This window comes from Akebia trifoliata, chromosome 1 (genome assembly GCF_017979445.1).
Source record: "Akebia trifoliata isolate Shusen 1 chromosome 1, ASM1797944v1, whole genome shotgun sequence".
NCBI classification, from domain to species: domain Eukaryota; kingdom Viridiplantae; phylum Streptophyta; class Magnoliopsida; order Ranunculales; family Lardizabalaceae; genus Akebia; species Akebia trifoliata.
The window spans coordinates 21002730-21146908 of record NC_141375.1 but is presented as its reverse complement, the minus strand read 5'-3'; the positions used below and the strand labels follow the sequence as shown (position 1 = coordinate 21146908).

Sequence of the window (144179 nt, the reverse complement as noted above, 5' to 3'; positions counted from 1 at the left end):
ATAATCAAAATCCTCAATATCTTAATGCATTATATTACAGACTCTCAAACAAATATGTTTCTTATCTATAAACAAATAATCGTTAAAGTCCTCAAATCTACAGCGGTGGCAAGACATCGACCTAATCTTCCTCAAGGACCTCCTCGAATTACTCTTCAAAGAATAACTCCTCAAAAGTTGAATAATCTGTAGGGGTGAAGGATAAAGTGAGTAATAGAAAAATGTTACTTAGTAGGATGAACAACGTTCTAACAGCGAGTCATATATTCACAAGTAAACATCTTAACAGTTAAATCATGCAAGTTTTCATAATGAAACATATGATAAATGTCTAAGCATAATCAATAAATAGTTGTAATAGACTTCAATCTATTATTTCTATCATTTAAAATAATACATACAACTTTCAAATAGAATACATTTATCAACATTACAAAATAAAGAAAAGATACATTATATGAATACAACGATATAGTCGATAAGAGAACTAAGGAACACGTCGATATAATCGCCTCAGCTATGGCAATTCAATATTCTAAAGTTTCAATCCAACGTGGAATCCCATCGTTATAATATAATTTTGTGACCGGTCTAGCATACCATAATTGGATGATAATTTATTCGACTCAAACTAGTCATTGACTAAGAACCCAATACTGAATTCAACTAACGGGAAGGTCAACCGTTTGATGACTATAAATTAATAGTGATCACTAAATAACTTTGGACCCCTCGTGTCGAAACTTATCAAAAGACAATGCATGTGAACCCTGCCTATCTCTACACTATATAGAGACTGTCTTTATAGACAATATTCCCTAGGAAATGAGTATGAGAAATTTTCAGATCTCATAAGTTATAATATACTCTAAGGTACACCATATTATCGAAGAGCATATGACATCTAGTACTATTCTAGATTGAATCGCATATTCTAAATACACAGCAATGCATCACTCTTGATGGGTTTTCTACAAATTTTTTCTTGTAAACAAAATAGTTTATTTTGTCATTTTTATCGAAAATACAAACAAGATTCAGTAGTGCTCTCCAGTGATATTCATTTGTCATTTTTATGCATTAATCAATCCATCTATCATGTCTTACGTGGCATGGCCATTACATAAGACTGGAGGTACTGTCTTATTAATCAATCGAGAGCATACGTTATCTTTATCTGTCCATCGTCTAACTTCATACATACTGAAAGTGCCCTCGATCCGCGGGGTGCGCGGATCCGCTTTTGACCCTTGAGGTTTGGGAGTCGCCACCTAGTTATTACGGTCTAGGAACCAAATTGACCCTACAATGGATAAAAGAACTAATCTACTATAGAAATCTGAATCCGGGGATCATGTTACGGGGTTGGAAGGTATTAGGCACCAACCCCGCCCGGCCAATGCCGGTCTCTACTTATTCCAAATACATCTACATTGCTAATGACAAACCTAGATTAAAAATAAATAAAAAAATTTACCTTTTGATCTGCAAAAGTGTTATTCCCTCAGATCTGGTGAGAATGGCTCCTTGTACCGTATTCCTTACTTCGTTCTATATCCGGATCTGATTCTTGATCTCCGAGGTAAGGTATCCCCTTCTTGGATCTGGGTACTTCGAATTTGTTGTGGATTTTTGGGATGTTTTTGAGAGGTTTTTGGGTGTTTTTTGGGCTAAAATTGGAGTAGGGGTGTTAGGGAAGGAGTTGGGACTCCAAAATTAGGGTTTTGGGGAGGTTGTGGAGGCTTCTTCACCTACTTTTTCTAGGGTTTTTTCTTTGATCCGAAAATAGGATGTGGAGGCTCCTATTTATAAAGTTTTTAGAAGCATTAGGGTTTGATTAGGGTTTCTTTTAGGGTTTCAATTAGGGTTTTGACTTAGTCTTTAGGGTTTTTGGGTTTTGACTTTAGTCTTATGAGATTGACTTGATTAGTTTATATTAGGGTTTTGATTTAGGGTTTTGACCTTAGTCTTATGAGATTGACTTGATTAGTTTAGATTAGGGTTTTAATTTAGGGTTTTGACTTTAGTCTTATGAGATTGACTTTAATTTTGACTTCAGTCTTGCTTGATTGACTTTAATTTTGACTTCAGTCTCACTTGATTGACCTTGACTTCAGTCTTGCTTGATTTACTTTTATTTTGACTTCGGTCTTATTTGATTGACTTTAATATCTTGACTTTAGTCTTGCTTGATTGATTTTAAATTTTTGGAGAACCCCTTTCTATTATATCTTTAATTCTTTGGACCCCCAAATGGAGGGGTCCTTAAAGAAATATCCCACGAACCCTCAACAATTTTACCCGAAAGTCCGATTGATCAATTTTTTAGGTTCAAAATTTTAAATTAATTTCATTAATGTTTTACTTTAATTATTTAATATTTTACTTTAATTATTTAATGTTTTATTTATTAATTTCGAATTTTTTAATTATGAAAATTGTGAAATTACCATTTTGCCCTCGGAGAGGATTTTTCACGTTTTAAGTCGTTTTTCAATGTTTCAGGATGTTTTGGAATCAGTTTTTCGTAAGGAATTTAATGGGAATGTTGGTTTTTGTCATTTATGAAGTTTTTTGTATGAAATGATTGTGAACTTTATGAGGGGTATTTTCGTAATTTTGTCAAATTTTGTGAAAATTGGCGAAGTGGTTTACTTGGTTTCGATTTGTTGTTTAATGTGTTTGAGTGGGTTTTCCTAAGCGTAATGCAGGCTCTAGGGTTGTTTTGATGTTAGGGGTAATTTGGTAATTTTAGTGATTTTTATCGTGAAGCTTCTTTTTGGTTTGCAAGATGATGATTTCTATGTTTCTGGGGTCGTATTTTCCTAGCGTAGCGTGGTTTCTAAGTTTTGTCAGTTCGAGATACATCATCCGGATTTCTGAAACATATCTGGTAACAAAATAAAGCATTGGAATAGACATCCATGATTGGGAACCTTTGCGATCGGGTCGACGAGTTGATTAATCAGGCGAATGCAAAAATGGGGTGTCTACACATACCTATCAAAGTAGTTTCACTTTTAAAGTTATTCGAGATCTATAAAATGTCAACTAATTCCATTTGATGTTTTCATTGAATAAAGATGCTCAAAAAATACAATTTAGCCATAAGACATAAAGCTGAAAAATTATGAAAATTTGACTTAGTGTTGGAAAAAATGATTTTTCAAAGTTATTTAAATTGAAAATAAATTTTTGTAAATGGAAGTTCTCAACAAAATAAGAAATACCATATAATTTTTATAGTTTAATTCAAAGGAACTATAAAGATATCGAATTTTGAAAATTGGACAAAAATATTGATATTTATATTTTGTTCTTGAAATCAAAAATCACATTTTGATACGATGAGATTTGGATCTTAAATCATTCACAAAGTTTCCAAATGGAAGGTAAAATTATAATTTCATTGAAAATAATTAAAATATATGGAAAGTAAAAAATTAAAGAGGACATTTATTTAAAGGTTTTTAATGAAATGAATGTGACTTTTCTATGTTACCACCTTGACAAAGTAAAAGAAAAATTCAATGTAAAACCCCAAGTTTTCGATTTGTATTTTGAGAAAAAAATAAATAGTGAAATTTTGAGAAAATCTTAAAAGTGAGACTTACAGTAAAATTGTAGGACCTTGTTCTAATCATTTTTAATAAAATCTGATCTTACCATTGGATTCAAAATGATCAAAAAATATATTTTAGCCTATTAGCACGCTCAAATGCGAGTCCAAACATAAAAAGTGCAAAATCGTTGATTATCGAGTCGGACTAAGCTAAAATAGTAACTTTTTGTTAGAATAAGAATTATAAAGATTTGAATAGATCATTGGGTTTGTGATGAAAAATTATTGAACATGGACTATTTACTTTTCATTTTTGAAGCCCAAAAAGTTAAATTATCATCAAAAACGAAAAAGACGTCAATTTTAGATTCACATTGGGCCAAAAATATAAATTTTTGTTAGATATAGAATTTATAAAAATTGACCTCATCATTAAATTTAGAACAAAAAATTAGATGAAATAGAGTATTCATTCATCACTTTTGGAGTCCGGATGGTTAAATTATCGTCGATCGAAACAATAGGTAAAATACCGATTTCGTCCCAAGATTTATATAAATAAATTTTTTTTTATTTTTTCTCCATTCATTTTGGTTTTAAATGACCCAAACCAGCCAACGAAATTTAAAAAAAAGGTCCGTAGCCTCAACATCTACAAAATCCACCCAAGATCACTTTGTTTCATCTCCTCTTTCACCCCATATCGTCAAAAATCAATTGTATATATAAGAGAGTTTCGAAACTTTGACATCAGATTTCATCAGTTTTGAGGTCAAATCGTCCTTTGTCGCATAAGGGAGAAATGACCACGACATCAAGATCTTCGAAACCATCGGATCAGATAAAAAAATTAGTCGCTATGATGTCTGACCCATCTCGATTTTGACATCATTCGTCTAGATTTTTGTGTATGCGCTTCGATCATCTCGCATAGAGATTATAAGGAACTCTCAATTTCTATTAGTAACGTAGATTGTAAAAATTACATTTAGGATTTTATTAAAAATTTGTGGTGTGTTTCTAAAAATTTAAAATTTAATTGAATATTTCAAATTCACGCCAGAACTTGCATATTTGATATGTTTAATTGTATTTTATAACAAGTTATACGTGGGTAGGATATTTCATCGGGTTTTATGTTGACCAGTTAAGTTCTGTGCACTGCTCGGACCCCATGTTGATAAAAGTTTTGTAATTTTTCAAGTTAATTGAAAAAAAAATGAATTTTAAGATTTGAAAAATGATTTAACATTCAGTGAATTCATATTGAGTTGATGAATATCAAAAAGAGGATATTTCGTTTGAGAGATTGAAAAGTGTAAGAATTAAAAAAAATTAAAAAAAAAAAAGGTATGAAACGATAAAATGTCAGAGTTACACCCTCGGGGTGATATCTACATTTTACATTGTTATGTTGTGTGTATGTTGGTGAACGGATATCCAGGGATAATGTTACTGGTTACATGTTTATTTACTTTCTGTTAGCGTGAGGTGCCGTTTATTTTTCTATTTTGTTATTTATTTTAGGCCGAGTGGTTGCACTTGCATGGTAGGAAACTGGATATCCATTCTCAACCTTATATTGTTAATTTCTCTTTTATTTTCAAATAAAAATAATATATATATATAATATATATATATATATATATATATATATAATATATATATATATATATATAGGGTCACGTTCCTAAGACTCATATTAAGACTCACATTGCGACACACCGTTTTGTCTTATATGGGCAAAAATGTTTGGAATGAGCTGATTTTTTGTGAGGATGATCTCTGTGATGAGGGGATCATCCTGGAAAAAAATCATCCCATTCCAAAACTTCTAACCCCATCAAAATTGATTAACAAAAATTGGACGATCTATAATTTTTCAACACAAAAATTGGACGGTCTAGAAGTTTCAAATGAGTTGATTTTTGGCAAGGATGATCTCCTCACCATAGAGATCATCCTCACAAAAATCAGCCCATTCCAAATATTTTTGCCCATATAAGACAAAACGGTGTTGTCGCAATGTGAGTCCCAATATGAGTCTTAGGAACGCTGTTTTTCATTATATATATATATATATTATATTATATATTATATATATATATATATATATATAGGGGGGCGTTCAATGGCCAACTTTTTAGCAAACTTTTTGGCAAAACATTTTTCAAAACATGAGTTAGAGGTTTTGGAATGGGCTGATTTTTGGGAGGATGATCTCTACGGTGAGGAGATCATCATCACCAAAAATCAGCCCATTCCAAAACTTCTAACCCCATCAAAAACAGTTTATAAAAAATGGACGGTCCACAATTTTTCAGCTGGTAAACATGGGTTAGAAGTTTTGAATGGGCTTATTTTGGTGAGGATGATCTACTCACCGTAGAGATCATCCTCACCAAAAATCAGCCCATTCCAAAACCTCTAACCCATATTTTGAAAAATGTTTTGCCAAAAAGTTTGCTAAAAAGTTTGCCCTTGAACGCTACCCATATATATATATATATATATATAGAGTAGCGTTCAATGGCCAACAGTTTGGCAAACAGATTTTTCAAAACATGGGTTAGAGGTCTTGGAATGGGCTGATTTTTGGTGAGGATGATCTCTATGGTGAGGAGATCATCATCACCAAAAATCAGCCCATTCAAAACTTCTAACCTCATAAAAAAATGGTTTACAAAAAATGGACGGTTCACGATTTTTCAACTTGTAAAATGGGGCTAGAAGTTTTGGAATGAGCTGATTTTTGGTGAGGATGATCTCCTCACCGTAGAGTAGAGATCATCCTCACCAAAAATCAGCCCATTCCAAAACCTCTAACCCATGTTTTGAAAAAGTGTTTGCCAAAATTTGCTAAACTGTTGGCCACGGATATATATATATGTAGCTATTTTGTGAGCTGTTAAAGAGTCTGTAAATGCTTGAAGGGATAGTGCGTCATATCATCCGAAGTAGTGTACTTATCTTGGGATGTAAGGTAGGACCACCAAGCTCATACATGGTATGGGACGCGTATGAGAGTGGAGTCATAACTGAAATTCGGATTTATTTCTCTATCTTTACCAGTGAACTTGTAATGTAAAGGTGGTCGTATACGAATGGTTTGTATATTTGAGAATCACATGCACACCTGATAGGCATAGAAGAAGATGATTAGTCAGTAATCACTAATAATGTATAATAGTCAAACGTTCTGACACATTGAAAAAAAATCCATTGCTTATTGTCACGTCAAACGGCCAGCCTGAGCCGAATAAATGATCCTGCAAGTGTGGTAAACAGCGATCAGCCACAAAATCAGGAATTAATACTTTATTATGAAACATCATGTTCTGACTAGGAACGATCTACTCGTGAATCCCAACTCTCTAATTTCACTACTCCACCATTGTGTATTATGTACATGTTGCTTTATTTTGATATATAAAATGAAATGCATATTTATACAAAAATATAATGTTTTCATTTGACCAATTAGATTTGTATAAAAAGAAAATATTATAGTTAGTATTGTTGATCGATATAATGTAAGTTTTAAAATGTTTAGTTTCTCATCCATGGCTATATGTACCAGTTAATCGTAGTTTATTCTATAAAACTTTACATATATTAAAATGATTTAATATGCTTATTCGTTTATGTTAGAAGAGGTTATTAGTAGAAATTGTTTTCTTCCTTACTAGATAACCATTGTTACTTACCATTTCCTTCTCTATTTTTTTTAGTTTCACATCCGAAACTTGGTGAGGCAGGTATTTAAAACGAGGGAGAATCATCTGGTGGGTTAGATAGATAGCCAGAGTCTATCACTTGGTGAGTATTGGGGTTATACCCCCTAGTGGTGTCGATTTGTCTAAGAGTATTATAAATTTTTTTATGAACGATAGAACTTTTGTTAGAGTGAGAGAATGTATAATCTCGTATATAAATTTCTTCTTCCACAATCTCATCTATCGTACGTTATTAGATGTATGTAGGCTTCCACTATATATATATATATGCAGGATTGTATGTCTTTTATTAGGTGTAGGTTGAACGCCTTGGAATGTTAACATAAACTAAGGAGACTATGCCAAAATTTCAAGGTGCCACCTTGTGCCTTGAGATCTGGCATGGGGTTTGGTATTAGCGTTTGGTGGGACGCCACATTCAAAATCAATTTCTAAATTTTTTTGAAAAAACCAATGGGACCGGTTGGAACATTACCTTGGGCTGGTGGAACCAACAGCAAAGTGAAAATCGCAAATTTGTTTGCGATTTTTGTTGAGTTTGCTATGAGAGTTAAAATTTATTGTTGTTCGAAACTTTGATGAAAGTTTCACGAATACTTCAATTCTACCTATCTAAAACTTCATGTAGATTTAAGGAAACATAATCTAATCGATAAAAATCTTAGAATAACGTTTTAATCGAATCAAACATGCATAAGTTTCATCGATTCATCAATAAATAGTAACATGAGAATAATATAAACGATCAAGATTATTTTCTAAAGAAAATTTCGTACAAGTAGAGGGTAGAAGGGAATGCATCCTACCTTGGACTATTTTTTACGATTAAACGGATTTTAGGATCCCCTCTAGCCAATCTCTGAATTTTTCCTTCGACAAAAATAAAAAATATTTACGTCCAAACCTATTCCTCGACGATGTGTACGACTTTCCTTCTTGTGACTAAGTTTGGATTGTTTTAGTTCAACATAGATCTGAGTTGCAAAGATCGAGAAAAAAATAGAGTTGAGTTTTGTTTGAAAAAAGGAATAAGAAAAATTAGATTTTTCTTTAGGTTTCTAATATTTATACTTAAGTGGGGACGTAAACGTCATTTTAGAAATATTCTTTTCGAATATCGATTTGGACATTCTTATACTCTATTTTGGGTGATTTTTTGACATGAACCTAGTGATGAAATTGGCTTGCTCAATTTATGTCTCTACATTAACTTTTTTCTATTGGTTAAAAGTAGACACAAAATTCGAGAATTTGATAACTTTGTCGTTCAACTCTTGATTAAAACGTACTTATAGGTTAAAGTATGTTTTTCGATCTTTTTGAATCTATTGGTGAAGTTAGTTTACTTCAAATATTTAAAATTAATGATTCATACTTTTAAATCAATGTCAAAATCTATAATTCTTTTCTCAAGATACACATTAACATTTTTAGGTCATTACAGTTGCACAAAATTTTGAGGATTTATAAGGTTTTTAAAAAAAATTTGACAAAATTTTAGTACTCAAACTTGTTGGGTGCAAATCAGTTTTACTAAAAAAATAAATCAGGTAGAAAATTAAATGAGAAGTTAAGTCGAATCCAAATTAAATGTTAGGAGAAAAGAAATAAAGAAAAGAGAAAATTGAAAGAACTTATGTTTGTAGAAACAAATTGAGATCAAGACTTCATGTTGAATGTTTGAGCTGTAGATTATGATAAAATAAAAAACAACGTAAAACCTTGGTAAGCAAGGGGTCGAACCAAAGAGACAACATTAATCCATAAATCTTTCTACTTTAAATCAAATCCAATTTTAACAAATGATTTAAAAACAAGGTTCGAGATAGAATTGTCTAAAATAAATTACTAAAGAAAAATATTTAGAATATGATGGAGAAATGTCAATCAGTTGGATCCACCTTCACAAGTTTTATCAATAATTTCTAGTTATCTATTTATCTCGATCCAATATCTGTGAAACATGGTTCATCTTGAACTTATCAAAGAATGAACCATCAAAACTTTGAGAAATAACCAATATTTAATCTGATAATACCTACTTAACAGTTCAATAAACACAATTAAATAATTATGAGAACACTAAAAATACTTATAAAGTCTTGAACCGACTTCTTCAACCAATCTAACAGAGAAGCTAGCCGATGATCATTGCAAGAATAACAAATAAAATAAACTTATAAAAAAAAGAAATGTAGATGAGAGAAAAGAGTTTTTTTTATTACTCTTGATTTTGAAATCGACAGAGTCTCTTTATAATCTTCAAACTAAGAAAAATATAAAAACCTAAAACTAAAATAATAGAATAAGAGAAGTTGATCTCAAGGGAGATGAGATCAGATGCCGTTTAGTCTGGTCTTTTATTGATAGAGATACCAGATTAGGATTTCTTGTGTGAATTACGGCTTCAAAAATATTTCATGATTACAAAATACTAAAACCCTAGTCTATTACGAATGCCTTTCAATTGCCAACCTTCAACATGAATTTCGAGGCAAGACTGTCTGTTGTTACCACGCCGCTCACATTAACCAAGGCGCCATGGTCCAAGTAGGCCCAAATGACTTGGGTCTTGATCAGGTGACTTCTCCTAGGTCCTTGAACATAGTGATTTTTTTAGATTTTTTGAATTATTTTTGAAAAATTACGACTACTTCTTGTTACACGAAAATACAACAATTAGTTCTGAAATACATATTAAATTGAAAACAAGAATTATTATGAACTAACATTGAACTATATTTAATTGAAAATTTTAGTTTATAATTTACTGATAAAGTCTATGTAATTAGGGCTCTAGAAATCACTTTCTAGACCCTGATCATTAAATACGATGTCTTTAAGATAGATTTTGCCCCTGCTCTAGTGCCAATAGTTCATAGACGTCTGTCTCCCAGGCTATAATGATCTATAATAGAGATGATAGCATTCCAATCTATGTTTATGGCAAATCAAAAAATATTTGATACTCTTTTTATATATATCACAAATAATAAATAAATCAATGAGAGTGATTAAACTTTAATCGATTGAATATTTTTAGACTCAAGAATCTCACAATGTATACTTGAGAATAAATTAGAACTGAAGAATTTTTTTATCCATTTGGATCAACTCTAATTATAAACAAGGATGGGTTGCCAAATATTTCTAAGAGGTGCGTGAGAGATGGAGTGCCAATAGCTAAAATTGAACCAGTACCTTAAAGGCATTGGTTTGAAAAAGACGATTGTTCTGTCAAAGAACGTGTAGGTTAGAGTTTGAAAAAAAAATTAAAGGTTATAACTACTTATAGTATTATCCCATGAGTAGCTAGTAAGCTATTAAGTTACTCCAAACCAATTAAAAAATAAACAAAAGGTTTTCAAATTCACTTTTATATAAAATCCAACAAAAACTTGTCTCTCTATTTACCTTAAATGGGTCCTCTATTTTTGACTATTGGGGATATAAAGGTCAAAACTCCATGAGTCCCGCTTAATTTCAATAAAACCTCAATTAGTGACCTTGGTTGCCCTCAATATTATGCCTTTGGTTGTCTTTTGTTCTTCTTTGAGTCTTACCAATCATGATGATTAATAGATAAGTATGTAAAATGTCACAAAATTCTAGTAAATTCTTTTGGATAAAAAATGGTATCCAAACCCTTTGAAAGACTATAAATTGGATGATAAATTATCACAATGGTTTGTAAATAGCATCCAAGAGTGGGGTTTAAGGGTCAATTAACCTCGTATGATTTTCAAAAAACAAGAGTTAATTAAGTACTCTTACGATCCTAGAGAATTCTTCATAAGGGGCAAGGGTGTCAAAACCCTTTGAAAGTGATCAAACTCTAATGAAATAAATATCAATGACATGTAATTTTTCTAAGGGTGGAAGGGCTTCTGGTTCATTGCTTTGATAAAGTCTCAACCGACTCGAGGTAGGAGAGATCATCATTCACAAGTTTAATAGAATTTTCTTGGATGAGCAAGATGGTCTAAGTCCTTTGAACTTGGTCAATTTACAAGAATTTCTTGGATAATGACTTTGAGTTGTACACAAGATGGTGATCTTAATGGTCAATTACCTTAGATTGTGTCTTAACAAACTTATGATAGGGAGGTAATTTTTATTTGATAGAGACAAAGAGTGCAGATCGAAAGAATTGCAAATTTACTAGAAAGCCAAGTTTGGAAGATTGGTATAGACTTTATGCAATAGTAGAAATGGAGATGGTTTGTGTTATCTTGGAGAAAAAATAACTAAGAGTGGGTTTAAGAGGTAATTTCCCTTAAGCAAATTTAAAGCACTTAAGTGCACTCATTCCAAGCATAACTACCTAGCCGACTGGACCTTCACTGAGTGAGGACCAATGCAAAATAATGAATCACCTTAGATTAGTCATGGTCCAAGTAAAATTTGCACAGACCTTAGATGACCAATGACCTATGGTAAATTAAACTTGATCATTGGTCACTAAAATCTTATTTTAATTAATTTTTTCTTTTAAAAAGATTGGTTCTCGATGGGTCCACTTAATAAATTCAAAGTTTTTTGGGTCACACCCTTCCTCGCTAGATTCTTTGTGAGCTCTCGAATTTGGTTCGGGCAAATTGGGGTGTCTACACTATTTTGATAAATAAACAATGAATTTTAATGTTAAAGAATGAATACTTACAGATTACGTAGAACTAATTGCAATCCATCACCTAATTCTTTCTTGCTCTACATTGGGATGTTGCAGTAAAAAAAATGCATTCTTATGAAAATACATAAAAAATACTGTTACGTCTCAATTGTCAAGATCCATGACTTATGGGTGATTTAAGATGAACCTACTATAGAGAATCCTTAAGCAAAAGATGCCTCCCAAGCCAGAGAAACAATCAACATGGCCACCACCAATCATGGATAACATCCGGCTATAAAGGTATCAATATGGAAAGTTTTATCATCCAATCCTATTGTTGAAGTACACAAATGACAAATGGATAGTTGAAGAATTCTATACAATTTTTTTTTTTTTTTTTGGTAAATCTTACTATTGAGCAAATCAAGAATATTCTATACAACTCTATGTAAAAAAATATAGAAAAATATGCATCTTGTATCTTTTATCTTTTATTCTTTCTTGGATAGTTTCCAAAACATATTAGGAAACTTACAAGTGTAAACATCCTTAAATAAAGAAGACATCTTTCTCTCCAAATAACCTTAGAGAAAGATCTTGTACAACTTTGTGTTAAAAAGTCTTTATGGTATCAAAGCTATACCAAGATTAATTTGTGAGAGATTAATTTCAGACTCTTCATTACCAATACTAATGACTTCCTCTTCAACAACTTTGCATAAATATCCCCTATCCTTCGACATTGAAGGTGGGAAACTTTTTGTCCATTAGATTGACACAATCTAACTTTCTAATATAGAAAACTCAATTCATGGGATTAGTTGAGAGCCAAGACATGCTTGGATTTCTAGATAGAGGATATCCCATGCCTGAACCTGTACACCGTGTCTCATCTGATGAAGCTGCATGTGAGAAAAAGGTAAAGGAAAATCCGTACTTTGCTACATAGAGATGATCTGATAGACTTTATGTGATTGGATTAATGGAACTCTTTCAGAAGAGGTCCTTGGACTAGTGGTCTGACTAGACACATCACCAGAGGTATGGAATTCTCTCTTGGACTCATTTGCCCAAGAATCTCAAGAGAGTATTTATTTACTTCTGCAATTCCAATTACTTCGCAAAGTGCATACAAGTATACCTGATTATATTAAAACCTTTAAAAACATTTGTGATGATCTGGCTGCCATTAGAAAACCCTTGAGTGATTGCAGTAAGGCTTTTGGAGGGGACTTGGTCCAGGATATGAGTCATTTGTCACAACCATACTTAAGCCCCCTACACCATCTTACAAAGAGATTATTCCTCTCCTCCAAACCCATGAGACTATGAAAAACCTCCATACCTCTGAAGATTCTAACACACCAAATCAAAATATGACTTTTTTTGGCCAACGTTCACCACAACATGGAGGTAGTAAGAACTCAAATCGCAAAGGAAAACAAGGGCATGGTTACCTCACATCAAAAGGTCGCGACTTTACTCAAGCTGGCCATGAACCAAATAAAAGAGAAAGTAATCAAGGGGCAGCAACCACAATAATGTGCTTACTAGTCAATCCCAAAAAGAGAGTGAAAAAAGAGCATTTTGTCAAATTTGTAAAAAGCCAAACCACACAGCCTTGCATTGTTGGCAAAGGTTCAATCAAATCTATCAACCTGAGGATACTACTCAAACCTTGGTAGCAATGAAACTCTCAAACTCTCAGGACAATGCTTGGTTTACTAATATAGGGGCATCGGCTCACATAACAACCGATACTGGTAAGCATGATTCATTTAAACCTTACTATGGTAATGATAAAATTATTGTTGGTAATGGAAGTGCTTGACAAATTTCTCACATTGGTTCAACTAGCCTAAGGTTTAGAAATGAGAAATTAAATTTGAAAAATGTTTTTGTTTTAGTTGTTCCTAAGATTAAAAAAAAACTTTTTTCTGTTAGTCAGATGAGTTTTGATCGACTATATAATTTTGAGTTCTCATCAAATGATTTTGTGATAAAGAATAGGAGCACCAATGCAACAATAACATCGAGGAGTAGATGTAGAGGGTTGTACACTTTACAACCTCAAAATAAGTTTTCTTCTCAATCAAATTTTATTTTGTTTCAGATGATGTTTGGCATCAACGATTGGGCCATTCTCAACTTAAGATTGTCGATTTACTTAAGAAAAATAAATTAATTTAAAGTAGTGGCAATAAGGTAGAAAAACTTTGTGATAGTTGTCAAATGGTGAAGGCAAGTTGATTATCCTTTATTATTTCTAATAATTTTAGTAATGACCCTTTAACTACTACCCACTGTGATTTATGGGGAGCTGTCCCGGTTTTATCCATCCAAAGATTTCGTTATTATGTCATTTTTGTTGATGAATGCACTCGATTTACATGGTATTTTCCATTAAAACATAAGTCAGACTTTTTACAATGTTTTATCAACTTTCATAAGTATGTGACAAATCAATTTAATAAACAAGTTCAGGTATTTCAATCGAATGGGAGAGGTATATTCTCTGATCTTAAATTTTTTTGCTTATCTAACCGATCATGGTATCAAACATCAATTGTCTTGCCTAAAAATACCAAAGCAAAATGGATTCGTAGAATGAAAGCATCGAAATGCTACTGAACTTGGTCTAACTCTTCTCTTTCATAGTCATGCCCCAAAAACATTTTGGGTTGAAGCTTTTGGAACCGTAGTTTGGTTAATAAATAGGCAATCCTCTCAAGTGTTAGCTTAGAAATGCCCATTTGAAATTTTGATGAATAAATGACCAAATTATGACTCATTACTGGTGCTTGGGTGCAAGTGTTTCCCCTACCTAAGGGATTATGCACAAACAAAGTTTGACCACCATTTTTTGCCTTGTATTTTCCTTAGCTACATTGAGTTTTACAAATGGTATCGATGATACCTACTGGTTGTGTCTATACTTCACGACACGTAGTGTTTGATGAAACGACATTCCCTTTTCGAGATCCAGGGTTGTTATTTTCTGCCGCAAATCATAGTAATGAGATGACTTCATTTGTTGAATGGTTCACAGGTGCTCAAGAATCTTCCTCATCTTACTGTCCTCTAATTTTATACCATCATTTCCAATGTTGGGAGATCAATTGAAGCTACCACTTCAACTACTACGACACCAATAAATGATGCTAGAGTGGTTAATCAAACCCCCCCCCCCCTTTTTATCATGAGCTTTCGACTTCATTTGAACCAATGCCATCTTCTCCTATACCAAATGTCACCACCCGTCACCACCCAATTCAACTATCCAACGCAACCATGAGACCGCTACAATTGATTCAAAGTCCCCTCCACCTATTGGTTCCTCATTACCCATTTTAGAATTAACGACCAACTCCACATTTGTCCCTTCAATAAGCACTCATCTTATGAAACCGAATGCCCACTATCACTCTCATGAATACTGTTTAACGACTATTGATCTACCCATTGAGCAAAAAGTAGTGAAATCAACTGTTAAACATTCTGATTGGTTTTCAACTATGAAAGAAGAGATATATGCCCTTCATCAAAATAATACCTTGGAATTAGTCCCACCAGCACCTAAAACGAATATTATAGGGTGTAAGTAGGTTTTCAAGACTAAGATCAAGTCCAATGAAACATTGGAACGACTAAAGACTCATCTTGTTGTCAAGGGATATAGTCAAGTTCCTGGTATTGATTTTACAGAAACCTTCTAACCAGTTATCAAACTAGCAACCATTCAAATTGCTATCACTATAGCATTGGCTCACAAATGGGATATAAGGTAATTTAACGTAAAAAAATGTCTTTCTCCATGGATTTCTCACTGAACCTATTTTTATGGACCAACCTCCAAGATTTATTAATCTAGATAAACCTGATTATGTTTGCCATTTAAAAACGACATTATATGGTCTTCGTCAAGCCTCATAAGCATGGTTTGATAGATTCAATAATTTCTTCTTATTTGTTGGATTTTATTGTAGCACTGCTGATCATCACTTTTCATTTGTCATAGCCCATATGGAATAATTTTTTTTTGTTATATGTCGATGGCATCATCCTCACTAGTGACACTTCAGCCTTTCTTCATCGTTTCATTGACAAACTAAGTCAAGAGTTTTCAATGAAAGATCTTGGTTATATCTATTATTTTCTTGGTGTAGAAGTGAAATGATTCTCTAATGGATTTCTTCTCAATCAGATGCTTCTGATCTTCTTGAAAGAGCTAAAATGAAGGATTGTCGACCTATCTCAACTCCTATGGCTACAAAAATGAAAACTTCATATACTAATGTTAATGCATTCGATGATCCACATTTCTATCGAAGTATAGTTGGTGGTTTTCAATACCTAACCTTCACTAAACCAGATTTATCCTATAGTGTCAATTATGTATGTTAGTTCATGCATAATCCAACAGTTTTCCACTATCAATTGGTCAAATGGATCCTTCGATATGTGCAAGGCATTATTAGCCATGGTATTCGACTCCTATCAAATAATCCATTAGTCTTATATGCATTCTCAGATGCCGATTGGGCTAGGTGCCCACTTACACGAAGATCCACCACAGGATTTTAAACCTATCTTGGTGGCAATTGTCTTTCATGGAGTGTAGAGAAAGAACCTACGGTTGCTCAATGTGGCACCGAGGTTGAGTATTGAGCTATTGCCTCTATTACAGTCGAATTTACATGGCTTTCCTTTATATTATGAGATATTGGGTTCTATCTTGATAAACCACCACCTTATTTTATGATAGTATCTTGGCCTTTCATATGCTCATGAATCTAGTATTACATGCCAGAACAAAATATATTGACATCGATTACCATTTCATAAAAAAAAAAGTGGCTCTTGGATCTCCTATAACTTGTTTTATCTCTTTTGAAAATCAAGTTGCTGACATATTGACGAAACCTCTTCCCCAAGGTTCTTTTGAAATTCTACCCATCAAATTGGGCTTCTGACCTGCTCCCCAGTCCAACTTTAGGGAGAATATAAAGAATCCTCAATCAAAATATGCCTCTCAAACCAGAGAATCAGTCAACATGGCCACCACCAATCATGGATAGCATCTAGGTGTAGAGATATCAACATGGAAAGTTTTATCTTCCAATCCTACTGTTGAAGCACACAAAGGACACTGGACAGTTGAAAAAGTTTTGGTTCTCAACTAATCCCATGAATTGAGTTTTCCACATTCAATGTCGAGGGATAGGGATATTTATGTAAAGTTGTTGTTAAAGAAGCAGTCATTAATGTTGGTAATGAAGAGTCTGAGATGAAGGCGAATAATCTCTCAAAAATTAATCTTGGTATAACTCTGATACCAATAAGACTTTTTTAACACAAAGTTGTACAAGATCTTTCTCCAAGGTTATTTGGAGAGAAATATGTTTTCTCTATTTAATTATGTTTACACTTGTAAGTCTCTTAATATGTTTTGGAAACTATCCAAGAAGGAATAAAACATAAAAGATACAAGATGCATATTTTTCTATATTTTTTTACATAGAACTGTACGGAATATTCTTGATTTGCTCAACAGTAAGATTTATAAAGAAAATTTTATTTGTATAAAATTCTCCAACTGTCCATTGTCATTTGTGTGTTTCAACGGTAAGATTGGATGATAGAACTTTCCATGTTGATATCCATGATTGGTAGTAGCCATGTTGACTGATCCTCTAACTTGAGAGGCATCTTTTGATTGAGGATTTTCTATACCTACATACACTCATCGGACTTTAAAAATAAATTGGACTTAAGGAGAAACCATTAACTTGTCATTTGTTTTTGAAAACATGATCATGAGACAGACCAACACCCTTCGATAAAAAATTCATAACTCGATCAAATCTTATCCAATAATGATGTAATACCCCAACTTGGATAAAAAAAACTTGATGTACTATCTAAATAAAATACATTATGATATTTTATAACACAAAATTCAGAAGAAAAAATAGTGTATAGTGTTCCCTATTTTTGCAAGTAACATCTTAACAGCTTAGATTCTTGATTTTCATAATTTCATTTCTTAATGAATTTAACAAATAAATACATTTGTGAAAATATTGAGAAGATTATAATTCAATAAAAAAATATTCCCTAATTCCACTCAGACAATAAATTGCATAAAATAATTTTTCTTTTCAAAATGACAGAAAACAAATTTTAGAAACTATTTTGACACACAATAGACGAAAATCACTTAATCAACAAAATGACACGAGACCAAAATGTGGAGAAAGCCACCTCAGAGATAATAACTAGGATAGAAGGGTTCAACCTTTATTAATCATTTTTCTAGATTTTACAAGTATCTAAATACAGACCAAATAAAAATCAGATAGAACAGTACTCAAATAGAGAGACCAAGAAAAATCATATTAACTAACAAAATATCAGAATCTGACTCTCATTGAATTTTGGGTGTTCAATACATTAGTTAATGAGTCAAGTCCATTGGTCTTATATTTTTTTGATAAAGAATGATTATGTTACAAATTTTCAATCATAAACTACCCAGAAAAATACTATAAACGTAGAAATCAATAACATCCAAAGTATTGAAATTAAACTAATATTTGAAGTTTTCAAAGATAGAAAATAACATTCAATACTCCTCACACCTACAAAATCAATTCAAAAGAAATAAGAATATTTTAATAAAAATAAGCATCTATAGTTCCATCAAATTCTCTAACTTTATCATCGTCAACTAGTCAATATGAAAAAAAGATTAGCTGAGCTACTCGAGCCTCATAGGCTTATTCTCAAGCATTATAATACTTTTTAAGAAAAATATATAAAGCATATAACAATATTCATAGACTATCACGCATTTCATCATATGTATCAATCATTAAAATATCACTCATGTAATCACTTTTATCATGCATCATGCATTATGCAACCCAACACATCTCATGCTAACTCAAGCAGCACCAATCATGTATCATGCCAACTTGGGCATACCAATCACTTCTCACACAAGGGACCTTCCTCGAGGTCTTTAGGGTCTTCCCACCCAAGAACCCATGGTCCTAACTTGCTCATCAACAAGTTCATACCAAAAGTACATAACCTTTCATTGTACAACACATGCATTATGCACTATGTCTGTTGTATAAATTTACGCATGCAAGTATATGTATCGAAACAAATAATAAAGTGATAAGAAAGTATCGTTCCCACGGAGACTAAATATTAATCTATTACTAATTACCAATTTATCTCAATCTAATTTTATCCAAACAAAAGTAAAAATAGGATTTAAAACTAAACAAGAAAATAACGCAGATAATAAATTTGAAGTTTAAAATCAATGAGTGATGAAATCTAGGTTTATAATTTCTCCCAAACAATTTACTTAATTAAATTCTCCTTCCCTCTATGATAAATTAATCCACTATGATTGTCATCCAAGAACACTAAATTCTCTATAAGCCTCTTCCGATGGTCATGTAAAAATACCCTTCTAGACTAACTCCCTATAGGCCTATTAGAATTAAATATAAAAAAATTCATTAAGAATAAGTTCTCATAAGGAATGCACATGCAACCTGAGTATATTCCTATCTCAAATTAGCATATGTTAATCTATCTAGGTCCTGAATACAAAATAATTTTGTCGATATTATTAAGGTTCACCAAATCAATTCAATCAATGGTCAGTTAATCAAATCACATTAAACATTGGATAGAATAAACAATCACATGTGGGATCATAGAAGAAAGAAATAAAACTAATCAAATATCATGAATAGGTTCCATTATAACCCTAAAATAGAAATTAGTTCTTCATTGAAAATAAAATAAAATTACAAAAGTATTTAGCCATTCTTAGATTACAAAATTAAGAGAAGAGTTAAAGTTAAAGAAGATAAAACTCAAGAGTCGATCTCTAATTCCCGTCCTCCTTCTCAATCTTCTGTCTCCAAGAAAAACTCCCAAAACTTCTGTCCCGGAATAAGGGTTAAACTTTCCTATTTATAGGTATGGAGTCATTAGGATTTAAGAGTCTTAAAATCCATCTCTAATTTGGCCCCAAAAATTAACGTGTAAAGCTGGAAATGTAAGCAGGCCAAGGCCTCCCAATATATCATGCCGCGACTTGTATTTTCATATTTCTATTGAGCAATTCTTGAATTTCCGCCGCGACCTCGTTTTTTATCAAGTTGCGGCTTGAAGACTTTTTAGCTTGTATGCTTAGCTTCCTTCTTCGAGAGTGAACTAATTTGGAGTCAGAATTTCTCCTAAACGTATGTAAACATCCCAATATTTCATATTGTTCCTAATCTGTAAAAATATGCATAAAAATCAAATAAAAACACATAATTACATAAAAAGTATAAAATAAATTAAACTTAACTAAAAACAACTAAAAAACTCTAAAATTAACAAAATATTATATTTAAAAGTGGTTAATTCGTAGGTATAAAACCTACTCATCAAATACCCCCAAACTTAACATTTTTCTAGTCCTCGAGCAAAACAAAAATAAAGAAAAACCTAACTACGGGAAAGAAATCTAAAACACAAATAAAACAAAAGTGATGATACTATCTTGATTCTTCACACTTGCCTCAAAGATTACGCAAATTTCCTTATTCTCAATAAACTTTAGAAATTGAAACAGTTTAGATTTTCAACCCCAAATGTCATTCAACCTCACCTTGAACCATCCACATATGTGCAAACAATCCCTTATCACTCAATTAATTTTCAACTCAAATCAGTTTATGCAATCAAGAGTAAACAGAAGTGATCTCTAGATATTGAAATTGATGAACTCCATAGGCTTACTTTTCATGTTATTCTCCACTAATGTAGGTTGTCATTCAATCAAAAATCAATAGGACTTTTATTCAGCTTTTAATGTGTGGCTGGATTAAAGGTAGGATAAAAGGAAATTTTGTGGCTCAGATCACCCTTTAAGCACATCAATCTCTTAGGATTCTCACAGAGCGCAAGCTTAGATTTCAACATCTAATCACTCTGCATTTTCAATCTTGTTTCAGTACATTCCCTTAACAATCTTTTATTCACCATTTTTTTTTCATACTTCTTTTTTTATAGCCCACTGCACCCCCAAACTTATCTGATTCAATGCATTCTTTAACAATAAGGGATGTAGTAATAAGAATTTTTTTTTCTTTCAACATAAGTACTTTTCGGACCTTCAACTAAATATTCTTGAAACTTTGCCTTCTACATTCCTGAAACTTTACCTTCAACCCTTATTTGCATAGCTCAAAATTATCCAATAACAATCAATATGCCTAAGAGGTGATGGGTCAAATTTTGGAAAAATTAGACAAAAATCCATGGTTAGAACTGCGGGTGCCAAAGAAAATGGAAAATACGGCTCAAGGGGAAAAACTAATGATAAAATCAACATAGATAAGCTTAAAAGGCTCAACCGATCCAAGAATGGCCTAAATCATATCCCTAATCAAATGCAACCTAAGATTTTACCTCGAGTAACAATCAAATAAGTTCTAGACTTCATTGAGATCATAGATCACTCTCAAAAGCATAAACATTCTCCAAGTATATCAAACAATCAAGTGCATCAAGATTATAAGTTCAATGTAAAAGAGTTCAAAACAAGACTGAATTTCATTAGAGTTAAGCACATAGATAAGTTCAACCTCTATCATTTTTTAAGAATCATGTATGTACTCAATCAAAATCATTATCATTGACTGCAGATTATCAAGCAAAAGTTATCACAAAATATAATTTTTTTTTTAAACATGCCAAAACCTAACTTAAACACATTAGAGCAAACGCAAAAAAGTCAAACAAATTTTCAGAAAAATACTACTTCCACCCCCAAACTTAGTTATTGCATTGTCCTCAATGTGATCAATTAGAATCAAAAGTAGGTGAAAGCACTTCCTTGAAATTTTTGTCGACGGTTAAGCTTCATCTGCATCATCATTTGCGTCATCTTCATTGATATTATCATTCAATCCCGACGGTGGAATGAAATTAGGCGATCCAGGATATGGAAGCATCATTGGAAATCAGTCTATATCCATGCCATTGTTGATGGCGAGTGCTCGCATCATGACATCCAAGTTGTTGTGGCATTCATGCTGATGATAAGCTTGCTGTGCCAGCCACGTTGTTTGACATTGAACGTGATCGACATGCCATTGGCGATATTTATAAAATGCACGCCATTGCTTTAGTTGTTATTTTTCCAAATGGGCAAGACGGTATGATAATGTGCAGGGAGGTAATTCTGATTGTGGTTGTGGCTGCTTGGATGAACTAGCTCCTGAAGTGTCTTCCGCCTATTTGAATTGAAGAATTATACGAGCTACAAGCTCTCGAGCTAGATGGAACACTTCTTCTTCCTTGCTCCATTGTACTCCTACTACGCGACATAACTCAGTGATCAATGAAGGGAAAAACAACCCACCACTATTCAATCGAATGCAGTGCACTATCGACTCTTGAATGACACGCCCCACATCTATTGATTTTCCTGTTATGATGGCAAACAACAATATGGCCCTGTCTTTGGCCACATCGCTCAAATGAGTAGTAGGCATCATTCTTGCTACAATGAAGTAATGCCAGGCCTTTGCTTCCTTATCCAGAGTACCTCTTGAAAATTTTGCACCCCCGTCTCTTGTCGTTATCCATGCAGTGTCAGGCTTGGCTAATAACTCAAGTACTTCATTCAAATTTGAACCCTTTGTAAGGTATGTCTGGTATTTATCATTATTAATGTTGTGAAGTTGATAGTACCTGTTGATTGTTACTCTATCGAAGGATACTTGTTTGCCCCTCACAAAGACCTTTATCCATTTTCGCTTTTTCGCATTTGCATAAAATTTTCGTACCAAAGGAACCACAACCGGTCCCGATTGTGCACAAAATTTCGACCACTTCCTCACCTCCTTGTTTCTTGTTATGTTTATCAGAACATCGATCCATTACCATTGATTCCTCTTTCCGCAAATGGTTTGTGATGGATTACCAACCTTTCATAACTCTTTTATGCTTCACGGCTCACAAACTTGTTATCTAATGGTAGTGATGAAGCTGCAGCTCGTGTTCTTTTCGGTGCCATGATAATATTCAGTGACACGTTTACCTTTCACAACCGATATCCAGACATCAGGATTTTAATAAAAATTGATCACTTCAATCACCCACAATTGAAATCACACGTACAGCAAATGCCCTTGCGGATATCCAACACGCATCATATACTTCATACAGCTCCCAAGATTTTGAAATGAATGAACCTACCTAACCTCTATCATTGTCACAGAACTTTCCACAAACACCTGGTAGGCACAAAAATTTATTGATCTTCCGAAAACCAAGTAATACCATCCACTGTCACCATTGACCGTTCATATTACAACACAAAGTAGTCCACAAATGGAACATCCACACACTCTCCCCCGAAATCAAGCAATCAACTCAACCGCTCGACATCAGTCAACCCTTAAAGAAATCAAACTCTCTCAACAGCAACAATTGAAATCAAACATATAATTTTCCAACCCAAATGATCGAAATTTTGATCACGTTAAGCAATATAGGCAAATTGATTGACATACTTAAGAGTAAAACCAAAAAGTACCTCAGTTGATTTGTTGAATCGACAAAAACAACTCAACAGATCCATTGAAACTTGGTGGACTAGCTCTCATGAATATGATCTTTCTATAGCCACCCTTGATTATTGAGAGGGTGATATAAGAATAATGTTGGAGAAGAGGGAGAGAGATGAAGAGTTTTCCTTCGTTGAGACACAAAGAGAATGTTGGTTGTGAAATTGTATAACAATAGAAATATTAGGGCAAGTCTATGTGGGTACAAGTTTGGGCCAATGCCTGGTAGAGTATCATGCCATGGTCCGCAGTTTAAGATTTCTGATCAATTCTGTCATGGACTAATGCCTTGGCTTGAGAAGAGTTAAGCCATGGCCTCTTCGAACTATGAGATCAGAACTGCTGTCTGCTTTAGATGTTGCAACTGTGATTGAGGAAAGGTTTCTGCTCTTAAAATCTGTGCTGCCAATGACTTGTGCCATGTTGCTAATGTAGTTGGTTTGCTTAGAGACTCCCAACATGTTTCAACAACACATAATTAAATAAAATTAAAAGAAGAATTCTAAACATTTTAATAAAAGCAAACTAAATAACTTTTTTTTTTTTTAAATTAGAAAGAAAATAATGAAGAATAATGAAAATCAAAATAAATGAAGATAGAGTTTAGAACACTTGGGTTGCCTCCCAAGAAGCGCTTGTTTTAAAGTCTTCGGCTTGACTTTCTCTGAAATCATACCGGATTTGCTAGAGTGATGGTGGATTTCTGACGTTCAATTTCACCACCCCAATAATGCTTGAGACGTTGCCCATTTTCCTTGAAGATGTCCTTCGTGATTTCATCTTGGACCTCAATAGGTCCATGTGGGTATGCTTTAATCACAATAAATGGCCCCGACCATCTTGATTTGAGCTTACCCAGAAAAAATTTCAAACGAGAATTGAATAAGAGGACACGTTATCCTGGCTCAAAATGTCTCTCTAATATCTTCTTGTCATGCCATCTTTTGGTTTGCTCTTTATAGAGCTTGGCATTCTCGTAGGCATGGCGACGGAACTCATCCATCTCATTGAGTTGTAGAAGACGTTTTTCACCTACGGCTCTTAAATCAAAATTCAAGTTCTTTATTGCCCAAAATGCCTTGTGTTCTAGTTCGACCGGGAGATGACACGCCTTACCAAAAATCAACCGATAAGGTGATATTCCAATTGGTGTTTTGTAGGCGATTCGATAAACCCATAATGCATCATTTAATCATTTGAACCAATCCTTACGAGATGGGTTCACAGTTTTCTCCAGAATCCGATTAATTTTTCCTATTCAAAATCTCTACTTGAACACTAGTTTGCGGATGGTAGGCCATAGCGATTTTATGAGTTACCCCATATCTAGTTAGAAGGGCTTCAAAATATTTATTGTAGAAGTGAGTGCCTTCATTGCTAATTATTGCCCAATGAGTGCCATAACAGGTAAAGATGTTCTTCCTCAAAAAATTAAGCACCACCTTGGCATCATTCGTAGGCAATGCAACCGCTTCCACCCAGTTTAAGACATAATCTACTGCCACTAGAATGTAAAGATTATTATAGGAAGAGATGAAGGGGGCCCATAAAATCAATTCCCCACACATCAAATATCTCCACCTCTAGAATGTTATGGAGTGGCATCTCATGTCTCTTTGAAATATTACCAACCCTTTGGCATTGATCACACCTTGAGACAAAGAAATGCGCATCTTTGAATAATGTAGGCCAATAAAAACCTGATTGTAGCACCTTGGCTGCGGTTCTCTCTCCTCCAAAATGGCCTCCATATTCAAACGAATGACAATGTCGAAGTATGTCATCAGTTTCTTCTTTAGGAACACACCTTCTTATAATCTGATCTGCACATTGCTTGAACAAGCAAGGTTCGTCCCAAACATAATACTTGACATCATACAAGAATTTTTTCTTTTGTTGAGAGCTTATCTCAGGAGGGAACACTTTGCTAACGATGAAGTTCACATATTCTGCATACCAAGGCAAGATTTTTTTATTACAAGCAAATAATTGTTATCTGGGAATGACTCATTTATCATAGTCTCATCATTAACTTTTCCCCCATTATCTAGCCTTGAGAGATGGTCCGCCACTTGGTTTTTAGTCCCCTTTTTGTCTTGAATCTCTAAGTCAAACTCTTGAAACTAGAACACCCATCGGACAAGTCAAGATTTTGCACCTTTCTTGGCAATTAAATACTTGATAGCGGCATGATCAGTAAAAACAATCACCTTTGTCCCGATGAGATATGCACAGAACTTATCAAATGCAAATACAACTGCTAACAACTCCTTTTTAGTGGTGGCATAATTCAACTGTGCATCATTTAATGTCTTGCTAGCATAATATATAGTATGAAAATTTTGATTTTTTCGTTGGCTTAGAACCGTGCCAACAGTAAAATCGCTAGCATCACACATAAGCTCAAACAGGAGATTCCAATTTGGGGCAACAATGATGGGAGCGGACACTAATCTTGCTTTCAAGATCTAAAATGCCTCAAGACACTTTTCATCAAATTTGAAAACCACTTCTTTTTCCAACAAACTACAAAGCTGTTTAGAGATCTTCGAGAAGTCCTTAATGAAACGCCGGTAGAATCCAGCATGCCCAAGAAAGTTTCGAACACCCTTGACGGAAGATGGCGATGGTAGTTTTTCAATAGTTTCAATTTTTTCTCTATCCACCTCAATTCCCTTACTTGATACTCGATGGCCGAGAACAATTCCTTCTTGTACCATGAAATGGCATTTCTCCCAATTCAACACAAAATTCATTTCTTCACATCTTTTGAGAACTAATGCCAAGTTATCCAAATAATATCAAAAGAATCACCAAATATCAAAAAGTCATCCATGAATACCTCTATAAAGTGTTCCATCATATCAGAAAAAATTGCCATCATATACCTTTGAAATGTTACTGGTGCATTGCAAAGTCCGAAAGGCATCATTCGAAATGCAAAAGTTCCGTAGGGACAAGTAAATGTTGTCTTTTCCTGATCTTCAGGTGCTATAGCAATCTGATTGTATCCTGAATATCCATCCAAGAAACAATAATAGGAATGCCCCGCTAGTCTATCAAGCATCTGATCAATAAACGGCAAGGAAAAATGGTCTTTTCAAGTAGCTTTATTTAACTTTCGATAATCTATACAAACACGCCACCCAGTTACTGTCCTTGTTGGGATAAGCTCATTACTATCGTTCGTCACAACAGTCATTCCTCCCTTCTTCGGTACACATTGCACCGGACTAACCCATGAGCTATCAGAAATAGGATAAATTATGCCCACATCAAGCCACTTGAGAATCTCCTTTTTCACCACTTCCTTCATAATTGGGTTAAGTCGACGTTGGTGCTCAATAGAGGACTTATGATCATCCTCCATAAGGATTTTATGCATGCAAATAAAAGGACTAATCCACTTAATATCCTTATGGACCATCCCAACGCTTTCTTGTACTCTCGCAACACCTTTAATAACTTATCTTCTTGTTCAAGCTCAAGAGAGGCAAAAATAATAACTGTCAAAGAGGATGATTCACCAAGGAAAGCATACCTCAAATGACTAGGAAGAGGCTTGAGCTCTAGTGATAGCGGTTCTTGAATTAAAGGCTTCGAATGAGAACCCAATGATGGCATGTCTAACAATTCAAACTTTGACTTAAAACGAGAGAATTTTTGTGCAGCCTCCAAGTGGTTCACTAACTCCAAATCGTCCTCATTGTATGCATTAAAGACAGCTAATTCAAGATGATCAAATGGGAGTGTTTCTTCATGGTCATGTCGAACACATGTGTCCACTACATTAATTCTATAACAATTTTGATGCTCATCAGTAGGAAACTTCATAGCTTTGAAAATATTAAACTTCACCTCTTGATCTTGAACTCTCATAGTAAACTCCCTTTTTTGCACATCAATAAGAGTTTTACCTATGGCTAAGAATGGTCTACCAAGAATGATTGGAACATCCTTATCCTCTTCCATATCAAGAACAATAAAATCCACCGAAAATATAAATTTGTCAACCTTAACAAGCACATCTTCTATTACCCCCCTTGGATACTTCAATGATCTATCTGCTAATTGGAGTGTCACAGTAGTAGGCCTGACTTCTCCCAATCCCAATTTTTAAAATATAAGCAGTGGCATTAGATTAATACTAGCCCCCAAATCACACAAAGCTCTATCAGAGAACTGGTTACCTATTGTGCATGGTATAGTAAAGCTCCCTAGATCCTTAAGCTTTGCTAAAAGTTTCCTTTGAATGATAACACTGCACTCTTCAGTCAAACCCACTGTTTCAAATTCACTCAATCATCTCTTTTTAGTCAAGATGTCTTTCATAAACTTGACATAACTTGGCATTTGCTCTAGAGCTTCAACAAATGGGATATTAATATGCAATTTCTTGAATACATTCAAAAACTTTGCAAATTGCTCGTCATGTTGTTATTTCTTGAAACGTTGAGGAAATGGTGGGGGTGGGTTGTAGGGAGTAATATTTTCCAAGCATGACTTTTTATGCTCCTGGTTTGTAGCTTCTTTCTCTTGTTCACCATTCTCTTTAGAAAATATGTTTTTTCTGCCACTAAAACATCCGGTTTCTTTGGTTCCTTGACAACATCATTCAGTTCTTTTCCACTCCTCAATGTGATAACCTTGTAGTGTTCCTTACCATCTCTTTTTGGATTAGTCTCTATATTGCTAGGCAAGGTTCCTTGAGGGCGGTAATTAATTGTTGAAGCAAGTTGACCCAATTGAATTTCCATATTCCAGATAGAAGTTGCTTGGCTCAGGAATTGAGTTCTAGTCTCTGTCATGAATTGATTAGTATTGGTTCCCATCTGATGTACTAAATCTTCCAAAGAAGGCTTCTTTTCTCTATGAGTATCTTGAGGATAATAACTTGGTTAAAACATGGGCTTTGTAGATGAAAAGGCTCCAGCTTGATTGTTGTTACTCCAAGAGAAGTTTGGATGATTTTTCCAACCCGAATTGTAATAGTTGCAATATGGATTATTTTGCCTACTACCAACAAAATATAGAGACTTTGCATTATTAGGGCACATATCTCCTGAATGATTGTCTCCACAATTCTCACATGTAACGGTAGGAGTTTGAATGACATGAACTCCAAATGAATCAATTTTTTTAGATAAGGATGTCACTTGAGCAGTCAAAGCCGTAAGCCGTAAGAATATCTAATTTGTGCACTCCTGCTGTTTTTCTTAGAATCATCCTCTCTATATGATATTGAAAGTTGTTAGAGGCCATCTCCTCCAATAAATTATACCCATCCTCAAATGTTTTCGCCATAAGAGAACCACTTACCGCAGTATCAACAATTGTTCTGATAGATCCAACCAACCCATTGTAGAAAATTTGGATGATCAACCAGTCCGGTAGAGCATGATGAGGATATCTCCAAAGCAAATCTTTGTACCTCTCCCAAGCATCATAAAGAGATTCACTGTCCAACTGCATGAAAATAGTGATATCATTCATCAACTTTGCAGTTTTTGACGATGGAAAATATTTAGCGATGAACTTTTTCGCCAAGTCATCCTAAGTGGTGATAGACTCTCTTGGTAATGAGTTCAACCAATTCTTCACCATGTCCCTCAATGAGAACAGAAATAGTCACAACCGGATGGCATCATCATCAACACCGTTATACTTGAAAGTAGCACATATCTCTAGAAAATTAGCTAAATGTGTATTGGGATCTTTGACATGTGAACCCCCAAATTGAGATGCTTGTACCATCTGAATAGTAGTCGGCTTGAGTTCAAAATTGTTGGCTTGTATCGTTGGACGACGAATACTAGTGTGAATCCCATCCACCAGTGGAACAGCATAGTCCCGCATAGACTTAGGACCTTCATTACCATTATTTTGATCGACCATTGTATGGTGTTGAGAAGTTTCTCGCTTATTCTTTCTATTTCTTCGACAAGTTTTCTCGATCTCAAAATCCAAAGGAGCAAGCTCTGAATTTCTTGTACTACGCATACACTAGCCAAACACCTACAAAGCAAAGAAAAGTTTGGTCTAAAATCAAAGATGATTAAATTAATATTAACAAAAAGATTAATAAATTATTCCCCGGCAGCGTCGCCAAAAACTTATTGTCTCAATTTAAGCACGCAAGTATACGTATCGAAACAAGTAATAAAGTGATAAGAAAGTATCGTTCCCACGGAGACTAAATACTAATCTATTGCTAATTACCAATTTATCTCAATCTAATTTTATCCAAACAAAAGTAAAAATAGGATTTAAAACTAAAAAGAAAATAACACTAATAATAAATTTGAAGATTAAAATCAATGAGTGATGAAATCTAGGTTTATAATTTTTTCCCAAACAATCCACTTGATTAAATTCTCTTCCCTCTATGATAAATTAATCCACTATGATTGTTATCCAAGAACACTAAATTCTCTATAAGTCTCTTTCGATGGTCATCTAAAAATACCTTTCTAGACTAACTCCCTATATGCCTATGAGAATTAAATAAAAAAATTCATTAAGAATAAGTTCTCATAAGGAATGCACATGCAACCTGAGTATATTCCTATCTCAAATTAGCATATGTTAATCTATCTAGATCATGAACACAAAATAATTCTGTCGATATTATTAAGGTTCACCAAATCAATTCAATCAATAGTCAGTTAATCAAATCACATTGAACATTGGATAGAATAAATAATCACATGTGGGATCATAGAAGAAAGAAATAAAACTAATCAAATATCATGAATAGGTTCCATTATAACCCTATAATAGAAATTAGTTCTTCATTGAAAATAAAACAAAATCACAAAAGTATTTAGTCATTCTTAGACTACAAAATTAATAGAAGAGTTAAAGTTAAAGAAGATAAAACTCAAGAGCCGATCTCCAATTCCTGTCCTCCTTCTCAATCTTCTGCCTCCAAGAAAAACCCCAAAACTTCTTTTCCCAGAATAAGGGTTAAACTTTCCTATTTATAGGTATAGAGTCATTAGGGTTTAAGAGTCCCAAAATCCGTCTCTAATTCGGCCCCAAAAATTAACGTGTAAAGCTGGAAACGTAAGCAGGCCATGGCCCTCCCACTATATCATGCCGCGGCTTGTATTTTCATATTTCTGTTGTGCAATTCTTTAATTCCCACTGTAACCTCATTTTTTATCAAACTACGGCTTGAAGACTTTTTAGCTTGTATGCTTAGATTCCTTCTTCCGAGAGTGAACCAATTTGGAGTCAAAATTTCTCCTAAACGTATGCAAACATCCCAATGTTCCATATTGTTCATAATCTGTAAAATAAGCATAAAAATCAAATAAAAACACATAATTACATAAAAAGTATAAAATAAATTAAACTTAACTAAAAACAACTAAAAGACTCTAAAATCAACAAAATAGTTATATTTAAAAGTGGTTGATTCGTAGGTATAAAACATACTCATTAATGTCTTATAAAACAAATTATCAATATTTCATGTTTCATGTATTCAAGTTCATACCACTAAAAATAATCATATAATAACTTATTTTTATATCATATTCTCATATGAAAAGAAAATATACCAATATTTTACTAATATTTTTCTCATATGCAAACATGGGTTCTTTAAAAAAGAATTTAATACTAAAGAACACTTACCTTACGAAGGAAAATTTTTGAATTTTCACTTGAATGTCCTCTTCAATCCAACCTTTCTCTTGCCTCCACTTTAATTCTAAAGAAGAAAAAATATTAGGTTGCAAATAAAAAAAATAAGAAAATAATTAAAATAAAATAAAAAAAAAAATGAATAAGAGAAAAATCTAGCACTAATGGAGTCTCCAAAGCTCCCAATGTCTTCCATTTCTCTTTATCTTCTCCCATTATTAACATAAAAGTATAGAGAATCCTAATAAAAAAAATTCAAATTTTTATTCTCTAAAAATCTCTTTTCTTTGATGACATTCCTTACATAGTTTATTCCACAAGGTAACTTCTAAATCTTTCAACACATTATTATAACATATAAAGAATATTTTTGAATTTCAAAAATTTTGTGGAGTGGAAGGAGGATCTAACACAAGGTATCCAACCATACCTTTCTTAGAAGTATGAAACATCCCCATCATTACTCCATTGATTGACTACTTAACAAAAGAAGTCTCTCTCTTGTCTTCTTTAACCGCCTATTAAATTCAAATTATTTTTAATTTCAACTTTTCTTAAATATTGGACTTTACTATTGTTTTCCTTAATCAAAGCCCATTACAAGCAATCTAATAAGGTCCATGGATTAAATCTTCAAAAAAAAATTCAAACTACTAAAATTTTTTTTGGGTTTCTACAAATACCTTCTTATTCTTTCCTTCAATGAAGACAAAACAAATTGAGGTGCTAAGATGAGAGAAAGGGAGAAAGAGTACCTTCTTATTTTCTTTAACAGAAAAAAATAAAGGCGCGAGAAAGGAAGAATATGAGAGTGAGAGAGATGAAGAGATGTAGGCTGAGTCGAAAGAGGGCAGGGGGATGACGAATGTGACAATGAAAGTAATGAGAAAGAGGCGAGGGTGGGAAAGAAGGGAGAGATTGGAACGATGTCCAATCTGTAAAAATTTTAAATAATATAATGTAATTTAAAAAAAAAAAATTGAGGTGCAAAACACTATTTGTGATTTGCAACTATTTGGTCTATAATGTTATTGTGCAATTACATTATTTTATCTTTATAAAAACGTCATTGCATAATTACACTAAACTTTTATTTTTTGCCATTATAAAAAGACAATTATTTCGTAGGTTGCTAAAATCCAATGCTTCATTTGTAGCATCAATACAAGTTAAATTCTTTCATGGCTATGATAAATTTGGAGTTCCAACTCAAAATCAATTGGCAATTAGTGGAGAGACCCAAAAACATATAAGGAAAAGACAAGGAAATTTGTATCTAATGTGGGACTAAATCGATAGACTACTAATGTGAGAAGGATTGATTATAGGCAATGCTGATCATGTCTTTGAGGATGACTCGTCATATGTGAGGATGACCCAATATACTGTTAGATCATTCAACTTCTATGGTAAACATGGGATGACTTATTTTGTCATTTTTCTCTTTTCAATAGAGGGTTTGACAACATAAAAAAAAAAAAAAAACTCAAATTGAATTTATAGTTGATCTAATCTTTTTTCGACTCTTAGGTGAATTTAATGATTTTATTAATTTGTATCGAGGTTTTGATGATTGGAATCTATTTCAATACCTTTTGATAAAAAAAAAATCATATTTTAACAAATAAACATTTCAAAATATTTATCTTAATTTTTTTTTTTCAACTTCATTAGTTCTAAACATTCTAAAATGTAAACATTTGGATTGGTTCGATAAAATAATTGATTATGATAGAAAGTCTAAAACGCCCCGTATTAACATGTTGAAAGTCTGGTTATTAAGTTCATGTCCTTTTTTTTCTATAGAAAACTTCACATTTTCAAATAATAAATATTTTTATTGAAAATATCATCGAGTCCTTCTTTCGAATTGGGGTGACTATTGAAATCAAGTTTAATTCGAATGACTTATGATTTTTTTTAATATAGAGATTTAAATCTATCGAATTGGGAATTTAACCATTACTTTTCATACCTAAGTGACTTGCACTAAAAAATGGGTGAAATAATAATGATGTCATGTTAACCAACGAGCATTGAGCTTAATTGCCAGAACATACCTCCAAAAAGGGTGAGGTCTTAAGTTCAAGCCCCCTAGTTGGCCACCCACATGGATTTATCCCTACTACTTGGTATATGTGATTTTTGGGATATTGTATGTATCCGGGGGATTTGGGCGAGATATGGTGCTCTAAAAGATTAGTTGCCTTGCCCCTACAAGTCAAGCCTATGGATTTGGAACTCTGATCATCAAAAAAATAAAATAAAATAAAAATAATGTTTTCATGTTCTGTGGTATTAAACATCATGTTTGGATTGTTAGAATTTTAATCAAAACTATTTGTTTTATTTTGGGTTTTCTTTGAATTAAAATATCCTTTTGTGGTCCAATTAAATACTAATTTTTTAAAGGGATTGAATTGTTATTAGCAAAAGACATTGGGGATCAAGTTGGAAATAACTTCTTGCAATCTAAGAAGTTTCCATCGATTGGGATATTGTGATTTTCTAAATATATTAGAGTTCTCATTTTCTTAGAGTTTCTTCTAATTTGGTGATGGGTTGGAATTGGAAAAAAAAAAACTCTTTAAAGAAGGAAGTGGTAGCCATCCCTTATTGTGTATGATCGTAAGAGAACCCATCGTTTTCGTTATACAAAAATAAAGGGTAGAGCACCATTATTACAGCTTGAAGGTATATTGTGTTTTGAAGAAGGGAGATCAACCATCGGATCAATAGAAAAATAAGGAGTCAGGATTCATTGTTCTGATCTGTATTGTATCCTTTTATAGAACGTCAGAGGCTAATATTGGATCTCATTCTTGCTGATTGTATTCAAGATTCATCAAAAGGTATGTGATTTGAACCCATTCAAATTTAAAAAATCAGATTGATTAAGTGTGAGAGAGAAGATCCTATCCAACAAATTGGTAAAAAAGCGGGGTTGTATCTCTTACACTTAATTCTTGTATTCAATTCTTAACATAGAAATAACGGTTTTAGTTTGCCATTAAAGAGTTCTAGAAACCCCTTTTGATTTTATTTTTATTTTGTAAATCCATGGGGATTTTCGATTTTGCACTCCACTGAAGTCAGAAATGAGATCGTCGATCTCATCTCCATAGATTTACGTCTCAACCGCCGAAAGTTGAACTCACGGTGACCTCTAATGGTGTCAATATCATCTTCTTCTTTAAAAGTTATAGTAAGGTATTTTTATTGGAGAAGATGACGTTTGGTTTTAGACCTTGGTCAAATTTGATTGACCATGTGATTTTGCTTGACTCTTTAAAAATCATTCACCTAAGGTATAGGGTTGAACTCGACCAATGGGTCAGGCCATATGCCAACTTGACCCGTTGACCCATTTGACCTCGATCAAATTATTTTGACTAAACATATTAACTGAGTTGACTCAGCTATGTTGATTACCTCATTTATGTCACTATTCACAGCATGTGTTATATTAATGTTAAATGCTTGTTTATTCAAATACATGATAACTAATTTTTGGTTCAATTTTTTATCTAACTTTTTCCAAGGGACTATTTTTTAAAGAATGCATTAATTTCTGTTAAGGGACCGTTTGATCAAAATGTCATAGAATCTATTTATTTATTTTGATTGATATAAAATGCTTATTTACCTTGGATGATTGATTCAAAGATCTTTTCGAGACTTATTGTTCTAAATGTGTTTTAAACCCATTAGAGGACAATTAGTTATTGACTTTTCCTTAAATAACTAGAATCACATGTTTGGGATTAAGTGTTTTGGTGTATACACTTACATTCTTTACCATCAATGAACTAAGTGTAATAATTAAAGAAAAATCTTAGAAAAAATTGAATGTAGGTAAATACACCATATCTTTAAAGTACCAAGAACCTAAATACGTGTCTAATCCAAATTAGTTGTTAGGTCTGACCTATAGGGGTTTAGAAAGATCGATAAAGTAGTTGTACTAGGATTCATTACTGTAGTAGAATCGCGTTCTACTTAAAAGTGTCCGACCTACAAAAGTTATGTTTTTCTTGAATTTTAGGATTCAATTTTCATTAAAACCTCAAAGTAGTATTGATTTGCATAAGACTACTAATTTTTCCAAAAGGTGATTTAGGTCAGTTTTATGTAATTCGAGTAAATAGAATAGTCACACGTGTCATAGGAAAACAAAGATAACCCTCATGCCTAAAGGTAGTAGAAGTGTCTAAGTCAAACTGAAACATAAGTGACTAGGTCTATATGCATTTAACCAACTCGGTCCTGGGAGACATATAACATATTTAAATTTCTGCCTGAAAGTGATATTAGATGATGCACCTTGTTCGTTTCCTGCAGGGTGAAAAGTTTTAGCTCATAGTAAAATATCCTGATCAATTTGGCTTAACCTCTAGTACAAATTGAAATAACAAAATAAATCCCTCCTAAAGTTGAAGTTTGTGACATTAGTCATGTTTCTTTGTCAATGTAGTTATGGATGAACTTACTGTTTAAAAGCATTTGGCTAGTATAGAACATTTGACTGGCTCCAACTATTCGTAGTGGAGCATGAATGTTGATATCACTTTAGGATGCATGGATTATGATTTTGCACTCACTGAGGATATGCCTGAGGTTCCAACTCCAATTTCCTAGAATCAGTGAAGGCACATTATGCAAAGTGGGAAAAGGCCAACAGGATAGCCATGATGATTATACATGCATCCATTTTAGAACCTCTACGTGGGAGTATTGAAGTCACTAAGACAACTCGAAAGTTTTTAGCTGTCATCCAGAAATAGTTCGTTGCCAACAAGATGTTTTTACAATACAATTACCTTGCCAGATTGATGGCTTTGAAGTATGATGGTTCTAGAAATGTTAGGGAACACATCTTGAGGATGTCATATCTAGCAATTAGCCTTCGAGAGACTGGTATTAATTTTGATGATATTATGCTAGTGCATATGGTAGTTCTATCCTTACCTAAGTCTTTTAAGACATTTAGAGTGAACTACAGTGCACAAAAAACTAAGTGGGATCTCCATCAATTGACCACCTTGTGTGTAACAGAGGAGGAGCGTCTTAAGAGATTTAGAGCAGAGTAGCTCATTTAGCTATATCTTCTAAAAGCAAGAAGTCTTTCAAGAAAAGATGTTTCAAGAAATGAGGAAAGAAGGATCAGAGTTCAGGAAGCAAAGGAAAGTTTGAGAAAATATCAGGAAAAATTGATAATATTGATTATCAATTTTGTAAGAAACAAGGCCATGTGAAGAAAGACTGCTACAAATATAAGGAATGGATAAAGAAGAACAAATGTATTAATATCAGTTTAATATGTTTTGAATCTAATCTGATAGATGCTCTAGCAAATTATTGGTGGATTGACTTAGGTGCATCTGTGCACATCACCCATTCTTTGCAGGGGTTCAGCAGTTGGAGAAACCCCCGACTCGAGGATAAGCTGTTCCGTGGGAACTCAGAGGCATTAAAGATCGAGGCCATTGGGACTTGCAGCTTAATTTTGGACTCTGGTTTCAATTTGATTTTAGAGGATGTCTTTTATATATCGGCATTTAGGCGAAACTTGATTTCTATTTCTAGACTTGATGCTTATGATTTTGGATTTTTGTTTAAAAATGCTAGCTTATCTAGTTATTCTGGTATAGATATTATTAGTCTTCGTGTTTTGCTGGATGGGTTACGTCAGATATTATTAGATAGTTCTTTTACTTCATCTTTATTATGTGTTTCTTCTGGTTTTTATATTTTTTTTTCAAAACGAAAAAATCAAACCTACGTGATTCACTAATCATCACTCCATCCTCAATTAAACTTCTTAATCCTTTTTTAATTATTTGGGATCACCCTAAACAACCCTCAATTGGATAAAAAGAATAAATAATGCTCGATTGGAATCATAACAGTAATATGCCAAAATACCAAATTTTCAAAATCCAAACGCATAATTAGTAATCGAACCAAGATAACAACAAATAGATAAAATAAACAGCTAAACAAACTAAATAAAACATTCTATGTTGATTTAACAATGCTCCCATACTTGGGATTTTTCAAGTTTGATCCTCAATGTCCCCAGTGGAGTCGTCACTGAAAGCGCCCTCGATCCACGGGGTGCGCGGTTCCGCTTTTGACCCTTGAGATTTGGGAGTAGCCACCTAGTTATTACGGGCTAGGAACCGATCAATGACTCAAAAATAGATAAAGAACTAATCCACTGAAGAAAACTGAATTTGGGGATCATGTTACGGGGTTGGAAGGTGTTAGGCACCAATCCCACCCGGCCAAAATCGGTCTCTACTAATTTTCCAAATAAGTTATATTGCTAAAAAACCTAAATAATAATAAAATAAAAAAAATAAGAAGTTATACCTTTCCGATAGCAAAGACTTTATTCCCTCAGATCCGATAAAAATTGCTCTTTGTACCGTACTTTTAACTTCGTTCTGTCTCCGGATTTGATTTTCGATCTCCGAGGCAAGGTATATCTTCTTTCTTAGATCTGAATTCTTCGAGTTTGTTAATGAATTTTGGAGTATTTTTGGAGGGCTTTTAGGTGTTTTCTAAGCTAAAATCGAAGGAGGGATGTTAGGTAAGGAGTTGGAACTCCAAAACTAGGGTTTAGGGGAGGCTAAGGGGGCTTTTAAACCTATTTCTCTTAGGGTTTATGATTTGATACGAAAATAGGGTGTGTGGACCTCTATTTATAGACTTTTTTAACGGTTGATTTAGATAGAGTTAGTGTTTAATTAGAGTTATGTTTTAGTTAGAACTCTATTAGATTGAGTTATTATTTAATTAGAACTCTATTATGACTTTTAGTCTTATTTGATTGACTTTTAATATTTTGACTTTAGTCTTAATTGATTGACTTTTAATATCTTGACTTCAGTCTTGCTTGATTGACTTTAATACCTTGACTTTAGTCTTGCTTGATTGACTTTAATTTTGACTTTAGTCTCACTTCATTGGCTTTAATTTTTGGAGAACCTCCCTTCTATTATATCTTTAATTCTTTGGACCCCCAAATGGAGGGGTCCTTAAAGAAATATCTCACGAACTTTCAATAATTTTACTTGAAAGCCTGCTTGATCGATTTTTTAATTCAAAATTTTAAATTAATTTCATTAATGTTTCACTTTAATTATTTAATATTTTATTTATTAATTTCAAAATTTTTAATTATGAAAATTGTGAAATTACCGTTTTGCCCCTGGAGAGGACTTTTCACGTTTTAAGTCGATTTTTAATGTTTTAGAATCGATTTTTCGTAAGGAATTCAATGGAAATATTAGTTTGTGTCATTTATGAAATTTTTTGTGTGAAATGGTCATGAACTTTATGAGGGGCATTTTCGTAATTTTGTCAAATTCTGTTAAAATTAGCGAAATGATTTATTTGATTTTGATTTGTTATTTTATGTATTCGAAAGGGTTTTTCTAAACGTAATGTAGGCTCTTGGGTTGTTTTGATGTTAGGGGTATTTTGGTAATTTGATCATTTTTAGTGATTTTTATAGTAAAACTTCTTTTTGTCTGAAAGATGATGATTTCTACGTTTCTGGAGTCGTGTTTTCTTAGCGTAGCGTGGTTTCTAAAGTTTTGTCAGTTTGAAATACCTCATCCGGATTTCTAAAATATTTCTGGTAACAAAATAAAGTAATGGAATACACATCCATCATTGGGAATCATTGCGATCGGATTGACGAGTTGATTAATCAGGCGAGTGCAAAAATGAGGTGTCTACAGTATGTTTATTTAATTCATCATAAATCAGAAGCTCTAGATGTTTTCAAGGTGTACCAGTTAGAGGATGAGAAACAATTGGATCGAAAAATCAAAGCAGTTCAATCAGATAGATGAGGAGAGTATTATAGGAAAATGAATCAAGATGATGTTAATCTTGGATCATTCGTTGAGTATTTGAGAGAACATGGTATCATTCCTCGATACACTACTCCAGGAATACCAGAACAGAATGGTGTTGCTGAACGGAGGAATCGCACCTATCTAGATGCAGCTCAGAGCTTGATGAATCATTCAGATTTATCGAAGTTCTTTTGGGGTAAAGCATTGAAGTTTGAAGTTTGTAGTATATATTCTGAATCGAGTTTCATGTAAAGCTACACCAAAAACTCTGTTCAAGATTTGGACTGGGATGAAGCCTTCAGTTTATCACATCAATGTTTGAGGATGTTCTGCAGAGGCTAAGTTGTATAATCCAGATATCAAGAAACTTGACCCTAGGACCACATCATGTATCTTCATTGGTTATCCTGAGAGGTCCAAAAGCTTTAAGTTTTACCATCCATCTAGACCAATGGAAATTGTTGAAACCAGTCATGATAAGTTCTTTGAGGATGCCCATGATAGTGGGAGTTTGAAGTATCATAAGAGTAATTTTTCTAAGTTTAGGAAGAGTACTCATTTATTTACTCTCCCTGTGGATTTTCTTATATATTCAAACTTTATTTTTCCAATCCTAGAGTTGAAGATGAGAGCACTATACCTCAGGATACAGTCCATCTACTAGTTGTTCCTATTACAGAATCAGTTCATCCATAGACATCTTCTCCTATTTCGGAACCTATCCCTTTGCGGAGATCCTCTAGAGAGTATAGGTTCGCAATTACAGCTGATTATGAAGTATATTTATAAGAAGATGAATTGAGAAATCTATGTGGATGATCCCTTGTCATTTGCAGAAGTCATAAAAAACAATTAATCTCAATACTGATAAGAGGCCATGAGGGAAGAGTTACAATCTATGAAAAGAAATCATGTATGGGAACTAGTAGTTCTTCCAAATAATCGTAAGGTTATTGACTGCAAGTGGGTTTTCAAGAGAAAGAGATATTTAGAAGGAAAGGTTGAAAGGTTCAAGGTAAGGTTGGTTGCAAAAGGTTTTAAGCAGAAACCAGGTATTGATTTCTCAGAGACCTTTTCTCCTGTATCATCTAAGGATTCTCTGAGAATTATTTTGACCATAGTCGTTCATTATGATCTAGAACTACACTAGATGGATGTAATGACAAATTTCCTTAATGGTGACCTTGAAGAGGATATCTATATGGCTCAGCCTGACAGATTTACAATCCAAGGCAAGGAGCACATGGTGTGCAGTCTGAAGAAATCCATATATGGATTGAAGTAAGCCTTTAGGTAGTGGTACCTAAAGTTTGATTAAGTTGTTATCAGGCATGAGTTCAAAGAAAATGTGGTGGATAAATGCATTTACCTCAAGGTTAGTGAGAGCAGATTTGTGATTCTTATTTTTTATGTGGACGATATCCTACTTGCTTACAACGATATTCACTTATTTCATGATACGAAACATTTTTTATCATCGAATTTTGACTTGAAAGACATGGGGAATGCTAAGTATGTCCTTGGGATCAAAATTCATAGAGATCGTTCTGCTGGGTTACTGGGTTTGTCCCAGAAAATTTATGTTGAGAAAGTTCTCAAGAGATTTCATATGCAGTCTTGGGCACGTGGTGAGACCCTAGTGGTTAAAGGTGACAATTTTAGTGAAAAATACTGTCCCAAGAACCAAATCGAGAGAATTCAGACAGATTCAAAAGTATATGCTTCAGTGGTTGGAAGTCTTATGTATGCAATAATTTACATCCGACCGGATATCAGCTATGTTATTGGCATGCTTGGTAGATATTAGAAAAATCCTGAGATTCAATAATTGGAAAGCAGTGAAGAAGGTATTTAGGTACCTACAGAGGACAAAAGATTTTATAGTGGTTTTCAAGAGGTCAAGTGAGCTTAAAGTAGTCTGTTATTCAGACTAAGATTTTGCTAGATGTTCCGACACTCGGAAGTTTACTTCTGGATATGTTTTTACATTCGCTTGTGGGGCAGTTTCTTGGAGAAGCTCCAAACAATCGATTATTGCAGATTCCACCATGTGCTGAGTATATCAGTTGTTATGAGGCTACTCGGTAGGCTATGTGGTTAAGGAACTTCATCATGGAGTTAGGCATTGTGGATTCTATCCATAGGCCTTTGGTTATTTTTTGTGACAATGAATCTGTAACCAAGTTTGTGAAGAAAGAACGAACTACTAAAAGCAACAAACACATAGACATCAAGTATTGTTTAGTGTGTGAGAAAGTTCGAGAGGGCATTATTGAAGTATCCCATGGGTCTACAGACCAAATGATTGCAGACCCTCTAACTAAAGGGTTATTGCCTAAAGTATTCAAGTAGCATGTTAGTCACATGGGAGTTTTAGAGTCTTTTGACTATGTAACCTAAATGGTTTATCTTATCTTTATTGATGTTTTATTTGAGACTATTATTGTCAGTTCAGTTATTAATAATAAAATTTTATTTAATGCTCTTTACTATTGACATTATTGTTGTACCATGGTATATATATACATGTATCTTGTGCATTATGCAATGAGGATAAAGATTTGGCTTGAGAACACGGTTAAAATGTTCATGAGGATAGCTTGGCTAGATGCACTTGGGCAATGCATTATTAAAGCCTTCATTTTGATAGGATGGTGATGGTTTTCACATGGCAGTTGTTGTAACATATCAGAGTGACACATTCAATATGTGAAGTTTGACGAATTTAGAGAATGTACACAAGTAATTGCATAAGGAGTTTATATTATCTCTCAATACTCTACAAAACCACTATGAGGATAAATTCTCAATTCCTTGATAATCCAATTTTGTGATCATGGAATTGTCTTGGTGCTGACTCTAAGGAGTGCCAAAGCATTCATGATCCACTATTGGCATTGTCGTTGAGATTGGGTGAAAGTTAAAGTGGTAACTAATTGTCTTAGCCAATGATTTCTAAAACTAAGAGTAGCCACTAGATCTTAAAGTAAAAAAACTTTTCAATACCCAAGTTTTTTTTGCAAAACAAAATTATTTATTAGACCAAGTGGGAGATTGTTAGAATTTTAATCAAAACTATTTGTTTATTTTGGGTTTTCTTTGAATTAAAATATCCTTTTGTGGTCCAATTAAATACTAATTTTTTAAAAGGATTGAATTGCTATTGGCTAAGGACATTGGGGACCAAGTTGGAAATAACTTATTGCAATCTAAGAAGTTTCCATCGATTGGGATATTGTGGTTTGCTAAATATATTAGAGTTCTCATCTTCTTGGAGTTTCTTCTAATTTGGTGATGGGTTGGAATTGGAAAAAAAAACTCTTTAAAAAGGGAAGTGGTAGCCGTCTCCTATTGTGTATGATAGTAAGAAAATCCCATCGTTTTCGTCATACAAAAATAAAGGGTAGAGCACCATTATTACAGCTTGAAGTTATATTGTATTTTGAAGAAAGGAGATCGACCATCGGATCGATAGAAAAATAAGGAGTCAGGATTCATTGTTCGGATATGTATTGCATCCTTTTATAGAATATCAAGGCTGGTTGGACCATGGGATCATGAGTTAGGCAATGGATCGTAGGCTGGGTCTCATGTTAAAAAATCTGAGATATGGTAATAAAGAAAAATAAAGAGCCAGGGGAAAGATTAGAAAACTCCTCTGTTCTAAACGAGTGATTTTTTGCTCACAACCCAACAACCGATTGACATATGACACAAATGATGTAAGTAATACAGAAAAAATTTCTCTCTCTTGCTTGCACAACTTCTGTCACAGATTTTAATTTTAAGATTTCAAATTTAAAAAAAAAAAGTTGTGGGGCCATATGGATTATTATATTGGCTATTGAACACCACCACCTTCTATATTTCATTAAAAAACTCACGGTAAAAAAGAAATTCTAAAAAATAAATTTTTTTGAGGTTGATCCAAGATGTTGAAGATGAACAGCAATCGAGCACTCAAATTTAAAAATAAAAGTTTTAACGGTGAAAAATAATTTTTGTTGTTGTTGAAATTTATGAAATTTGTCATCTACAACATTGTGGTATTAGATCTTATTTTTGAATATCACAAAATGATCTAGTCAAGAAATTTTATTTTTCACCATAGGTAGGAGAGAGAAAATTTCTCTATTATTGCTTACTGAAAGCACCCTCGATCCGCGGGGTACGCGGATCCGCTTTTGACCCTTGAGGTTTGGGAGTCGCCACCTAGTTATTACGGTCTAGGAACCGATCAATGACTCTAAACGGATAAAAACTAATCTAAAACCAAAAAAAAACTGAATTCGGGGATCATGTTACGGGATTGGAAGGTGTTAGGTACCAACCCCGCCCGGCCAAAGCCGGTCTCTACTAAATTCCCAAGTAAATTACATTGCTAAAACCTAGATAAAAATAAATAAAAATAAAAATTTACCTTTCCGATAGCAAGGACTTTGTTCCCTCAGATCTGACAAAAGAGCTCCTTGTACCGTGCTCCCTTGCTTCGTTCTGTCTCCGGATTTGACTTCGGATGTCCTAGACCGAGGTATCTCTTGCTTTTGGATCTGAACTCTTCAAGTTTGTTGCGGATTTGGGGGTGTTTTTGGAGGACTTTTAGGCGTTTTCTAGACTAAAATTGAAGGGGGGATGTTAGGTAAGGAGTTGGGGCTCCAAAACTAGGGTTTATAGGGGGCTATGGGGGCTTCTAGACCTACTTCTCCTAGGGTTTATGATTTTATCCGAAAATAGGGTGTGACCACCTCTATTTATTAGGGGTGCACATTGGATTGGATAAATCCGAGAACCGAACCAATCCGAAGCTTTTGGATTGGATTGGTTCGGATTAAATACACCCACGGTTCGGGTACGGTTTGAAAAAAAAAAAAATCAGGTTAATTCAGTTCGGTTCCGGATTAAGAATATAATAAACCGAACCAATCCGAAATCCGAACCGTAATATATATATATATATTATTATATATAATATATATAATGATTTAAAAAAAAATATTTTCTTAATTTCTCTTTCTCCTTCGCATCGAATTTGGGGAGTTTGTAAATCGAGAACGAGAACCCTAGCCGCCGTCTTCGCCGGTCGTCTCCCCGCGCCACCTCGTCGGAAAATATAGAGGATTCTCTCGAAACATCGCCGCTGTCTCCTTCGCTCACCTCGTCGGAAACACAGAGATCTCTCTCTTTCGCTCGTAAACCTCGCCGCCGTTCTCGGTCGTCTCCCTCCGTTACCTCACCTCGTCGGAAAACAAAAACAGAGGTAACTCTCTTTCTCTCTCTCTCCTCTCTCTCTCTCTCTCTCTCTCTTATTGCCGTTATTCTCACTCGTTTCGAAGGTTCTATCCTTCGCTCGGATTCTCTGTGTGAAATTCAAACACAAAAATTTCTGATATATTCGAACAAACACAGTCAAGGAAAATTTTAAAAATTGACAAACAGAAGCAAAAAAAAATCCCCGAGTACCGCAAGAATGGTATAGTAATGTAGTTAAAAAATTATGTTCTTAGGAAAGAAAAAAAAGAAAAAAACTCACTTTAATGGCATTCTTGATGACCTTGACGACGTGTGGAACATAAGACTTAACTTCCTCCATGGTTTTGCCTTGGCTGAAAGCGTAATTATAATCGTTGCCTCCAATCTCTCCCACCAAAAACAGAGCCATTTCAAGTTTCTTGGCACACTCTGTAACATTGGTAAATAAGTAATTATGCCCAAAATTGGCCTAATAATAGGTATGATAGAGTGGATATAATAAGGTTTTGTTTTATTTTATTTTGTTGGCCTATTGTTTCCTCTAATATGAAGAGTACATAGTTAGCTAAATCACCTGATTTAGTGCTGCAGATAGTCTTGAGATGAGTCTTGAACCAACTTGCCAATCAAGTTGGATAGAAAGGGAACTGTTGGTCACTTGCATTTGAATATTGTGGTTTCCAAAGAAGGAATAATCAATTGCCGTGGCTCCAGCGACTGCAAAGTTCACACCATGATCGAACGATGCTTCATCATCCAAGTAAGGGTTAAGGAAGGGGAGACCAAGGGCATTAGCTGTAAAAAGCATCAAATTTATACATAATAGAAACTTATAATTAGCCTCAAAACAATAGATCTAGTGATGCAAAATATATGAAATAAACAAGAAACAATCAAGAAACACGAGATTTACCCAAGAAATCGATCATAAGTAGTCCATTAGAACATCGACCGGTTGATTTGTTGAAAAAGGTCTCACCATATGGAAGATTAGTAATGAACCAAAGGGCTCCGCCTTCATTTTCACGAATTAGATTACCTACATCGGATATCGAGTCCCCAAACTGATAAATTGATCTGTAAGAGAGACTCTTGTGTTGAGCAAGACATTAATTGTTTGTTTGTTTTTGCTTAAATACAAGAAAACGAAAAGAATAGTGTGGTTTTTACTAATCACCTAACGTCACCTTAAACAGATGACAAGAATGCCTATCCCTACATGCAATTTGAATGAAATTTTAGACTGCTGAGATATGGAAAATAGATTAGTTTGCTGAAATAAAATTTTATCCTGTCCTTCATGGAATGTTGACTTATGTATCCTTCCTATGAGTTACATTCATGTCACAGGTATAAAGGTAAATTCATCAAATTGTTCAAATTATAAAATTTTAAAAAAAATTACGAAAACGAGTATACGTGTGAATTAGGGGACCTCATAACCACTTTATAGTCTACAATTGAGTGGTTTTAACTTTTTTTCTCTATTCTTAATAATTGATTGCTTCTTAGTTATATTTTTTAACTATTTTTTTTTATTTTTTCTTTTTCATAAATAGAAATAAATACACCAAAATCATGAGATACTAACATCAAAGTACTAACTCTTTGAATGTAATGCTTTATATAATTGCTTTAATGTTATGTTAGACTAAGGATTTATTACTTTTATTAGATGTCAAGTATTGGAGAAGCGGACGTTCCAACTTCTAGTATTGAACCAATTGTTGCTCAAAATTCGACAATTGGTAGTGGTAGTGGCACTGCAACCTCAAAAGTAGATGTAAGTCCTACTCGAAAGAAACCTCGTAGGCCACAATCTGATGTTTGGGAACATTTTGTCAAAATAAAAATTGATAAAGGAGGAAAGGCAGAAAGGGCTAAATGCAATTATTGTGGTACAGATTATGGGTATTCAAGTGCTAACGGGACTACCACATTAAGAAAACATTTGAGTAAATGTTCCAAGTATCTATACAATAATGACAAAACAAAAACTTTTATCATTCCAAAAAGTAGGACAAGAAGGAGATAGTAATCTTACCGCTTGGAAATTTGATCAAGAGTTGTGTAGAGATGCCTTGACTAGGATGATTATTGTTGATGAATTGCCTTTCAAGATTGTTGAACGTGAAGGATTTCGATTCTTTTTAAGTGTGTTGCAGCCTAAATTTCAATTAGTATCTCGCACCACGGTGGCAAGAGATTGTTTACAATTGTATGCAGCTGAGAAGAAGAAGTTGAAGAACTTGTTGAATAGTTCTGTGCATAGAGTTTCCCTCACAACAGATTTGTGGACTTCCTTACAAAATATCTCTTATATGTGTCTTACTGCGCATTTTATAGATAAAGATTGGAAATTACATAAAAGGATAATTAACTTTTGTGTAGTTACGAGTCATAAAGGCGAGAAAATTGGTAAAATGATCGAGTTATGTTTGCTTCAATGGGGTATAGAAAATGTGTGCACTATTACGGTTGATAATGCAAGTTCTAACGATGTTGCCGTGGGATACATGAAGAGAAAGCTAAATAAAAGACATGGTTGCATTTTAGATGGCGAGTTCTTGCATATGAGGTGTTGTGCGCATATATTGAATTTGATTGTGAAGGATGGGATGAATGATGTGCATGATTCAATTGTTAAAATTCGTGGTGTTGTAAAATACGTTAGAAGTTCCCCTGCAAGAGCTCAACAATTCAAGAAGTGCGTTGACCAAGAAAGAATCACGTGTAAGAGTTCTTTGGTTCTTGATGTTTCAACTAGGTGGAATTCAACATACCTTATGTTGGAAACTGCAGTAAAGTTTCAAAAAGCATTTGAACGATTGGAAGAACAAGAACCACAGTTTAGTAATGAACTCAAAGATGGGCTTCCCACCGAAGAAGATTGGAATTATGCTCGGGTATTAGCTAAGTTTTTGCAAACTTTTTACGAGGCTTCTAAACGCATGTCAGGCTCATTGTATGTAACTGCTAATACGTATTTTCATGAAGTTTGTGCTATTGAAAGCACTATTTCTGATTGGTCTAGAGAGCCTTGATCCTTGCTTGAGTTCCATGTCAATAAAGATGAAGGAAAAATTTGATAAATACTGGGGGAACATTGATAAAGTAAACTTGATGTTGTTGGTTGCAGTGGTGTTAGATCCTTGTTACAAGTTGAGGTATGTCAAATTTGTTACTCAAATCTTTATACACCCACGAAGGTTGATGGCTTGGTTAAGAAGGTAAGAGAAACAATGAATCAAATTTTTGAACAATATCAACTTCTTGATTCAACTTCAGTTGCTTCTTCATCTGGTTTTACTCAGAATTCAAAAGAGATGGATCTTGATCGACCAATTAGTGAAGTTAGTGTGCAAAGAAAGTATCTCCAATCTGAGTTTCTAAGACAAATGGAAGAAGAAGAAAGTGTGGAATGCAAATCGGAAGTGGATAAATATTTGGAAGAAAGAGTGGAAAAGCAAGACTTGAATTTTGAAATTTTGAATTGGTGGAAAATGAATTCTTTCAAATATCCCATACTTTCTAAGGTGGCACGAGATTTATTATCCATTCTTGTTTCCACTGTTGCTTCTGAGAGTGCTTTTAGCACTGGAGGTCGTATACTAGATCAATTTCGAAGCTCCCTAACTCCAAAATTAGTGGAATGCTTAATTTGTGGACAAGATTGGTTACGTGCTTCACCTCTTCCAATTGATGTTGAAGAGAGGCTAGAGGAACTTGAAGAAGTTGAGTCAGGTAACCTTTTATTTTTGTTATTTTGTCATTTTACTCATTTATAAAATTATAATTATTCTATTTAATGAAAATTCATTTCATTTTTTTTACAGTCATTATAGATGATGAAATCTTTCCATCTGTTTAGTGATTAGTTGATTTTCAAATGCCTCTTCACTTGCGATTATAGGTAAATTACTTTTCTAAAATTATAGTAAGAAGTAAATTGCTTTTTAAATACATATTTAATAATGAATTAATGATGATGTTTATTTTTCTATTTTTAGGTCTTATGGATTGGAGCATGAAAGAAGACATGGAATGGACTCACTTGATTTTAGTTATAATTTCTATTTTGTATTGACTTGTATTATATAAGACATATGTTCATGGGTTATTTATTTTTGTGAGTGAGACATTTGTTTGTTTGATGAATGATTTTTATTTGAATTTATTTTTGGAATTCAAGTTGGATTGGCATAAACATGAATTGTGGTTAAGTATTTATTCACTTATTCATTTTCTATTGTTTATTTTTTGATTTCTATATTATTTTCATATTATATTTGTTTTTGTTATGCCTTTTGATTAAAATCATTGATGATTGTGAATTTATTTATTTATTTAATGTTTTTACTTTATGATATTTAATATTAATTAGCATAAATGCATAATTGTGTTCTTTATGTTGTTGTAGATTGATATATTTTCTTGATTAATGATGGATTCGACTTTAAATAAGCAACAAGCAACAAGCAACATTTGATTTTAAGCATGCATTTGATCTTCGATCATCCCTTACAAGGTAAGTGTTTAATGATTTTTATTTTCTAATTGTTTTCATGATTTTTATTTTTAATGTGTTAAAAATAATAAGTATTTTGGATTGATTCATGATTTTTATTACTATTAGATTAGTTCATTATTTTTTAATGATTTTTATTACTATTGAAAATATTAAGTATGAGAACCGAGAACCGATCCGAACCAATCCGAACCAAGATTGGATTGGATTGGATCGGTTCTATAGGGTAATTGGATTGGTTCGGTTCCAAAGTTGTAGAACCGATCATGTTTGGTTCGGTTCCAATTTTGCCAAAATCCGAACCAATCCGAACCATGTGCACCCCTACTATTTATAGATGTTTTTAGGGGTTGATTTGGATAGAGTTAGTGTTTAATTAGAGATCTTTTAATTAGAGTTGTGTTTTAGTTTTGACTTGTTTTAGGTAGAATTATGTTTTAATTAGAATTATTTTAGGTAGAATTATTTTTAAGTTAGAACTCTATTAGATAGAGTTATTAATCAATTATAATTCTATTATGACTTTTTGTCTTATTTGATTGACTTTTAATGTTTTGACTTTAGTCTTAATTGATTGACTTTTAATATTTTGACTTCAGTCTCGCTTAATTGACTTTAATTTTGACTTCAGTCTTACTTGATTGACTTTAATACCTTAACCTTAGTCTTGCTTGATTTACTTTAAATTTTGGAGAACCCCCTTCCATTATTTCTTTAATTCTTTGGACCCCCAAATGGAAGGGTCCTTAAAGAAATATCCCACGAACCCTCAACAATTTTGCCTGAGAGTCCGATTAATCAATTTTTTAGGTTCAAAATTTTAAATTAATTTCATTAATGTTTCACTTTAATTATTTAATGTTTTATTTATTAATTTCGAATTTTTTAATTATGAAATTACCGTTTTGCCCCCGGAGAGGACTTTTCACGTTTCAAGTCAGTTTTTAATGTTCTAGGATGTTTTAGAATCGGTTTTTCGTAAGGAATTCAATGGAAATATTAGTTTGTCATTTATGAAGTTTTTTTGTGTGAAATGATTGTAAACTTTATGAGGGGCATTTTCATAATTTTGTCAAATTCTGTTAAAATTGGCGAAATGATTTATTTGTTTTTGATTTGTTATTTTATGTGTTTGAGAGAGTTTTTCTAAGCGTAACATAGGCTCTAGGGTTGTTTTGATGTTAGGGGTATTTTGGTAATTTGGTCAATTTTTAGTGATTTTTATCGTGAAGTTTCTTTTTAGTCTGCAAGATGATGATTTCTATATTTCTGGGTCGTATTTTCCTAGCGTAGCGTGGTTTCTAAGGTTTTGTCAGTTCGATATACCTCATCCGGATTTCTGAAACATATCTGGTAACAAAATAAAGCAATGGAATACACATCCATCATTGGGAATCATTGCGATCGGGTTGACGAGTTGATTAATCAGGCGAGTGTAAAAATGGGGTGTCTACAGATGCCCCTCTTTGGCAGAGGGTTGAAGCAAACTAGATAGCAAATTTATTTTGGTAGATAGTGCGATATCCGAATGCCAAAGCTAGTGACAGTTCATTTTGCAGCCTGATTTAGCAATTTGTCAGGGTGTTCGGATCCTTGAGGGTAAAGCTCTCCCCGAATCAAAAGGTTGTCAGGTCCTTGAGCGTAAACTCTCACTGACGTTGTCAGATCCTTGAATTTTAAAGAATTCTCCCTGACTAAAAAGTGCAAATGTGCAAGTGTGTGCACTGTGTGAAACTGAGTAAAACTTGAGCATAAATTGAGCATAGTCTGAGCATAAACTGAGCATAATTTGAATAAAATTTCGAGAAAACCCTCGACGATAACTGAGCAAAATCCAAGATAACCCTTGGCGGAAACTGAGCAAAATCCAAGATGGAAATTGAGCAAAATCCAAGATAACCCTTGGCGGCAACTGAGCAAAATCCAAGATAACCCTTGGCGGCAACTGAGCAAAATCCAAGATAACCTTTGGCGGCAACTGAGCAAAATCCAAGATAACCCTTGGCGAAAACTGAGCAAAATCCAAGATAACCTTTGGCGGCAACTGAGCAAAATCCAAGATAACCCTTGGCGGCAACTGAGCAAAATCCAAGATAACCCTTGGCGGAGACTTAGCAAAATCCAAGATAACCCTTGGCGGCAACTGAGCAAAATCCAAGATAACCCTTGGCGGAGACTAAGCAAAATCCAAGATAACCCTTGGCGGAAACTGAGCAAAATCCAAGATAACCCTTGGCGGAGACTGAGCAAAATCCAAGATAACCTTGGCGGCAACTGAGCAAAATCCAAGATAACCCTTGGCGGAAACTGAGTAAAATCCAAGTTAACCCTTGGCGGAAACTGAGCAAAATCCAAGATAACCCTTGGCGGAAACTGAGCAAAATCCAAGATAACCCTTGGCGGCAACTAAGTAAAATCCAAGATAACCCTTGGCGGAGACTAAGCAAAATCCAAGATAACCCTTGGCGGAAACTGAGCAAAATCCAAGTTAACCCTTGGCGGCAACTGAGCAAAATCCAAGATAACCCTTGGCGGAGACTGAGCAAAATCCAAGATAACCCTTGGCGGCAACTGAGCAAAATCCAAGATAACCCTTGGCGGAGACTGAGCAGAATCCAAGATAACCCTTGGCAGAAACTGAGCAAAATCCAAGATAACCCTTGGCGGAGACTGAGCAAAATCCAAGATAACCCTTGGCGGCAATTGAGTAAAATCCAAGATAACCCTTGGCGGCAATTGAGCAAAATCCAAGATAACCCTTGGCGGAGACTGAGCAAAATCCAAGATAACCCTTGGCAGCAACAGAACAAAATCTAAGATAACCCTTGGCGGCAACTGAGCAAAACTGGTAGATGAATGAATGAATTTTGGAGAAAACTGATTAGAACAAACCGGAGAACGAATAAATCTGGAAGATAATGAATCTGGAAGAGAAATGATTGATTCCAAGAATGATTGAATCTGGAAAAGAATCTGGAGACTGAAAGAATGTTATATCTCCTATGTGAGATCCGAAATACTTTTGTTTGAACCTCAAGGATTTATCAAAAAATTTTAAAACCTGAATTTTTATTTCTTTCGAACCTCAAGAGTTTTTTGAAAAACTGTTATCAAGAGGGTTACCTTAAATTTGGGGTTGTCATTATCTCTTAGGATTAACATTGCTCAAAAACAAAATGCCTCTAGCTTGACAACGACCATGGCCTTGAGAGTAATTGAACACATCATAAAAAAATGCCCCTAGTATAAGGGGAAAAATTACATTAAAAGGAAAGAAAATGCCCCTTGTATGAAGGTTTGAAATAATTGATTACCACAAGCGCAATAAAGACTCAACTTTTAATTTTGATTAATTTTATTGAAGGTTTTTGAGTCAGGCTCAAGAGTACAAAATTATTTCCTTTCGAGTTTCATTATAAAATTCACCCTTATCCCCCTTGGTTCACTTGGGGAAGTAAACATTTTTAGATCGATCGTAGACAAGATACTTGTGGCTTCTGAGTCTATGCTTGATTTAAGCTAAGTATTGAACTTGATTATTCGGACTTCTGATGTTTTAGCTCGGACCGCTCTCAGCTTGGGATTTTTTTTTTTTTTTATTGCTCTAACTTTTGCCTAGATCGCCTTTTCAGGTTTTCAATCTAGCGAGCTTGCTCTAGCTTTTGCCTAGATCGCATTTTCAGGTTTTCGATCTAACGAGCTCTTTTTTTTCTCTTGGCTCTGATTGTTGCCAAAGTTGTCCTTTCAGATTTTCAACCTTGCGAGCTTGCCTTAATTTTTGCCTAAGTTGCCCTTTTTCGAGTTTTCAACTTAGTAGGCTTCATCCTTTTTTTATATTCTTTTTCTCTTCTGAACTTCTGGAGTTGCTGTCTGATCATGCTTTGCTATCTTCCTTGACTTCTCGCACAGTACTTAGGAGGACTTTTATGGGTAAGCTTAGGACTGGGTATAAAAAGAAAGGGATTTTGAGGCTCAAAAACCCCAAATGCCCCTTGTGTGGCATTTCATTTGAACTTTTTTCTTGAATTTTCTTCCCCATTTTGGATGATATTTCTTTCTCTTTTGAATTTTTTTTTTTTGAATTTTTTTTATTTTTTGTGTGGGGAAATAGATTTTTTTTTATTTTGATGTGGTCGGGCCTGAAGTAACTTCTCAGGTTGCCTACGTACCCCAGAATTTTAGGATCAGACCAAGACGTAGTTCGAATTTTTCCCTCCCCTAGGTTAGGTGAACGGGCTGAGAAAAAAAAAGGCATAATTTTTTTTTGAAAATACTACAAAAGGGTTGAGAAAGGATATATTGAACTGGGTAACTGGGTAATATGAAGGTTGATTCGGCCAAAGATGGCCTCCTTAAATGTAGTACCGTTTGATTTAGTCAAGGTTGGTTGGTTCTGGTAATTCAATTCCATCATGATCTTGAAGTTTGACAGCCTTTCCTGGTAATATTTCCTTAACGAATGAATTGGATTCAGACTTTCTCCTATAGTCGAGGAGGAGTGTTCAATTTTCTTTGAAGTCTGATAGTTAAATCCTTAACTTGTAAATGATGAGCTTTGACCTTTTTGTCCAATGCACGGGTGACTCTTCTTAGATAAGTTTGCACATGGTACAGGGCTTTAACTCGTTTTCTTCGATCAAGTTTAATTCTTTATACTGCTGACGAACCCAATCTGTTTTTAACAAATGATTTTCTAACAAGACCCTAAGAGATGAAATTTCCATTTCAAGTGGCAAGACTGCTTCCATGCCATACTCTAAAGAGTATGGAGTAGCTCCACTAGAGAATCGAATTGAAGTTTGATATGTCCATAGCGTGAATGATAATTTTTCTGACCAATCTCGATGTGATTGACACATTTTCTTGATAATAGTCTTGAGACTCTTACTAACTGCTTCAACCGTTCCATTGATCTGAGGACGGTAGGGGGATGATTTGTGCTTCCGGATCTTCAACTTTAAACATAGAGTAATGATTTATGCTTTGAAGTACGACCCGTTATCAGAGATCAGTTCAAAAGGTACCCCCATATCGACTGATAATACGTGATTTGAAACTCAAGATGTAGTAAGGATAGTGCTGATACATTTTATAACATCTTCTTTGATTCCATCGATATAGACGAGTATCTATTCCGTGTTGAACAACACCCAAGCTTGTACCTAACATACTCTCATATGATCACACGAACAAGTCTTTTGAAATTTCTGAGTAAATTCATTATCCCCTTGTGTTCCTCTAGAGATAAGATGGTTCTATTTGAATCTCTTTAGGAATTTATTTCTGTTCCGAGGTCAATGACCTTTGCTTTCTTGAGCCCGACTCTTATCTTCTTGTCTTTGAATCTAGATTATTAGTTAATTCGTTAATACGCTCAAGGTATTCAAAAATTTCCTTTATCCGATCAATTTCAGATGGAGCAACAGACACCTCTATAGACTCGATGAACTAACTTGACTCAATAGGAAAGAGTAGACTCAATATAAGGAAGACATGACCTTGCTGGAAAAAAGGACTCGAGCTAACCCAAATGACTCATGAAAACTCAAGACAAGTACCCACACGAGTTTGATTAAGACTGAGGACTGAGATATTGTTTATAACCGATAGGATTGAAGCACTATGATCTTCAAAGAACAATTGGATGATGTTGAGAAATTTTGAGGTCATTTCTGACTGTTGACTTGATATTGACGTTTACTCTAACTGATCGGATTTACAACCCTACCTAGACGATGGACGATTGAGCTTAGATACAATGATAACCCTTAAACCTCTTTGAAGGTGAATTTAACCAATTTCAGTGTCACCCCCTTGATAACATTTTAAATGAACCCTGAGATTTTATTGAATTTTGTGCACCAATCCATTAAACAATTCATTAACGTAATGATTACTCAAAAAAAATAATTTTATTGCACTCTTGAAAAATATTGACAAATAATGTTTTCATTGAATAACAACTTCCACAAACATATTTCAATAAATTTTCATGCAAAAATAGATCTTTTGTAAATTATTTTTCCTTCATTTTCTTTTCTTTCGAAAAATATTTTCTTCTGGAAAATAATTTGTTATTGGAAAGCATTTTCTCTTGGAAAATCTTGTTCTTATGGAAAACATTTTCTAGAAAACATTTTTTCCTTAGAAAACATTTTTTCTAGAGAATAACATTTTTTCTGGAAAACACTTCTTTTGGAAAACATTTTTTCTAGAAAATACTTTCTTTTTCTTCTTTGAAAATTTGATTTCCATTTTGATTTAAATGGCCTGGTCCATCATGATTGTTGGATCGGGATGGACTGGGTCATTATTGTAAAAGAATGGATTTTTTTATTGGATCGGTGCACCCATTTTACTTTTCAAAAGTAACATTTTTATCCTTGAGATCAATTATGCACTCGGATCTCATCATTCACATCACTTACATACATTCACATGCATTCTGATATCATCATTCACATACATTCATATCAATCACAAAGTCTCATAAGATTCCATTCAATGAACAACCCGGGAACACCCACGATAAGTTCGAGTCGTGACCTACTGGGAAGGTTTCTAGACTCTAAGCTTACTACGTGCAATGCATTTTTATCTGACCACCCTTGCCCAAGCACACCTATATACCTTTCGATACGTGGTGACTTGGTTTGATATACCGTATAGGTGATAATTTAAAACCTCAATTCACTTCTCTGAAGCCAAAAACAGCCAGTTTGATCTCCAGTTGAGAGGTGGCGCACAATGCTGAGCAAGGGCCCACTTAAATACCTCTCGTCTAGAATAGACGTAGTCTATCCCCCTCGTACAGTAGGGTACAGCGGGGCAAGATCTTGCTTAGGCACTGGTTTTGACCAAGAAGTGCAATTGATATACTTAGATTACCTTTTATACCTACGGGTACGAGTCAAGAGTTGTAGCTTTCATAAATGGTTTGGCATCCCATGAGGGGACCGACTACGTACTAGTACTACGTTGGCAATCGGGACATGTGACTGTGTGGCTTACAATAGGTCAAAGGCTTAGGTCGCCCCAGCCTGGGTGCATCAATATATCTCTCAGAATCACCTGATCAGACGGTATTAATGCCCCCAGTTTGATATACCCTAAGGTACGTGACTGGAGTTGTGGGTTTCATGAATGACGTCGCATCTCCGAAGAGACCGGGCCACGCACTAGTGCCACGTTGGCTAAATGGGACGTGTAAGTGAGTAAAGCGATAAACGTGCATGTGGTGTGTGCAAAACAGGGTGGGGTGTGCCCGGGGCCTTTTCAAGCAAATGGGCCTAATCATATACATATGAAAATTTAATCAAGATCAAAACTATTCGGATCAAATGAAAATTCAATCAAAGTCAACATTATTCCAATCATATAGGCAAAGATAAGTCTCAAAAGGAAATATTTTGTTCTCTTGAGCCTGACTCAAAATCTTTAATAAAATTAATCAAAATTAAAAGTTGAGTCTTTATTGCGCTTGTGGTAATCAATTATTTCAAACCTTCACACAAGGGGCATTTTCTTTCTTCTTTTTCCTCCTTATACTAGGGGCATTTTTTAATGATGTGTTCAATTATTTTCAATCCCATGTTTATTGTCAAACTAGGGACATTTTGTTTTTGGAGCAATGTTAATCCTAAAAATCTCAAACTTAAGGCTACCTTCTTGATAACAGTTTTTCAAAAAACTCTTGAGGTTCAAAAGAAATAAAAACTCAGGTTTTAAATTCATAAAACTTTTGGATAAATCCTTGAGGTTCAAAGAAAAGCACTTCGGATCTCACATTTGACTATGTCCAGAGATCAACTAATATGGTATTCCCATATCCAATCATTCCTGGATTCGATCATTTCTCTTCCAGATTTATTCAATTCACTCTGATCAGTCTTTTCCAAATTCATTCATTCTTTCCCAAAAGTCCTTCATTCCTGTGCCAATTTTGCTTAGTTGCCGCCAAGGGTTAACTTGGATTTTACTCAGTTGCCGCCAAGGGTTATCTTGGATTATGCTCAGATGTCGCCAAGGGTTTTCTTGGAATTATGCTCAGATGCCGCCGAGGGCTTTCTCGGAATTATGCTCAGATACCGCCAAGGGTTTTCTTGGAAGTATGCTCAGATGCCGCCGAGGGCTTTCTCGGAATTTTGCTCAGATGCCGCCGAGGGTTTTCTCGGAATTATGCTCAGATACCGCCAAGGGTTTTCTTGGAATTATGCTCAGATACCGCTAAGGGTTTTCTTGGAATTATGCTCAGATGCCGCCGAGGGCTTTCTCGGAATTATGCTCAGATGCCGCCAAGGGTCTTCTTGGAATTATGCTCAGATGCCGCCGAGGGCTTTCTCGGAATTATGCTCAGATACCGCCAAGGGTTTTCTTGGAAGTATGCTCAGATGCCGCCGAGGGCTTTCTCAGAATTTTGCTCAGATGCCGCCGAGGGTTTTCTCGGAATTATGCTCAGATACCGCCAAGGGTTTTCTTGGAATTATGCTCAGATACCACCAAGGGTTTTCTTGGAATTATGCTCAGATGCCGCCGAGGTTTTCTCGGAACTATGCTCAGATACCGCCAAGGGTTTTCTTGGAATTATGCTCAGATACCGCCAAGGGTTCTTGGAATTATGCTCAGATGCCGCCGAGGGTTTTCTCGGAACTATGCTCAGATACCGCCAAGGGTTTTCTTGGAATTATGCTCAGATACCGCCAAGGATTTTCTTGGAATTATGCTCAGATGCCGCCGAGGGTTTTCTCGGAACTATGCTCAGATACCGCCAAGGGTTTTCTTGGAATTATGCTCAGATACCGCCAAGGGTTTTCTTGGAATTATGCTCAGATGCCGCCAAGGGTTTTCTCGGAACTATGCTCAGATACCGCCAAGGGTTTTCTTGGAATTATGCTCAGATACCGCCAAGGGTTTTTTGGAATTATGCTCAGATGCCGCCGAGGGTTTTCTCGGAACTATGCTCAGATACCGCCAAGGGTTTTCTTGGAATTATGCTCAGATACGCCAAGGGTTTTCTTGGAATTATGCTCAGATGCCGCCGAGGGTTTCTCGGAACTATGCTCAGATACCGCCAAGGGTTTTCTTGGAATTATGCTCAGATACCGCCAAGGGTTTTCTTGGAGTTATGCTCAGATGCCGCCGAGGGTTTTCTCGGAATTATGCTCAGTTTATATTTACTTCATGTTCAGATTTGACTCATTTCCAACTCAAACTCTTTGAAATCTATCTCAGATTTTGAGCCCACACACTTGCACAGTTGTTATATCAGTCAAGGAGAATTTTTTTTTTTAAATTCAAGGATCTGACACTGCCAGTGAGAGCTCGCGCTCAAGGACCTGACATTTTTTTTAGTTCGAGGAGAGTTTTATGCACAATGATCTGAATACCCCGACGAATTGTTAAATCAGGCTGCAAAATGAACTGTCACTAGCTTTGGCATTCGGATATCGCACTAATCTATCAAGATAGATTTGTTATCTAGTTTGCTTCAACCCTCTGCCAAAGAGGGGCATCTGTAGACACTCCATTTTTGCATCCGCCTGATTAATCAAGTCGTCAACCCGATCGCAAAGGTTCCCAATGATGGATGTCTATTCCAATGCTTTATTTTGTTACCAGATATGTTTCAGAAATCTGGATGAGGTATCTCGAACTGACAAAACTTAGAAATCACACTACGCTAGGAAAATACGACCCCAGAAACATAGAAATCATCATCTTGCAAATAAAAAAGAAGCTTCACGATAAAAATCACTAAATTATCAAAATACCCCTAACATCAAAACAACTCTAGAGCCTGCATTACGCTTAGAAAAATCCACTCAAACACATAAAACAATAAATCGAAACCAAGTAAACCACTTCGCCAATTTTCACAAAATTTGACAAAATTACGAAAATACCCCTCATAAAGTTCACGATCATTTCATACAAAAAACTTCATAAATGACAAAAACCAACATTCCCATTGAATTCCTTACGAAAAACTGATTCCAAAACATCCTGGAACATTGAAAAACGACTTAAAACGTAAAAAATCCTCTCCGAGGGCAAAACGGTAATTTCACAATTTTCATAATTAAAAAATTCGAAATTAATAAATAAAACATTAAATAATTAAAGTGAAACATTAATGAAATTAATTCAAAACTTTGAACCTCAAAAATCGATTAATTTGACTCTCAGGCAAAATTGTTGAGAGTTCGTGGGATATTTCTTTAAGGACCCCTCCATTTGGGGGTCCAAAGAATTAAAGATATTTTAGAGGGGGGTTCTCCAAAAATTAAAAGTAAATCAAGTAAGATTGAAGTCAAGGTATTAAAGTCAATCAAGTGAGACTGAAGTCAAAATTAAAGTCAATTAAGCAAGACTAAAGTCAAGATATTAAAAGTCAATCAATTAAGACTAAAGTCAAAACCCTAATCTAAACTAATCGAGTCAATCTCATAAGACTAAGGTCAAAACCCTAAATCAAAACCCTAATCTAAACTAATCAAGTCAATCTCATAAGACTAAGGTCAAAACCCTAAATCCAAACCCTAATCTAAACTAATCAAGTCAATCTCATAAGACTAAAGTCAAAACCCTAAAACCCTAAAGACTAAGTCAAAACCCTAATTGAAACCCTAAAAGAAACCCTAATCAAACCCTAAATGCTTCTAAAAACTTTATAAATAAGAGCCTCCACACCCTATTTTCGTATCAAAGAAAAAACCCTAGGAAAAGTAGGTGAAGAAGCCCCCACAACCCTTCCAAAACCCTAATTTTGGAGCCCCAACTCCTTCCCTAACACCTCTACTCCGATTTTAGCTTAAAAAACACCCAAAAATCTTTCAAAAACACCCCAAAAATCCACCACAAATTCAAAGCATCCAGATCTAAGAAAGAGACACCTTGCCTCGGAGATCAGAAATTAGATCCGGAGACAAAGCGAAGCAAGGAGTACGGTACAAGGAACTGTTTTTCAGATCTAAGGGAATAGCGCTTTTGCAGATTGAAGGTAAGGTTTTTTTTTTATTTTTTTAATCTAGGTTTTATCATTAGCAATGTAGATCTATTTGGGATAAGTAGAGACCGGCATTGGCCGGGTGGGGTTGGTGCCTAACACCTTCCAACCCCGTAACATGATCCCCGGATTCAGATTTCTATAGTAGATTAGTTCTTTTTATCCATTGTAGGGTCAATTTGGTTCCTAGACCGTAATAACTAGGTGGCGACTCCCAAACCTCAAGGGTCAAAAGCGGATCCGCGCACCCCGCGGATCGAGGGCGCTTTCAGCAGAAACTCAAATTTTTTTTTTTTTTATTTTAAAAAAAAAAATCCATCTGCTGTCAATGGGTAGCATCTCTTGCCCATAAATCATCTAAAAAAAACAAAAAATGAAAAACAACTAACTAAAAATAAGTTATATATCAAACGTTGTTTCCTATTTTTTTTAAAAATTTTTTTTTTTGTCATCACCAATGAATCGCCATACCTTAAAATAAAAATAAAAAGAATCCTTTGTTTCATTATTTCCTCCTCAACGATCGTATTCCACCCTCAACAAAGTATCCGTAGAAACTTGGTATTATTTAAAGTCACCCTAAGTGACTCTCGATTGAATTACATGAAATTAATAATATGCTAGAATAACGTATTCAAAGTTGAACCGAAATTAATGGTTAAACCCACCAATATAAAAAAATGATAAACGAACAATAAAAAACTAACAAACTAGCAATTAAATAGAATCAACTAAAAATAAAAACTAGATCATTGGCAATGTTCCCGTACTTGGGGTTTTTCAAGTCTGATCCTCAATGTCCCCAGTGGAGTCGCCACTGAAAGCGCCCTCGATCCGCGGGGTGCGCGGATCCGCTTTTGACCCTTGAGGTTTGGGAGTCGCCACCTAGTTATTACGGTATAGGAACCGATCAATGACTCTAAACGGATAAAAACTAATCTAAAATAATAAAAAAAACTGAATTCGGGGATCATGCTACGGGATTGGAAGGTGTTAGGCACCAACCCCGCCCGGCCAAAGCCGGTCTCTACTAAATTCCCAAGTAAATTACAATGCTAAAACCTAGATAAAAATAAATAAAAATAAAAATTTACCTTTCCGATAGCAAGGACTTTGTTCCCTCAGATCTGACAAAAAAAGGTCCTTATACCGTGCTCCCTTGCTTCGTTCTGTCTCCGGATTTGACTTCGGATGTCCTAGACCGAGGTATCTCCTTGCTTTTGGATCTGAACTCTTCAAGTTTGTTGCGGATTTGGGGGTGTTTTTGGAGGACTTTTAGGCGTTTTCTAGACTAAAATTGAAGGGGGGATGTTAGGTAAGGAGTTGGGGCTCCAAAACTAGGGTTTATAGGGGGCTATGGGGGCTTCTAGACCTACTTCTCCTAGGGTTTATGATTTTATCCGAAAATAGGGTGTGAGCACCTCTATTTATAGATGTTTTTAGGGGTTGATTTGGATAGAGTTAGTGTTTAATTAGAGATCTTTTAATTAGAGTTGTGTTTTAGTTTGACTTGTTTTAGGTAGAATTATGTTTTAATTAGAATTGTTTTAGGTAGAATTATTTTTAAGTTAGAACTCTATTAGTTAGAGTTATTAATCAATTATAATTCTATTATGACTTTTGGTCTTATTTGATTGACTTTTAATGTTTTGACTTTAGTCTTAATTGATTGACTTTTAATATTTTGACTTCAGTCTTACTTGATTGACTTTTAATATTTTGACTTCAGTCTTACTTGATTGACTTTAATACCTTGACCTTAGTCTTGCTTGATTTACTTTAAATTTTGGAGAACCCCCTTCCATTATTTCTTTAATTCTTTGGACCCCCAAATGGAGGGGTCCTTAAAGAAATATCCCACGAACCCTCAACAATTTTGCTTGAGAGTCCGATTAATCAATTTTTTAGGTTCAAAATTTTAAATTAATTTCATTAATGTTTCACTTTAATTATTTAATGTTTTATTTATTAATTTCAAATTTTTTAATTATGAAAATTATGAAATTACCGTTTTGCCCCCGGAGAGGACTTTTCACGTTTCAAGTCAGTTTTTAATGTTCTAGGATGTTTTAGAATCGGTTTTTCGTAAGGAATTCAATGGAAATATTAGTTTGTTATTTATGAAGTTTTTTTGTGTGAAATGATTGTAAACTTTATGAGGGGCATTTTCGTAATTTTGTCAAATTCTGTTAAAATTGACGAAATGATTTATTTGTTTTTGATTTGTTATTTTATGTGTTTGAGAGAGTTTTTCTAAGCATAACATAGGCTCTAGGGTTGTTTTGATGTTAGGGGTATTTTGGTAATTTGGTCAATTTTTAGTGATTTTTATCGTGAAGTTTTTTTTTGGTCTGCAAGATGATGATTTCTATATTTCTGGGTCGTATTTTCCTAGCGTAGCGTGGTTTCTAAGGTTTTGTCAGTTCGAGATACCTCATCCGGATTTCTGAAACATATCTGGTAACAAAATAAAGCAATGAAATACACATATATCATTGGGAATCATTGCGATCGGGTTGACGAGTTGATTAATCAGGCGAGTGCAAAAATGGGGTGTCTACACTTACACCATTTGCACCATATGTCAAATGGGTGTTGGTTTATGATCAAGTTTGCTCATAGTACTATGAACAAAAAATTACTCGTTCCAAGCCAAGTGGAAAAAAGTGTATGATTTATCATAATGTTTGAATGAAAATTGAAATAAAAGTAAAAGTTAATGTAAAAAAGTGAAAGTAAGAGTTAAGTGGTTTGTTTGTGAGTTGTGTAAAATTTTAGTCCCACATCAGATAGAAACAACTAAAGAGTTAACTCTTATATTGAAGTTTTCACATAATGTAGTAAGTGTGAGAGAGACATAGGCAAAGCCCACATGAGGGCCCACAGGTTCTAAAAGGGATTTGGAGTTATTGGTTCGAAAGACCTTAGTGCGTGTGTGCGCATGCAAGGCGCACGTAGGGGGATGTAAATTTTTTAATTCTATAAATTCTTATTTGTTTCCTCTTTTGCATTCATTTAATTTTTGAGTTATTACTTGCATAGTACCCTTATGTATTCAAGAGATTTTTTCGTGTGTCCTTGAGAGTACAATTCATATTACAAGTTCACTTGTACGTATACATTAAGAGTGTTGCCTTGTATACGTGTGGAGCGTTATATCTTGAGAGACAAACATCTAAAGATTGTTAGCACATCACATGGGCGAAATTTGTCGTAAGGTTATTGTATCCAATACAAGTCTCATTCATTTCAATATTAATATACTATTTTACGGTATTTATAATTCTTTTTGTTATTTTATTTCACATCATTTTTGTTTGTTTTCTCTAATATAACACCATAAATTTAACAAGAAGTACCTAGCATGTTTATAAGAGGATAAACAATGACCAACTTAACTTACCTCTTTCTCATTGAGATTAGGATACCACTTTTCCCCTTTTAAACAATTGATTCACACCTTAGTATCCGACCCTTGGGCTTGTAACAAAAGAAAGATAAATTGAAATTAAATCGATAGATATCTCAAGTGTTGGAAAGGATATTATATCATAGTGGATTGGATTTTGGATTTGATCCAAGCACTTGGCCCAACATTGTTTACCCATGGCTTTTGGTTGTTTTTGTGAAACCTTGAGGGTGCTTGGGTCAGATTCTAGAATCTGATTCTAGCTCATAACTAGATTATGGAATTTGATATATAGTTTGGTTCAAATGATCAACCTGATTTTTTCATAATTAGAAACCAAAATCATGGGAAATCAGAAATAATTCTCAAGTTCTTTCTCCTTATTTTCACACATTGTTCACTTATAACAATCTTTTTTTTGTTGTTGATAAATTCCACTCATAACAATCTTGAAATACTTCTTGCAATAATAATAATACTATTACTACTACTAATAATAATAATAATGGTATTTGTTTTTTGGATAACCAATAACAATGGTATTAATAATATAATAATAATAATAGTTTTTTATATAAAAATACAAAACTTCTTCACAAAATGATGATAATTCTTCAGAATCTGAATCACCACAATTTAGCAACGAGAGTGAAGAACCCATTCAACCCATTCAAATAAATAAATTGAAAAAATACAAAAACCCTAGAACTTCCTATTCCAGACCAACTTATTATAATAAAAACAAAAATTATTATAGGAGGCCAACACCTGTTGATCTCCAATTTGAAGAAAAAATAAACCCTACAAAACATTATAATGGAAATGAAATATACGAATGGAACATAGATGGTCAAACAGATTATCAGATAATGAATACTATATCACAAATGATCGTCTTTGGAAATGCTTGCCACAGATACAACTTATCTGTGGAACACATGACTCTTGCTGTTGCAGGAGGATTTACAGGCCAGCTGTATGGATGGTGGCATAATATGTTGAGTCAATCTGAACGAGATGAAATAATAAAACATGTAAAACTCAATGAAAATGGAGAGCCAGAATTAGATGACAAAGGAAAACCACAACCCGATGGATTTTTAACCCTAATATCTACCATATTTTTACATTTTAATGGAAGAATAGACGAAATGGGCCAAAATGATAGAGAAATATTAATGAGTCTAAAATGCCCAACCTTAACAGACTTTAGATGGTATAAAGATGTTTATTTATCTAAACTATATTCTCTGAATTCCGGTTGCGATGATGTATTTTGGAAAGAAAAATTCATATCTGGATTACCCAAACTATTTGCAGAAAAGGTTCGAAAAAGTCTAAAAAACAATGATACAGATACCATTGACTACAAATTATATTCATTTGGAATGTTAATTCAAAGGGTCAATATGGTTGGACTCAAGTTATGTTCAGAACTCAAACTCAAGAAACAAATAGAAAAACAAAAGTCTCGCAGAGAATTAGGAGATTTCTGCTATCAATTTGGAAAAGAAATGTTTAGGGCCCCATCACAAAAAATAGGCAGAAAACCTTCAAGATCAACCCGATTTAAGCAAAGCCAAAAACAAAATACCCCAACCTTTTATAAAAAACACTCAAAAAGAAGTTCAAACATAAGAGAAAAAACAGAGATCAATAACGACAATAAACCCATTATCTGCTACAAATGTGGAAAACCTGGTCATAAAGCTAATAAATGTCATCTCAAGAATTTTAAGAAAAAAATTAATGAAATAAACATACCCCTGTCTTCCTCTGAAAATGAAAAAACTTCCTCATCCACAAAAGATGACTGTAGATGCCCATGGCACCTAGATACAGTCTCATCAAGTTCATCCTCTATAAACATGCTTCAACTTAATGTTTTAACAGAAAACGAAAAATTAATGTTAAAAATTCTGGATGAAATTCCTAATCAAACGCAAAGAACTCAACACTTGATTCAAATCATGGAAAATATAAAAAATCAAGACTCAAAAGAAAAAGGCTCAAAACAAAATAACCCTACCTCATTTCAAGCATACTCGTTAAAAGACATCTATTCTAGAGTAAATAAAATTGGACCAAAAGAATCTACTTCTAATATTACATTATCTGGCCTACAACATCAAATTAATCAATTAAAAGAAGAAATTAGCTTCTTAAAAGAACAAATATCTGAATTACAGGTATCTTCAAACAACATTCAAATAGAACCTGAAAAATCATCTGAAACTGAAGCATTAGACACAGAAATACAAACAAATGATTTCCTCAACACAATTACCCATTACAAATATCAGAAATGGTATACTGTCATAACAATAAAAAATAAAAAATTTTCCAAAAAGTTCGTAGCTTTAATAGACTCAGGTGCAGACCTGAATTGCATACAAGAAGGAATAATTCCTATATCCTTTTGCGAACCCACCAATACTTCTTTAATTACCGCAAATGGAAAACAAATGAATATTAAATATAAAATCACAGACTCTTATATTTGTAAAAATAAAACGTGTATCCCAGTCCCTTTTTTAATAGTTCCAAATCTACAACAAGAAGCTATATTAGGAAATCCCTTTTTAAATCAAATACAGCCATTTATAATGACTCAAGAAGGAATCCTTTGCAAAATAAAAAATACAGAATTGCTCTTTAACTTTATAACACCCCCTACATACGGACAAGTTGACGTATTAATAAACCTAATTAAATCCAAAGAGAAACAGCTTAATTTAGTAAATCAAGAAAAGGAATTTCAAAAGATAAAACAAGATGTCTCTAACAATAAATCACAAAACAAAATAAAACAATTTGAACAAACTCTAATAAAAAATTGTTGCTCTGAGATACCCAATGCGTTTTGGATAACCAATAACAATGGTATTAATAATATAATACTAATAATAGTTTTTTATATAAAAATACAAAACTATCATAATTTTCTTTCAAACAATCTTAAAATGCTCCTTAATGTATAACTCACTTGAAAACTAATAAAAAATGACCTCTTTTACAATGTCTTTTTAGAAATCTTTGATTTTTCTCTAAAAAAATTCATTGTTTTTAATATTTGGGACATGTATTTTTACTCTCAATTTCAATCTCGTAATTGGGTAATTTTATCTATAAAATCAGTTTTCAGAAACAGTATTAATCAAATGAGATTTTGGAAATCAATTTATATAATCCGATTTTAATAATCCATAATCAGAATCAAGAATCGGGTTCTACAAGCTTCATCAAACGCATAACCCAAAAATTGATTTGGATTCTGGCTTTTGGCGGGAACCTGCAAATCGCGTTTATACGAAGCTTGAAATTTCTTTTGGGGAGCTGAAAACGGCGTACGGCGTGTTGAAATGTTTAATATGCCCCTCAACATTCTTCAATATTCACTAATTGTCCCAGCTCTAATATTCGACTCAAGAGTGAAGAAAGAGTTTCTCATCATCAAACCCTAAAAATCGAAGGCTGTTCTCATCTCTCATCTCTATTCGTCAGTGATTTTGGATCTAGGTACGTTTTCGATCACTAATTTCGTTCCATTAATGGCGTCTGCAAGTTCATCTTTTGATCTCTGAAAATTTCATTTTGTTAAATCCAGTAATAACGGTAAATTGTTACTGGAACAATTTTTCTCGAGCTTATTTTCAGTGATTTAGAATGGGGAGCATTATGATCTGTTATAGATTGAGCAAAAAAATTGATTTAGTGGTTTATATTTCAAAGCATTTTCTTCTTGTTTCTCTGTTATAGTTTAGATTGGCATCACTTTTCAGTTTCAACATTTATAAACGGATTCAAAGTCATGAAGGAACACATTAGGTCCTTTAATTGTTCCTAACTGATGAAGAACTTTTTTTTTCCTCCCTAAAAGAACTCATTTGGTTACATTAATTGATATAATTTCTGAACCTCTTGTTATTTATTTATTTCACGAAGACTTTGGAAATAATTCTAAATGTTTGAGGTGATCAATTTAAATTCAAGAGCTTTTAAATACAATAGGAATTGGGTTTCGATCTTTTGCTTTTATGGAGTTACTGTTGTAGTCACTATGGCTGGCTATGTTTGATTCAAATTAGAAAAGAATTATATTTTTCAGAAGAATCTACTACAACAACAACAACAATAACAGCTGAGTTCTTGATTGTCTTACTTGAGTGAGTATTATACGATATTGTTCTTTGAAAACCATTAATTGTCGAATGTGGGGGTGAGGGTTTATATATATTTGGGTTGTGTGGAGTTTGGTAAGTTCAGTGCTTAATTGAGATCCACTTTTCAATATTTATTTTTCTCTATTAGGTTTATTTTTTGGTTCATATTGTATAGTCAAAAACTTAATTTTGTGAATCACCTATTAGATGGCAACTGATCCAAAACTCCCAAAGGAATCATGGACTGCACAATATCACAATTCATAGAAATATTTTCTAATATTATTTATTTTTGCTTGAGCATTAAGAAAAAATATCAATTGGTTTTTTTATTTACGTATAATAGTATTTTGGTCAATTTATCATAATCCGACAGCTACAACTGTTTTAGCAAACAATGATATGAGATTCTGCACACAGTATAATAATTTTCCACCACAATTTGTCAAACATAATTTTGACCGAAAAGATGTTTGTTAGCAATTCTCAACGGCACATAACTGTTCTAAACTCCCTTTACTTCTTGCATGACACGGAACTAGCACAATAATTTTCCTTAAATGACTGAAATACAAATGCTTCTATCATGAAATTGCAAAACATACCTGAGAAATCCATTTCTAGGGTTTTGACTGAGGTCGTCAACTTACTCTCTTTTCACTTCTTTGTACAGACTGTTTGTTCGAGGATCTGAATAAAAAAGTTTTAGTTTCAAAGATTTGCAGTAAAATGGCGCTTGTGCAACCGCATGGAATTCAAGCAATGCTTAAAGAAGGGCACAAGCATTTTTCAGGACTGGATGAAGCAGTTATCAAGAACATTGATGCTTGCAAGCAGCTCTCTACCATCACTCGTTCTTCTCTCGGTCCCAATGGTATTTTCTATTCGAATCCCTAGGGTTTCGGATGCTTAGGTTCATTTTTTTACTTCATTTCAAAATGATCTGTGATTTGTCATAAATAAATTTTGGGTGTTAATTAATCTGTCTTTTTATCTGTAATGTGTTTGGGACATAGCCCTTGTTCCAGTGGTTTGGACGATGGGGGTTGGTTGCTCGATTATGAATTTAGTTTAGGGTTTCATAGTAAAGCAGCCAAATTACAATATGATGCTGTGACAGTCTTGCTACGAGTGAGAAGCATCTATGGTTCTGACACACATCAACATCAGAAATGTCCCCTACGATGTTAATTTCAATGTTACTTCAGCATTTTCCTATAAAAATACACATGGTTCAGTGGGGGAAAAAGGTTTATAGAATGGAGACAATTTTTTATAGTATTTATTATAAAATATCCAAAAATGAAAACATGAGTAAACTGTGCTTCTTGTTTCCTAATAGAAGATGTTGTGATGGATGAGAAGAAAAACTAGAATACACAATCAGAACTCAATATATTCCTGGGAATCTAGTAATATCTCTAATTGGAGGTAAAATAGAAGAAAGCTGACTCATATGGTTTGGGCGTATACAAAAAAAGACCAATGGAAACAGCATCAAGAATGAGTGTTTTAGTGCACATTGAGTCCTACAAGGGCAAGAGAAGGTCAGAAATGAAGTGGGTGAAATTTTTTTTTTTTTTTGATAGGTAACGAAATTTATTAATAAAGTAGTCAAGAAGACCAACTAGAAAGAGAACAAGGAAATAAAGAAAAAGATTAAGAACAAGCAATACAACAAACCCAATCCCAACGAGCCACAAAATCCTCGAAGAAACCCCCCCTGAACTCAACTAGAAACTTAGACCAAAAGAAGATGCAAGACCAACATGATCGCCTTCGAAGCTCCCGCACCTCTATCTTTGAAGCAACTACTGTTCTGCTCATTTCAGATAACCCACAAAATGGCAAAGGGCAAAAGCCTCCATAGCACCTCTTCGCCCCCCAAAAAGATCTCCCCCATTCTTGCCAGCATTGAAATAAGTCCACTGTGGAAGGAAGACACCCATCCACACTAAATTTCACAAAGGAGTTCCAAATCAGCCACGAGAACACACAATAAATAATGATGTAATCAATGGACTCCTCATTGCTCAAGCAAAGTAAGCAAACATTCGGCTCAAAGACTCCTCTAATCATAAGCTGGTCCGTAGTCAGATTCCTTCTCAACACAACACACCAAATAAAGAAAGCCACCTTAGTTGGAACTTTTTGACCCCACACCTCCTTCACTAGGAACAACTCCAGTGACTCATAAAAGGAAGATACTGAGAAGGTCCCTAACCGACTAACACCCCAACACCGACCGTCATCCACATTCGCAACAAGCCTCACCCCTTCAAGTCCATGGAGCAACAAAGCCACCCCTTTCATCTCCCAATAGTTGATATTTCTTCTAAAGCCAAGATCTCAACCTCCAACTCCTCTATCTATACTAAAAAAGGAGCTGATCGATAACCCCCTCTTAGTTGATAACAAAGCCAATTGAGGAAACCTCGACATAAGGGAGGGCTTACCAAACTAAATGTCTTCCCAAAAATGCACTCTTTCACCCGAGCCAAGAACAAACTTAATTCTCTTATGGAATTCCAGAAGAACTTTAAGGCTACCTTTCCACACACCACAATCAAACGGAATTCTCGAGTCTCTACCCTCCCAACCAAACGACATCTCTTTCAATTTTGCGGTAATCACCTTCTTCCATAAACTATTAATTTCCTCTCTAGACCGCCACAACCATTTCCCTAGCAATGCTTGGTTCATTACCTTCAACCTTCTAGTACCCAACCCCTCTTGCACTTTTGCCTGACAAACTTTTTTCCAACTCACCAAATGAAACTTCCTCTTCCCCTACCATCAAGGTAGTAAGAGATGATGTAGAGGTACACACCTTGACATTATATATTTATTTTGGTAGAGTTAAATAGTGTATTGAATTATATATATATATATATTAAAAGGTTGCTAAGCCTAGATCAAAGACCTGAAAAATTTACACAAGTTATGTAAAGTAGTTAGAGGCTAACCCTAGTTAGACAAAATCGTGGGTTTAATGGTTATCTTATCTTTAAAAAAAGGGAAGTTAATTGTATTGTACCACGTGTACACAATCCTTCTCCGTTTCAAATACTCTACTTAAACAAAAACTCATTAGAGTCTGGCTAGCCTGACTAACTTAAAATCTTACTAAGTGTCGTTGGTCTCACATGGATTACCATATTGGCAATCCAACACCACAACTTTCTAGATTTAATGCAAAAGCGCAGATTAAAAAAGAAAATTCCAAAAACAAACAAAAAACTTTTTTGATTTTGACCTAAGAATTTGAAAATAGACAGCTACCGAAGTCTCAAATTTAAAATTAAAATTCAACAATGAAAAATAACTTTTTTTTTTCCAATTTTCTTCCTAAGTTCTTAAATTTTGTCCTCTACAACCCTGTGATATTGGATCATGTTTTGGATGCCACAATTGACACGGTGAGAAAACTTTCCTTACTAACTTAGTAAGGGAAGTCTTTACAACTTCTTAAAACATGGGTTATTCATATCAATAAAAAACCCCTAAAATTGGTAGTTATGATTTTTCTTCTCTAAATAGAAACCTAAAATGTGTAGTTGTGATTTTTTCCTTCTTTGGATTGAAATTTTCGTGAAAATTATTTAAAAAGAAGAAGATTTAGAGGACATGTGTCTTATTTTTGTTACTTTAGCCCAAGCTCTACCTGGACCTTTGGTTCCTATAACCGCATCCCTATATATATATTTGTTTCTGAAGCTGCCACTTAGCTAAGTGGTGGTAAAGAGATTTGATCCCATGACCTAGGTTCAAATCCCCTTGAACCCACCTTCACCTCCATTAACCACTGACCCCTTGCCTGCCTAGAAAAAAAACAACATATTTGTTGCTTATTTGGTTTTCCTTTGTTGCCACATGTGTTCACATATTCTTATATTCTTGTTCTAAAAAGAATTGAATCATGGAAATGATTCGGTTCCTGACCCAGGATAGTTGGATTTCATTTAACTTCTGCTGTTCTTCATTAGTGTGCTTTACCCTTGTTGTTGTTGTTGTTCTAAACACTCCTTGTATTGGTTCGTAATCTCAAAAATAATTGACTTATGTTATTTTTTAATTATTAATCATCTTCAGGCATGAATAAAATGGTCATTAATCATCTTGACAAGCTATTTGTCACAAATGATGCCGCCACCATTGTGAATGAGCTCGAGGTTCAGCATCCTGCAGCCAAGATTCTAGTGTTAGCTGGCAAAGCTCAACAGGAGGAAATTGGTGATGGAGCTAACCTCACTATATCATTTGCTGGGGAGCTTCTCCAAAATGCAGAGGAGCTTATCAGGTCAGGCCTGCACCCAAGTGAAATTATAAGTGGATACACCAAAGCAATCAATAAGGTTTGTTCATTCTTTACTAAGTGATCATAAAAAACAATAACATATATACTTGCCAGTATTTTCTTCTGACGGTATTTCCATGATTATCAGACAATTGAAATTTTTGATGAGTTGGTAGAGAAAGGTTCAGATATAATGGATGTGCGGAACAAGGATCAGGTGGTTTCTCGGATGAAAGCTGCCGTTGCTAGCAAGCAATTTGGTCAAGAAGATATATTGTGTTCTCTTATTGCTGATGTAAGTATGGGTAACTTATCATTAGCACTATTAGTGTCACTACCCCTACAATTACTGGGGTGCAACAGGGGTTCTGAATGCAGACTTTTTCTTCATTTCAGGCATGTATCCAAGTATGTCCCAAGAACCCGGCAAACTTTAATGTGGATAATGTCCGTGTTGCAAAGCTTCTTGGAGGTGGTCTGCACAATAGTTCAATTGTTCAGGGTATGGTCTTAAAAACTGATGCTGTTGGAAGCATAAAGAAAATGGAAAAAGCTAAGGTCTGCACTCAATCCATTTTATTACTTATTTTCATAAATGCTTGATTACTTTATTGGTGTCTATACATGTTGTTAATTCGATTTGATCACTTTGCATGCATTTTAGTATCTTGTCATATCTGTCTTTGCATTTTCTCATGATGATTGGTGAAGGGTTTTGTATGTTTTTCATTGAATGACACTTCCACATCCATTTAAAAGGCTCACTATCAAGGTAAATTGGGATTTTCTGTCTGCTACTTTGATGCATTTTCTCATGATGATGGGTGAAAGGTTTTTTATGTTCTTGAATGACAATTCCACATCCATTTAAAAGGCTCAATATCAAGGTGAATTGGGCTTTTCTGTTTGTGCTACTTTGATTTATTTTTGCCCACTGAATTCAGACAAATTGGTGAATTGGGCTGGGGCATATAGCTGCATCGTCTAATGGGACAATGGATACAGCAGGAAGAGACTAGCAAGATCATTTCTCTAAAATGAAAACCTCAATCTCACAATGTGATATCTATTGTTTGGGTGAGGTTGCTCTCACCATGCCTTGGTAAGGTCCTCCGTTACTATGACTTTGGTGAGTTAGTGACCTTCCCTCATGTAGGCATTGGTTTGTGAGTAAATCTGTTGGTCAAATGATGATGTACTGGTTGTGTCAAACACTCCTGTGCCTGCTGTCAATGATGACACATCCAGAACTCTCTTACTTTTTGGTCGGTCCCAAGGTCCACTTGTACGGAATGCTAGAGATGACACCAAGCATCTGGCTCTAGCGCAGACACACGCCTTCTCTTGCGCTACAAATCCTTTACTCTAGTTTTCCCCTTTCTTAGTCTAGTGTTCCTGTGCATAATGTCAAGTAGCCTTCTTTCCTTCAGGTGTCCACATCGAACATGACATCCAACCACGCATAGCTTTTAAATGCCATTGATGATGTTTCAGGCACCAACAGGGATGCTACGAACTTCTATCTACATTAGTCTCCTACATGGAAAAGGTGAAAACAATACCGCTTTGGCATCCAACAAAAGGCTTATTAGGGGCATACGTTCCATGGCCGTTGCGACACCTAGTTGTTAGAAACCATGACTCTGCTGGGGTTTTGGGTGACTCAGACCATCGAGCATCTGGTCAAGTTCTACTGGTTGTTCATCCGGTGTATGCTGGGTCATTGTTGGTAACACAAATATGGCGTTCGAGTCAAGTGACGTAGTCATGGAATTTTTTATTTTTATTTTTTATAAATAACTTAGTTATGGAATTATAACTAAGCGACTTGGTCATGGTGCTAAAATCTCGGGTTTTATTAGTCAAGGTCCAGGAGCTAGCAACTAGTAGTCATGGTATTAGAACCTAGCAATTGTTAGTTGAAATTAGCGACTATTAGTATGGCATCAGAGCCAAGTGACTTTTAGTCAAGGCTTCGGAGCCCAATGAGTTTTTTCCCCATAGCATTTCCAAGTGATTGTTAATCAATGCATTAGAGCCCAGTGACTGCTAGTCACGATGTTAGAGCCAAGTGACCATTAGTCGAGGTGTTGGGGCTTAGTGACTATTAGTCATGGCATTGGGGCCAAGCGGTTGTTAGCTAAGGTGTTATAGCCTGGCAACTATTAGTCATGACGTCAAGCCGAGTGAGTGTTGGTCAAGTTATTGGAGCCTAGAGACTATTCCAGGGCATTATGGTCAACTACTGTTAGTTGAGACTTCAGAATCAAGCAACTATAAATCATGGCGTTAGAGCCAAGCAATTCTTAGTATAGGCATTGAGTATAGCTTGTGGTGATTGTCAGTCGTGGCGTTGGAGTCTTGTCTTTTTTTTTTGACAAGTGAGCCCGACAACTTTCCATCATGATGTTAGGGCCCTTATGAAGGGTGCAGGATTTCTGTACATATGTGTGCTCTATTCGTCAACAATGATTGACCATCAATGTTGCTTGGGGGACAAGGTGCATTGCATTTTTTGCTTTCGAGGTGAGGGTTATATAACAATTCCTAGGGGCATTTCTTGAAAAGACAACAATTGTCTTCATTGCGGACAGTTTCTCTAGTTATATCATGTGAGCTTTAAATTGTTTTCTCTAACTGCATTTGTTGGCAATCGGCATAGTGACCCTGGTTGCAAACAAATATATAGTTTAAGATGTTTAAGTTTGTCTTCTTAAGTTTTTAACTTATCATTATAATTCTTTTTTACATTTTCTATAATACAATTTTGTTGGTCTATATTGCTATTTTTTTAATTTCTGGACTCAAATACTGATTTTGGCATAGGCTATTGTAGTCTAAAACTCCAAATTGAATTAATGTATGCAGTCCATGCTGGTTGAGCTTTTTACAGACATTGTCTATCCTTGTATGTTTCGTCACTTAAAATCTACTTTCTTCTGATAGACATTTTTTATTGTGAATTTGGGTTGGTAACACCATATAGCTGCATGCGCTGTTTCCTGTTGTGATGGTGAATATAAGTCTTTTTTTCTTTTTTCACTTCTCTAAGGTTTCATGCTAGAAGATTTTATGTTCTGAGTTTTGAGTTCTGATGTTACACCTTAATTGTTTATAAAATATGAATGGAAAATTTTCTGTTTGATCTGGTTTTGAGTTCAAGTTTCAATTCTTATCTGAAAGTATTCTGTCCTTGATGTACTCTTTTGTAGATTGCCGTGTTTGTTGGAGGTGTTGATACGTCTGCAACTGAAACAAAAGGAACTGTTCTAATTCATAGCGCTGATCAGGTTCTTACAAAGTAGCTTTTGTTTTGTGGTTGCTGTTTTAGAAATCCTAATCTGTATCTATTCATGCATGAATGAAGCCTACTTCCTATGCTAATATTTGTCACCCACTTGTTTCTATGGCAGTTATAAAAGTGTATGGCATGTAATATCTTTTGAGTGTAAATCCTAAGTTAAGCTTTTGTAAGAGACATATCGGCAATTCCAATACTGCGGCGTGGCCGTACAAATATTAACTTATGGTCTAACATTTTTTTTTTTTTTTTAAGTATAAATTTTATTGAAAGAAAAATAGAGAGGATGATGACCAAACCAAAACAAGGAAACAAAGAAACAAGAGATGCACCCACAAACAATAAGTGCCATACCAAATCACACATAAGCACTACAAACCCAATCCAATCTCCCCTAAAATCTTTTATAAATACCCCCATAGATTCCTTGAAAATTTTACTCCAAAAAAGGTAAACTCAGAATGGAGATTATGGTGGCCTGACTTATGGTACAACATATCTTCTAGGTGGTAATCTAGTAATTTAAGAATTTGAAGGAAACTTTGAGCTGGTTAGCTACCAAAGTTACTAGATTACATGATTTACGGTTTTAATGTTATTTCATTTGAGAATTTTTTTATAGGAAAAACTAGTTCTACCATATGCAAGTGCCTAGAAGTGTCTATTGTGCCAAGAAGCATTGTTTTGTGTTGTGTTGACACACTGACATGGAACAACTTGGAAATGCGAAGGTGAATATAACATAAATCTTGAGTAAGTGCATCATAGATCTGCAGATTTCTTGCATTTACACATTTAGGACACTAATGTAGCATAAATGTATAGAATACAAGGAAAAATGATGTTTGTATGGACCAACTATCAAATGTGCAAACAATGCCATTTTTCACCAAACAACTTTTCAAAAGAGTCATGTGTATATGGGAATAAAAGTGTACTTGGTACTTCTCATGTGTTAAAATTTCAGTACTGAACAAAAGTGTTCCAAATATTACTGTTGAACTTCTGTTCACCACACATTACTAGAAGAAATTCGATAAAACTCACTTAAATTTGGCAAATTTTACGTGCTATAATATTGATATAGTGGTTTGACTCTGTAAGCTTGTTCGGCAATTGCACATCTTATTCTGCATGTTACATTTATTAATTATGCACCCCTGAGCTGTGAGAGATTATTTTTTGTTCCACCTGACGGTGATGATCTACTTGTGAGGGTTGTTGCCTTACATTTCATTATTGCTTCCTACAGAGGTGAACTGCCAATGCATTTATGTATATCTTCAGCATTAAATGCCTTTTTTTGGCAGGACACCCATGAAATGCTTCATTGATGATAATATGTTTTATTATGTGGGCTTCTTGCAGCTAGAGAACTATGCAAAAACAGAAGAATTGAAAGTTGAGGAGCTTATAAAAGCAGTTGCCGATTCAGGTGCCAAAGTTATTGTTAGTGGAGCAGCAGTTGGAGAGATGGCATTACATTTCTGTGAGCGTTACAAGTAAAAAAAATTATTTTCCACCTCTTTAAATTCCACTTCAAATATCTCTAATGTGCTATTTGTATTCATAGTAGGGCTTATATGCATGGCTAGGAAAGTTGTAGTAATCCTTACTACTAACACAGAAGTCCAATGTTCTCTATGACCATGTGCTACCCGGCCATCATCCATGTGACACAGAAAATGTTTCCTTTGTCTAGGGTCTCTTTGCTCAGTACACGCATATTTGCATAACATATGGGGTCTTTTTCAATTCATGTGTCCAATTCCTGTACGTGTAATATAAGGCTGGGATCCAGAGACTTAAGGAAAGTTGGCATCAAAATTATGAAGTCACATACTTGCGGGGCCTGCAGAAATATTCTAGGGTTGATTTTAGATGAGGATGATCTCCTTGGTGACAAGATCATATTTTACAAAAATCAGTCCCATGTGAAACTTCTAAGCCCATCAAATGTGCATTTAAGTTGTTGCAGATGGTACCATGATACAAACTTTTGATCTTTCGGTTGAAGTGTAGTTACTTCCAAGGAAGCAACTTAGTGATGATAAACTTAATTAACTTAAAGGTGCATTTAAGTTAACGGTAAAAGCAGATGGTCCAACTGTTACCACTTTTTGCCGGTTAGAACATTGCAGTGTGTTGTTTTTTGGTGAGGATGATCTCTACTATCTCCATCTAGGCCCTATGGTTATGTGAGACTTTAGATGGCAACTGACTTTTGTTGAGCACAGCTTCATTCCTGCATTATCTTTTACCACAGTTGGAGAAACACAAAATTGTTTTTTTTTTTTTTTTTTTTTTCAACTTTCGTTACATATTTTGTTTTGGTGGCTGACACAAACAAGCCTGCTAATCCTATAATCTCGCTCACAGGCTCATGGTCTTAAAAATCAGTTCAAAGTTTGAACTGCGACGGTTCTGCCGTACAACTGGTTCTGTAGCTATGGTAAGTATATTGTCACTTGATGTCACCTGAAATCTCTTCAATCCTTTCCTTACATGCTTTTGTAATCTTGGTGACAGTTGAAGCTTAGCCAGCCAAATCCTGATGATTTGGGATATGTGGATTCTATTTCAGTAGAGGAAGTTGGTGGTGTCCGGGTATACTTCTCATAGTTCATCATTGTTAAAGAATTTGCTTACAATCTTGCATTATTTACAGCCTTGACATTGCCAATGAGGTTATGCTTGTTTTTCTTTCTTCCCACAGGTCACTGTTGTGAAAAATGAGGGTGGAAACTCAGTTTGCACTTTGGTTTTACGAGGAAGTACTGATAGTATATTAGACGACCTTGAAAGAGCAGTTGATGATGGTGTGAATACCTACAAGGTATGTTGTGACTTTTTTTTTGTTTTTTTGTTGTTGATGTTATAGTTTTTTTGCACTAAGTTATTCCAGTTTACAAGAAATGGGTTTTTTGGTACTCCAAGATTGTTGTTGGACGACTGAATATCAGCACTTTCTTAACTTGTTTGTCTCAGGCAATGTGCAAGGACAGCCGTATAGTTCCTGGAGCTGCAGCAACTGAAATTGAATTAGCGAGAAAATTGAAGGAGTTTTCTTTTAAAGAAACAGGGTAATTGCTTTTTCTTGTATCTTATCTTTTAATTAAAATGTTGTGCGTTTTAACTGCTCCAACTATTGAAAATAATTCACCTTCCATTATCATGTTGTTGTGTTTGTAGTGTGTATTTCATAAATTAAAACAGTTAAAGGTTTAGACTTGAAAGGACCATCTGTTTGGAAACTGGAAATTGGGTCGGTGGGAACTGAAATTGCAGTTCTCCAAACCAGTATTCGTTGATTTGCAAGGGAACCACGTTCTTCCACTTTTCTGTGATTTGCAAAGTTGGATTTTCCACGATGGATGCCTTTTGTTTTTTTTTTTTTTTGAAAAGTATAATATATTGAAAAAGAAGGGGGGGGGGGGGGGACCTTTTGTTAGGACTACCTCTCATCACTTCATCAAATAGGGCATGATATGTGGCACGTTTTGGTCCAAGGTCCAACTTGATCCATATAATTTTTTATTGGGCTCGGGTCTTCAAATGAGTTCCATTTAGTATATGGGTACGCATTTTGAGAAGTTGGCTCAAGTAAGATTGGGGATGTTATTGTGAAGATCCTCCACAAGGTAGTTAGGTCATGGTGCAGGTCCAGGAATTTCTGGTGTTGATTTGATCCTTATTATAAGATCCTATTTAAAGTGGTTTAAGTACATGATGATCTAACCCCATATTCATGGAATGCATGTGAATCACAAGCAAGTTTGGATTTGATGATATGGATCCCTCTGATCAAGTGCTATGTGGTCGATGCATCCCGATCAAATTAAAAGAGAAAATTCTGTAAGATACTACTAAGACTGGCACTGCTTTATGGAGCTGAATGTTGGGTGATCAAGAAGGCACATGTTCCTATAGTGAGCATACAGATATGATGATGTTGACATGGGTGAGTGGAAAGAAAAAAAAAAAAAAGGTTAGAAATAAACAAATTCACATCTTCATCATAGTTGTTTCTTTGTGTCCTGTGGTTCTTTGTATCTTAAGTTGATAATATCAAACCATCTTTTTTGGTATATGTTCCTTCACCTATTCAAGCAAATGTCTTTGTTAACAAGTTGGGACCTTGAAAGATGTTTTCCTTCCTCTTAAGAAATATAGGTTTTCCAATGCTGATCAAAGTAACCACTCTCATTACTCTTTGGCATCATAGTTGCATCTTTGGGTTTTCACTCTATTGTGTCAATGAAAATAACTGAAAAATTCCCATGAATGATTTTATGGTGACAGAGACCATCCATGATTTTGGCAACATGTTAGTCAAAAGATTTACTTGAGAATGGCTGCAGATCTTGTTAGGATTATATCAACTCTTCTAATTGCAGGTTGGATCAACATGCTATTTTGAAATTCGCTGAAAGCTTTGAGATGGTACCTAAAACCCTGGCTGAGAATGCGGGGCTCAATGCAATGGAAATTATATCTTCCCTATATGCTGAACATGCGGCTGGAAATACCAAAGTGGGTATCGACTTGGAGGAGGGTGTCTGCAAGGATGTGACGACCATGAATATCTGGGACCTGCATATCACAAAGTGAGTTGCTTTCATCGTCAATACAATATTCATGTATCTCGTCCATCTTTCTTTTGTTTTGAAAAATAAAAAAACTATTTTTATTTAAATGAATAACTTAAGTTGTTTTGGATTCCACAGTGAACACTTTTTTTTTTTTTCCTTACGTTTTTACTTTTTTGATAAGTAAAATTTCATAAATAAAAGGAAGTTGAGATGACCAATCAGATACAACGTCCATGTGACACACCCCCCAACCTCAACAACACTACTCTACAAAGATGTTACAGACCCAATCCTAGAAGTCTTGAAAGAAATGTACCTTTGAATTCTATAAACAGCTTGCACCAAAAGTAGAGAGCTTAAAATCAAAATGATAATGTCCTGCAGTGAATGCTTCCTATTCTTGAAGATGTGGCAATTCCTCTCCTTCCAAATTCCCCGACAAATGGCAAACTACTCTTCTATTCGTTCTTGATTTAGTCGTTTTTTAGTTAGATTGTTCTTGCAGTCACCAATCAGTTCTGTTAATTTCTATAAATATTCTACCTAATCATTGATATGTGAAGCCTGGTGAGCACTAGACATTATGGTTCCACAGCTTATCAAGAGCAACATATGTTAACTTAACACGAGCCTTGTAATTAAGCATGTTGTGGAAAGAAGGAAGCAGCATATTGTAGTAATTTATAAAGAACGTATAGACTATTCCGTTGATTTAGAGTGGACTATAGTACGTCCATTATTTGTCCTCCTTGTGTACAATTGAGTTATTAATTCCCAAAACTGATCATAAAGAAAATTGGCTTCACAGGTTTTTTGCTCTCAAATATGCTGCAGATGCTGTCTGCACTGTACTTCGGGTAGACCAGGTTAGTGTGACAGTTGATGCTCACTTTACTAATACATCGAAAGCATCTAGATGTTAATGATGCGGAAAGTTAAAGCCCTGATATATTTGGGGTCGTAACATACTATCTATTCGACATACATTTAATTCTCTTAATTTTGTATTAATAAAACTAGGATAATTATTTTTGTGGGCACAATGTGTTTTAATGGTTGCAGATCATAATGGCGAAACAAGCAGGAGGACCAAGGAGAGATAAGCCTGCAGGGATGGATGAGGAGGACTAGTCTCTTGCATCACGGTCTTGGTAGTAAATCAACGGACAGATTCGACCATTTTGTGAAACTGTCATTTTGTTTTTTGGGAGTGTTTCTAGACTTGGCAAAGGAAAATTTTGATTTATCTCAGCGACTAAGCACCATTTTGTACATGAAGATGTTTCATAATTTGCTGGAAGATTTAATTACTGATTTGCAAGTAATGGGAGGTGAGGGGAGTCTCTTAATCCCATTTTCATTCCCAGTTGGGAAGACAGGCAGGCCACCCAAGATTGGTGATGATATCTGCTCAACAAGATTTATAATCCCTTTCTTGATGCGACTTTGATAATATTATTTGTGGTTATGTCAAGTTTTAGCTCTTCTGATAATTGTTTAGATAGAATTGAATGGAGGAACAAGATTTGATCAGCGGAGTCACCCTTATGTAGGATATATGACCCACCAAATTTATGGAAAAAGTTGTGTAAATTTCGAGTTTGACTCGTCCGATATTTCGGAATTGTCAGTTGAGTAAATTGTTTTTTTGTGTGTTTTAGAAGCTTATCATCTTATATAATTAAATATAGATTGTGATTAAATATATATTAATCCATCTTATAACAAGAAAAAAATTAGTTACTTAACTTGTAAATATAATAATATTAAATACATTTTTAAATTGATTTAAATGGTGTGACTTGTCCAAATTAGTAAAACTTGGGTTGGCAACTTGGTATCGATCCATTGAGAATGTGGGAGGACAATTGAGAGGAGATTTCAAAAAATCCGTGAATTAGGCCGTATTAACACCCCAAAAATCCATCTTAGACCTTCAATCCTAGTGTGAAATCCTTGATTTATTTTGTGAAAAGATAGATTTCATTCTTAGTGAAAAAAGCTTCTATCTTCTTTTCCAAACTGCATTTGTGTTTGGATTGTCACCCTATTCTAATGATCATGACGATGTTCACAAAATCGTGTTTTGTATTAATGAAGGTCACTATGAATTCTTCGTCATGCCTTTTGGGACTTCCCTTGAAAATCCAAACCCCTTCTCTATTTTCTTCCTTGAAAACTTCCCAAATCCCTTTAGGGTATGTTTGATTGCACATGGAAAATAGGGTGGAAAATCAATTTCCGTGGAAAATGACATTTTTCAAGTGTTTGATTACACATGGAAATGGAAATTCATTTTCCACCTCATTCAAAAAGTCTACTAAATCATGGATTTCACTTTCCCACCCATATTTTCCATCCTCAATTCTTCCCTACCACCACCACTACCACCACCACCACCACCACCACCATTACACTAACCTTGCCGTCACCGCTGTCATCATCTCCGTCACCGCCGTCGTCATCTCCATCGTTATCGTCACCATCGCCGTCACCGTCACCGTCGGCTCCGTTTCCGACCACCTTCTTTCTCTCTCTCTCTCTCTCTCTTTCTCTCTTCTTCTTCTTCTTCTTCTTCTTCTTCTCCATGACTCACTTCCTTTGGCACCACCACCACTACCACGTTTTCCCCCCATCTTCCTCACTTACCTCCGTTGTTGCCACCGCTACCGTCTCCGTCGCCACCACCGCCGCGACATCCTCCCCCTTTCCTCTTCCTTGTCATCTTCTTCTTCCTCTCCCCTTCCTCTCCTCTTCTTCTTTTTCCTTCTCCACTTCTTCTTTTTTCTCATATTTTTTCCATGATTTTATCCAAGTGAAATTAAACAATGGAATTTGATTTTCCAATCCTACCTATTTTCCACTACTAATTTTTCATGGATTTCAAATTCCATGGAAAGTGACTTTCCACGCAATCAAACATACCCTTAATTTACTTTTCTTGATATCAACGTAGTTGCCCAAAGTTGGGAGTATCATCAGTCTTAGGACCCATATCTTTGAGTGGGATACCATACACTCAAAGTCATAGTCCAATCAACATCATTAAATGAAGAGGAGAAATTTCAGTCTTCCCGATATGCAAATGAAAATTATGGTATCAAGTAAGGGGAGCGTTCAGAGGTCTTAAAGAGAGTCAAACATTTTTCAATATTTGGGTTAGAAGTGTTTTTGGAATGGGCTGATTTTGGTGAGGATGATCTCTATGGTGAGGAGATCATTCTTACAAAAAATCAGCTCATTCTAAAACTTCTAACCCCAATTTACAAGTTGAAGAATCGTGAACCGTCAATTATTTATAAATCACTTTGATGGAGTTTCATAATGGGATGATTTTTTAGGAGGATGATCTTGTCACCATGGTGATCATCCTCATAAAAAATCAGTTCATTATGAAACTTCTAGCCCATATTTTGAAAAATGTTTGGCTTCTTTGGGACCTCTGAATGCTTCTCGTCAAGTAATCCACAAAAACAAGATGCAAAAAAAAAAAAAAAAATCATACTGCATACAAACCAAAAGCTAACGTGTGTATTCTATACTAATGTAATGTGATTCCAAACAAGTAGTAATAAGATCATAGAAAATCATGGATCTAAAGCTAGGCATGAATCATGATCATCATCAAAACTAGGGGTGGAATTAGGATTTTCTTGTAGTAGAGGCAAACTATGATTAGTTGTATAGTTCAAGACCTTGAAGATGAATGATTTAGGGAGAAATTCAACGATTTTTTTGTTAGAAATTTAAGAAAAAAGATATTTAGATCATTTCCAATTATTATATGAGAAGGCCCAGTGAAGAGGTAATGTCATCAACAAAAAATTGTGGGGAGGAGGGGTGGGGAGCAAAAATTGGAGGGAGGTGAGGGAGGGTGTGGGGTCAAATGGGGAGAGTGGTGAGGGAATGGGGATAAATGGGCCATGTAATTAGTTGAAAATATAGGGGTGTCACAAAGTTTTGTAGGGATAATTGGCCCCACCAACTCCTTATTAGCTCCAACCTGACTAAGATAATGACAATGATTGCTTCGTGTATTTCCTAATTTACTATTTCCACTCTTCAATCATATTTATAGATGTCATTACTAAATGTGCACTCCACATATTTTTTCTTGGTTCTATTTATTATAAAGCCACTACTTTACTTTATTTGCAATAACATAATCAAGCGATTTACTCTAAAATATAACTATTACTTCATATACAGCAATTGTAAACAAATAACTATTTAAAGCTAGTCCTTTAATGTAAACCAATTAAACCTAGAAACTCACAATAACAAATATGTATAATCTAATATAATAAAGAAAAATGTTAGAATGACACAAACGGAGACACAAAGGTGACAAAAATGATGTGATGGCTCGCACATAACTGTAGATGCTTTTTACTCGTATCTTTCAGAAAAGCATTTACAGTAATGTGCGCGATACCACATCATTTTGACACTTTTGTGTCACCCCAGCACAACTCATAAAACACAAACGGTGGGCCATACTATCCTTATTCTCACATAAAGAGGGATTATAATTTAACCTCCAAAAAATCTTAGAGGAAACTTTTAACTTTATTACCATTTCACTTTTTTTTTTTCAAGAATACCCCCTCCAATTTTATTGTTTTTACTTTTCTACATCCCTTTTCAAGAATATCCCTCAAACTTCATTATCTTTTCTTTTCTACTCCCATTGACCCCAAAGAGGATTCCTAGGCCAATAGGCAAGGGCAAACTCTACTAATGAAATATAAGTCAAGACATGGTTTGGTAACCAATCAAATAAGTTGAGTCCTCAATCCAAATCCAATTTGACTTTGTACTAAAATTCGAAATCTAACATATGAAAAATCCAATCCGAACCCAAGCGTAGATGATGTTAGGACCATTAGGTTCGGATCAGGCACTCCAACTCCTGGAGTTGTCAAAGAATTGAGTCGAGATAGGATCAAGGTCGATATGAGATCCCATCGGACTTGGAATCTATCTTAAAAAAAAAAAAATCTTAGTAGACATTGAATCATTCTGACAAACACTGAATTGGACCCTTTTTAAATCCAATTTGATTTGGATCGAATCGAATCCGATTTTATATACAAAATCAAAATGAAGTTCAAATTATTAAAACATAAATACATGATATTATTTAGGTACTTCTCTTATAATTTATCAAATTGAGCCCCAACCAAATTGGTATATGGTTTGATCCATAATCAATTCGATCGATTATCAAATTATATCCTTATCAGAACCCAAACCCGTGATCCAAATCTGAAGTTATCATATTGCAATGGATCGGATTTTGGATCTGATCCAATCCATTTACAGCCTATTTACCCCCGCAGGTTAGGTAAAGAAAATGAACTACTTATGGTAGTCTCAACAGCACACAACCGTTCTAAGCCAACACGACACGGCATTAGCCCAATAATTTTCCTTAAATGACTAACTTACCCTCTCTTTAATAAAAAAATTACAAAATGACCTGAACATAGGTCGTCTCTCCTCAGGGATTCTGTACAATCAGTAGCAGAATAGTTATTTATATCAAGAGTTTATATATATATATATATATATATATATATATATATATATATATATATATATATATATATTATATATATATAATTTTTAAACTTTTTTTATTATTATAGTTTAAAAACTCGACGAACTAGAAACTCATCCGAGTCAACTCGACTTGGTTGGATTTTCCATGACTAAGCTACAAACTCACTGAGCTTACTCGTTGTATCAACAGGGAAACCCCGTCAAGTCAACTTCGGAACTCATACTAGTCCACTAGAAAATTTAAACAATTCGGATAAAAAATTCACCAAGTCCACCAAAATTATTTTTAAAACATATAATTTTGAGAAAATTACACTTTGACCCCCTGTACTTTGATTTAATTCCATTTTGATCTCCTAACATTTTGATAATTATATTTATCTCCCTTATAATTATTTAAATGATTCACTTACCCCTTTTTTGTCAAATTGCCGTCAACTTAATAGTTAAATTCCTTTTATAAAGACCATTTGTTTTTCTTTTTATATAAAATATTACTCTTTTTTATAAACAAAAGTATGCCTATAAAAAAATGATTATTATTTTAAAAATTATTAATTTTAGTAAAAAATAACATAAAAAGAGGATAAAATATATAAACCTAGTCATGAAAGGGAGTTAAGTACAATTATCAAAATGTTAAAGGGTTAAAATGTAATTATGTCAAACTATAGGGGGGCAAAGTGTAATTTATTCTTAAATTTTTTAAACAAGTAAAATCCATTATATATATATATATATAATCTATATATTATATATATGGGAAATGTTCAGCACCCTAAGTTTTACCACACATTTTAACAAACATTTTTTGTCTTACATGGGTTATAAGTTTTGGAATGGGCTGATTTTTGGTGAGGATGATCTCTATGATTAGAAGATCATCCTCCCCAAAAATCAGCCTATTCCGAAATGTTTAGCCCCATGTTTACACGTTGAAAAATTGTAGACCGTCCATTTTTTGTAAACCATTTTTGATGGGGTTAGAAGTTTTGGAATGAGCTGATTTTTGGTGAGGATGATCTCCTCACCATAGAGATCATCCTCACCAAAAATCAGCCCATTCCAAAACTTCTAACCCATGTAAGACAAAACACATTTGTTAAAAGTGTGTGGTAAAACTTAGGGTGCTGAACGGGACCCTATATATATATATATATATATTTTTTTTTTATACTTAGAAATCAATTATCTTATTTTATTTTCAATCCATCAACTTTTAGGTAAGATCTATTCAATTTCATGTTCGATCCATCAATTTAAAATTCTTAATTTTATATTTCTTCAACTTTAAGCTATTAAATAAAGAAAGCTTTTATTGCGAAACCAATTATTTTTTTATTGAGAGGACCCCAAATGTGCCTTAAATTCGTTTTTGGGTATCACATGAATTGGGGTGCCCTTAGTAAAAGTTGATAAGGCAATAGAATATCTCATATTTAATGATTGGATTAGAGATTAAAGATAAGGGCATTTTAGGTTATTAAAATTTTAATTTGATTAGTCCGATTTGCTTCACTAACCTGACTCGACTCGACTCGACTCGGTGGGTGTTTTCGAGTTCAAAATATGGTAATAAAAGATGACGTCATGATTTCTTAGCCAACGTCTTGGATTAACGTAGTAAACTTAATAACGTGGTACGAGAAATACGAAACTTTTTTGCTTTAATTGTTTAATTACTTCGTTGGTCTCCTTCTGCCTTCGCTTTCTGCAATGGTAAGGTCCTTCGTTGTTTCTGGGTCTCACGAGTCGCTCCATAGCGGATAATTCTCCTCGAGATCTATTCCTCAAAATCCTAAAATTTCTCAGATTCACTGAATTAGGATTGGGGGTTTGAACTGAGATCACGATTCTCTCTCGATTTCATCCCAAAAATCTAGTTTTTGAGTTTTTTTCTTCGATTGAGAGATGGTAGCTGTGTTGGAAGATATAGTTCAATCGGTGGAGATGTTGTTGAGGCTTCTTAAGAGGCCACAACAAGCTTATGTGAACCCTGATCTTGATCCGGTGTTGTTGGTTCCTGGAATCGCTGGTTCGATACTGAAGGATGTTGGTGATAGTGGGAAGGAAGAGCGAGTTTGGGTTCGAATTCTTGGTGCTGATCATGAATTCAAGTCGAAGCTTTGGTCCCGCTTTGATCCTTCTACTGGTAAGAATTTTAATGAAAATTTACTTTATAGGTTGTTTAGAGTTTGAATAATTACATTGGAATTTGGGATATTTAGGATTTTTTGAAGAAAATAATTTATTGGTATGGTTAAGGATGTGAAATTCGGAAAAAAAGTCTGTGAAAATTTTAATTTTGATATTGATAAAGGAATGCTTGATTTTCAAATTTTTTAGCTAAATTTTACAACCAATTGGTTTCCTTGATTGATGAACTAATGGAGTTAGTGTGGATCTATGTTCATTTCTTTAATAACGGCTATTTGATAATTGGGCCCTTTTATAAATAAGTTGTTTAGAGTTTGAATAAATTACATTGGAAGGAAGAAGTTTGGAATATTTAGGTTTATTTTTTTATTCTTTTTATATTTGTTTTTGATTTCCATTTTTGGAGAAAATTCTATATTAGTATAGTTAAGGATGTGGAATTCGCAATTATTTTGGTGAAATTATAATTTTGATACTGATAAAGGAATGTTTGATTTTTTGAATTGTTTTACTAAATCTTACAACCAATTGACTTCCTTGATTAATGAACTAAAGAGTAAAGTGCGAATTTCTTCAGTGGTTTTGCTTTTAACGCATGGGTATTGCACATTCATGTTTTGGGTTTCTAACACTCAAGTCTATGTGACGAACAATCTAGATAAGTTTAACACTCTCGATCAAGCCTTGAAGATGCTCTAAGTCTTTCTGTTTTTGATGGAGCAGGTCGAACTGTATCGTTGGATCCAAAAACAAGGATTGCTGTGGCTGAAGAGAGATACGGATTGCATGCAATTGATGTCTTGGACCCTGACTTGGTACATGCTATTTCGCTTCTTCTGTTCACTACATCTACTGCAGTTGTTCCAATTGGATTGCACTTAATATTGTTATTGTTTTGTTGTTAGCTTTTGTTTATGTTTACTTACTTAATTTTCTGGGGAGAAATGACAAAAATGATGTTTGTTTGTTGATTCCAGAACGAAGGATACATTTTGAGTACTAAGAGGTTGAGAAACTTAGGATCTTGCAAAGAGCTTAGAAATTAGAATTGCGAAATCACGTAACTTACAATCTGAAAAGAGTCAACTTTTAGGAATCTAAACGATTAGAAGACTAGAAGTGACGTGTCTTCCACTTTCACTCCATGCAACTCTTTGTTTCCAAAGTTTACTTCACCTTTATTTATATATATTTCATTATATTGTATGGTAAAATCTAATTTTGGTATGTATATCATTTTGTGATTTACAAATTATTACCTTATTAGTCTAAGAGTGCACTGAAATTAATATATCTTCTACGCTTGATGGTGTTCTCATTGCAAATGCGTACATTGACTATAAGATTTGATTGATAAATCCCGATGTTTTCTGCTAGATCAATTTGGAGAAAGTTTATGAGCAAGTCAACTGAGATTCTTTGAAAAATATGCAAGGTTGATGGGTTTCAAGTGTGCGTTGATCAAAAGCATAATAAAGTGCGTGTCCACAATGCCGTTTTTTAAAATTTGGTAAATGGGATTCCGGTTGGAGGAACAAGTTTTTTAACTTACCAAAAAATTGGGATAAGGTCATGTTGATGATACGCATCTCATTTTTTAGTGGTCATACCACTAGCTATGACTCGAAGTCAATTTTCATAACTGGATTTGTAGCCATTGTCATGCGATGAAACAAAAGTACATGGAGCACCATGCCCATTCATCAATATTGGAGATGCCAACTAAAAACTGTATTATAATTTTATAATTATCTTCAATATTTAGTAGAAAAAATATAATATTATATTTACAAAGATCTTTGTAAATTTGTGTCTTTATGATCTATGTGATTCATATCCATAGATCCTCTGTGGGATTGTGAATAGATTTAAATAAATGATATTGTTTCTCTTAGCATTTTATTTAAGTTGTTAGTAAAATAATTGTTGGGTTCATGTTATGCGGGAGACGTTAAAAGAGAGACAAATAGTCAATTTGGAATTTGCCTGATTTTGAAGGGAAAAATTTGCATCAATGTCTCAATTTCAATTCAAATAGGTTTGATTTACACTCTTATGTTTTGAAAAATATTTATAATCTAAAATAGGGAAAAAAAAACTCTTTTGTATTTTTTGTATAAAGAAATACGTTGAGAAATGACATGTATAAAACTTTTCAATGAGATGGTGTGTTTTATATCCCACTATTTCTCTGTTTATTCATCCGCAATTTGGGGCCAATAACTTCCTTCAAAAGTTTCTTTTCCATCTGATCTGGACCGTTGATAATGTCATGGGAAAGGGTGTCAATTAATTACTGCAGCCTCTGCAAATGTAAAGTGGTGGTGGGGGGTTGGCCATCTTCTCATTCATTGTGCATTTGCGAGGACCATTCAGTCTTACTTCTTAACTCCATTCCAAATCTTTTGATCTTTTCTGAGATCTTTGTCCTCTTTATTTCAATGTTGTCTATGCTTGACTTTTGTTGGCAGGAAAAGAACTATCTAGAATTTGTTCACTTGGTCGTTTCTCAACTCCATTCCAAATCTTTTGGTTTTTTCTGAGATCTTTGTCCTCTTTATTTCAATGTTGGCTATGCTCGACTTTTGCTGGTAGGAAAAGAACTGTCTAGAATTTCTTTCACCATTTGTTGGTGCTTGCAGAAAGGGAAAAATGACCAATGAAAGGAGAGGCTCTAATGTTATTATAACCATTTTAGTGTTATTTTGTGAAAGTACAAGCAGTTTCTTGATTTTAAGTTTTTTTTTTCTTTTTCTGAGGATTTATTATTTACGTGGGAGGTGCTTATTGCAGTAGTTCGGTTAGTAGCAGTTAATAATGTCCTTTTGGCTTCCTCTATGCTTTTCTTCACTTTAGGTAGGTATTATTTACCTTTTTTTTCATCTTTTTCTCTCTCTTGAGTTTTGCTTATAAAAATAATCTTATTGAGAGGTTCACTAGAGATTTGAAATTGTTGAAGAAACAACAATGTTTCTTTTGTCCCTTCTAGGTGATCGGAAAATAAAGAAAGAGTTGATATATTCAAGAGAATTCAAAATTTACAAAATACCATGTCAATTGAAGTGCCAACTTAGCTAAGTGGTAAGACGTGTGGACTGTTGTTTTCACCTCCTAGGTTCAAACCCCCTTGAATCCAACTTCATTTGCTAAGCACTAACTATAAAAAAAATAACATTTTTGTTTAAAGATTCATTTGATGTGATTTATCACATTGTTAGAAACTCTAGATGCTGTTGGAGTAAAAGATTTTCAATTAGGGCATTTTATTGCATTGTACATTCTTATCCAAGACATTTTTCATTTGATGATGCCATGTGAAACATCAGAAACATGTGAGGTGTAGGGTTGACCCGATAACAAAGGTCTCTCATAAAGGGGTTGGACCAAGCTACCATGAGACAAAAGATCTTTTTTCTAAAGAGCTTCAACATAACTATTACACGTCCAAGTTCAAATATTGAAATAATTTTAAGAGGTTTTCCTTGTATTTGTTTGTGTCAACAAAAAGATTCGATGTCAACAAATGAATGCGAATTACCTCGACTTTTTCATAATAGTTCCGAGTCAAATAGCAATGATTTGAAGCACTTTTTTCTCTCTCTCACAATTTTGGGAACATAAGGACTCAATCTTATAAATATGTAAAATATAGGATTTCCAATCCTAGCAGACAAAGAAGGGTAACATATGTTCAATTTTAAGTGATTAAACACAATTCCATACTCAATATCATAGATACTTGTAGAATCCTATGGAAAGCTGTATTCTATGGAAGTTGTATATCTAGTTTGAGGGAGGTCTTTCATATCTTTCGAGATCTACCCTATGTTAAAAGCTAAAATAAGTGATTCTAGGCCTTATAAAATGAAAATAAATCCGGGAATCTCTTTCATGCTCATATCACTCGAGGTATTGCAAAAGAAAAAAACTGCAAAATCTGATCCAGTTTATCGTATTTGATTAGTTAATGTGTGGGTTAACCATATTCTGAAACAATGAAAAAAATATTGGCTTATTAAATTATCTATTGAACTGCGAAAAAGATTCAACGAAAGACGGAAAAAAATCTACCATCTGTTTTATATTTAGCAATACATAGAGTATCTCTCGATATAGCAGTAAAAACTATGTGTAGGTGGATCGATTCATGAAGTTCCCATTGAGATAGGATCTACCCAGGAAAAGCAGTTGCAGTGTTGTTTGATAAAAGAAAGTCATCTACTTTATTGTGAAATGGCTAGAGAAGTAAAAGGAGCATAATTGAATGTGTTTATGATTTGTTGGATATTGCTGTGTCGGCATTAGATCTCTTCCGGAGTTTGCACACCTTTACTTTCTCATCTAAAAGTTGATTGGTATGGATGTTTTTACCTATTGTGATTTGTTGGGGTCTCTGAAAGAAAAGGAATGGGAGGATATTCAAATTGAAGGAGGATTCCCTGCTACCATCCTTAATAATAAAGCCCTGTATGTACAAAGTATAAGTTGACAGAATTGAATGGAGGACCAGATTCATTCAACCAACTTCAAATTTTTGGGATAAGGCGTTTGATAATGATGATGATGTGCACATGGTGTAAGTTAATTGTAGAATGTAGGTGATTATTTTTTTAATTTTATTTTAAAAGACTTTGTACTGAGATCAGATGTTGTTGTAAATGGGGTTGGCTAGCTTTTCGTAAGTATTTTTTTTTCTTCTGTTTTACCAAGTTAGGTCTCCTTGACCTTCTAGTTTCTTTTAACTCTTTTATGCTTCTAAGAAACTTTATGCTTAAGTTACAAAAAATGTAGTAGATGCGGTTTTCCATTTCCCAAAAAATGTCTGTTTGTTCTGCATTTAAGTTTCTGTAATAGCTAGAACATTATTTGTTAAACTGTTAAATAGCCATTATCCATTTTAAGATTCGATAAGTGAGATCTTATATTTATAAAAGATCATAGACTTGCATGCTGATGTGAAAATTGTTTTTGCTATAAGCTTTTCTTAAGATTTTTGTTGTTCTTTGAAGGAGAGGTGGTCTGTTATCTTGACAAGTGTTCATATCTAACCATCTTCTAACTAACAAGCTGCTAACTCAAGAGACCTAAGACTTCTAAGTTTGATGAAAGATTATGTATTATGTTTGAACTTCATGTTTATTGTTTCCTTTTTGCAGATTGTTGGACGTGATAGTGTTTTTTATTTCCATGATATGATAGAGGAAATGCTCAACTGGGGTTTTCAAGAAGGAAAAACGCTCTTTGGATTTGGCTATGATTTCCGGCAAAGTAATAGGTACGTGCTATTTCTTATGTGGTATCAAATTGAACTTGATAAGCAAATATTATTTTCTTAGTAGATACTTATGTTATATGACTTCTGTTTGGATAAATGAGGCTACATTGCCTTTTAAGAGATTGGATAAAACAATATGTTGAAAGATATAATTGCTTAACTTAAACTAATTGAAAAGACTTCATTGTCTATATTTCCTCACATCATCCTATTTGGATTAGGCAGTACAGGGGCATGAAGATATAATAACTTCCTATTTGGTCTTTTTTGGATCCTATGAAAGAACTCCAAATGCAATCACTTTGGTGTCTAGTTAACTGAGTGAACTGAAAAGAGCTTTAGATGAGAATTGAAGTTGGTCTATTTATCACAGAAAAAAAGAAGAAAGAATCGAAGTTGGTCTTACATTCGTTTAAGGGAACTTTCTTATGGCTACAAGGCGGCTTTGCGAGTCTTTGAATTTCTTGGTTACTTAAAGGTTTCTTAATGGCTACAAGGTCACTTAAGAGGTTTAGTTAGTCTTTAAATTTGTGGGGTTTATGATGCAGGACTGTGAGGTAAGAAGGAATTTGGGGTGATTAGGGGATTTGATTTGGGATTTGGAATTAGGATTTGGGTAGAGGATAGGGGAAAATAAGGGGGTTGGGGGATTTGGTTTAGGATTGGGTTAAGGATTTGGGTAGGATAGGGTAAACCCAAAAGGATTTGGGTGTTAAGGTTTAATTTTGACCTTCTGCAAGTATCACCACATCCCAATGACCAAAAATACAATTTTTTGCCATTACGATATTTTCAATAGGCTAGATGAAAATGGTTAAAGGTTAAGGTTTATAGGGTAAAGATTAATGGTTGAGAGAATGGAGAAAGGATTAAGGGTTGAGGTTTGTACTTTTCAAGAATCAAGAATCTAGAATTAAGAGTCAAGAATTCAAGATTTCAAGAAACAATAAAAAAATAGAAAGATGATAGAAAAGATAGTACCTTGGAATCACATCAAGAATGGTGGAGAACTCTCTTCACTCCATGAAATAAACTAATTCTTTATTCATCAAATTCTTCATTAAAAAAAATTCTATTATAATCTATATAAAAAAAAATAAAGCCAAGAATCCTATTCAAACTAAAATACCACATAAATAACTTAATTTCTTAACTTTCTCTCTTAATTTTTCAATCTTGATAAATTTAAATAAAAGAAACTAGAGTTACTAAACTGCATCTAAATATTATACTTAGATCATTGGCCAATAAAACATCAAAATAAGCCAAAAAAACATAAAATTAAAATCTTAAAACAAAAATCCACCCTTCAAGCTTTGATGTCCCAAATAATTCTCTTCGACTGGGAAGATTTCGTCACTGGCGACATAAAATTGTGATAATTTCTTAGCATATGAAGTCTATAAAATTCACATGTAATCTGATCCTGTCTTGCTTCTCAATCAATGCATCGTAGGGTGGGGTCTTCCATTTTAATTCATTCCGAAGTTGAGTCTTCAATTCAATCTCTTCCCAAATGTTGAAATCATCGAATTCAATTTGGACTCATTTTTTGTCAAGAACCAACACTGGCATTAAGTCACTAATTTATTCAAAACATTATCTGCCTTTTTTTTTTTTCATGAGATAAAATCGGTTTTAAAAGCAAAGGATGTAGGGGTTCCACTATTTCCTATGCTGATTGTTTTGATTGTTCAGACTTAGATTCTTCTTCAAGAACCAACAATGATATCTCATTCTCATCAATCTCATTCTCGCTTAAATCAGGCTCATAGATTTCTTCATTACTCTTCTTCAGTCTAGGCTATGGACTTTGATCACATTTACTTCATTCTCCTAGTTCGAGCACTCCGATTTATATTTTCAAAACAATTGCACTTGAAACACAAGTTTTGTTGTCTGAGATCTTCATACCATGGATCACGTAATTGTCAGTGCTCTATGCTTTCCTTTATAATCCGATCATGAACAATGTGAAAATATGCCTGAGAGTGACGTGTTGGACATAATTTTGATAACATATTTTTCACCTTTTAGTTGAAAAATTATAATTTTTTTTCTTCATAAAAAAGGGTTTGGTAGTAAAGTATAGGATAAATTTGGAAAAGAGATTAATGAAATAAGAGTTAAAGAAAATGGAAAAAGATTTAGGGTTTGGCAATAGATTATAGAGTAGATTTGGAAAAGAGATTAATGAAATAAGAGTTAAAGAAAATGGGAAAAGATTTAGGGTTTGGTAATAGATTATAGAGTAAATTTGGAAAAGAGATAAATTAACTAAGGGTTAAAGAAAATGGTAAAGGATGAAGGGTTGAGGTTTGTAGGTTTTAAGAAAAAAAAATGTAGAATTGAGAATCGAGAATCAAGAAAATCGAGAACAAAAAGAATTAAAAGAAAATCATGAAAATCAAGAAACAATGAAAAATGGAAAGATGATAGAAAAGATAGTACCTTGTAATCACACCAAGGATTTCTTAAAATCACACCAAGAATGGTAGAGAACTTATTCACTCTATGAAAGAAACTCATTCTTTATTTATCAAAATTCTTTGTTAAAAAAATCCTAATACAATTTATATATAAAGAAAATAAAGTCAAGAATCTTAAAATACCAAATAAATAACTTAATTTCGTAACTTTCTCTTTCCTAATTTTTCAACCCTAATAAACTTAAATAAAAGATAGACTAAACTTAGTAAACTGCTCCTAAATATTATACTAAGATCATGGGCCAATAAAAAAATCAAAATAAGTCCAAAAAACATACAATTAAAGTCCTAAAATAGAAATCTAAAGAAAAATTGAAATCTACTCTTCAAGCTTGGATGTCCCCATCAGTTTATCAGTGCTGGAATTAGTTAGTTTGTTTAACATTCCTCTTAAACTTGATCTCTTTGGATTAGCACGTAACTTAGTACTTTTAATATGTTGATTTGTGACCATAATGAGATTGTCTCTCATGCTTTTTTTTATGTATGCATTTGCATGCTGAATTGGCCAAGATAAAAATTTGCATGGGGGGGGGGGGATTTTTGGGCTGGCTCGATGGGCTTCTAGGCATGAACCACCCTACTGCATGGATAGGGGCATGCCCGATCAGTTGGGCTAAATTTTTTTGGACAAAAAAAAGAAAAAGAATGATCTATGTTGTGTTGTGCCTTGCCTTTAATGGGAAATAAACTTAAGCCCCGATGCAAATCAAATGGTTTGTCTAATATGCAAATGCTTGGCCATGCAGATTTTGGGAACAACTCATATGCATCTATTACCATTGTTGAAAGCCTTTGGTGCTGAAATGGATTGATGGTTTAATTTGTTATAATTTATAAAACATATACTTTTGAAATGTATTTGTTTTTCAATCTCCTTTGTTGTCCTTAATTTATTTGTGCTTGTACTTGTTTTCATGCCCCAAGATTTGATATCAGTATTATCCCAACTCTCGAGGGTGATTAATCACAAATTAAAACATTAGTGGTGTAAACAAAAATTTGGACGTAGTCTCCTTTATATTTTCACGATCGTAGAGGAATCCTGTAAAATATCACTTACACTGATTTTTTTATGATTCCCACTTATATATATGTATAAACACATTCACACACATTTCCTCAAGTTAAACCATGTCATTTTACAGAGTTGGCTATACTATTTTTTTTTCTATACAAGAACAAAAAAATATACTACACTACTCTTAGCTAATCTATCAACGCAATATTCATCTCCTTCAAGCTTAATAACAACAGGTTCTCGGGGCCTACTATTGACTTACTCCTTGCATATCGGAACCTACTCCCTAATAGGATACATTGAAGCATTAAGAAGAATCTGCTGATATTGACTAGTTGTATACCTAATTACTCGTCTATAAAGTCATGGCTCTCATACTATTATGTCAATTATTAGATGTTTTGTGGAACATACTCTCTCATAATCTTCCAGTTGTACGACTATAGGCTTGTAAAGCTTGCTAATAATCACTGGTTCTCGTACTTTCCCGGGTGTGACCAACTCTTGGTGCAGAGGTAGCAATTCTCTCCCGATACTCGGGGCTTGTCATCCGGCGAATTGGTCTACTTGGCCCTGCCTCGTCGGGCTTGTGTGAGACTATCTCAACGTTAATTTCAATACTTGGCTCCTTTGTTGGTTCAGTTGTGGTGGTGGTCGCAGCTGTTGTCGCCGCCGCAACGATTGTCCTTTCCCAGCGTGTCCGGGCAATGTTACTATTATGAGCAGTCTTCTTCATTCATACCATTATCTTGTTTTTCACAAAATAATCCAATCAAACTCTATCGAAAATTCTTCTCACAATATGTTTTTTAAGACAGTTTATATATGATCATCAAATTATGTAACTTATATTTTAACTTACATTCCTAATTTTTTAGTATGCCTAGAATTCTTTGAGTCATGACTTAGAATTGGCTGCAGTTGTATTTGATTTGAAAATTTGGAGACATTACTTGTATAGAGAGCAGTTTGAAATATTTATTGATCACAAGAGTTTCAAATATCTTTTCTCTAAAAAAGAATTGAATATTAGACAAAGAAGGTGGATGGAAGTTTTAAAAGATTATGACTGCACAATTCAATGTCATCCGCGAAAGGCTAATGTAGTAGTTGATGCACTGAGTTAGAAGTCTAGTGGAGTTTTGGCTTATCTAATGATTAAGGAGTGATGATTACTGGAAATAGTTAGAGATTGGTATCAGAGCTCCAGTATTAGGTCTGGATGGGACATAAAGATAATCCTAGACATAATAAGAAACAACTAGGAATGTAAGTTAGGATCCGAGTTACATAATTTGATGATCATATATAAATTGTCTTCGAAGACATATTGTGAGAAGAATTTTTGATAGAGTTTGATCGGATTATTTTGTGAAAATAGGATAATGACACGAATGAGCAGTAGCATTGCCCAGGCAAGCTGGGAAATGGTGATCACTGCGGCAGTGGCAGTGACTGTGACCACAACCACAAGTGAACCAGTAAAGGAGCTAATTATCGAGCTGAACGTTGAGATAGTCTCGCACAAGGCCGACTAGGTAGGGCCAAGTAGGCCAGCTCGCTGGATGATAGGCCTTGAATATCGGGAGAGAAACAGTGAAGTCTGTTGTCATTTTTGTTTCTTACTTTTACTTGGTATTTTTCCTGGTAGATGAATCATCAGTTGTTAAAGGCTACAGTAGATGCTTTCAATACATTCTTGCCTACTCCACCGTCAAAGCCTTCAAATCTATTAGACTTTGCATAAACCTCATCTTTTTTTTAGAAGATTCTAAAATGAATCATTTTTTGAATTTAGCCAAATGCACTATCCAAATCATGGTTTCAAAACTTGTCCAAGACCAAGACGTATCGCCTAGAAACAAGACGGATGTATCAGACAAGTTTTAAAACTCTCGTTCATTTTTCTCATTGTCCGAGACGATTTGGTCTCGTTCACGGACAAGACAAGATGTCAAAACGAGTTTTTAAACCATGATCCAGATCCAGATCCAATTATATATTTTTTTTTAGGAGAGAGAGAGATGCATGGGTGAGAGATGGGTGCGTGGTTATTGCGGAGAGAATGGTTTGGGGGGTATTTTGGTAAAAAATACGATATTACTATAGCAAATCGACCGAATTGATGTAATAATTTTAAAGTGGTCCTATTTTTGGAAGAAGTAAACATGCGGAATTATTTACTGAAATTCTCTAGTATTAATGATAGAAAAGTTTGTCTGTCATAGTGGTGTTGCCTAGTTTCTCCTTGATATTTATTGAAAGGGTTTTTGGCAGAGGTAGGGACATCTGAGATGCTTACTCTTTATGCTTTTTTCAGGCTTCAGGAAACATTGGACAGCTTTGCTGCTAAATTAGAGTCAGTCTACACTGCTTCAGGAGGGAAAAAACTAAATGTTATAACTCACTCTATGGGTGGTATACTGGTGAAATGTTTCATGTGCCTGCATAGTGATGTAAGGAGTTCATCTCTCTCATGCAACTTTCCTGTTCCATGCATCTTGCCTCTTTGGGTCTTGTTTGTGATTTGCAACTTATTTTATTTTATTTATGTAGCTTTTTGTGCGTATATATATATATATATATGGCTTATCGTGGGTATCCTCATCCTTCGAGTGAGACTAATCCCACGGTCACAATGATGTCTATTTCTTTAAAAATGAAAATTTCTTTTGCAGATTTTTGAGAAGTATGTTAAGAATTGGATTGCAATTGCCGTACCATTCCGCGGTAAGTAATAGTTTGCTCTTTTGTTTTGTGACTTGTGCATGCTTTGCTGGGCATACAACAGGTCTAGGTATCAGACACTGCAACTTTGAGAGCTTTGATGTGCCTACTCACCTCTACAAGTATCATAAGAAAGAATAGTATCTCCCACCCGTAATTTTAAAATGCTAAAATATTAGAAAATTATCATAACTACTCCCTGGGGTTTTAAAACAAAAAAATATCAAGCCTGTCTTGACTGAAACATTCCCAAAATATTCAATGTTTCAGGGTGAATGTTTCATTCTGTTCTTGGATGAAATATTCTAAAACAGAATGAAACATTATACCCTGGGTACTTCAGCCTAGCTAAATATTTTTTGGGGATAAGTCTTTGATGATGTTGATAACTGGTTCTTACTTTTGAGAGCAATGCTTTTGTACCAACAGGTGCCCCTGGATATATTACAACCAGCCTATTGAATGGAATGTCATTTGTGGATGGGTGGGAACAGAATTTTTTCATATCAAAATGGAGCATGCAGCAGCTGGTATCATTCCATTTCATTCCGCATTTTGAAAGATCATATCTATTGAGACTATTATATTCATCAGTTAAAATATATTGCTGTATTACCATTATTTTTCTGCCATACCATGATATCTTGTTATATTCTCACTTCCATATTTCATTGACCAGTTAAAAGAAGTATATGCTGGAATTCTGGATACTTCCATTTCTTTGTTATTCTAAGCATGCAACATAATTAGATTACTTAATTTTAAATTCAAATACAAAATTGTTATATTTGCAAAGAAAATCGTTGAGTGAATTCTATTTATAAAAATAACTTTGGTAGCATTCAGTATTATACGGAGGAAGTTATTGAAAAAGATTATATTTACTTATATTTTGTTTTCAATAATCATAGGAATAGTTATTTATTGTAGAAATTTTCAACTATTCAAATATAAAATATATTTTTGTTTAGTATAAAATATTAATATTTACTGTAATGGATAAAAATTTGAATTTAATTGTATGGATTTGAAAATTGGGAATATGTGGTGGCTGTCCTAGTATTTTAATTGTTTAATATTAATTATTTTATATATTTTATATTGTTTTCAAAAATACCATGTGGTGAGAGTGCCTTGCCTCATGCCTCAACGTCTTTAAACATTGCTCCACTTCATTTCCTTCGTTTTGTACTTAGGCTAACCAAGAACAAATCTTTGGGAATCACTACCAAACAATCTTTAGGTTTTTTTACTTAGGAAACCTAAAAACCTCACAACCACTTGAAAGGTGATGAACCTTTCCAAGATCTCAGTTTTATTCCCGTTGGAAAACTGAGAACCATGATAGAGATGGTTTGAAAGGAAAACAAACAAAAACAATACTCTATCGCTTTTTTGACAATTTCACTATCGAACTCATCAAGGTTTGAATCTTCAAGTATCTGTGCTGTTGGTCATTCACTTCCATTTTTGGCCAAATGTTTCTCCTATGAGTGAGTGTTCCACAAGGGTGAAGGTAGGGCGGAGATGGTGTGATCAAACTAGGGTTTCCCATGGCCTAGGGAATCCTAAGGGGGTGAGAGGTCTGAGATGGATATCCAAAAAGGGAGCTTATTCTTTCGAGGTTTGATCAACCCTCAATGAGCTCAAGGCCCAAAGGATTTATAGAAAAAGTTCTGTACTGACGTTTGATAGGTGGCACCGAGGTGTATGGTTGGTGGCACTGAAACCCAACAGCTAGATTGAAATGCTCATCGGTGGCTCCGAGTCACTCACAACCAACTTTGGTGGGATTGATAGAACTTATCGGTGGCACTAGCGTAAAAGGTTTTATGCCATCGATAGAAGGGGTGACAGTCAATGGCTACACTGCCAGCCACCGACTATATTTTTTCACGCTCTGAGATAAAAATGATTTTTCAATTTTGCACTTTATCTTATCACCTAAGATGGTTGGGTTTTGGCCTGGTCAATGGTCACTTACCCAATTAGGGGCGCACACACTTTTGTCTTTGAAACGATGCTTTTGAAGCTGAGAGGCTCGCCATGATAGAACTTCCAATGAGATTCAGGACTGACTTAACTCACGGAATCACAGAATTGACAACATAGGGCCCTAACATGCATTAGATTTTAGACCTCAATTTTACATTCCTTTATGGTTGATGTCTAAAGTGACACTGGATGAGGCGAGGGATGATTTTTGGGGAGGATGATATTCATGGTGAGGAGACCCCATTCCGATTTTTCTAGCCTTATTAAAGCGGTTTACAATTTGAACAGTGACATACCATCCACTCAACCATTAACTTGCGCCATATTGATGGGGTTAGATATTTCAGAGGGATTAATTTTATATGTGGATTAATCTTCATGGTGAAGAGATCATTCTCACTAAGAGTGAGTTCCATATTCATCTCCATGTGGATCCCATGAGTTTGTGTTGTTTAGTGGCCCACCGAAGATCTTTACACATCCATGGACACTCTATTTTTGCTGAATCAATGTATTTCTGCTCCCACTTTTATGCTAGTTCATGCTCTCAATTGGCTTATCCTCTGGGGCATGGAACTGTTTCCGTTGTCCATAGAAGTTTAGAGTTTGTGCTTTTAGAGGTATATCTTGTTGGGTATTTGACTGAAAATACCGATCAGACCCATGGGGAAGTTTCATAAAACAACAGCTAAGAGCTATGCTTTACGGAAGAGAATGTTGAGCAATCAAGTAACAACATTTGCATTAAAATGTGTGCAGGTTAGTTGTGAGGATGTTGAGAATTTGGGTGGATGAGTGGTGATATTAGGAAAAATGGAATTAGAATGGCACTTTGAGGGAACCTTGGAGCATATCCAACAGATGTTAAAATAGAGTCATTTGAGATAGTTTGGTAGTGTGCAATGAAGACCGTTGATGATATCAGTTGGAATGCTCCAAAAGAAAGAAAAGGTCAAAAGGTGTCTGAGTTGAGAGGAATGATGGAGCATGGTTTGTGCAAATGATGCCTTGTGACAAAGCTTGAATGATGTCCTTTCATCCTGTTTATATTGATATGCTGTTTGTACACCAGTGCTTCAACCTTTTGGATCTGTCACAACTCACAAAAACCAATTCCTCTTCAGAAAAGGTGTACTTGCTTCTGGAGAAAATTAATATTTACCATCTTTGAAGGGTTTCATATGTTGAAATGAAATGTGTTAGTCCAAGCTTTCCCTTTTTCTAGTAGGCAACTATTTAAATTCTTGTCTTTATGCCTCCTCTATGTATCATGACTGAATTATCTTCTGTGATACAATAAACTTAGCATGCCTGTATCCGCTCAAAGCGATGCTGATACTGCATGCATACTTCCATATTGCGATTTTTTCTCAGTTCTTAGTCCATTAATAGTTATTTTCAACTCCTAACAATTTGATTGTCTTGTTGACAAAGACATGCATATGGTACATTATATTACTGTAGATCCCATTACCTAGGTTCAAATCAGTTGAACCCACCTTCACCTCCATTAACCACTATATATATATATATATATGTAAGTGTTCGGAGGCCCTAAAGAGAGCCAAACATTTTTCAAAATAGGGGTTAGAAGTTTGGAATTGACTGATTTTTTGTGAGGATGATCTCATCCCTATGGTGAAGAGATCATCCTCACCAGAAATCATCTCATACCGAAACTTCGAACCCTAGTTTACAAGCTGAAGAATTGTGGACTGTCCAATTTTTGTAAACCACTTTTGATGGGGTTAGAAGTTTTGGAATGGGCTGATTTTTTGTAACATATACAATGTCTGTGTGTCTTCAATTTTGGGAAATGAGGAGCCTTTAGTTGTACATGTCATGTTTTTTATTTATTTTTATCGGTCAGCTGGACTTGAACCAATGACCTCAGAGTTGCTTCGCAATGTGTCAAACCAACTGGGCTATAGGTCTAAGCCCATTGTACTTGTTATTATTGCTGATTAAAGAATCAAATCACATCTAAACACCTTATGTATTTCTGCTTATTCAGATTTGCAGCATGATGTATTACTTGAAGAAACAGTATGAATTCTTCCTTAACATGCTTCTTTTTCAGCTTATAGAATGTCCATCAATATATGAATTAATGGCTTGCCCCGACTTCAATTGGCAAACCACTCCACGTCTAGAAATATGGAGAGAGAAGCATGATACTGATGGCAACTCAGGAGTTATGCTGGAATCATATGAATCAGCAGAAGCTATCTCTAAATTGAAGGAAGCTCTGTCAAGTAACACGGTAAGCTATGGACTATACTGTGTTAAATTCATGTGTAGAGCTTTGAACCTTGAGCAAAGTGTCAATACTTTTACCAAACCACCATTTTGGGCAGATCCATTTCTGGTTAATATTGGTGAAAAGGACTGCTCGTGTTCAACCCCTAAATCCCGACACTACTTTATAATTGACGGATTATTTCTTATGTTGATAGTTCAGACTACTAAACTAAATTACTTTTCTTTCCAGGTTAAATATAATGGGGTAGATATTACTGTACCATTCAACCTAGATATCTTAAAATGGGCTAATGAAACTCACAAGGTCCTCTCATGTGCTAAGCTTCCTTCACAAGTCAAATTTTACAATATATACGGGATCAATAATGACACACCTCATAGTGTGTGGTAATGCTCAACAACTTCTTTCATTATTTTTGTGTGCATTTTATTTCCTTGTTTTTGTTCAGGGCTGGGCTTTTGTTGACACATGCACGTGATTAAATCACAATTTTAAATGTTGTTGATTAAATCACGATTTTTTGAAAAAATCACAGTTTATTTATTTTTAGGTGTTATTTTATCATTTAGTCTATGAAATACATATTTATTTTACTTAAAAAAGTTATTTTTATTTTTTAATTTATCCGATGTTTTCCCGACTTTATCCATCTTTTACCGACTTTTTTTGAAGCTTTCTATTGCCAGATTATTCCTGAACCCCGACTTTGTCACTATGGTCTGGATATTCGTCATTTCTAATATTCGTTTTATTGCGACGCAGCTATGGGAGCGAGAAATCACCTATTACAGAACTACAACAATTACTCTCTTTTGAGGTTATTACTCTTTTGCTGATGATGTGCTCATTGTGATGTTAATGTGCTTTGAATTTGTTAACTGTATCCTAGAAAAAATATATATTTTTGTGCTTGTTAGTTTTCCTTTTATGTTTCCACAGCATTTTTAGGGGAAGTTGTTTATTGATCGTTTATTGTGGAAATAAAAGATCCTTTTTTAAGTCTTGTTAGTGCATCTTTTCATATTTATAATGGACAATTGCACATTTGCGCATTTTTTTTACAGGCTAAATACAGATATGTTGATGGTGATGGGACTGTTCCAATGGAATCAGCTAAGGTATGCTATATTCGAACTCAATAAACCTTTCTTATTGATGGCTTACCATTAACTGAAATACAAAATGAGGTTCAGGATTAATAGTTGGGCTTTATACAATCTACAGATATATATGATAGAAAGTATATAAATTATTTTATATATTTGTTGAGATATATGAAATTTATTTAGATTTTGTATATAAAATCAGTTTTGTCCCGATCTGGATCTTAATATTGAGATCTGATAAAAAACCCGATCAATTACTTATCGGATCAGTACTCGGATCTGATCTGATTCTTATTTGATTGGTTCCATATTCACCCCGATCCGCCAGATCCATTGACAGCCCTACTGAATACAGATAGTCTACTTTAATTTTGTTTGGTCAGTCCAACTCAAATTGTTCAATGTAAGCAACATGTTATATATGTACCACCAGCATATCTATAAGGTAATGGCTTATCTTTTCTTTACAGGCAGATGGGCTTAATGCAGAAGCGAGGGTCGGAGTCCCTGGTGAACACCGGGGAATAATTTGTGACCGGCATGTATTTCGCATACTAAAAAACTGGCTCAAGGCAGATTCGGATCCTTTCTACAATCCCGTAAACGATTACGTAGTCCTACCGACTGCCTTCGAAATGGAAAGACACCAAGAAAAAGGCATGCAAGTAACTTCACTCAAAGAAGAATGGGAAGTTATCTCAGAAGACCAAGATGAACAGAGCAATCTGGCTGAGAAGCAGCTGTCATTGGTGGGCTCAATATCTGTTTCTCATATGGGAAAGGATCAATCTTTGCAAGAGGACACGCGTGCTACTGTTGTTGTTCATCCACAGAGCGAGGGAAGGCAGCACGTTGAACTTAGAGCTGTAAGTGTGTCAATGAGTGGCTAAGGGATTGTGCGGTAGTGGAAGCGGTGGGCAATCTCTAAGAACAGGTGCTTTGCCCCTCTCATGATGAATATTTACTCTGTGTGTCTGTTTGTACAGTTTCTATTAGTCCCCAGACTTACAATATCTGCATATATAATCCATGAAAGGAGGATTGTTAATTACATGCCTCTAGTTATATAAACTAATGAGTGAGTATGTGCACTTTGTATATAAAACTGGCAATTTAGATAGTATGCATGATGAACTTTGTTGTTGTTGTTGTTGTTGTGGCTAAGTATGCATAACGAACTTGTTTGTAAGTAATGAGTGTGCAGTTGTACAGAAAACTGCTATACTTTAAATGAACTTGATAAGGTATTACTACTTCATGGTGTCTTGTTAAGGCTTTCTGTTTTGAAGCTTGTGAAAATAAATGGTCAGTCCTTCCAACCACTTCACCACTGGAGTGCAAAGAGTTCTTCCCACTTAGGGCTGTCGATGGATTGTCCTGATCCATCCCGGTATGTACTGGGTTTGGGAAGGATGCACCAATCCGAAAAAAAAGATGACTTTTGATCCTCCCAATTAGTTGTATTGTAGGTGCCATGATTTGTCTTGGGTGAGGTCTCTGTTCCAAGTGCCCAATGGTCTAGTTGTGCCAATGAAAGAAGCATTAGACTGTCATGCATGCTTCACAGTGCTCGGGGTGTCGCCAAGTTGGTTTGGTCTGATTCTTGAGATACTAGAGTCGGAACCATCCTATTTTCCAATTCCAGTACTAGAATAAGTAGAATCAGAATTGAAATTTCTAAGAGCTATGGTTACCTGTGGGCTCAGTTCTTTAGAGTTGGCATTGAGATGAAAAATGCCTCAAGTGATGGTAAAATTTCATCTTCACTACATCCAAGCTTTTTACATCTCAAAAATATATAAGACAATGCCTCAACGAATAATTGGAAGTTTCTCTCTTTCAAGAACAAAATATCATTTTTTTTTTCCAACTCAAGAACAAAATGTATTATTTACAAAAGCGTCAACATCACATCCAATATTTGTTCAAGTAAAACTACGAGTAAACTTTTTATTTTTTGAAAAAAGGAATCAACTAGTTGCATACCACTTGTGGCACTGGCACTGGCAGCCAATCTAAAAAAAATGCCTTTAAACAAAATAATTGGACCCAACTAGTTGCACACAACACACTACCAATTGCACTCCACCACTTAAAAAATTTCCTTTTGCACTCCATTAGGGTGATTCGACTCAAAATAAAAATAAAATATTGCACTCCTTTCGTTTTTAGTTCTTCTTCAATCACGTTCACATAATTATTATTAGTTCAATAATCTTTGTAAGAAATACTTGGTTGTATAACAAGCATGTTTGCAATTTACATGAGCAAGAAAACAAAGTCATGAAAAGGTGAATAACCCTGAATCGTAATGTTATTGATAATGAAGTGCAATTAGTAGGTTAAAATAGAGGTTAACCAACTAATGTTGAGCATAGTGGCCAAGGTATCTCTCCAAAAAGTGAGAGGTGTTGAGTCCAAGCTCCCTCGTTGGCTACCCAAATCCCTGCTTAAGATTGAATACATAGTTTATATGGGAACTGGAAGAATTTGGGTGAGATATGATGCTCTAAGAGGCCAGTTGCCTCACCCCTGCTAGTCGGGCCTACGGATTTGGAACCCTGTCATAGAAAAAGAAAAAAACAAAAAAGTATTAAAATTGAGGTTATAAAAAAATGGTTATTTTTCAAGGTTGGTTTGCAACTAGTTTGTTCGAAAATAATTTCTACCCTGAGCTACTTGTTGCACTTCACTATGGTAATCTCCAATTTTGTTGCCAGTGTAAATGACCTTTGGAAGTGTACTACGTAAAAAAAAAGAAAAAAAAAAAAGGAGCGCTAGAGTGCAATCATACAAATGGTGTGAAAAGTGGAATTCTACGTGATGGAGTGCAATTGATAATGCAGTCACTCCCTTTCAAAAATTAAAAATCTATCTTATAAATAGACTTTCAAAAGAGATGGCCCACTTAAGGTTGAATACATAGTTTATAGGGTGAATTACACTTTGACTCTCTCTGTAGTTTGGCATAATTTCATGTTGACCCCCCTAATATTTTGATAATTGCAATTACTCCCCCTTTCATTAACAGTGTTAAAATTCAAATGTTGTTATACCATTTTACTCACTCATTTTATCTTTTCTTTTCCCTAAAAAAAATTAAAGGAGCAGTGACCGCAAAGTCCTATTTCTTGAAAATATGTATAAAAAAGTTCCTTCTAGAAAATTGTGGACTCTTTAGTACTCTTTTTAATCAAATATTAGTCTAAAAATTTTGAAGTGAAAAATACCATAATTACCCTTTTAACAATCTTTTAGATTTAAATAAATGCATTTATTTGAAAATATTTGAGGTACTCTTATGTTTTAAAAGTAATTACAAACCCTTGATTGTGATAATATCTTATAGAAAAAATAACTCTTTGTTTTTTCTTCTCAAAACTTTTAATCATTAACTCACATAGATGATGATGAAGATGAGCATATTAGTCATTATCATCAAATTGATTTGATCTATATATGTTAGATTTATTAAAACATATAAATAATTTTCAATAGTTAAAACTCGATTTGAATTATCATTGAATTGATTCAACTCAAAAATTAACAAGTCGAGTTAAATGAGTCAGAGACAATTATATTGAATTTAAGAATAATTTATAATAAATAAAAATATGTATTTTTTATTTTACAAAAATATCAATAATCAAATAAAATTTGAGAGGAGACAGGGGAGTAGTTAGCCACATGAAAGATGCATTAGTTTCTACAAGATTATGAGCTTTTGAATGAATCAAAACCTAAAAAGCCTTAGAAATTTGATTTTTTTTTTCCCTTAACGGTTGAAGTTTGCATTACTATGTTGTGAATTCAGACTTGTGTGTTTATTATTGATCAAATATGTCAAACTGTTTTAATGGATCTTCATGAATATTAGTGTAGGTCATAGTATATTGCAAAGTCTTGAATCAAACTTGATTGTATCATTGAGTTGAATTTGTCAATGACGTATCCCACATTTGGTACAAATATCATCTTAAAGATGATGAAATTCACAGTAACTCAATTATTGAACCAAGTTGTTTATCTTCATTTTCTAATCATTCTTTCTAACTTTGAGCCTATCCCCAACCATAATATACATACTCCAAAGGAGTTGAATGTCCCATAGAGACCCAACATTATATACTTATATTCAATAAAGAGCTGAGCTGGTTTCCACTAGTACCAAGTTACCTAGCACTTGTGTCATGTAAATGGTTATCATATATTAATAGAAGATTAGAAGTTGTATTTGGAGAATTTGCCCGTCATTGTAGCTGTGTATGAATATTTTAGCCTACCAATAATCCAACAAGAGATAGATGGGTGAGACACCCATATAACAAATACCAAATCAATAGTAATGTAATAAATGGAAGAAACTATATCCCCTCCCTCACATTAAGTACAACATAAATACAAAAAATACCAATAAAATATCTATAGCCTAGAAATAATCCCTCTCAAAAATCAGAAGCATATGTCCAAAGCACAGCAGCATCACTTGCCATCACAAGCGAGAAACAAAGAAAATAGACTTAGTAAAATGTAGAGAAGAGAGAGAGAGAGAGAACTTACCATCCCCTCCAAAACCCATCACCCCTAGCCTTAGTTTCTACACCATGAGGTGATTGTTCTTATTCCCATCCTGGTGGAATACCCCACAACTCCTCTAATAGAAGGCCGCATCCTCCAAGGGGGTCTTGAGGTCATTGAGGCCCTCTTGCTCTGACTTCTCTGGGGGTGAATGGCTCCTTAAGCTCTTCCGCATGAGTTTGTGATTTTTTGCATTGCTGGAGATCAAGAGCAGGGTTAACGCACTTGATGGTGTTGGAGCTCTGCACTGCATGGGCAGAGGTTCCTTAAGGAAGCTCAATAGGAGTAGGAGCAGCCCGATCAATGTGAACTAGGGCTGATGGCTCAACTCCAGCAATCTGGATAGGGCTGCGAGGGGCCAAATTCTTCTTCTTCTTCTTCTTCTTGTCCTATTTAAAGGGAGGAGTAGCCTTGGCAATGTAAGAGAGGGAGAAGGGATATTCTGAGAGGTAAATATTTATGACGTCGATGGAAGAGAGGGAAATAGAGGAGAGGGAGAGGCAAGTAGTGGGATAGGTAGAGAATACGTGCTCTCCGAGATCTGCTTGGCCTGATCAATAGGAGCCCGTCGTGCAAGTGGCCGAGGTAGGGAATAAGGGGAAGAGCAGGTCTGCTCTCCTTCGATCACCCCATGGGTGACCCTTGTTTGGAGGACTCACTTCTACTACTCTCCTATCTTTGGTGACTCTACCTTGCTCTTTCCTAGCATCTATAGTGGAAAGGGTAGAAGAATCTGCAATAAAAGCCAAGTTTAAATTAGATTGACTTGTATAAGCTAGAAAGTAAGATATTGCTAGAGGCTTAAAAGTGTGGCTTACGTTGAAAGGTCGGAGGGACCCTAAATCCCTCACAAGAGACACCAGGGGCAAACTCCTAGTTCCCAGAGATCAATAGGGGGTCCTTGTACCACCCTTTGTCAGCACTGGGAGGAGATGGAACTAGCGTGACAGTTGTACTCTTGGAGGACAACGAGTTGTACCCAGGGCGTTGGGGGATGGCCTTCAGGTTGTACTTGGAAATGAAGTCATTGTGGGATGTCCCCATTTCCTCCACCTTCTCTACCAAACGATAAAAGTTGCCTGATGTTTAGCCTAGGGCCCAGTTTATTTTTCTTAACACCTTTCTGAGGAAGAGAGAGAAAGGGAAACTCAAACCATCCTTGATTTGATCAGCGTAAACCAAGATTTCCCCCTAACGGCATTCGTTAAGATTATTAGGTGTTTGGTAAAATCTTGGTGGACACATAGGTGGGAATAAAAGTTTTCTACAAAGTTATTCAATGTTGGTGGCCATTGAGAAACTAAAAATTATAGAGGATTAGAAGGTAAAAAGAGAGAAAATTACTTCAGTTTGATAGAGGTAAAAATGGCTGTAAGGCAAAAAAAACTTCGAAGGCACAGAAAGATGAAGTTGTAGAGATAAAAGCACAATAGGAAGAAAAAATGGTGTAAGCCCCTTATTTATAGAAAAGCATAAAGAAGGACATGCGCCTGGGAAGACATCCTAACCGTTGCAGTCTTTGGGTTTAGTGGAGACATTAGTGGGGCACGTGGATGACTACAAATGAGAAATAATTCGCCTCAGCCGTCCAAGAAGATTTCAAACGACATTGCATTAAATGCGTTGATTCATTGATAGCAGACGTAATGATAGAAGATCATGGCAACCAACCAAAAGAGAGACACATGTCTCGAGAAGACGATGAAACCTCGCATCTCTTCGAGAGGGGGTAATTATAGAGGATAATAATGGTACGTTATTTAGACTGTACACACATCCAAGCCGGTTAAGTGGTACAATGTATAAGTTAATATTCCCAGCGTTGCTTAGTAGTAGGACAAACCAAGATAAATGCATCTAACCTAGTTGGTAGGGTACCTGGCCTGCCTGGCAGGACAGGCTTGGTTTGAGTATTTGCGTAATCCTGACTTACGCGTGTCAAGTCCAGGAATCTCGGAAGAAATCTCCCTGGAATCGTGGACCCAATCTCAAAGATCCCATTTTCGTTTAAGATCCTTGTAATCAGGGGATTCTCTGGGATGACATCTTGGTAGAAGGGGAAACCCTGTTTTGAAGATGGGATTTATAAATTAGGGAATGCAAGGAGGCTAGAGGATATTTTGGCCAATCAAGAAAGGGGAGAGAATTCTATTAGTTATTATCATTCTTTTGCAACTCTAACTTGAGCGTTGGAGAATTCTTGACAGGTACCACATTGGTGCTCACGGGAGGGACAAGGGAGCAACTTCGGATCAATAGGGCAGAGTCTATCAAGGCTTCACCAGATTTCTACCCTATATTTACTATTTTGAAAGGATGTGAACCCTCCCATTTCAGTCATTGGATCTTGTTAAACATTGATCAGGACCCTTGAATATAAAATCCATGAATTACTTAGCCCCATGAAAGATGCATTAGTTTCTACAAGATTATGGACTTTTGAATGAATCAAAACCTTAAAAAGCCTTAGAAATTTGATTTTTTTTTCCTTAACGGTCGAAGTTTGCATTACTATGTTGTGAATTCAGACTTGTGTGTATATTATTGATGAAATATGTCAAACTGTTTTAGTGGATCTTCATGAATATTAGTGTAGGTCATAGTATATTGCAAAGTCTTGAATCAAACTTGATTGTATCTTGGAGTTTAATTTGTCAATGAGTTATACTACATTTGGTACAAATATCATCTTAAAGATGATGAAATTCACAGTAGCTCAATTATTGAACCAAGTTGTTCATCTTCATTTTCTAATCATTCTTTCTAACTTTGAGCCTATCCCCAACCACTTCTACCACTTATGGATAATCGCTTGTAGCACAACTTCTCACTCTTTACCATCTAAGGAATTTGCGTCACTTGTACAAGAGCTAAATCCAATAGATATTGTACATCATCTATTTTTATAAGCCATAATTCCTATTCAAAATTTTAATTTGGTTGTTGTTTATGACTTTTTTGCTTCATCCCTTCTGTCACCACTAATTCTCTTAAAATAAAAATCCTTTTTTATTTTTTTTTCTTGTACAACTTAAAATTGATAATATATATCTGATTAGAAAATCAATTTTATTTGAAAAATAAAAAACACTTAGCACTAGTAATGACCATAGCTCAGATAATATGTTTATTCCATTCCATCAATAATTAACAAGGTGAATGGAATGGGGTTCATCATGAAGAACAAGTTTCTAATGTTTTGGATCAATATTTTGGGATTAAGGTTTAGAGAAAGATCGTCTCCTAAAGCGTTGTAACAAGCATTGGGAGGGAGGATAGACCCCTAGTGCATTAGGTGAGAAAAAGGGCTAAGTTTGACATGAATTTTTTAAACATTATGTGAAAAAAGGGCTAAATTTGACAGACCATGGTATCGAATTTAGCCCTTTTTGGACGGAAGGATCCTGTCCCTAAGGTAGACTCAAAAGACTAAGGTTGCTGGATTAAATATTTTTGAGAGTTGCAAGCTCCTCCCTCCCCACTCCTCCAATCCCATATAACACCGGAATATTATGTGCCGAGCCATGGACCAAACCCAAAAAAAAAAAAAATGCCCTGTTTATTACTCATTTTGACTAGTGGCTGATAAACCTTTCGCCCAACACACCATAATAATAGATATAAAAAGTTAGCCTGATTCGGTGAATTCTATGCAATGGATAATAAAATTTAACACGGGTGATTTTACACAATTGGATTTTAGGATTTGGATTGATTGGCTAGAAATCTTCAATCACATTGATTTTAGTGTGCAGTTGTAATGGTTGTGTACATCATGTATTGGATGTACATGTCCTAATTTTAAGGAGTTCGTCCGTGCCAGGCATGCAAGGAGCAGTCATGCTTTGGAATTTCCGTTTGAAAATGAGTGAAATGATCATAATCCTTTTCAAGGAAACAAAATAAATATACAACCGATCACAACTACGAGTCTATGAGCAACCAAGTTACCTAGCACTTGTGTCATATAAATAGTTATCATTTATTAGTAGAAGATTAGAAGTTCTATTTGGAGAATTTGCCCATCATTGTAGCTGTGTATGAATATTTTAGCCAATCGTACCAATAATCCAACAAGAGAACGATGGGTGAGACACCCATATAACAAATACCAAATCAATAGTAACGTAATAAATGGAAGAAACTATATCCCCTCCCTCACATTAAGTACAACATAAATACTAAAAATACCAATAAAATATCTATAGCACCTAGAAATAATCCCTCTCAAAAATCAGAAGCATATGTCCAAAGCACAGCAGTAACACATGTCAGCACAACTGCAAGAAACAAAGAAAATAGACTTAATAAAATGCAGAGAGAGAGAGAGAGAGAGAGAGGAGAGAAGAGAGAGAGAGAGAGAGAGCTTACCATCCCCTCCAAAACCATCACCCCTAGCCTTAGTTTCTACACCATGAGGTGATTGTTGTGGGTATCCTTCACCACCTTTCATTGGATACCAGCTGGCGGTGGAGCGACATAAGGGCCCGAAGCAAATCCTTCTACCTGGGGAGGGTAGGACTGAGGTGGTGGTGAAGGATAAACTGATCCAGGGGCAGGGTATGCTACTGCTCAAACAAAAGTACCATAAGGATTAAATCATTATCTCAAAACTCAGAAAATTGACTCTCAAGTCCATTATGAAATATATTGACACAATTTAGGTGGTTCGACAAGATTGCCAATGTCATGACACAATTTACAGGCAACATCATGAAACAATTTGGAGGTTCCACAAGATTGCCTATATATGTTCACCTTGTCATGGGATAGATGATGAGATCTTTCGCCATACCCTTGGAAACCATGGTCACAATTTCGAAATTAAAAAAAAAAAAAATCCCTAACAGAAATCCAAAAATGAGTTCCCTATGAATTTATAATCGTGTAAAAGATGAAATTGTGCCCCTTAAAACAAATGTTACGAAATGGTATTAAAAAAATATAACCCAAAATAGGACAGTGTCTATCAAGGCTTCACCAGATTTCTACCCTATATTTACTATTTTGAAAGGATGTGAACCCCCCATTTCAGTCCTTGGATCTTATTAAACATTGATCAGGATCAGGACCCTTGAATATAAAATCCATGAATTACTTAGCCCCATGAAAGATGCATTAGTTTCTACAAGATTATGGACTTTTGAATGAATCAAAACCTTAAAAAACCTTAGAAATTTGATTTTTTTTCGCCTTAACGGTTGAAGTTTGCATTACCATGTTGTGAATTCAGAATTGTGTGTATATTATTGATGAAATATGTCAAACTGTTTTAGTGGATCTTCATGAATATTAGTGTAGGTCATAGTATATTGCAAAGTTTTGAATCAAACTTGATTGTATCTTGGAGTTGAATTTGTCAATGACTTATCCCACATTTGGTACAAATATCATCTTAAAGATGATGAAATTCACAGTAGCTCAATTATTGAACCAAGTTGTTCATCATTTTCTAATCATTCTTTCTAACTTTGAGCCTATCCCCAACCATAATATATATACTCCAAAGGAGTTGAATGTGACCCATAGAGGCCCAACAATATATATACTTATATTCAATAAAGAGCTGACCTTGTTTCCTCTTGTACATCTTATGGATAATCTCTTGTAGCACAACTTCTCACTCTTTACCATCTAAGGAATTTGCGTCACTTGTACAAGAGCTAAATCCAATTGATATTGTACATCATCTATTTTTATAAGCCTTAATTCCTATTCAAAATTTTAATTTGGTTGTTGTTTATGACTTTTTTGCTTCATCCCTTCTGTCACCACTAATTCTCTCATACTAAAATAAAAATCCTTTTTTATTTTTATTTCTTATACAACTTAAAATTGATAATATATATCTGATTAGAAAATCAATTTTATTTGAAAAATAAAAAACACTTAGCACTAATAATGACCATAGCTCAGATAATATGTTTATTCCATTCCATCAATAACAAGGTGAATGGAATGGGTTTCATCATGAAGAACAAGTTTCTAATGTTTTCGATCAATATTTTGGGATTAAGGTTTAGAGAAAGATTGTCTACTAAAGCATCCTAACAAGCATTGGGAGGGAGGTAGACCCCTAGTGCAGTAGGTGAGAAAAAGGGCTAAGTTTGACATGAATTTTTTAAACATTATGCGAAAAAAGGGCTAAATTTGACATACATGGTATCAAATTTAGCCCTTTTTGGACGGAAGGATCCTGTCACTAAAGTAGACTCAAAGAGTTGCAAGCTCTTCCCTCCCCACTCCTCCAATCCCATATAACATCGGAATATTATGTGCAGAGCCATGGACCAAACCCAACAAAAAAATGCCCTGTTTTTTACTCATTTTGACCTAGTGGCTTATAAACCTTTCGCCCACCACACCATAGTAATAGATATAAAAAGTTAGCCTAATTCGGTGAATTCTATGCAATGGATTCAAAAATTTAACATGGGTGATTTTACACAATCGGATTTTAGGATTTCCTATAGTACTTGGATTGATTGGCTAGAAATCTTCAATCACTTTGATTTTAGTGTGCGGTTGTAATAGTTGTGTACATCATGTATTGGACGTACATGTCCAAATTTTAAGGAGTTCGTCCATGCTGGGCATGCAAGGAGCAGTCATGCTTTGGAATTTCTTTTTGAAAATGAGTGAAATGATCATAATCCTTTTCAAGGAAACAAAATAAATATACAATCGATCACAACTACGAGTCTATGAGCAACCAAGTTACCTAGCACTTGTGTCATATAAATAGTTATCATTTATTAATAGAAGATTAGAAGTTTTATTTGGAGAATTTGGCCGTCATTATAGCTGTGTATGAATATTTTAGCCAATCGTACCATTAATCCAACAAGAGATCGATGGGTGAGACACCCATATAACAAATACCAACTCAATAGTAATGTAAGAAATGGAAGAAACTATATCCCCTCCCTCACACTAAGTACAACATAAATACAAAAAATACCAATAAAATATCTATAGCACCTAGAAATAATCCCTCTCAAAAATCAGAAGCATATGTCCAAAGCACAGCAGTAACACATGTCAGCACAACTGCAAGAAACAAAGAAAATAGACTTAGTAAAATGTAGAGAAGAGAGAGAGAGAGAGAGAGAGAGAGAGCTTACCATCCCCTCCAAAACCCATCACCCCTAGCCTTAGTTTCTACACCATGAGGTGATTGTTGTGGGTATCCTTCACCACATTTCATTGGATAACCAGCTGGCGGTGGAGCGACATAAGGGCCCGAAGCAAATCCTTCTACCTGGGGAGGGTAGGACTGAGGTGGTGGTGGAGGATAAACTGATCCAGGGGCAGGGTATGCTACTGCTCAAACAAAAGTACCATAAGGATTAAACCATTATCTCAAATCTCGGAAAATTGACTCTCAAGTCCATTATGAAATATATTGACACAATTTAGGTGGTTCGACAAAATTGCCAATGTCATGACACAATTTACAGGCATCATCGAAACAATTTGTGTGGTTCCACAAGATTGCCTATATATATATATATGTTCAACCTTGTCATGGGATAGATGATGAGATCTTTTACTATACCCTTGGAAACCATGTTCACAATTTCGGTTTTTTTATTTTTATATTTTTATATTAAAAATAATCCCTAATAGGAATCCAAAAATGAGTTCCCTATGAATTTATAATTCGTGTAAAAGATGAAATTGTGCCTGTAGGCATCAAAATTTAAACGGGTCTCTAAATCCTTCTAAATTAACAAAAAGCTCATCAAATCAAAATTTGGCCCACAAATGTAAATTGAGGGACAGGGCCTCATATAGTTTGGGTTTGGGTTTTCGCAGATAAAGCCCATGATCCAACAAATTCAAGTGATCCACACATTAAGTATTGGGCCTTATATCCAAATAAATAAGTTTGACCCAATAATAACCTATAAAATCCTTAAAATTGGATTTGGACAAATTTAGCCTTTTAAACAAATCAATTAAACCTCTTTAAGTTGGGGTATAATTGGAAAGCTAAATTACCTTTAAGTCTATAAATACAAGAGCCTCTCTCATTGAGAGGGGATCTGGATCACTTTCTCTCAGAAGACAGAAGCTCTCAAGCCCTCCTCCAGAGACAAAAGCAAGGTTCTTCAGAGATCCGGACTCCGACTAAAGAGAAGATCAAGCATAAAGCCCTTCTCCGGAATCCAAGCAACCTTCTCAGCCGATAAAGCGCGAAGCCCGGAGAGAAGAAGATCTACAGAAGCCTCTACAGAAGATCAAGCACAAAGCAAAGCCACCGTTCAAGCAACCTTCTCAGCCGATAAAGCGCGAAGCACGGAGAGAAGAAAAGCTACATACGTCATCACTATTTTTGTATTTGACTGTTAATCAGAGGAAACACTGAGATCTGTATCCACTTTTCATCAAAAATCAATAAAATCATTTGCGATCATATTTCACGGATCTCGAGGTAGATCCGTTAAATTTATTGTCGACAAATTTCTGGCACGCCCGGTGGGACCATCTCAACCTCTCATCTTTCAGTCAACTGCAAGAACATCACCTAAAGCATCAATGGCATCTCGCAACGTCAACGCTATCGCATCTGCCATTACTGAGAAAGGTAAGAAAATCCTTTCTTCCAATCTTGAATCTGATCAGGTTATTAGTCGCGATCATCATGTGACACGAACAATGACAAAGACTGGTGGAATCAAGCTAATGGAGCCTCTCCAGCATCACTCCAAGAAACGTGCCACAAAAACGGCACTTACCACGAAAGAATCGTGGGCGGACGTGGTAGAAGACGACTCGTCAGATTCTGGATCTGATTCGAAGTCAAGCGAGGGATCGTCTAGATCTTTATCGATCACTTCTCCGTCACAAACTCACACATCCATCAGAGCAGTGATGACAGCTGGAGCGCTAACAATGGAGGAACAAGTTGCTCAGATGGCAGACACCATCAACAAGTTAACAAAAGCAATGGAAGACAAAGACATTCAAATTGCAACTCTCGCCAGCCGTTTGGAGCATAAAGACAAGGAGAATGAATCGAGTGCTGGACCTTCGCATCCTCCAGGATTCACCCCTGAAGCATACATGGCTCCGCACGAAGAGGAACAACGAGCAGACTATTCTGGTTCACGAAAAGCTACTCGAGATCCACCACAAGGCTCTGTTGCCTCGCTTTCTGTCCAACAACTGCAAGCAATGATTACTGACACCATTCGTGCTCAGTATGGGGGCATGCCACAATCCTCATTGGTTTACTCCAAACCCTACACTCAACGCATCGAACAAATGCGTCTTCCGGCAGGATATCAACCACCAAAATTCCAACAGTTCGAAGGAAAAGGCAATCCAAAGCAGCATATTGCCCACTTCATCGAAACTTGCAACAACGCCGGTACATTCGGTGATTCATGGTGAAACAATTCGTTCGTTCCCTCCGCGGCAATGCGTTCGATTGGTACACTGACTTGGAACCCAACTCAATAGATAGTTGGGATCAACTTGAAAGAGGTGTTCCTCGGCCGCTTCTACAGCACTAGAAGAACAGTAAGTATGGTGGAGCTCGCTGCCGTCAAACAAAGAAAAGATGAACCAGTCATCGAGTACATAGAGCGATGGAGAAATCTTTCCCTCAACTGCATGGATCGACTCTCCCAATCTTCTGCTATCGAGATGTGTGTTCAAGGGATGCACTGGCAACTCCTTTACATCTTGAAAGGAATCAAGCCACACACTTTCGAAGAGCTTGCTACTCGAGCCCACGACATGGAGCAGAGTATAGCTGTGCACCAGACTCCACGACCAAGCGAGCCTCGAAGGCAAGAAAAGAAGGATGGCAAGTCCTTCAAAACTAAGGAAGTCTTATCCACCACTACCAGCAAACCTGTCAAAATCACAGGTAAAGAGAAGAGAAGATCAGCCACGAGCTGATTCAACACAAGAAAAAGGAAAAGCCTGGAAAACTCTCAAAGAGCTTGAGGCAAAAGAATACCCTTTTCCCGATGCTGATGTCTTGGGCATGTTCGAAGAGCTACTGAAGTTAAAGCTCATCGAACTTCCAATACCCAAACGACCCGAAGAAGCAGGTCGCGACAATGATCCGAGGTATTGTCGTTATCATAGGGTGATTAGTCATCCAATTGAAAAATGTTTCGTCTTCAAGGAGAAAATCATGGATTTGGCACGTCAAGGGAAAATTGAACTTGACTGTGCCGAAAATGTTGCTACTTCCAACATGACGTCTGTCACTTTTGGATCTTTTGATCCAATATTCTTGACAAGTCAGTATGCAACGCAGATTCATCTTCACAATCCCAAAAGTTCTACCTCAACCATCACAACTCATATCCGTACATTCCGATGTTGAAAAGGCCCATCCCACGCTGGGGGCAAGGCCAAATCAAAGAAAAATCATCACATTTCCTACTTCACTTCAACAAGGACCACAATCTCATCGGCTTCAAATTCAAAGTCGAGTATCTCACAGTCTACTTCAGTTGACGACGAAGGGTGGACGGTTGTCACTCGTCGAAAAAGACGTCCTACATACGTGCCAACTCCTTTCTACTCCAAAGCCAAAGAAGAGAAAGAAGAAAGTCAAAACCAAGTACAGGGTCAAAGAAACGAAAGAGAGCAACAAAGAAGAAGGCTTTCCGAGTTCCGCCCGCAGACCCTGAAGACATCTTTCAACAACCTCCCCGTGTGCCGGTTACTCTTTTAGAATTCTTACCAAGGAAGCTCTTAAAGGAAGTCTGCACGGTTTCATGTCATCAAGTGGAAGCGGAGGTGCTTGAAGATGATGTCGATATAGATCAGAAGAACATCCTGGATCTTCCTGTGATGGAGACCAAAAACTGGAGAAAGACAATAACACCTCGAAAACAGAAATTCGCAGGTCGACTGGGATTTGTCCAGTGAATTTCAAAAAGTTCAGCTTACTTCAAAGCAAAGCTCAACTGAATCAAAGCAGAAGTTCAACCCAACATAGATCTACCAAGAAGATGGTCTGTGCATGGCCACAATCACCTTTACTGACGAGGATCTCCAATTGGGGTCTCGACCTCACAATAGGCCGCTTTATGTTACAGGTTATGTGAGGGAAACTAAAATTCAAAGAATCCTCCTGGATTGTGGTTCTGCGGTCAACATCATGCCAATTCGTACTATGAAACAAGTTGGCATCTCATCGGATCAACTGCTGCGCAGTAAGTTGATGATTCAGGGCTTCAACTTGGGAGGTCAAAGAGCGATCGGCATGATGAAGAGTCAAGCTCTCTATTGCAGATTTGGAGTCAACAGCGCTCTTTCACGTGATTGATTGTAAAACTTCATATCACTTGCTTCTCGGCCGACCGTGGTGCATGAAACTGGGGAGTAGTACCATCCACGTTACATCAATGCTTCAAGTATTACCAAGATGGTGTGCAGAAACGTGTAATAGCCGAAGATCAACCGTTTGACAAGGCAGAAACGTATTTTGCAGATGCGAAATTTTATTTTGGAGGGGACGTCATTCAAGAAGCACTTCCAGTTTCGGTACCTCCTTCGAGTAAGCAAAAACCGACAAAGGAAAGCATGCTATGAATGACGCCGATAAGATTTTCCCGGTCCCCGCTTCAAAAAGAACGAAAGTAAGAAGCAAGAACCAGAAACTCGACAAATGAAGGTGGGTCAATCAATGGTGGACGCGTCATCCACAGTTGTATCGCCAACCCCAATGCTTCGCTACGTGCCACAATCGAGACGGAAGCCGGGACAATCACCTTTCGAAGAGATTTCTTCAAAGACTAAACTTCCTGTCTCTAAAATCGAATTGGAGACGTTGAAAGAAGAGTTAACATTCCGGTTACACCTCTCCAAAATCTTACATAGTAAGGACACCCGTGAAAAGTATTGTCCCAACTACATCAATCACGAAACAGCATCGCGAAAGTAGAGTCCAAAAGTTGGTTCGGTCCTAAAACTTCAAAGTTATTCGAAATTGCTGGTTATGGAAAAGGTGAACCCGTACGATTGGGTGAACTACTACCAACTGATCAAATTCATGGTTTAACTGCAACACAAGTCAAACTCGTTCAAGCTGGAGAAAAAGTTTCATTCACACGAGCGGGACTAGGTTATACGTCAGAAGCTCCAATCAAAATTTCTAAGATGAAGACGGCTGCTTCGCAACATACTACAGTAGAAATCATTGATGAGTCTGAAGAAGAAACACCAGTTTCACGAACATCGGTCTTTGATCGAATTGGTGGCCACATCTCGACCACGTCGGTATTTGACCGATTAGGTGCTTTAGATGATCATCATGATGTACGGATTCATAAACCTCGTGCATCTGCTATATCTAGACTTGGTCAGAATGTTGAGGTAAAAATACGAAAAGAATCGCGACGTCGACCTAAGCCAATGAATAAACATGTGGAGCATAAAGATAGTAGTGGCTTGCATAGCGCTATTCCATCTCGCATGAAACGACAAGCAGCTTTAGAAGTCTCGATATCAGATGCATTGGTTGTGAAACGACGCACTATCATCCTCACAAACCAAACGAGCAACAACAGAGCTTCAACTGTTGAAACAGACAATTCTGAAGATGTCGTTTCGGTAAATCATATTACCATTGAGGAATTCTCTGAAGAAGATTCTACGTCGTCAGATGAAGAACTCGAAAATGCTCCACCGATCTTTGAAGAAGGCGGACAAGCCACTGTAGACAACTTAAAAGAAATAAATCTTGGGACAATTGAAGAGCCGCGACCCACGTTAGTCAGCACTCTTCTAAACCAGCATGAAGAATTCGAGTATCTCAAGTTGCTACAAGAGTACAGAGATGTATTTGCTTGGACTTACAAAGAAATGCCAGGACTTGACCCGAAGATCGCTGTTCATCAACTCGCAGTTAAACACGGAGTTCGCCCAATAAAACAGGCACAACGTCGTTTTCGGCCAGAGTTGATACCACAGATTGAGACAGAGGTCAACAAGTTGATAGAAGCTAGCTTCATCCGAGAAGTAAAGTATCCAACCTGGATTTCCAACATAGTTCCAGTAAGAAAAAAGAATGGACAAATTCGAGTATGTGTCGATTTTCGCGACTTGAATAATGCATGTCCAAAAGACGATTTTCCGCTCCCAATCATAGAGCTTATGGTTGATGCAACCACAGGACATGAAGCTTTGTCTTTCATGGATGGATCTTCTGGTTACAATCAAATTCGAATGTCGCCAAAAGACGAAGAGCTTACAGCCTTTCGTACCCCAAAAGGTATATATTGTTACAAAGTTATGCCTTTTGGACTTAAAAATGCTGGTGCCACTTACCAGCGAGCTATGCAAAGATCTTTGATGACATGCTACATGACAGAGTCGAATGTTACGTTGACGACCTAGTAGTAAAGTCCAAAAAAGGGAAGATCACTTACAACATCTACGTGATACCTTCGACAGATTACGACGGTATCAGCTCAAGATGAATCCATTAAATGTGTTTTGGAGTTACCTCGGGTAAATTTTTGGGATTCGTGGTTCGGCATCGTGGTATTGAAATCGACCGAAATAAAATTGAAGCCATTCAAAAAATGCCGGCACCAAAGAACATTCATGAACTCAAAAGTTTACAAGGTCGACTTGCCTACATTCGTAGGTTCATCTTAAACTTAGCTGGGCGTTGTCATCCCTTCAATCGATTGATGAAGAAAGATACATCATTTGAATGGGATGAAGCTTGTGAGAATGCTCTGAAAAGCATCAAGGAGTATCTTCTCAAGCCTCCGTTCTTTCTGCACCAATTCCTGAAATGCCACTGATTCTCTATATTAGTGCACAAGAAATGTCACTAGGAGCATTGTTGGCTCAAGAAAATGATGAAGGAAAAGAAGGTGCACTCTACTACTTGAGTCGAACTCTTGTTGGAGCAGAAGTAAATTATTCACCCATCGAGAAGACATGTTTAGCGCTCATCTTTGCCACAAAGAAACTCCGGCACTACATGTTGTCGCACACAATCCGACTCACTGCGCGAGCTGATCCACTCAAGTACATCATGACAAGGCCAGTCTTGTCGGGAAGACTAGCTAAATGGGCCCTTCTCTTATCAGAATTTGAAATTATTTACATCCCTCAAAAGGCTGTAAAAGGGCAGGCGTTAGCCGATTTTCTTGCTGATCATCCTATTCCGGCTGAATGGGAATTGTCTCACGACTTGCCCGACGAAGAAGTATTCTCTATTGATGTGCTTCCAGCTTGGAGAATGTTCTTTGATGGCGCAGCTAGAAGAGATGGAGCGGGGGCAGGTGTAATTTTTATCACCCCACAAAATGAAGTATTGCCATTCTCGTTTGTCTTGACAAAACTATGTTCAAACAATGTTGCAGAATACCAATCTCTGATCATTGGTTTAGAACTCGGGCTAGAGATGAAGTTACACCAACTCTACGTGTATGGGGACTCACAACTTGTCATTAACCAACTCTCGACAGAGTATGACGTTCGAAAGCATGAGTTAGTGCCTTATCACTGCTATGCTGTACAACTGGTAAGACAATTCGAAGACGTCATCATTAGGCATATACCAAGAGCTGAAAACAAGCAGGCTGACGCTTTAGCTAGTCTTGCTGCAAGTTTGGCTATGCCAGAAGGAGAGACAATGAGTATCCCTATCTGCCATAGGTGGGTATTACCTCCTTTGATAGAAGAAAATTGCGAGTCGCACGAAGCAAACACTGTCGAAATAGCCGAAGTCAAAGATTGGAGACAGCCACTTATCGACTATCTACAGCATGGGAAGCTGCCAGACGACCTAAACAAAACAAAATCGAAATACGTCGTAGGGCACCTCGATTTTTATATTTCAACGATAAGTTATATCGTCGCTCTTTCGACGATATCTTAATGAGATGTCTCGGAGATGATGAAATCCGAGATGCTTTAGAAGAAGCACACTCTGGAGTGTGCGGTTCACATCAGTCAGGGCCGAAAACTCCATCACAGTCTGAAGAGGATGGGATTTTACTGGCCTACTATGGTGGTGAAAGATTCTCTAAACCATGCAAAGAGGTGTAAAGCTTGTCAATTTCATGGAGATTACATTCGTCAACCACCGGAGCCATTGCATCCTACAATCGCATCTTGGCCCTTTGACGGGTGGGGACTTGATGTCGTTGGACCACTCCCAAAATCTTCAAGGCAACATCTCTATATCCTCGCCGCAACAGATTACTTTTCTAAGTGGGCTGAGCAGGTTCCCCTTCGAGAGGTCAAGAAAGAAACGGTAGTCGACTTCATCAAAAGTAATATCGTCTTCCGTTACGGCATTCCACGATATATCATGACAGATAATGGGAAATCTTTTAGCAATACGCTGATGGATCAATTCTGCATGAAGTTTAACATTAAGCAGAGATGTTCTACAATGTACAACGCTGCAGCAAATGGACTCGCCGAAGCCTTCAACAAAACTCTCTGCAAGCTTCTTGAGAAGTTGTCTCAAAATCGAAAAAAGATTGGCATGAACGAATTGGAGAAGCATTATGGGCATACAGAACCTCATACCGCACCTCCACACAAGCCACACCTTACTCATTGGTTTATGGAGTTGAAGCTGTTCTCCCATTGGAACGACAATACCTTCATTAAGGATTGCGATTCAAGAAGGTTTGACCTGCGATGAGAATGCTAAGTTACGTCTGGCTGAACTTGAAGCATTGGACGAAAAAGATTGGAAGCACAACAACGGCTAGAATGTTTCCAAGCCCGTCTGTCACGTGCATTCAATAAGAAAGTTCGACCACGTTCTTTTCAAGTTGGCGATTTAGTTCTCGCTGTACAACGACCAATCATCCTCTCACACCGTTCTGGAAAGAAGTTTGATCCGAAATGGGATGGGCCTCATGTAGTAAAAGAAGTATACACTAATGGTGCATATCTTCTTTTAACACCAGAAGGTTACGTCTTGGCCCAATTAACGGCAAATTCCTCAAAAGATACTATGCTTGAAAGAATACGCTCCCCAGCACGAGCCTAAACTGTTTGACAATGCTCCCCAGCACGAGCCTAACTGTTTGACAACGCCCCAGCACGAGCCTAAACTGTTTGACAATGCTCCTCGGCACGAGCCTAAACTGTTTAGCAATGCTCATTATCGTACGAGTTTAAACTACATGATACTCCTGACCCGCATGAGTTAAAACTGTGAGTCCAAAAAAAAAAAAAAAAAAAGAATTGAGCTCGCTAGATTGAAAACCCGAGAGGGCGGTCTAGGCAAAACTTAGAGCATCCATCTGAACTACGTTATGGTTTGATCCCGTTTTGGGTACGTAGGCAGCCTGTAAAGTTACTTCAGGTTCAACCACATAAAAAAAAAAAAGATATACTCGTATAAGGAAAAGGGGAATTTTATTAATTTCAAATGAAGTGAACAATGATATAATTTCCTAAGTCCTATACAGTAAAAAATAAATAAATAAATAAAACTTAATATAAAGAAGTAAGGTTCCAAAACTTCTTCTTCAAAGACTCTCTCTCGGCTTCGCAAGCAGCTATTTCATCATCATCAATGATTGGAGCATTAGATAAGCGAGTACACTCCGCTTCAACAGTAAGTAGAGCTCCTCCTCTTCCTGAACTTGAGTATTAAGAGATTCTTTAGAAGCAGCGACCTTGTGGTAGCATTTCTCTGATTTGAGTCAACTCGATTTCTATCTCAACTTCTCGTTTAGTCAGTTCAACTTCTTTATCTTTAACTTCAGTCAGTTGCGTACGTAAACTATCCACTGATTGACGTTTTAGTTGAGCTTCCTGATCTAAGACAGATAGCTGAAGATCCCTATCATCTGCTGACAAAGATGATAAAGCCTTCTCTCGTCTTGAAAGATACGCTTCTACTCCAGTTATAAGTGATTCGAAGAAGTTAGCAAAAGGCATAGGATCAGTTCTGAAAGCATTCTTGAGAGAAGAGATGATGGCCGGCATATGAAGTGATTGCCATTCTCTTAGGTTGGAAAAGCCAATATTGAGCATCAACTCAACCCTAGATCGAAGGAATTCATCACGAGCTCTATGTAATGCTTGTTGAACGCATAAGTCGATGTCACTATCATGTAAAGAAGCTTGTCGAGTTTGGGTAGAAATAGTAAGCATTCCACGTGACTTCGGAACAATCACAGATGAATCAACCAACTTATTAGAAGTAGGTAAAGCCAATGCGGTAGGAGCCGTATGTGTAGTTGAAGTTGATGAAATGCCATGAGAATTTTGACGAGGACATGAAGAAACCTCGTCCCCATCACTCTTTGAGGGGTCTTCAGTAGCAATCAATTTCGAAAGCCCTCTACTAAGATGACTGACATTCAAAACATCTCCCATACCCGAGAAGGCAGGGAAGATTGGAAAATCTTCTGAGGCGAACAAATCGGCAATGAAATGTATATTGGTTGATGATTCTGCGAGATCAATTAAATCACAAAAGATTATACATTTAATAAAAAAAAAAAACATGAAATTTCTAAGAAAGGAAAAAAGTGTGTAAAATTACCTTTCCTAGGAGACACATCATTCTCAGCTTCAGCTTGCCTATCCGGAGTCACACTCGTATTTAGGCTTAGTCTGAACAACAGGCTTCAAAGAACTAACGGGACTTGATTTATGAACAACTTGTTCTACATCTACCCCAAGAATGTTGGCCTGTTCTGTTCGAGTAGTCGTTGGAGTCGGCAGTATTTTTTTGAAACGCAATTTCAATCTACGTTCTGCAATGACATTTTGCGTATCATCAATGCTAGTGTGTTCTATTCTTCTTTTTCGAGAAGGTTTTTGCGTGACAAGCAAAGCACGACGTGCCTCACGATCTTCAAATCCTTTTCTTTCATCAAAATTAAAGTTCGGAACGGAGACGCTATCTTCAAGAAGACGAAAATCAAGGGCATCCAAATGAGGTAGTACATCTTGAACCCACCAATCCCTATAACTCTTATCAAATTGCCGGTTCATGTCTTGTACTTTTGGAGGAATAAAAAATTGACTCGACTTTTGGTCTGAGTCAAAGACAACCATAAACTGTATAACTCTATCCCATCCACGGATCTTGTGAAAGGAATCGGAGTTCCAGGGATACGTTGACGAAAGCCTTGTTGACGAGCAAACCTGTGAGGGCTATACATTTCCACCTCGTAAACATCACCATATCGAAACATAACAAATCCAGGACGACAGCTTATCATGAAAGCTTGAATTTCAGAAGGATCATCACCATCATCAGTCCGCATCCTTCTATGACCTTTTGGCGGCCAAATCTCTTCCGGATACCATTTAAAATCACTAGAATCCATGGTTCTTATCAGATTCCTTGCATCTTTAGCACTATCTTCCCAATAAAAGTATGAGTTGGAAACACCAGCTGTGCGAACCAAATACGGAGGTCCAAAGTCAGCATCAATGCTACCAAATACTCCCCGAGGAAAATGAAGTCCAACCCACCCAAATAAGTAATGAAGGGGACAATAACTCGTGGAGGCACCTACAACTTTCTGTGTTTTCATACCCCAATAAGTCTGAGTTAGACCTTTGTATAAACAACACAGAAGTGGAGGTACCAAGCTGAACGTAGTACCTCGGGCCATCAATGCTGCTACCTTGAAAGTACCTGGACGAATAACATCACCATTCTCACAAGGGAGAAAAACGACACAACCACAAGGAGAGGTATGCAGCTGTCATAGCTTCATCTTCAACATTCTGATTTGCAAGAAAACCGAGCCTGATAAATGGATTTTCTCCCTCCTTACGACCCCCCTTAGCCAAAGAAACTCGAGAAGAAAAGGGTCTTTGTAATTTTGTTCTAGGGTATTGACGGCCATTACGATTAATGTAGAACGATTTTGCCCTTTCTTTATACTCTACTGTCAGACGAGGATTAGAAATTCGTTCAGCTTTAACGTACCAGAAATCAAGCCACTCACTGTGACTAACACAGTCACTCCCTTTTTCAAGAATCAGTAAAGCATATGCCTTGAACAGATACTGACAGGAAAGAGGAAGCCCTGAAATACCGTTGCAACCCATGAGTTCATTGAGACTGGGTACCACTTCTTCATAATACTCACCAGTGATAGAAAGCCCAGAAATCTTCTGCATTTCCCATAAAGAAATGCCAACTTCCCCACGACCTGTCACAAAAGTATTGGTCTCGGGACACCAAAACTCACACAAAGCCCGGTACATACCATTAGGACGACTGTACTCCTTACTAGCTGCAAATATAGCTTCACCAAGGGAAGCTGTCGATTTTCTGCTTTGTAGTTTATGGCTCACATCCAAGCTCCAGTCCCAAAAACCACTGAGATATCGAATGTCGCCTCGAGGTTCAATATCCGAACCCCATCGAGTGAAACGTTGCATGATTTTCTGCGCCAAAACAGCCTGTGGACAATTGCGAGTTCGATCATGATGTGGAGGATGACATAAAGATGGCTGACGCTCCGTATCAATCTCATCTCCAGGAAGTAGGTCAACCGTTGAAGGATATTCACTCAAAGCTGCCAAATCAAGTGATGTGTCCCTTTCTGTATCATGTGCCTTCAAAGGACCAGTCATCGGTGTGTGCACTGCAAGTTTCAGCTCCATAGATGAAATATTTCCTCCTTTTGAATGACCAGATATCATAACATGGGGAAAACAAAGCCATTTTCCTTTCTGAGAAGGATCTGCATGGTCATCTACCCAACCTTCACGCGGTAAGCTTCGTTTGGAACGATTCTTATTCCTTAAACCTTTGGAAAGGGTGTCCCTAGCCATCTCTGCGAAATTTCAATGAAAAAGAAAAGAATAAACACATTTATTCAAAAAAAAAAAAAGTCTTACTAAGTACTAGTGTCACATTGACTAAAAGTAGATAAGAGTATGGATAAAAATCCATCATGTTCAATGGTGCTATGGCGCTAGAGATTAGCCAATTGACGTTTGTCCACTAGTTGACATTGTCCACTCTTAAGCACTAATGATAAATGACTGCTTTAGAGCTTGGCCAACTAACTGGACAAATAGATCGTCGCATGGTTCTTCTACTTGAACAAATCCTGCTTCAAGTAATTTTTCTAGCCAATTGACGTTTGTCAGCCAGTTGACATTGTCACCTCTTAAGCACTACTGATGAACAGCTATGCTAGAGATTGGCCAACCGGCTGGACAAATAGCTCGTCGCATGGTTCTTCTGTATGAACAAATCTTACTTCAAGTGATTCTTTAGCCAATTGACGTTTGTCAACCGATTGACATTGTCCACTCTTAAGCATTATTGATGAACAATTGCTTTAGAGATTAGTCAATTAGTTGGACAAATGGATCGTCGCATGGTTCTTCTGTTTGAACAAATCCTGCTTCAAGTAATTTTTCTAGCCAATTGACGTTTGTCAGCCAGTTAACGTTGTCACCTCCTAAGCACTACTGATGAACAGCTATGCTAGAGATTGGCCAACTAGCTGGACAAATAGATCGTCGCATGGTTCTTCTTTTTGAACAAATCTGCTTCAAGTAATTTTTCTAGCCAATTGACGTTTGTCAGCCAGTTACGTTGTCACCTCCTAAGCACTACTGATGAACAGCTATGCTAGAGATTGGCCAACTAGCTGGACAAATAGATCGTCGCATGGTTCTTCTTTTTGAACAAATCCTGCTTCAAGTAATTTTTCTAGCCAATTGACGTTTGTCAGCCAGTTGACGTTGTCACCTCCTAAGCACTACTGATGAACAGCTATGCTAGAGATTGGCCAACTAGCTGGACAAATGGATCGTCGCATGGTTCTTCGGTTTGAACAAATCCTGCTTCAAGTAATTTTTCTGGCCAATTGACGTTTGTCAGCCAGTTGACGTTGTCACCTCCTAAGCACTACTGATGAACAGCTATGCTAGAGATTGGCCAACTAGCTGGACAAATGGATCGTCGCATGGTTCTTCGGTTTGAACAAATCCTGCTTCAAGTAATTTTTCTGACCAATTGACGTTTGTCAGCCAGTTGACGTTGTCACCTCCTAAGCATTACTGATGAACAGCTATGCTAGAGATTGGCCAACTAGCTGGACAAAGAGTTCGTCGCATGGTTCTTCTACGGATTTCATGATCATCCTTCCATATACCATGTATGGAATTCTCTTCTACATATGTAATAGAGGTACAGATGTTCTTTCAATCCCTAAGAAAGATACACGTGTGTTGGAGATAGATGAATAAAGAAATTCAGAATCATCAGTGTTCATAGGTGGAAATCATTAGGCAAGTGTATTAATGCTGAAGCAAATGCAGCAAAGGAATCTTTCGAGTCTATGTTTGAAACACTATCAAGAGCAATGAAAAGAGAAGCCGATGCAGCCTTTTTTTTTTATTAAATGAAAAATTGGGGATTGCACATGCTATATGTTCATGTCTGTATTCCAGGACCCATGAAAAGTGAGCCTTGTTGTTCTGATGAAGAAATCAGATATGCCAACAGAATCATGACTTCCTTCTCCCCAAAATTATGCTCTGTTAGGTCTCTTCAACATTACCATTTACTTCAACATCCCCAAAAGTTATGATCTGGCCTGCCTCTATGGTGCACTACATCTTTGCCATATTATTATTTACTTGAAAAAAAAAAATCAATGTTGTCACCTCCTCATCATTACCATTAACATGGGTAGTTCATGTAGGAGAGAAAGGAACACAACTTGCTCATGAACGTGATCTCTGTTACAACATCAAAATTGTTGGATATGGATCCCTCAATTTCAGCCCTGAGACAATTAAATATAAAAAAATTTCTGGAGATGAAGTAATGGTTTTAAAAGCTAAAAAAAAAAAAAAAAAACTTTCCTTGGATTACAGCAATACAAGAAGAAAGAAGCAAAAACTCGGAAAGAACGTACAAACAACCCTTTCCAATAAAAATGGGATGAGGATTCCTTTGGCAGATATTAGGGAGAGATCACTTACATATGATCTGATGTAAACGTCACTCCTACGAACCGTTGCAAACCCCTTCCAAGAATCTGTGTTGTGTTCTGTTTATAAGAAAATAGAGCCTTCTTCAATAAGATCTGATGTGTCGAATTAAAAAAAACACTCGCTGCAAATCTCTTCAGGAATCAACCATCACTGGTAGCAGTCTTGTGTTGTATTTATAAGAAGATAGAGCCCTCATCAATGAGACGTGATGTGTCGAATTAAAACTCTCGTTGGTGGTGCGCTCTATTAATGAGAAGACTGGAGTTCGAATGTTTTTCGGACTCGTTGTGGAGTTTGTATGGGACTAAAACTCTGTGGAGGGAGGAGTAAGATTAAATAAAGAATGGGAAAGAGCTACAAAAGCTAGAGTTTTAATTGAAATAGAAGACTAATGGAAGATCTCGATTCTAAATTGATGAAAGATTTCAATAATAAAAAAAGTGAGTCCGCTTTTTATAAAAAAAAAAAGAGAGTTTGCGGCCCAGTATGAGTCCGCTCAACTGGACTCAATTGATATTGAGACAACTCAGTCAAAATTAGAGGTTGGAACTTCTCGAGATCAACCCAAACGAGTCAACCTAAACAAGAATGATCGAAAAATATATATATATATACGAGCAAATCTTTCTTCAATTCTAGATTTGAATCGGATTTCAAACGAAATATATATATATATATATATATATATATAAATAAATAATAAAAAGAAAAGCTTGAAGAGCGAATGGCCGAGGAGAGTTGCCGAAATCTGTGGAGACGACGAGAGAACTCCTCAAAAATGGTGCAAGTTTCGTCGAGAGCAAGAGGAAGAGTAGATCCATCGAGATTCAAGAAAGCTTGACGAATTCGGAAGCTAGAAACGCCTTCATCCTCAGCCTTGGCAGCAACTCCACAATGGCTAGGGTCGTCGATCGAACCAGATCGGCAAAGATGGAGACCTAAATCTCTAGATTTCGACTCTACGGCTAACTTCTTGAAGCGAAAGCTCGCTTAAGCACCTTCGATAGATCCGGATGAAGGGTTTGAAAGGCGCCTTCGCTGATGAGAACTTGATCCCAATCGAGACACAAACAGAGAAGAAAAGAGATTTAGAAGTTTGTTTTGTTACAATCTCTATTAACACCCCAATTTTTAATTGATAAGTCTCAAAGGTTTTGCACAAACCCGTATAAAACAAACAGCAAAAGAAAATACTATCTTCTTGAAAGATAAGAAGCTAAGTTCACAGCTTAGTAAGATTTCTTATCTTACTAAGGGTCCATGGTTCATTTTCAATAAACCTGAAGCCCATTGTGAGTCAACTTAACTTGGCTCAGTTGAAATTGAGGCGACTCGGTAAAACCAAATGTGGGAGTCTTTCAGGATCAACCCAAAAGCTTGACGAGTTAATTCAAACAAGAATGCTCAAAAAAAAAAAAAAAAAAAAAAGTTGCTCATTTAAGTGCTTGAGTTTGTTCCCATACTTCTCATACACACCAAAGATGGTGTTCGCACCTAAACCAATTCATTGAATTCTTTTTTTTTTTCAAGGGTTGATCTCATACGTCTCAATACACATGAAAGTGTTGCTAGTCAAAGGAAATGAGGAGATAAGTATGTGATCCCATACATCTCAAACACACCAAGACCATATAAGCAACGGCTTTGGTGTCATTGGGTCTAAGAAAATATAGAGATTCTGATTAAATCTTGAGTTCGTATGATTGGGGCCTAATCTCATGCATCTTAGGTACAATAAGTAATGAGGTTGGATGTTTTTTTTTTGGGAGGATTTTGATCCCATACAACTCGGGCACACAAGTATTAACTTGGGTATTTCGAGGCTTAATTCTTTGCATTTCAAACATATACAATCTTGAGTATTCATCCAAGCTGCAATGAATTACAAGTTTGAATATTTTGAGGATTTAATATGGTGCATCTCAAGTATACTAAGTCTCAAGATAACTTAGTAGTTTTCAAGGAAATACTATCTAAAAAAAAATTCTAGAAAATATTTTCTTGAGAGTTTTCAAAAGGTTGCTTCTCGCATGATTGCAAATTGAGGTCGTGTGTTACAAACTCCTCCAAGCTCAAGTACTTGTAATTTTCTAAGTAAATTGGATGAATTCATCAAGTAAATCCAGTCGAAAAGACAAAGGAAGTTCACCCCGATTGTTTCTCTAGCAACAAGTTCTCAAGGAAGCGAAATGTGATTGATCTTAAAATTGAGGACCTTCACTAGGCTTCAATAGCTTGAAAGACAAAGGAATAAAAAAACACACTACAAGGAGATCAGATGAAAATGCCAACATAAAGGTTACTCTTCACTAAAGCATTTACACTCCTTACAACATGATCAAGGAAACATCGTCGTTAGCTACGCATCCGACAACGCATCCTTGAGGGGGCATTTGTAGGCATCAAAATTTAAACGGGTCTCTAAATCCTTCTAAATTAACAAAAAGCTCATCAAATCAAAATTTGGCCCACAAATGTAAATTGAGGGACAGGGCCTCATATAGTTTGGGTTTGGGTTTTCGCAGATAAAGCCCATGATCCAACAAATTCAAGTGATCCACACATTAAGTATTGGGCCTTATATCCAAATAAATAAGTTTGACCCAATAATGATCCTATAAATCCTTAAAATTGGATTTGGACAAATTTAGCCTTTTAAACAAATCAATTAAACCTCTTTAAGTTGGGGTATAATTGGAAAGCTAAATTACCTTTAAGTCTATAAATACAAGAGCCTCTCTCATTGAGAGGGGATCTGGATCACTTTCTCTCAGAAGACAGAAGCTCTCCCTCTAGAGAAGAAGAAGCTCTCAAGCCCTCCTCCGAGACACAAAGCAAGGTTCTTCAGGATCCGGACTCCGACTAAAGAGAAGATCAAGCATAAAGCCCTTCTCGGAATCCAAGCAACCTTCTCAGCCGATAAAGCGCGAAGCCCGAGAGAAGAAGAAGATCTACAAAGCCTCTACAGAAGATCAAGCACAAAGCAAAGCCACCGTTCAAGCAACCTTCTCAGCCGATAAAGCGCGAAGCACGGAGAGAAGAAAAGCTACATACGTCATCACTATTTTTGTATTTGACTGTTAATCAGAGGAAACACTGAGATCTGTATCCACATTTCATCAAAAATCAATAAAATCATTTGCGATCATATTTCACGAATCTCGAGGTAGATCCGTTAGAAATTTATTGTCGACAGTGCCCCTTAAAACAAATGTCACGAAGTGGTATGAAAAAAAAAAAAAAATATAACCCAAAAAATGGGATCTACTACTTGCTGCACAGTCCCTTGTACTAATACAAAACTACCTCTAACAGAAGACAAGACACAAAAATAACACTAAAGTTTCTAGACTCAGTACCACGGTCTGCCTTGAGTTTTTCTTCTATCAATTCTATATGAAGTTTTATTATTGATATGCACAATTTTTTTTTTTTATCGAAAATAATGTTAATTGTATAACACATTAAAGATCAAAATTAAGAAAAAATATACATATTTTTAAATTGAATCAAGTTCTAATGGAAAAAAAGGAACAAAAAAGTAAAAACGTATGTATATACCATGAGGAGACCATAAGCTTCTACATCGTATCCCAAATATTGAGTCTAAAAGACATCTTCTTTTCATTCATTTTTATTTTAATTTGAACTCTACCAAGAAGACTAGAACTGATTCTTTTATGAAAATATTGTCTCCAATTTAAACAATAAAAGAAAGCGCAATATATACATACCTGGAGCTTGGTGTTGATCGTAATGACTCATGTTTGAATTTTGATGGTAAGATATAGCTGAAAGAAGGGGTTTTTGAAATTTAGATTTTAGATGGTTTTTGTCTAATAAATATAGGAGAAGAAGAAGAAGAAGTTGGAGAAGGTGAAAGATTAGGTTTGAAGGAATTTAGGTTTTAGATGGTTTTTGTCTAACAAAAATATAGGACAAGAAGAAGAAGTTGGAGAAGGTGAAAGATTAGGTTTGAAGGAACTTTCTACATATAGGTTTGAAAGATGGTGCTGGCTACAAGTCTATAACGCGTAAGAAAAGACAACACGACGAAGGAAAGAAAGGAGTCAAGGCAGGCTGAAGGATTCGTTTTGAATTATTTTCATAAACCCCTCCATGTTTTCATTTATACTTGAGATACCCCTACATTTTTCAACTGATGACCTAGCCTGAGACTAATGGAATTCTTCTAGAAGGACTTAGATACTCCATCCCAACCTCTTACTTAAAAAAAAAAAAAAAATCCAAATTACAGTTTTAACATCTAAAAATTCGAAAAATAGTCATAACCGTATTTCTGTCAGTTTAAAATCTCCCCCTTTCATAGGATGTTTATAAAGGAATTTATTTATTTTTAAGTCAATCCAGAACAATATTCTATCCTATATCAACACATAGTGTCTATGTGACACATTTTTATTGGAGGTTAGATACATTTGGACTGCAGTGCAATATAGAAAATGGCTTGGTTAGGAGTATGTTTTTAAACTAGAACCAAAACGTGCCACATAGACACCTTATCTACTCTATAGGAATGAGACACCTTACCTAATTAGTAAGTTGAAAGAGTGATTTTGAGTCTCATCGCCTTTAACTGTAAAAATATTATTGAAATAACAAAATAAAAATACCAGGAACAACATTCCAATCCAATTTTGTGTATAAAAAAAATTCTTCAATATGATTTGAAACACTAAAAAAGGTCGAATTGAGTTGAGGCGCGTACGTAGTCACTCTCTTTAACGCGTTTTGTGCATATGTAGAGAATTGAATGTGCATACAGAAAAATCAAAATGTCACCCCCAAGATACAACGACTTGATTACCACCAAATTAATATTCTTCTATCCACTATACTAAAGATATGTATCACAAAATTTACACTAGATTTCCTTGTCCAGATAATTAAAAAGTGATTGAAAACTCTTGTTAACTCTCACAGAAGCAGAAGAAAGAAAGAAGACAGAAAGTGAATAATGAAAATATGGTAAGATATTTTTGTTGATATCTTTTTATCATCTACTTATGGGTATATGTAGAATATTAACCCAAGGAAACCAACGGGCGATAAAACGTATAAGAATAAATTGCATTGAAAGAGTTAGAGAAAAACAGTAACAAACATTACGTTAAGATGTTACCAATAGAAATTAATTAAAAGAAATTAAGTATAAACATCTAGTAAAAAGAAAGTTTTATTATTAAATACCTTACCTTACCTCATCACACCACACCGCACCGTCCCGTCTCAACCTAACTCGGCTCGACTCTAAAGTCAGACTTGACCTTTTAAAAACCCAAAAAGAACCTTATTTTCAATCGATGTGAGACTAAACAGAGTAAGAATACCAAGCAAATCTTTGAGTTATTAGAGATGTCCCTTTCTTATTCTTTCCTTCTCACTTAAATTCATTTTGTACCTTTAGCTAAAAATAGTAGAAAGAGATAACTTATGAAAAATGAGACAATTACCACTTATATACAAAGAGAATAAACCTTTCCTTTATATCTCTTAAAATAATATTTTTATTAAAATACTCAATAATCCCCCAGTTATTTTTTTTTATAAAACTACAGAAAATATCTCCCGACGAAGGAACAAGCATCGTGCTTAAATAAAGGTGTTTTACAACTAGACCCTTTACATAGTATTAACATTTTTAGAGTATAAGAAATAGAGTGACTGCGTATTGAATTCAAATTCTTGAAAATACAATAGCGACATTATTCATACAACCCTTTTAGCTTAGATGGTAAAGTAAATCTCTATGTTTTTTTTTTAAGGCGATGGGGGGGGGGGGCAAAGCAGGTCCCCAGCAATAAAATAGACAAGCTAAAAAAGCTTACATGACTGCCAGATAAACAAAGGGCAAGCACTCAAGAGCAGAGAAAAACAACCATAGGAAGAACAAGACACCTACTCCCTATAGTAAATCTTCCCAACTCTATCATCTTCGATATCCTCAAAAGACTAGGAGGGAATTCATTAATCTCAAGAACAACCTCCCCCAACCCCCTCGATCAGGAAGCAATTAGATCAATAGTCTTAATGGTCTCTTTGAAATAAAAAAGAAACTCGATAATAGAAAAATTAGGCATGAGGGCCTTAATTTTAACATCTTGTGTAGAAAATATGAATTTTATTGATAATTCTTGGATGAATATTACAAAAGCCCCAATAGGGTATTTATAGGCATTACATCAACCAAGATATATGAAAACTACCTAATATAAATATTCTAGATTATCTTAATTGATATATTCTAAATATCAATATATATTATAGAATATCCTTCATCACAACCTTCCATTTGTGTGAGATACACTAACAATGATACAATGTATCTCATGCATTTTAATACAGTGCATCTTATTCTCTAACACTATGTCCTCTAAAGAGTGTGGAATTCCCCTTTCAAGCAATTAATAGCCACATTCCTCAAATGATGAATATCCAAGAGAGACATGAACTTCAACCCGCATAGGATAGGATGCATCTCATGGAACATGATCGACTTTGCTTTGATGCCTACCATTAAGGCTTTGATAGGGTCTCCATTCCAGTATCTTAAAATAACACCTTCACCTCCAGGAGGATGACACAAGGAGCCATCAATGTTTCATTGATTTATCGTTGATATCTTTTTACAATCTGCTTATGGGTATATATAGAATATTAACCTAGGAAATCAACGGGCATAAAATGTATAAGAATAAATTGCAATGAAAGAGTCAAAAGGAAAACAATAACATTATATTTGTAGAAGTTAAGATGTTACAAATAAAAATTAATTAAAAGAAATTAAGTATAAACTTCTAGTAAAAAGAAATATTTTAATAATAAATACCACACCACACCACACCACACCACACCGCACTGCACTACCCCGTCCCGACCTAACTCGGCTCAATGCTCATGTATGTGTGCAGAATCAAAGCCAGGATTTTGCTCATGTGGGGGCAGCCAAAATTGAAAAAATAGTTTTGGGGCTAACCAAGAGTGGAATTTTTTTTTTTTTTTTTGTGGGGGCGATACTGACAGATTTCTTTATCTGCCCCAATAGCACATTAGTCCATAGAATTTGAAACTCTTGTAGGGGCTAGTGCCCCCACAACCCCCACTCTAAATCTGCTCCAGTATGTGTGTGTGTTAATGAATCAATTCAATAGCTTGGTTCCCCTCCTTGGGGTGAAAACTTGGGTATGCCTTGGGGCCCAACCCAAGAGTCAAACTTGGCTTTTTAAGAACACAAAGACAACCTTATTTTCAATCGATGTGGTACTAAGAAAAGTAAGAGAACCAAGTAAAATTTTGAGTTATTAGAGATGTCCCTTTCTTATTCCCTCTCTTAATTAAATTCATTTTGTATCTTTAGCTAAAAATAGTAGAAAGAGATAACTTATTAAAAAATGGACAATTACCACTTATATACAAGAGAATTGACCTTTCCTTTATATCTCTTAAAATAATATTTTTATTAAAATATTTAATATTAACCAGCTTAAGAAGCTGGCATCTTAATAAAGGATTATTGAACTTAGGTTGTGAGTAACTTATGTTTTACCTGTTATTTATAAGTTCAAGAAATTTTTATTTATTTTAAGGCATGGGTAGAAGAAGTAAAAAGCGAAATTTGAGTTGAATATTTTCATTCGTTCTATTGTTCTTGAATCATCCATTGGTCCTTTTTAATCAAACAAGGAGTGCAACATTTTATTTTTCTCTTCTTTTGAGTGCAATCATATAAAAGGAGTGACCAGGTGAAATTTTAAGTGATGGAGTGCAATTGATAATGCAGTCACTCCTTTTCAACAATCTAAAAATCCTTTTTATACATAAACTTTCAAATGAGATGGCCCACTTAAGATTGAATACATAGTTTATATGGGAACTTGAAGAATTTTATTAGGGACCGACTAGTTGCACTCCATCACTTAAAAATTTCCATTTGCACTCCATTTGGATTATTATACTCCAAAGTTAATAGAAAAAATATTGAACTCATTTTCTTCTCCTTCTACCCGAACCATGGCCACATAAATTATTGTTAGTTCAATCATATTTTTATAGTCTAATCTATGCACAAACATCACAAATCACTTGTAATCACCATGTATCCAAATTGATAAACCAAGGAAGGACTAATTTTGACGATTTTAAAGTTATTGTGAGGCTTAAGAAAGTCGTTAGAATCCATGTCAACAATTCGATTGGTGCCAAAGAGAACACGAGCAAAATCAGTCACAAGAAAAATAGAGCACAAATATAGAAGAAACCATTAGAAGATGAATAAGCCCCTAATTCATTATATTACCATAATGAAGTGCAATTAGTAGGTTAAAAAACAATGCGTTTTTTAGCGTTAGAGTGCAACCAACAACTAGTGGTGTGCAACTAGTCGGTCTCTTTTATTATCTATAAAAGGTTAGGGATGCCTTCAACTACCTATGATATAAAAGGAAATGGAAAAATAAACTAGTTAAATATACATGCGGGTAACAATAAGATATAATTGAATGCAGTTCGATTCCTTTTAGACCTTACTCTCATCTGGCATAGAAAAAAGGTTTTGAAAACTGGGGTTTCAGCTCCAATTTTGGATCAATTCTCGGTTAAATGTGTACCCATGGATAAAAGAAACCTAAAAACAAGACATAATTTTGAAGTAGAAGATAATAATATTTTTGATAGAAAATTCTAGTGTTTCCTTCAAAGGATTAAGACAAGGTTCAAAACGTTGGATTGAAGGTAAGATTGAATAGATTAAAATACAATATAGAAGTTGAAGAGTTTGTAGATGAATGATTTTAGGAAGAAAAATTAAGTATTTTTTATTTTGCGCGAAGTTGAAAATGAGGGTACATTTTGTTATTTTTGTTAATTCGAAAATGATAACCAGGTAAAAGGGGCTCATGTCATTAGTTTGACAATATAGGGGTGTCTCAAATATTCACCAAAATGTATGAAGGGTGTTTAAAATATAAATAAATTTTAAAACACATGGGTATCTCAATTATTCACTAAAATATATGAGAAGTTGTCGACAATAAATTTTAACAAATCTATCTTGAGATTCTTAAAATAAGACCACAAATGATTTTATTTATTTTGATGACAACGAGAGTACAAATCTCAATATTTTCTTTTGATTAATAGTCAAGTACCAAAATAAAGATGACGTGTGTAGCTTTCTTCTTTGTGGGTTTCGTGCTTGATCGGCTAAAAAGGTTGCTTTGACGGTAACTTTATTTGTGCTTGATTTTCTTAAAGGCTTTTGTAGATTTTCTTTTCTCCGGACTTTGTGTTTTATTGGTTGAGAAGGATTTCTTGGCTTTCAGTGAAGGAATTTCATTAGTTTCTACAAGATTATGGACTTTTGAATGAATCAAAACCTAAAAAGCCTTAGAAATTTGATTTTTTTTTCCCTTAACGGTTGAAGTTTGCATTACTATGTTGTGAATTCAGACTTGTGTGTATATTATTGATCAAACTGTTTTAGTGGATCTTCAATACTAGTGTAGGTCATAGTATATTGCAAAGTCTTGAATCAAACTAGATTGTATCACGGAGTTGAATTTGTCAACGACTTATCCCACATTTGGTACAAATATCATCTTAAAGATGATGAAATTCACAGTAGCTCAATTATTGAACCAAGTTGTTCATCTTCATTTTCTAATCATTCTTTCTAACTTTGAGCCTATCCCTAACCATAATATATATACTCCAAAGGAGTTGAATGTGACCCATAGAGGCCCGACAATATATACTTATATTCAATAAGAGAAAGAACGGCTCCTAAAGTGTTGTAACAAGCATTGGGAGGGAAGAGAGACCCCTAGTGCATTAGGTGAAAAAGAGGGGCAAGTTCGACATGATTTTTTTGAACATTATGTGAAAAAAGAGCTAAATTTGATGGACCCTTTCACTAAGGTAGACTTGAAAGGCTAAGGTTGCTGGATTAAACATTTTTGAGGAGTACCAAGCTTTTCTCTCCCCTGTCCAAAATCCCATATAACACCGGAATATTTTTTGGGGACCCATGGACCAAACCGAAAAAAATTCCCTGTTTATTACTCTTTTTGATAAAAGTTTCACCCACACACCATAGTAATAGATATAAAAAGTTAGCCTGATTCAGTGAATTCTATGCAATGGATTCAAGAATTTAACATGGGTGATTTTACACAATCGGATTTTAGGATTTCCTCCAGTACTCAGTGAAAGCGCCCTCGATCCGCGGGGTGCGCGGATCCGCTTTTGACCCTTGAGGTTTGGGAGTCGCCACCTAGTTATTGTGGTCTAGGAACCAAACTGACTCTAACATGGATAAAAAGAACTAATCTACCATAAAAAATCTGAATTCGGGGATCATGTTACGGGGTTGGAAGGTGTTAGGCACCAACCCCGCCCGGCCAAAGCCGGTCTCTACTAACTTCCCAAATATATCACATTGCTAAAAACCTAGATAAAAATAAAAAAAATTACATACCTTTCCGATAGCAAGGATTTTGTTCCCTCAGATCTGACAAAAAGAGCTGCTTGTACTGTACTCCCTTGCTTCGTTCTGTCTCCGGATTTGACTTCGGATCTCCTAGATCAAGGTATCTCCTTATTTTTTTATCTGAACTTTTCAAGTTTGTTGCGGATTTGGAGGTGTTTTTGGAGGGATTTTAGGTGTTTTCTAGACTAAAATTGAAGGAGGGATGTTAGGTAAGGAGTTGGGACTCCAAAACTAGGGTTTATGGGGGGCTAGGGGAGCTTCTAGACCTACTTCTCTTAGGGTTTATGATTTGATACGAAAATAGGGTGTGAGCACCTCTATTTATAGATGTTTTTTAGGGTTGATTTGGATAGAGTTAGTGTTTAATTAGAGATCTTTTAATTAGAGTTGTGTTTTAGTTAAAATTGTTTTAGGTAGAATTGTGTTTTAATTAGAATTGTTTTAGGTAGAATTATTTTTAAGTTAGAACTCTATTAGATAGAGTTATTATTTAATTAGCATTCTATTATGACTTTTGGTCTTATTTAATTGACTTTTAATGTTTTGACTTTAGTCTTAATTGATTGACTTTTAATATCTTGACTTCAGTCTTGCTTAATTGACTTTAATTTTGACTTCAGTCTCACTTAATTGACTTTAATACCTTTACTTAGTCTTGCTTGATTGACTTTAAATTTTTGGAGAACCCCCCTCTAAAATATCTTTAATTCTTTGGACCCCCAAATGGAGGGGTCCTTAAAGAAATATCTCACGAACCCTCAACAATTTTGCTTGAGAGCCCGATTGATCGATTTTTTAGGTTCAAAATTTTAAATTAATTTCATTAATGTTTCACTTTAATTATTTAATGTTTTATTTATTAATTTCGAATTTTTTAATTATGAAAATTGTGAAATTACCGTTTTGCCCCCGGAGAGGACTTTTCACGTTTTAAGTCAGTTTTTAATGTTCTAGGATGTTTTAGAATCGATTTTTCGTAAGGAATTCAATGAGAATGCTGGTTTATGTCATTTATGAAAATTTTTAAGTGAAATGATTGTGAACTTTATGAGGGGCATTTTCGTAATTTTGTCAAATTCTGTTAAAACTGGTGAAATGATTTATTTGGTTCCGATTTGTCATTTTATGTGTTCGAATGGGTTTTCCTAAGCATAACGTAGGCTCTAGGGTTGTTTTGAGGTTAGGGGTATTTTGATAATTTGGTAATTTTTTAATGATTTTTATCGTGAAGTTTCTTTTTAGTCTGCAAGATGATGATTTCTATGTTTCTGGGGTCGTATTTTCCTAGCGTAGCGTGGTTTCTAAGGTTTTGTCAATTCGAGATACCTCATCCGGATTTCTGAAACACATCTGGTAACAAAATAAAGTAATAGAATACACATCCATCATTGGGAATCATTGCGATCGGGTTGACGATTTGATTAATCAGGCGAGTGCAAAAATGGGGTGTCTACAGATGCCCCTCTTTGGCAGAGGGTTGAAGCAAACTAGATAGCAAATCTATTTTGGTAGATAGTGCGATATCTGAATGCCAAAGCTAGTGACAGTTCATTTTGCAGCCTGATTTAGCAATTCGTCAGGGCGTTCGGATCCTTGAGCGTAAAGCTCTCCCCGAATTAAAAGGTTGTCAGGTCCTCGAGCTTGAACCCTCATTGACTATGTCAGATCCTTGAATTTTAGAAAATTCTCCCTGACTAATGTAAAAGTGCACGTGTGTGCAATGGTGTGATGCTTACTGAGTAAAAATGTATCAGGTCCTAGAGATCTTCTCTCACTGACAATAATAATTCAAAATTGAGATGCACTTATGCAACGAAAGCAATTATGGCAAGGTTGAACACTGAGGTAATTGGAGTTATAACATTGTAGGAACTTCGTTAAATCCTATTTGAAATTCTTTTTAGAGTTCAAAAAAGTTTGAGTCTCATTTATCGGACTGGAGCCTATTGTAGCCAAGCTTCTCAGGCTAAGGAACTTAAACAATCCTATTAATTCAATATGATTTCAAACAAAGCTGGAGTCTCGTTTCTCGGACTCTGGCTAAGGTTTGCAGGAACTTAAACAATCCTATTAAAATTGAAGTCTCGTTTCTCGGACTCGAACTAAGGTTAATAGGCACTTCAAAAAGCCTATGATTCAAAACGTTGGAGTCTCATTTCTCGGACTCGAACTTAGGTTTATAGGCACTTCAAAAAGCCTATTCATTTTATGATTCAACAAGTGGAGTCTCGTTTCTCGGACTCGAACTTAGGTTTGTAGGCACTTCAAAAAGCCTATTCATTCTATGATTCAAAAATTGGAGTCTCGTTTCTCGGACTCGAACTTAGGTTTGTAGGCACTTCAAAAAGCCTATTCATTCTATGATTCAAAAAGTTGGAGTCTCGTTTCTCGGACTCGAACTTAGGTTTGTAGGCACTTCAAAAAGCCTATTCATTCTATGATTCAAAAATTGGAGTCTCGTTTCTCGGACTCGAACTTAGGTTTGTAGGCACTTCAAAAAGCCTATTCATTCTATGATTCAAAAAGTTGGAGTCTCGTTTCTCGGACTCGAACTTAGGTTTGTAGGCACTTCAAAAAGCCTATTCATTTTATGATTCAACAAGTTGGAGTCTCGTTTCTCGGACTCGAACTTAGGTTTGTAGGCACTTCAAAAAGCCTATTCATTCTATGATTCAACAAGTTGGAGTCTCGTTTCTCGGACTCGAACTTAGGTTTGTAGGCACTTCAAAAAGCCTATTCATTCTATGATTCAACAAGTTGGAGTCTCGTTTCTCAGACTCGAACTTAGGTTTGTAGGCACTTCAAAAAGCCTATTCATTCTATGATTCAACAAGTTGGAGTCTCGTTTCTCGGACTCGAACTTAGGTTTGTAGGCACTTCAAAAAGCCTATTCATTTTATGATTCAAC

The 144179-nt window shown here is 35.3% G+C and overlaps 5 protein-coding genes and 1 non-coding gene across 6 annotated transcripts; 3 read left to right on the top strand and 3 right to left on the bottom strand.

The window, feature by feature from the left end:
- The first annotated feature begins 28960 nt into the window (after positions 1–28960).
- LOC147410907 (small nucleolar RNA R71) lies at positions 28961–29068 on the top strand. The gene has a single exon (XR_015182833.1). It is a non-coding gene; the product is annotated as a small nucleolar RNA R71 (small nucleolar RNA).
- A 15519-nt stretch (positions 29069–44587) lies between these two features.
- LOC147410906 (GDSL esterase/lipase At3g26430-like) lies at positions 44588–45700 on the bottom strand. The gene is made up of 3 exons (XM_086447742.1): positions 45253–45700; positions 44914–45134; positions 44588–44768 (listed from the first exon to the last, which is right to left on the bottom strand). The coding sequence occupies exons 1-3, from the start codon at positions 45266–45268 to the stop codon at positions 44616–44618; spliced, it is 390 nt and encodes a 129-aa protein (XP_086303868.1). The 5' UTR covers positions 45269–45700; the 3' UTR covers positions 44588–44615.
- Positions 45701–66641: 20941 nt separating this feature from the next.
- Positions 66642–81297, top strand: LOC147410905 (T-complex protein 1 subunit theta-like). Its single transcript, XM_086441528.1, has 14 exons — positions 66642–66800; positions 68118–68318; positions 71537–71799; positions 71890–72036; positions 72138–72299; positions 74954–75031; positions 76411–76544; positions 77422–77494; positions 77572–77649; positions 77759–77878; positions 78031–78125; positions 79440–79649; positions 80443–80500; positions 80697–81297. The coding sequence occupies exons 2-14, from the start codon at positions 68174–68176 to the stop codon at positions 80763–80765; spliced, it is 1632 nt and encodes a 543-aa protein (XP_086297654.1). The 5' UTR covers positions 66642–66800; positions 68118–68173; the 3' UTR covers positions 80766–81297.
- Positions 81298–86896: 5599 nt separating this feature from the next.
- On the top strand, positions 86897–105485 carry LOC147410904 (alpha/beta-Hydrolases superfamily protein). Its single transcript, XM_086441527.1, has 11 exons — positions 86897–87351; positions 88080–88171; positions 92513–92631; positions 98462–98597; positions 98820–98871; positions 99298–99398; positions 102944–103126; positions 103355–103512; positions 103889–103943; positions 104191–104244; positions 104703–105485. The coding sequence occupies exons 1-11, from the start codon at positions 87111–87113 to the stop codon at positions 105120–105122; spliced, it is 1611 nt and encodes a 536-aa protein (XP_086297653.1). The 5' UTR covers positions 86897–87110; the 3' UTR covers positions 105123–105485.
- Positions 105486–115552: 10067 nt separating this feature from the next.
- On the bottom strand, positions 115553–134776 carry LOC147410902 (protein CYSTEINE-RICH TRANSMEMBRANE MODULE 6-like). The gene is made up of 3 exons (XM_086441526.1): positions 134499–134776; positions 115935–116133; positions 115553–115860 (listed from the first exon to the last, which is right to left on the bottom strand). Exons 1-3 carry the CDS (start codon positions 134527–134529, stop codon positions 115815–115817), a joined length of 276 nt encoding a protein of 91 aa, XP_086297652.1. The 5' UTR covers positions 134530–134776; the 3' UTR covers positions 115553–115814.
- LOC147410903 (uncharacterized) lies at positions 127453–131099 on the bottom strand. The gene is made up of 2 exons (XM_086453724.1): positions 130753–131099; positions 127453–128582 (listed from the first exon to the last, which is right to left on the bottom strand). Exon 2 carries the CDS (start codon positions 128578–128580, stop codon positions 127453–127455), a length of 1128 nt encoding a protein of 375 aa, XP_086309850.1. The 5' UTR covers positions 128581–128582; positions 130753–131099.
- Positions 134777–144179: the final 9403 nt, after the last annotated feature.

What these genes read in the sequence shown, in the direction of transcription:
- LOC147410904 (XM_086441527.1), top strand. Translation starts at nt 87,111, where the DNA reads ATGGTAGCTGTGTTGGAAGATATAGTTCAATCGGTGGAGATGTTGTTG. An exon ending in CCGCTTTGATCCTTCTACTG is followed by an intron (nt 87,352 to 88,079) that starts GTAAGAATTTTA and finishes TTGATGGAGCAG; the next exon opens with GTCGAACTGTATCGTTGGAT. An exon ending in AATGGAGCATGCAGCAGCTG is followed by an intron (nt 99,399 to 102,943) that starts GTATCATTCCAT and finishes CTTCTTTTTCAG; the next exon opens with CTTATAGAATGTCCATCAAT.
- LOC147410906 (XM_086447742.1), bottom strand. An exon ending in TATCTGCAGCACTAAATCAG is followed by an intron (nt 44,769 to 44,913) that starts GTGATTTAGCTA and finishes CCAATGTTACAG; the next exon opens with AGTGTGCCAAGAAACTTGAA.
- LOC147410902 (XM_086441526.1), bottom strand. Translation starts at nt 134,529, where the DNA reads ATGAGTCATTACGATCAACACCAAGCTCCAG. An exon ending in CGATCAACACCAAGCTCCAG is followed by an intron (nt 116,134 to 134,498) that starts GTATGTATATAT and finishes TTGTTTGAGCAG; the next exon opens with TAGCATACCCTGCCCCTGGA. An exon ending in GATGGGTTTTGGAGGGGATG is followed by an intron (nt 115,861 to 115,934) that starts GTAAGCTCTCTC and finishes TGTTTCTTGCAG; the next exon opens with TTGTGCTGACATGTGTTACT.
- LOC147410903 (XM_086453724.1), bottom strand. Translation starts at nt 128,580, where the DNA reads ATGGCTAGGGACACCCTTTCCAAAGGTTTAAGGAATAAGAATCGTTCC.
- LOC147410905 (XM_086441528.1), top strand. Translation starts at nt 68,174, where the DNA reads ATGGCGCTTGTGCAACCGCATGGAATTCAAGCAATGCTTAAAGAAGGG. An exon ending in ATGGTGTGAATACCTACAAG is followed by an intron (nt 77,879 to 78,030) that starts GTATGTTGTGAC and finishes TGTTTGTCTCAG; the next exon opens with GCAATGTGCAAGGACAGCCG. An exon ending in TTTTCTTTTAAAGAAACAGG is followed by an intron (nt 78,126 to 79,439) that starts GTAATTGCTTTT and finishes TTCTAATTGCAG; the next exon opens with GTTGGATCAACATGCTATTT.